General features: G+C 34.6%; 1 non-coding gene across 1 annotated transcript; it reads right to left on the minus strand.

Annotated features, from left to right (window-relative positions):
- Positions 1-89,888: 89,888 nt before the first annotated feature.
- Positions 89,889-89,995, minus strand: LOC139895020 (small nucleolar RNA R71). The gene has a single exon (XR_011775492.1). It is a non-coding gene; the product is annotated as a small nucleolar RNA R71 (small nucleolar RNA).
- Between the last annotated feature and the right edge of the window lie 54,184 nt (positions 89,996-144,179).

Here is a 144,179-nt window from a genome sequence, read left to right on the forward strand (position 1 = left end):
TTTGGGATGAGAATACATGCAGGTTTTATAAATGATTTACAAAATAGACACAAGTATGTGAAACTACATTCTATGGTTGAATTATCGAAATCGAATATGCCCCTTTTTATTAAGTCTGGTAATCTAAGAATTAGGGAACAGACACCCTAATTGACGCGAATCCTAAAGATAGATCTATTGGGCCTAACAAACCCCATCCAAAGTACCAGATGTTTTAGTACTTCGAAATTTATATCATATCCGAAGGGTGTCCCGGAATGATGGGGATATTCTTATACATGCATCTTGTTAATGTCGGTTACCAGGTGTTCACCATATGAATGATTTTTATCTCTATGTATGGGATGTGTATTAAAATATGAAATCTTGTGGTCTATTGTTACGATTTGATATATATAGGTTAAACCTATAACTCACCAACATTTTTGTTGACGTTTTAAGCATGTTTATTCTCAGGTGATTATTAAGAGCTTCCGCTGTCGCATACTTAAATAAGGACGAGATTTGGAGTCCATGTTTGTATGATATTGTGTAAAAACTGCATTCAAGAAACTTATTTTGTTGTAACATATTTGTATTGTAAACCATTATGTAATGGTCGTGTGTAAACAGGATATTTTAGATTATCATTATTTGATAATCTACGTAAAGCTTTTTAAACCTTTATTGATGAAATAAAGGTTATGGTTTATTTTAAAATGAATGCAGTCTTTGAAAAACGTCTCATATAGAGGTCAAAACCTCGCAACGAAATCAATTAATATGGAACGTTTTTAATCAATAAGAACGGGACATTTCATCTGCTGGTCTCTAAGTAATGCCCACATGACATCTGGCTCATTCAAGGTGGCTCCATAATGAATCACAGTCCGCGGCTCACGTGTCTCTAGTAGCTCTGGAAACTCAGCGGGTCTCGAAGCTAGACGCCTGGAGCATCGTACTGGAGGAGCTGGCGGTGCCGTACTGATGTCCTCCTCAACACTCTCAAGGATCATACGCCTTAGACCTAACTGTCCTGTGGATGGCCTAAACTGATATGTGCTGCTCTCCGATAGGTAGACTCTGGGAGTCCTTTTCCTGCGAAATGGAATACAATAGGAAGCTCCCGAGCTTGGCATTTTGCCTGAATACATTCAACAAATTCGTAAGTAATAAGCGCAAGTATGGCGCTTAGGGTTAGTACACAGAGATAATATTTTTGTAGACTGAAAATAATTTGAAATAAAGTTAATAAAAAGGATAAGCAAGGGGTACCTCCCAAGAGCGCTTTGTTTATCAAGTCGTTAGAGCTCAACTTTTCCTGGTATGTCTTCAAAATGGATCAAAGGAGAAGATTTGCTCCTCCTTATTGTGGCCTTCTAACTAAGCTTTCAATCGGTGGTCGTTGACTTTGAAGTTGCCAGTAGGTCCTTCTAATTCCACGGCTCCATGTGGAAAAGCATGTATAACTTTGTATGGCCCACTGCATCTTGATCTTAATTTTCCAGCGAACTTCTTGAATCGGGAATTAAAGAGTAGAACTTTATCTCCAGGAGCGAACTTTGTAGGTATCAGTTTTGCATTGTGTGTCAGCTTCATTCATTCCTTGTAGATATATGACGTCTCGTAAGCTTGGTCTCTTAATTCAGCGAGTTCACTCAAGAAGTCCTTCAACCACACAAGCTCTTTAGTAGCTTCCGCAATAGCCATGTATTCGGCCTCCGTTGTAGATAAAGCAACACTTCTGTGTAGTCGAGACATACAACTAATCACCGTCTTCCCTAATGTGAACACATAACCCGTAGTGCTTTTTCCCGAATCATCACATCCACCCAAATTAGCATCCGCATAACCTCTAGGTATGACATTATTTTTAGTGAAACACAATCCCATATTAGAAGTACCTTTCAAGTAACGAAGAAACCATTTGACCGCTTTCCAATGCTATTTCCCCTGTTTAGACATATAACGGCTTACAACTCCCACCGAATGGGTAATATCCGGTCTCGTACAAACCATGGCATACATGACACTACCCACGACCGATGCATATGGAACCTTCTCTATTTCTGCCTTGTCTTCTTCCGTTTTAGGTGATTGACATTTTGATAACCTTATTGAGCTACCCAAAGGCATAGAACGAGCATTTGATTTTCCATGTTGAACCTCTCTACTACTTTCTTAATGTACTTAGTTTGAGACAAGTATAGAGTACCTTTCACACGATCACGCACAATACTCATCCCAAGTATTTGCCTAGCTCTACCAAGATCTTTCATCTCGAACTCATGGGAAAGTAATCTCTTCAACTTGTTGATTTCGGACATGTTAGAACCCGCAAGCAACATGTCATCAACATACAATAACAAGATGATATAAGAATACTTGAATTTCTTCAAGTAGCAACAATGATCAGCTTCACATCTTAAGAAATCAATCTTCTTCATAAACTCATCGAACTTCAAGTACCATTGTCGAGGTGCTTGCTTCAATCCATACAAATTTTCTTTAGCTTACAAACCTACTTCTCTTTACCCTTTACCTCAAATCCCTCGGGTTGCTTTATATAGATCTCTTCATGAAGATCTCCGTGTAAGAATGTGATCTTCACATCTAGTTGTTCTAGATGTAAGTCTTCGGATGCAACTATAGCAAGTACCAACGGAATAGTAGTCATCTTAACTACCGGTGAAAAAATCTTGTTGTAATCAACTCCTTCCTTTTGTTGAAAGCCTTTGACTACCAACCGAGCCTTGTACCTCATCTTGCCATCCAACTCATTCTTTAGCCGATATACCTATTTATTTTTCAACGCCCTTTTATCATGAGGTAATTTCACTAGTGACCTTGTTTTATTCTTCTCAAGTGACCCCATCTCTTCTTTCATGGCAAGATTCCATTGTATGGATTCTTTAGATTGTCTCGCCTCAAAGTAAATTTCGGGTTCACCATTCTTGGTATAGAGCAAGTAGTTTGTTGATGAAGAATAGCTAGGATTAGGTTTGGACACTCTAGTAGAACGTCTTAGTGTAGGAGCAACCGATATGGTTGGACCGGTTCCATCATCATCCTCCTTATCACTAGAACTCCCACTATGTTAGGAACTTTCACCGCTTTCTAAACCATCTTCATCATTAGCACTTTGTGATGCCTCACCATTATTCTGCAATTCATTGTTACCCAAACTCCCAATAGAACCTGCAAGATCATCAATAGAAACATCGTCAAAAGTAACATAATTTGGATTAGCACTCCCCATTTTCGGTTTGCCATAAATTGAATCCTTATCCAAGGTAACATCACGAGAATGAATCACTTTTCTAGCTTCGTTATCCCAACATCGATAACCCATCTCATCCGAACCGTAACCAATGAAAGTACACCTTTTTGACTTAGCCTCAAGATTGTCTCTATCCGCCTCCTTCGTCTTCACATATCCATTGCACCCAAAGATTCTAAGATGACTATAACTCACCTTTTTACCTTGACATTCTTCCTCGGGAACTCGGAAACCCAATGGTGTATTAACCGCATCCGCCCAAAACATCCTAGGCAAACCGGCATGTAGTCTCATACTCTTAGCCCATTTATTCAACGTACGATTCATACGTTAGGCGACCCCATTTTGTCGCGGTGTCTCCGGCATCATCTTTAACATCTTAATATTGAGCTTATCACAATGGTCTTTAAACTCAAGACTACCATATTCTCCTCCATTACCCGACTTTAAGCACTTCACCTTTAAGTTAGTTTCATTTTCTACAATAGCTTTTTACTTCACAAAAGTATCAAATACATCAGATTTAGCTTTAAGAAAATAAACCCATACCTTTCGAGTGGAGTCGTCAATGAAGGTGACATAATAGCGAGATCCTCTGTGTGATTCTACATTCGTTGGACCAAATACATATGTATGAACTAGCTCCAATTTCTCCAACTTAAGCGCATTCCCCAATTTCCCAAAAGTTACCTTCTTTTGCTTCCATATATACATGGTTCGCAAAACCCAAACTCCACTTTCTTCAAATCCAGAATTCTCCCACTCGAAACAAGCATCTTCATACCTTTCTCACTCATATGCCCGAGCCTTCGGTGCCATAGAGTAGAATTATCTTTAACATCAACTGTAGCAACCACTGTGTTTTCATTAAACATTTCCACCATATAAAGTGTTCCCTTTTTATGTCCACACGCCACGACCCTACTACCTTTAACCACCTTCCATTGGAGATTTTCAAAAGTAACCGCGTTACCTTCCTCATCGAATTGACCAAACGAGATAAGCTTCCTTTTAAACTTAGGAGTAAACCTCACGTCTTTCAATGTCTAATTATAACCAAGAGTACTATTCAATACAACATCTCATATACCTTCAATTTCATGCTTTTTATTGTTTGTCAATCTAACCTTACCATGATACGATCTAAAATTCATCATCAAACTCCTAGTGAGTGAGGCATGAAATGAAGCTCCCGAATCTAAGATCCAAGACTCCACCGAATCTTCAACACTACATAAAAGTGCCTCATCCGTATCTTCCGCAGTAAAGTTAACACCTTTCACCGGAGAATACTTGCAATTCCTTTGAAAGTATTGCAACCCCAACAAATAGCTTCACTTCGGTCCTTTGATGGATACCTCTTCTTAGACTTCTTCCTACCCTTCTTCTCACCAACACGATCAATTTTCCTACGACGATTGTTGGCACTTAACAAAGATCCGGATGATGATTCCCCCGAATTTCTCCTACGAGTGTCTTCACCGAGAATCAAATTCCTAATACCTTCAAATGCTAGCTTAGTAGTTCCCGTAGAGCTACTAACCGTGGTGACCGTACCCGACCGACTTTTCGGGCTTGATGAAAGCAAGATTGGTTCTTTTAATTCATCATCAAACTTGAGATCTACCAATTCAAGCCTTGTTATAATATTGTTGAAATCGTTGATGTGATCCGTTGCACTCGAACCTTCCCTTATCTTCGTATTGAACAATTCTCGCATAAGAAAAACCTTATTCAGCGCCATAGGTTTTTCATACATGTTAGAGAGAGCCTTCAAACATGCAAAAGTTGTTTTCTCATTTACAACATTATATGCAACGTTCTTGGCAAGAGAGAGACGAATCGCACCAAAAGCTTGGCGATCTAAAAGAGACCAATCGGCATCATCCATGCTTTCCGGTTTGACTTCTAACAAGGGTTGGTGTAGCTTCTTTTGGTACAAGTAATCTTCAATTTGGATTTTCCAAAAGTCGAAGTCTTTTCCATCAAATCTATCGATTCTAAAATTCCCGTCTTCCGCCAACTTCCCAAACTCGAAACCTTGAGCTCTGATACCAATTTTTAGGATTATAGGACCCAACAATAAGAGTGATTTCCAGAAAATCACCCTCCCACAATTGATAAACGAACACAATAAAGAAAGAAAATAAGAACGCAATAATTTAACGTGGTTATATGTAATCAACGGGTTGATTATTTTAATCCACTGACCAAACTAGAGAGATTTTATTGATAATTTTCGTGATATAATGTATAAGTTACAATAGGATGTTTGTATAGGCAAAACTCAACAAGAAAACAATTTAGGGACCACGAAAACTCAATTCTGGAAACTTCTCTCCATCAAACCCTTGTCGCAGTCACTACCCACCTATCACGGTCGCGACGCCCAGTCCCAAAACTGGTTTTCGTTCTATCGTTATGTCGCGACCGCGACATCCTCATCCCAATCGCAATTCGCCCCTGTTCGCGAGTCTCGATTGTTTGAATCTCTTTCACCATTCAACATTTCATTGTTAGAAATCATCTTAAACGTTTCTAATAACGTAGCTAAAATATAAATTTTGATGCCTCACTTCTCTCGGCACCATGAAGTGCTATGTTCACCATTAAGATCCACTGGAAGCACGTGCTACCAGTGCGTAACACATAGATCCACCCCTAGTTCAGCTCGCTTGGAAATCTACAAAATACAACTTTAAGACGCGTTTGAAAACGTGCACAGGGCCCTCGCTCGCTTGGTAAACCACAAAACAAGACTTTAAGATGTGTTAAAAAACGTGACGAGTGACAGAACTTGAAACTTTCTCTTTTGGGTCCCATCGATATACATAATATGACTATAGTTTCAGGAGCTGATCAATGGCAGAGCTTGAATAATTTTGTAAGTTGGTGAACATAATATGTTATATCGAGAAGATTAAATGATTTTTCAGTATAATATAAAATTTGGTTTGTTAAAAGTCATATATGCATTTATCTATCAAAGAATGGTAAATAAATTATACGATAATGCGTAACCTTCAAATTAAATTCGATAAAATTTAATTTAACTATTTAATATGTTTATATAAATATATTGAAATTCGTATAAGCATTGAGATCAATAACTATTAAACTATATACTATAAAAGTATAACAACTTCAGACGAGACGCTCGGAATATTAGGTAACCATAACAGTAACTATGAAAGAGATCTGACCAAAATGATAATAGCTCGTAAAATCCTGCGATCCTTTACATTTTGGTAATTAAATCCCAAACATCCGTAAATCAAATGGCTACAAATTCAATTACTTATCCAAATTTGGAGGATGCCCCAAAAATATCCGCCCTTAGAGCTGATTAAGGTATTATTATTAATGTTATAATATATAAATATATATATATATAAATGGATAGTCAATTATTGATACACAAAATTAATATTATTGTATTTCCTAAACTTGTGATATTTTTGCTATAAATAGCCATGAATGCAAGCATTAAACTTGCACCATTTCTCACACTTACAAAGTATTTCTTTCTTTCTTTCTCTCTATTATCATCTTTGTTCTTACACTTCATTATTAGCATTCTTAATCAAGAATCAAACCACTAAAGGTAGTTATAAGCCTACTGAATTATAACATCAAGAATCAAACCACTAAAGGTAGTTATAAGCCTAATGAATTATAACACGTTATCAGCACGATAATCTTAATAATAATTATGGTTGGCTCTGCCACCTAAATGATATATGGTCGGTTATACTACCTGAATAATATATGGTCGACACTATCACCTAATTATCATTTATGTTACTAACATTTATATTTCTATTATCTAACATTTATATGGTCGACACTGTCACCTAATTATCATTTATGTTATATAACATTTATTTATGATTGCTTACATATGGTCGACACTGTCGCCTACTTATCATTTATGTTATATTAAATTTATGTTTAATGTTTATATACTTATGAATATAAATTGACTCTAATTTATCATGTTGTTTGTTTTAATTTTTGATAATAGAAAATGTCGAATCTGGAAAAGCTTAAATTTACTCCTTTAGAATCAACTGGAAACAACTACATGCCATGGGTTATAAAAGTAAAAATGCATCTTAAATCAATGAGCATTCTTGAAACCATAAATAAAAACAACACTTGTTCTGAAAAAGAACAAGCAACGGCATGTTGCTTTATTCATCAACATATTGATGAATGCTTACAAAATAATTATGTGACTGTAGAAGATCCCCATATTTTATGGGAAGGTCTCAAAAGTAGATTCAATAATCAAAGAGAAATTTTACTTCCAGCTGCTATGGATCAATGGAGAACATTAAGGTTCCAAGACTTTAAGAAAGTAAATGAATACAGCTCAGCTCTGTATAATACAGTCTCACAACTTAAATTCTGTGGACATGAAATAAGTGATGCAGACATGTTGGAGAAAACTTTCTCCACAATGAATGCTGCCAACATCACAGTGCAAAGAAATTTGAGAATGCTAAAGTTCAACATATATCCTGAACTTAATTCATATCTCTTGGTTGCAGAGCAAAATGATGAGCTATTAATGAAAAATCAGCAATCCCGTCCTACTGGTACACTTGCAATCCCTGAAGCAAATACTGCAAATAATTATAAACAGGGACAAGGACGCGGGCAAGGTCGTGGTTATAATAACCATCGCCATCATCATGCCAAAAGCCATAACTATGGTAGAAACCATCCTTATGGTAATGGGAATGGGCGTGGACGTGGCCGTGGTCATGGCCGTGGTGGTCAAAGAAATAATAATCCACGAAAATATAAAAATCAACCACAAAACAAGCCCACTAAACAAGATGTTGAAGAAAATTCTTCTAAAAATTCTGAAGAATCTTATTACAGATGTGGTAGAATGGGCCACTGGGCTAATACTTGCCGAACATCTAAACATCTTGTTAAGATGTATCAGGATTCGCTGAAAGGTAAAGAAAAGGAAGTAAATTTTGTGGATAATATTGATCCAACAGTCACTGAGCAACCATCTGATTTATATGAAGATTTCTTGAATTAAATTAATATGTTTCTTTTATAAATAAACGATTTAACCTTTGTCATCATGTTTTCTCAAATGTTTCAGTTCTATATGTTTTATCAAATGTTCCAGTTCTATGTTTGATGTTTCAATTCTATGTATGTCAAATGTTTCAGTTTTATCTATTTGTGTGTAATAAACATTTTGTGTAACATTTATATACTTACTGTTTGTTTCTTATATATGAAGTTTAATATGAATTCTGCTGGAACACAACATCAATCAAGTAGTGGAGATCTCTGTATAGCAGATAGTGGTACTACACACACTATACTTAAATCTGAAAAATATTTCATTGATTTGAAACCAACGGAAGGAACTATACATACAATATCAGGTGCTGCTAACTTGATAGAAGGGATAGGAAAGGCAAAATTCATATTACCAAACGGTACAACATTTTTAATTAATAATGCCTTATTCTCTCCTAAGTCAAGCAGAAATTTATTGAGTTTTTCTGACATATACTGTGATGACCCGAAAATTTCTGACCAAATTTAAACTTAATCTTTGTATGATTAACATTTTCGACATGATAAGCAAAGTCTGTACAACTGAATCTCAAAATTTTTGAACTACTTTTATATATTTAAATACCCTTCGGTTGTTTTCGACGATTCGCGAACAATTATATGTAAATAGATACATATATACTATAACTTGAAAAGGTAACAATGTATTAATTTTTTGATACCGTACATTAAACTTATTAGTTTAAATATCTATTTGAATATATATGATAAGTTGAAATATTTATTATTAAAATTTATTTATAGATAACTTTTAAGGTGTATTTAAAAACTGATTTATATATTAAAAAGATATATACATATATATAATTTCAAGTTATTTAGTAAACGATAGTAACATTCGTTTATTGATTCGATTGATATTTAGATAAGTTAACTAAAGCATTTAAGATGAACCAGTAAAACACTAATTTGCTACAGTATTTTCAAATTGCTACAGTACCCAAAAATGCTACAGTGTTTTCGAAAATCACAAGTTTTTCGGAATAACCCTTCACCGGTGTTTGCAAAATATTTTTATGGGTTGTGTGGGTTTCAGTGAAATTGACTTTGCTACAGTAAATTGACTTTGCTACAGTAAACACTATTTCAAAATAAATAAATAAAATATATATATGTATATGTATATACTGCGAGACGATGATTTATAGAAGCAAATAACCAAAACACTTAATTGATTAAAGCTACACTTAGAGTGACATAGTTATCAATGATTAAATTTAATTTTTGATAAAGGTACACGTCATGTAACGAAAATTGCTAGTTTTCTAAGCGTACGTAAGGACGTTCAAAAAACCGGAACCGGGACATAAGTCGAGTGACGATGTACGACTTATCAGAAAAAAATTACAAGTTAACTATGCACGTAAATTTAATATAATATATAATTAATTATATAAATTAAATATATTATATTTATATTTATATTAAATAATTATGTCGACAAACAAAAAGTTAAAAGTTTGTGAGCTGTCATACCTTCCCATGCGATCGCATGGGAAATGGCTTGGGAAGCCATGCGATCGCATGGCACCCTTTTGCTGGCCACATCTATAAATTCGCGATTTCTGCTTCTGATTCAATTCATTATTTTTACTCTGTATTTATTATATTATTTATTATTATTATTATTATTATTATTATTATTATTATTATTATTATTATTATTATTAAGATTATTATTAATCTTATTATTTTTATTATTAGTGTTATTATTTTTGCGATACAAAAATAATAATGTACATAAAAAATTACGACGGTGTGCTGTCCAAGTAATTTTCAAAACAAGTTTCCAAGCGAGCTAGAGCCAAGGAAAATATGGGTTATTGCCAAGGAAATTATGGGTAATGTTCGGGGGTATTTTTGTGAATCAAACCTCGTGTTTATCATCTCCGATGCGTCTACGTGCTTTCCTGCAATATTGTATATCAATATTAAACAGTGAGTTTCATTGCTCCCTTTTTAATTGCTTTTACAATATATATTTTTGGGCTGAGAATACATGCAATTTATTTTAAACGCAATGGATACAAGTACATACTTAATTCTACACTGAGTTTGAACCAAAAATTCCTTAGCTTTGGTAACTAGTAGCTGCCAGTACATAGGATATGGACTGGTGGGCGCGAATAACAGTATATGGATCCATAGGGCTTGACATCCCCGTCCGAGCTAGAGCGCTAGCCTTTTAACGGACGTGTGTTATTTGAGTTTAGGACACGTTGGTTTGCGTGTATTAAAATGAATGGGGTATTTATCATTATAACGTTAAAGTTTAGTTACCAGGGTGCTCTGTTATGTAGAATCCATTGATAAACGTTTCTCGATGAAACAACTGAAATCTTGTGATCCATTTTTATATAATCTATTGATAAACGTTTCTGGATGAAACAACTGAAATCTTGTGATCCACTTTTATATACAGATTATGCGAATCATTAAAACTATGAACTCACCAACCTTTGTGTTGACACTTGAAGCATGTTTATTCTCAGGTTTCTAGAAGTCTTCCGCTGTTTGCTTATACGTGATACAAGATATGTGCTTGAAGTCATACATGCTATATACAAGAAACTTGCATTCACCATGTACCTTATTTTGACTGTATTGTCAACAGATGTATTATTGTAAACCATTTAAATGGTGATTATCTATACGTAGGAATCATCAGATGTTAAAAACCTGAAATTTATATATTCATTTATGAAATACCTTTTCAAACGAATGCAATATTACAAAATGTATCACATAGAGGTCAAAACCTCGCGATGAAACCGGTGAATAACGTGCTGCGTCAAAAGGGATTTTGACCAGCCGTCACAGTTGGTATCAGAGCGTTAGTCCTAGCGAACCAGGTCTTGCATGAATGTGTCTAACTGATAGTTGTTAAGATGCATTCGTAAGTCTGGACTTCGACCATGTCTGCATGTCTAAAGTTTTGCTTATCATTTCTTGTCAGAAATTACCTGCTTATCATTCCTAGTCTAGACACGTTTTACTGCATTGATTGCATGAATAGTGTATAGACAAAATTCATATCTTAGCGTATATGTTACTGTAAACTTTTCCTGACATCTTCCAAAAAATTTTCCGTGATTTATGGAATTTTGGTATTATATATACATATGTAAATTATGTATTGAAGAGTACTAATCTAAATTCTATAATCTATTTCATATCAAAAATCACCTATCTAATTATACAAGATGGATCCCGTATTCAATTCAAATTCTTTAAATTCCGACAGCTATTCCGATATGGATATTCACCTGAACTCTGAAGAAAGTGTAACCGGAATGGATCAACCGATTAGCCATCACCTATTCTGGATGAATTGGGGATGGGTTCATAGCCTACTTAATCATTGGAGACAAGAAGAAGGTGATCCCTTCCATCCACCACATTGTCCTCTTGGCGAAGAACCTGAAGCACTTACCGGCGAACCTGTTCGAGACACCATTTTCTCTCTCATTTCCAGAGTATCTCGCCACGATAATATACTATCTCAAATTCTGGATATTATTCATCCGCTCGTCTGAACCACCAATCATCCCGGTGTAGTAGAAGAAGTCAACGAGCTTCGCGCTCGGGTAGTGGTTTTGGAGAATATGGTGCAAAGGTTACAAGCACCAGCAGCATCACCGGCATCAACAGTACCACCGGCAACAACACCAACAGTACCATTACCACCACCAACAACATCCGCATCGCAAACCTCAACTTCACAATCTGTTCCACGAGCATCAACGTCATACGCACCGTAGTTACCAAGAAATACCAGCAACAATAACCGATGAAGTATTAACTCATTTCCCCTGAAGAAATTTTATGTATATTTAATATATATGAATTTTGAAATCAAAATAAATCTTTTCGTACTAAGCTATTACATGTGAATCTTAACTGGTAGGTACTACTCGGTTAGTTCATATTACTAATATGCAATGATGTACATCCTTCCTTAACAACTTAACCATTGTTAACTACAATCTCTGTTTTAACCTAATGAATTCCATTTCATAATAAACCAAGTGTATTAATCAATTACATAATTGATTTTACATTTTCAATTTCGATATACTCGAAACTTTCTAGAAAACATCATCTATGCCTTGTAAGGTTCACAAAGATTCCACAAACATCAACATCCTTCACCGAGAAATAAGAATAAATAATGAAGTATCGATTACATTAGCGAAATACTCCGCAAAGATTATGTAATCTTTAATGTTTTAGAGATTAATCATTTCTAAGTCAAGCCGAAAATCAAATGAGTTTAATATGATATTAACTCACTAAATCTGTATTACATCTGAAGAAAATATACATACATATATTTTCATAAAGACGGTGATAAAAATTCTTTTGTACAAAATATTACTTGTGAAATCTTTAACGGGTAGGTAATACCCGGGGAAATATAAGTTCACAATTAATATATTATACTGTACATTCTTCAACTTTGATTCAAAAATTATTAACTATGCTCACAGCGATATACAATCGTTTACATACAAATTCAATTACATATTCTGATATTGACGGATCAGAATCCAAGTCAAGATTTAACAAGTGATATCATTCTTAGATATCTACATCTTTCAAAGTTATACTTTGACTTTAAATCTGTGCAAGATCCATTAGCATTGTTTTTACCAAAAATAAACCTTGCAATTCCTTTTCAAAAGTATCCAGTATTATCAACCGTTCAACCAGTCAACGATGACCTTTCAGACTAGTAACTTTGGCATATACGTTTTTGTTACTGGAGAACCTTTTATGTTCCACGACATTAGCAGTAAATTTACCAACAACTTCATTGATCCTTGATCTTCCGAAAAATCCTTATACTCATTGAAACCGTATCATGTACTCATCCACATCTTGTAACTGCAATTGCCGTACCAACTATCGGGAATTAGCAATCAGTATTTTGAAATCTTGCAGCACGTCTACGCCAACAGTTATATGTGTACATATAACGTCTACCTCCTGGACTTACATACTTCGAATGTGAAGTTTCTGAAAAACACCCCAAACTACGAAACTAGTTCTCCAAATTTTGGAAAAATATTGATGAAGCAGCAAAAACTGTAAACGACCTTAACAGTCAAAAGTTTGATGATAAAGAATAGTATGGTGGTAAAGCTGAGAAAAATAGAAGGTTTGGAACTGGAAAACGGATTGAGCAAAGTATGAAGGAGGCTGTGGACAAATCACAAAGACTAAATCTACCTTCAAAGAATCCAAATGATTCAGTGTCTGCTGATATCATTAGCGAATACCTTGCTCCTTACTCTAAAACCTTTGCGGACAATATTCTTCATCATCATCTTATCTTGAATATTCTATGATATCATCGTATCTTCCATTATAAATATCCCCCGTATTTCTGAAGATATTTTTTTTATAACCATTCTTATCTAAAATCATTCATCTCTTCGCGCTATCTGTGTTACATCATAAAAGAAACTATTTTAGTTTCTAAAATCTGAAAAATTCGAAAAATAGATGTTTTGAAGTAATGTTGGGAATTGAAGCATGAGTTAGTATAATATAATGACATTTGATCAACGTGATTATATTACAGTAAGTCATGCTGAGTTTCTAATAGAACGTGATAAAGGTTCACAGATCACACCCTCATCATGAACCATGTTACATAACTCTTTCATTCTATATAATCTCCAAATATATCAAGAAAATACTTTTCTTGATGATTCGGTCTTTTCCGGATATTCTGGTAATTTGACAAATCAAGATCGTGCCATTACGATTACCTTCTCAGAACATTAACTATGTTCATCCAAAACTCCATACCTACGAATTCTGGACCATTACAAGAGATGCCTAATCGCAAGAAGAAGAAACGAAGGGACAAAGCTCCGAAATAGAAATTGGAGTATAAATCGCAGCAAATAGGAGGGAGTATTAACTATGAATGACAATGATTATAGAAGACAGAAGTAGGGACATTGAAATATAAGGGGAGATATAAAGCCCGATAACAAACCTGAAATTACAAACCGTGTATATCAATCCGTATAGCAATATAAAGACACGGGAGAATGATAAATACAACAATCCCTAGAGCATAATAGAAATAAATAGATTCTTCTGGTGGGAGCTGGAAAAGAAGGATGAGTGTGGCAAACGTCAATATTAGGTCAAGAACCAGAACTGGATTAAGCATTTTCACAATCTTTTGAATGTATTAATTGGGAAAGAAAGTAGGAGTGGTGAAAATAAATGAAATGGAAGAGGTCAATTTATAGCGAAATATCAGACATAGCAATCGAGGCAGATTACACATTTAATCGAAGAAAATCCTAATTTCTGCAAATTCTGAAGAATCAAATCTTATTTAGATTATGAAGATTTTCTATTCCTTAAATTCCGGAAATCAATCGTTACTACGTCAAGAGATAAGACGAATCTCTATTCTCCATTTCACTCTATTACGATAACTTCTCTCATACGCTTCGAGTAATTGGATTATTTTATCCATATTATTCAAACATAGATAAAACATTTTTATTGTTAGCCATGACGATCTCACTCAAATTTCGGGACGAAATTTCTTTAACGGGTAGGTACTGTGATGACCCGAAAATTTCTGACCAAATTCAAACTTAATCTTTGTATGATTAACATTTTCGACATGATAAGCAAAGTCTGTACAACTGAATCTCAAAATTTTTGAACTACTTTTATATATTTAAATACCCTTCGGTTGTTTTCGACGATTCGCGAACAATTATATGTAAATAGATACATATATACTATAACTTGAAAAGGTAACAATGTATTAATTGTTTGATACCGTACATTAAACTTATTGGTTTAAATATCTATTTGAATATATATGATAAGTTGAAATATTTATTATTAAAATTTATTTATAGATAACTTTCAAGGTGTATTTAAAAACTAATTTATATATTAAAAAGATATATACATATATATAATTTCAAGTTATTTAGTAAACGATAGTAACATTCGTTTATTGATTCGATTGATATTTAGATAAGTTAACTAAAGCATTTAAGATGAACCAGTAAAACACTAATTTGCTACAGTATTTTCAAATTGCTACAGTACCCAAAAATGCTACAGTGTTTTCGAAAATCACAAGTTTTCCGGAATAACCCTTCACCGGTGTTTGCAAAATATTTTTATGGGTTGTGTGGGTTTCAGTGAAATTGACTTTGCTACAGTGAATTGAATTTGCTACAGTGAATTGCTAAAGTAAAAAATTGATTTATAGAATATGATTTATAGAAGCAAATAACCAAAACACTTAATTGATTAAAGCTACACTTAGAGTGACATAGTTATCAATGATTAAATTTAATTTTTGATAAAGGTACACGTCATGTAACGAAAATTGCTAGTTTTCTAAGCGTACGTAAGGACGTTCAAAAAACCAGAACCGGGACATAAGTCGAGTGACGATGTACGACTTATCGGAAAAAAATTACAAGTTAACTATGCACGTAAATTTAATATAATATATAATTAATTATATAAATTAAATATATTATATTTATATTTATATTAAATAATTATGTCGACAAACAAAAAGTTAAAAGTTTATGAGCTGTCATACCTTCCCATGCGATCGCATGGGAAATGGCTTGGGAAGCCATGCGATCGCATGGCACCCTTTTGCTGGCCACATCTATAAATTCGCGATTTCTGCTTCTGATTCAATTCATTATTTTTACTCCGTGTTTATTATATTATTTATTATTATTATTATTATTATTATTATTATTATTATTATTATTATTATTATTATTATTATTATTATTATTATTATTATTAAGATTATTATTAATCTTATTATTTTTATTATTAGTGTTATTATTTTTGCGATACAAAAATAATAATGTACATAAAAAATTACGACGGTGTACTGTCCAAGTAATTTTCAAAACAAGTTTCCAAGCGAGCTAGAGCCAAGGAAAATATGGGTTATTGCCAAGGAAATTATGGGTAATGTTCGGGGGTATTTTTGTGAATCAAACCTCGTGTTTATCATCTTCGATGCGTCTACGTGCTTTTCTGCAATATTGTATATCAATATTAAACAGTGAGTTTCATTGCTCCCTTTTTAATTGCTTTTACAATATATATTTTTGGGCTGAGAATACATGCAATTTATTTTAAACGCAATGGATACAAGTACATACTTAATTCTACACTGAGTTTGAACCAAAAATCCCTTAGCTTTGGTAACTAGTAGCTGCCAGTACATAGGATATGGACTGGTGGGCGTGAATAACAGTATATGGATCCATAGGGCTTGACATCCCCGTCCGAGCTAGAGCGCTAGCCTTTTAACGGACGTGTGTTATTTTAGTTTAGGACACGTTGGTTTGCGTGTATTAAAACGAATGGGGTATTTATCATTATAACGTTAAAGTTTAGTTACCAGGGTGCTGTGTTATGTAGAATCTATTGATAAACGTTTCTCGATGAAACAACTGAAATCTTGTGATCCATTTTTATATAATCTATTGATAAACGTTTCTGGATGAAACAACTGAAATCTTGTGATCCACTTTTATATACAGATTATGCGAATCATTAAAACTATGAACTCACCAACCTTTATGTTGACACTTGAAGCATGTTTATTCTCAGGTTTCTAGAAGTCTTCTGCTGTTTGCTTATACGTGATACAAGATATGTGGTTGAAGTCATACATGCTATATACAAGAAACTTGCATTCACCATGTACCTTATTTTGACTGTATTGTCAACAGATGTATTATTATAAACCATTTAAATGGTGATTATCTATACGTAGGAATCATCAGATGTTAAAAACCTGAAATTTATATATTCATTTATGAAATACCTTTTCAAACGAATGCAATGTTACAAAACGTATCACATAGAGGTCAAAACCTCGCGATGAAACCGGTGAATAACGTGCTGCGTCAAAAGGGATTTTGACCGGCCGTCACATATACCTTAATGGGTATGATTATCAGTCAGTAACGGCAGAAAATGAGAAATATTTAAGTATCACTAACAAGAATCACGTGATTGAAAAACTGCCAAGACTTAATTCTGGATTACATTATACACATATAAATGTACCAGAAGCACATATGGTGATTAAAGAAAAGTATATTGATCCTGGTGTATTTAATTTATGGCATAACAGATTGGGCCATCCAGGATCAACAATGATGAAAAGAATTATTGAATGTACACATGGACATCCACTGAAGGATAGAAAAATCCTTCATGATACAATGGTTCCATGTATATCTTGCTATCTTGGAAAATTGATAACTAGACCCTCACCACTTAAGGTTGAGAAAGAATCACCAATGTTTCTTGAAAGAATTCAAGGTGATATTTGTGGACCAATTCATCCACCATGTGGACCATTTAGATATTTCATGGTCCTAATAGACGCATCTAGCAGATGGTCTCATGTTTGTCTGTTATCAAGCCGAAATGTGGCATTTGCAAAATTTTTTGCCGAAATTATTAAATTGAGAGCACATTTTCCTGATTACATCATTAAAAAGGTGAGACTTGATAATGCTGGTGAGTTTACATCTCAAGCATTTAATGACTATTGCATGTCTATAGGAATTGTTGTTGAACATTCTGTTGCTCATGTGCATACACAAAATGGTTTAGCCGAGTCACTGATTAAACGTTTACAGTTAATCGCTAGACCATTGATAATGAGAACAAAACTCCATGTATCTATATGGGGTCATGCAATTTTACATGCTGCTGCATTGATTCGCATCAGACCAAGTGCAAGTCATAAATATTCCCCCCTACAACTTGCTTTTGGTCAAGAGCCAAATATTTCCCACCTTAGAACATTTGGTTGTGCAGTATATGTTCCAATTGCGCCACCACAACATACAAAAATGGGTCCTCAAAGGAGGTTGGGAATATATGTTGGATATGAAACATCTTCAATCATAAGGTATATTGAACCTATGACAGGTGATGTTTTTACAGCACGTTTTGCTGATTGTCATTTTAATGAAACATTGTTTCCTAGATTAGGGGGAGAAATAAAAAATAAAGAAAATGATGTTTCATGGTGTGAACCTCAATTAAAGTATCTTGATCCTCCCACAAAAGAATGCGAGACAGAAGTTCAAAAGATAATGCATATACAAGAACTTGCAAATCAATTACCTGATGCATTCACAGATACAAAAAGAGTGACTAAATTATATATACCAGCAGTTAATACTCCAGCTCGAGTTGAGATTCCAAATCGGAAAACTGATAATGTAGTCACTCAAGAATCTATGCCACGTCTGAAATGTGGGAGACCAGTTAGTTCCAAAGATAAAAATCCTCGAAAAAGAAAATCAGCTGATAATAAGGTAAAAGAAAGTGTTCAAGAAGAACCACAAATCAGTACTCCTACTGCAGAGGAGATTGATTATGTCAATACAGAAATTGCAATCAATTATGCACATTCAAAAATATTATGGAACCGAAATGAAATGAAAAATCTTGATGAGAAATTTTCATTTAATGTTGCATATGACATCATGAATAATGATGATGATCCAGAACTAACATCTATGGTTGAATGTCAAAATAGACATGATTGAGCTCAATGGAAAGAAGCAATAAGAGCTGAATTAGAATCACTCAATAAAAGAAAAGTTTTTAGATCCATCATTCTCACTCCTAAAGATGTGAAACCTGTAGGATACAGATGGATTTTTGTCCGAAAAAGAAATGAGAAAAATGAAGTTACAAGGTATAAAGCTAGACTTGTAGCTCAAGGGTTTTCTCAAAGACCGGGAATTGATTATGAAGAAACTTATTCCCCTATTATGGATGCAATTACTTTTAGATACTTAATCAGCCTGGCAGTTTCTAAAAATTTAGAAATGCATCTCATGGATGTTGTGACTGCTTATCTATACGGATCACTTGATAGTGATATATATATGAAGATACCTGAAGGATTTAAGGTACCAGAAGCATCAAATGCAAAACCCAAAGAAATGTATTCGATTAAATTACAAAGATCTTTATATGGGTTAAAACAATCGGGACGTATGTGGTATAACCGATTAAGTGATTACTTGATAAGCAAAGGGTATACAAATAACCTTACTTGCCCTTGTGTTTTCATTAAGAAAACAACATCCGGATATGTGATCATAGCTGTTTATGTTGATGATCTTAACATCATAGGTACAAATAAAGAGATCCATGAAGCCATTCAACTTCTAAAGAAAGAATTTGAAATGAAAGATCTCGGAAAAACCAAGTATTGCCTTGGTTTACAAATTGAGCATATGCCTAATGGTTTACTTGTACATCAAACAACATATACTGAAAAGATTTTGAAACGTTTCAATATGGACAAGGCAAAACCATTAAGTACTCCTATGGTTGTTAAATCACTCAATGTTGAAACTGATCCATTTCGTCCATGTAAAGATCATGAAGATATTCTTAGACCAGAAGTACCATATCTTAGTGCAATTGGAGCTCTTATGTATCTTACAAATTGTACAAGACCTGACATTTCTTTTGCAGTTAATTTGTTGGCAAAGTTCAGCTCTGCTCCTACCAAAAGACACTGGAATGGGATCAAACACATATTTCGATACCTTCGAGGAACTACTGATTTAGGATTATTTTATTCTAACGAATCAAAACAAGATTTGGTTGGTTATGCTGATGCGGGTTATTTATCTGATCCACATAAAGCTAAATCTCAAACTGGATATGTATTCCTAAATGGAGGTACTGCAATATCATGGCGTTCTCAAAAATAAACACTTGTTGCTACATCATCGAATCATGCCGAAGTGATTGCATTACATGAATCTACTCGGGAATGTTTTTGGTTGAGATCAATGACACAAATCATTACTGATTCTTGTGGACTAGAACGCGATAAAAGTCCAACAATTATCTATGAAGATAATGCAGCTTGTATAGCACAGATGAAAGAAGGGTATATCAAAAGTGACCGAACCAAACACATACCTCCTAGATTCTTCTCATACACTCAAAATCTCATTAAGGACAGCGAGATTGAAATGAGATATGTTCAATCCAGCAAAAACTCTGCTAATCTTTTCACGAAAGCACTTCCAACTGCTATTTTCAGGACACACGTTCATAACATTGGCATGAGACATGTTCAAAAGATGTAACAACTGAAGCGATGTCTACTTGAGGGGGAGTCAACTCCATGCTGCACTCTTTTTCCCTTAGCTAAAGTTTTTTTCCCACTGGGTTTTCTTTAGCAAGGTTTTTAACGAGGCAGTAACTTACAGTTGATCTTCAACAAACAAAATTGCTATCCAAGGGGGAGTGTTATAATATATAAATATATATATAAATGGATAGTCAATTATTGATACACAAAAGTAATATTATTGTATTTCCTAAACTTGTGATATTTTTGCTATAAATAGCCATGAATGCAAGCATTAAACTTGCACCATTTCTCACACTTACAAAGTATTTCTTTCTTTCTCTCCATTATCATCTTTGTTCTTACACTTCATTATTAGCATTCTTAATCAAGAATCAAACCACTAAAGGTAGTTATAAGCCTACTGAATTATAACATCAAGAATCAAACCACTAAAGGTAGTTATAAGCCTACTGAATTATAACAATTAATTGATATTGTTAACTAAATATCATCATTATCTCTAACAAAATTGCCCTCCCAAAGAGTATACACTGTCCAACTTTCTCCACCATTGATGAACCCTGAGTATCCAACTTTCTCTATCGCGGATGTGTTGTTCACTTGGATTTACTCGCGATCGTTACACTCCTCATCGAATATTAAGAGCTTATGCATTATTTCAGCTACGCTTTGGTGGATCTGGCATCTCAGAAACAATAATCGTTTTTCCCTTAATCGTTAGAAGGAGGATATATTTGATTTTATTAGAACTTTTTTGTTTTTATGGGTTAAAATAGGAGTAAATTTTCTTCTACTTGGAACTCTTGGCTATGTAATCCTTTGCAATTCTTTCAAATTGTAATATTTTACTAGTTGCTTGCTAGTTTTTAATAAATCAATTATTAAAAAAGAGTATTCATTGTGCAAAAAACATAAAACTAAAAATCTAGGGCCGGATTATGACTTTAGGATGCGTTTGAGAAAAGTATATGTTAGGATTTTAGGACCTAAACAAAACAAGTGATTTACACCAATCACTAACCCAAGAAAAACAAAATAAATTAGCTAACGCATAAAACGATAAAATAAAGATAAAATGACATAAGAATTTAACATGGTTATATCACAACTCAAAACACGGAGAAGGGTTTAGTCCACGAGCGCAAACCAGAGAAAATTTTCTATTATCACCGTGCACACAATTACAGGTTGCATAGGGATGTATTTATAGTGCAAATAATAACGAATCAGAAGCAAACAAGAAATTCTAATCCTAATCAAATTACTGCGCGTCATGCCAATTTTAGCGAACCTAACTGTATCACTTGTGGTCGCGATCCTTCGAGATCCTAATTCACTCTTTTGCGTTCGCTAAACCTTGACCAGTTTTGATTTTCTTTCTTGTTTAATTCGACTTCGTATTCTAACAATCTCCTACTCGAAGGAGACATTGAACAACCCCATACCGATCTTCAACAAAAAATTTAACTCAACCGTTATTAATGTTTAAACAACTCACAACAACCTCAGATTAGCTGATTAACAACTCCTTTTGATAACGTTGGATGAGTCACCCGAACCACGTCGCATTTCCATTGCTATCCTACGAGGGAAGGAATTCTTTTTTGACATCAAATATACTGATGGGTTATAGTCGAAATCTCTTAGTTACTAGTTTGGGCCATCTCGGTTTCATGGCCACCTTCTTCTTAGACCAAACAATATCTTCTTACACTTAAAGACCCGTTGAAATGTGAAACTTCAATTACCTGATTTAACAAGAAGCTACAACACCTCACACATCGCTCTAGACACATCCAAGCCTGTCACTGACATACCAACGGTCACGCGTACAGTTTAAATCATCAATCTATGATTTTTCTTCCTGGAAATCAGAAAACCCCAACAGACACTTTCGTAGAGTCTACATCATGGTACCCAGTGAGAAGCCAATCACCATCTCGTAGTCTACCAAAATTTCAAACTTTTCTCTTTCACATTGGTACACTGACCTCCTCATAGCTATGAATTTCACAAACCCCATCTTCTCACCCAATCACGCTCCCACTGTACCATTAAGAATTTAATCGTTGTTACTCAAGAAGAAACTTGGTTCGTATCACCAGTCAGTCGCAAATTACTTTGCCATTAGAGAGGAAAACTAGTTTTCGAAGCCCTATTTTTCGGAATCATCACACTAATTTAGAGAACATTTTAGAACATCGCATAACCATCTCCACAACTCCAGTTGTCATCTAACTCCCACTAGCTCGATAACTTCTGTCGGTTACCAAACTTATATCGAGTTCGCGACACCCTCTACAATCCTAGAAAGCTCAACCTGCAAATTTCAAGCATCTTGAAATATCCGACCAATTATTTGGTCATCCCCTTTCAAAACCCCGTAAACATACAACTTCCCCGATAACTACCACTGACGACTTTCAAACTGATGTGTCCCGTTCATCACAACACTGCCAAAATTCGAGTAAAACCACCCTAATGAGCTCCATAACAAACCACTATTCCAAAAAAATTATCTCCTGCCGTCAAAATTTCACAAGATAAATCGTCTCGCACACGGGTCATCAAAACTGAAACAAGTTCATCCTGCAAATGCTCAAAATCGAAAACTGATATATGAAAATTCAACGGTCCGATCATCACTAATTTTTTACCACACTTAGATATGTGTGTGTAACACCTCCATTCTAAATTTCCGGTCAATTCAACTGTAGACAAACCGGCAATGATTTTTCTTCCCGAGCTGCGAAATCAAACCTTAAAAAACGTTTTTTTTTTAAATAGCAACTTCATAAACTTATATCTCCAAATTGAACAGTCCGATCGCTACAAAATTTTGATATGTACTAGAACTACGTGTCTAGAAATTATAGTAAAAATTTCAAGATGATCCAACGTTTAACAAAACCGTTACGAAATTTCTCATACATCATCTCCTGAACCTCCGAATTTGATAGCTCAACAATTCTTTTGCACTAGATAGCGAGGAACAAGAACTCAGATCCGATCACCCAAATCTCTCGAAAATCTCTCTGCAATGAACCCATCGATCAGACCCTGACTCTGTAACCCTTAGCGAACAAAAATCACCATCATAATACAACTATATAGACTAGCGGCATCCTAAACTCGTCCGAACCATTTACCAATCCTGGTGTGATCAACTCTACCGAATACATCGACATACTCTCGAGTTTATTACGATCATGTAAGTCACTTGATCTTGATACACATTGTAAAACAAAATCCTATACCCTTGTTTAATAACCTTGATTGTAACAACCTAGTTTCAGCTTCGGTGCTCGCCGCACACCCATTCTACGTGCCGCTCATTAAGGCAGCCATCTGTGCAGTTTTGCAATTTAGTATTTTGTGAAGGGGTATTTTGGGTATTTAAATGACAAACGATTTTTAATCCCTTTGAAGTTCCAAAGACTTCATTTATAAGCCATGAGAGTTCTAGAGAACTCTCTCTTTTTAGAGAAGGAGAGAGAGGGAGAGAGAGAGAGAGATTAAAGAAGATGAACCAAAAAAATTGGAGAATTTGAAGCAAGGGTTTCGTGTGATTTATCATTTGAAGCGTCCATTAGCCATGAGAAGGTCAAATTTCGGTTCATATCATCATCACCAATTATTGTAAGAAACCCTAACTCTTTAATGTTAACTATTTTGGGGGTTTTTGCTAGTTATTATTGTTGTGGGGTTTTATGGGTTAGTAGAAGCATAGAGATGAGTATGTGTAAAGAAATTAGTTTGAGACTTGAAGACCATGAATCTTGAAAATAGAAGTTACAATCTTGATTAAGTTATGAATTGTTGTAGTGTTTTTGTCAGTATGCTTGTGCTAAAAGAGGATTTTGATATAAATATGATTTATGAATTATAGTTGGGTTGTTAGTGAAGTTCCTTGATTTTACTAGTGTTAATATTTGAAGTAATGATTTTATTAAAGAAGCCATGTTAAAAACTAGTTATATTCAAAACCTATGGATGTATCAATTTGGGTAGTAAAGTAGGTTATTGGGAGATTCGGTAGGGAAGAAGTGTGTATTAACACACTTATTGATTTAAAGTGAAGTAGTATGATTAGTGAGTAACGTATGTATGTATCTATGTTTATGTTGTAGGTTGCTAAGGAAGTTCTTGTACTTGTGTTATCATTTTGGAAGCTTTCTCAAGGTGAGTACATGGGTGGGTATATGGGTCACACGTCATTGACTTACATCAGTGTAAGTGGTGTCGTGTGATTTGGATGGGAATGTTATCCCAATTGTGATTAGGGGATGTTATCCCGGTTGTTATTAGTTGACTAGCAAAAGCAAGTAATGATTAGGTGACAATAAGCCTTGCGCAGTTGTCATATTGGAAGTAGGCTATGGATCCATTAGCACACAAATTAGAAAGCAACGGTTATATATATATATATATATATATATATATATATATATATATATTGCTTTAATCAAGAGGAAAGCACTTTTTTGGGAGGGAAGTGGAGGGAAGTAACTTTTTTTCCTTTTTTTGAAATTTTTTTTATTCAAACATTAAGATCACATGATAATATTAACATTTAAAAAAGACACTTTGTAATAAATATTATTAATTTTGACAGGATAACGCTCGAAGAAATAAATGATAACATGCATCATATGTAATGTTTTAATTAAAGTATTTTTTTTTAAGGGTCGGAAATTAGGGTTTAGAAATTAGGTTTTAGGGTTTAGGGTTTAGAAATTAGGGTTTAGATTGAATTTTTAACACGAACGGTTTAGAGTTTAGGGTTTAGGGTTTTGGGTTGAGGGACTAAACCCAAAACACTAAACCCTAAACTCTAAATCGGGCTAAATTTTGAAAAAAAAACTTCACACAAGATGAAAACAATATGATGAAAATAAACTCTAATTAAAACATTACTCATGATGAATGTTATCATTTATTTCTTCGAGCGTTTTCCCGGCAAAATAATAACATTCGTCACAAAGTGTCTTCTTTAAATGTTCATATTTTCATGTGATCTTAATACCACTTGTTATGATTTTGGACCTTAACAAGACATATGATTTACACCAATCACTAACCCACGAATAACAAACGAATTAGCTAAAGCTTAAAATGATAAAATAAAGATCAAACGACACAAGAATTTAACGTGGTTATATCACAACTCCAAATACGGATAATGGTTTAGTCCACAGGCACAAAACAGAAAAATTCTTCTATTATTTCGTGCACACAATTACAGGTTACATAGGGATGTATTTATAGTGCAAATAAGAACGAATTAGAAGTAAACAAGGAATCCTAATCGTAATCAAATTCATGCGCGTCAATTTTCACGACGCTAACTTCATCACTTGCGGTCGCGAGCCTTCGCGACCCTAATTCACTCTTTTGCGATCGCGAAACCATGACCAGTTTCGAATCTCCTCTTGTTTAATTCAACTTGGCACTTCACAGTATATATATCGATCAGGCCCTCAACTCGCTTGGTAACATATATAGGGCCTTAGCTTGCTTGCTAAACTACAAAATACGACTTTATGACGCCTTTGAAAATGTACACAGGTCCCTGTGATAGCTTGGTAAGCTAGTGTTTGAAACGTATATAGACAAGATCAGAGGCGGACCTCAAGGGAGGCGTTTAAAAGATAGAACTTTTGTAAATTAGCCCTTCCAAAAATTTATAATTAGTCCACCCCAGCCCTCTCAAGCTTCACGTGAAGTTGAGTTATTAGTGAAGTCTCATCCCTTTTAAAAATTATGGGAAAAAAAAAAAAAGAAACTAATAACTCAACCTAACTTAGCGTACATCTTACAACTTCACAAATTACAAGCCTCTTCATCTTCTTCCAATCAAGATTTCCTTTCCTTCATAATTTTTTTTTTACCTCAAGACACCTCTTTTTATTGTTTGTTAATAAACTAAGTAAAGTATTCATCTTTTTAATCTTAAACTCGATTCTAAAATCTTATTTGAAAATTATAATACATCTAGATTTATCTTTAAGAATTATAGGTTATTAAATATTAATGTTAGTCATGTTAACGGTACAGTCGCAACAAGATGCCTGATGATTTTCTTGGATCTAGCTTGGTAGTTTACATTGAAAAAGATATTACAAAAAGATTTAATTCAGAATCTGTCATAAGTGATTTTAAAGACATGAAAAGTCGTCGAGTCGAGTTGTAATTTCTTTTTTGCTTTAACGTCTATGTGACTATGTCTTTATCTTAATTCATGGTACATGTATGAACTCTTTATATGCATATTAATGTGTATGGATTTATGTTGGAACTTTTTCGCCCTCTTAGTAGTAAAGTTCAAGATCCGCCACTAGACAAGATTGAAACCTTTTCTTGAGGTTGGTGAAGAAGATAATATGACTATAATTTGGGAGTAGATCGAGTATTTTTATTACTGTTACATTACGTAAATATCACACTAATAACTCAAATGATAGGGTGCCACAGACCCCCTTGTCTCCATGCACCGCCTATATAATAATTATATATATAGGGCCTGTGTTGGTAAATTACAAAATAGGACTTTAAAGAAATGTTTAAATACGTATGTACGATCCTCAGCTCACTTGGGAAAATTAGATTATACAGACTTTAACGCGTTTAGTTACAAAAAAGGTTTTCAACTGATTTATTTTTCCTTTTTCTTGTATAAAATGATGATTGTTTAAGTTCCTTTCTCATATAAAGATTAGAGATGAAAAATATAGCAAATCATAAACAGTAGTTTACAGCTTTTAAAGTAAAAATGAAAATGAAAATTGTTTATTTGTTGAATTAAAGCTACAAATATGCTATATTGTTTATTTGTTGAATTAAAGCTACAAATAGGCTATGTATACCTTCACTTTTGTCATATTATAAGCTTTATATCATAAATAATCTCACCGTAGGTTATAAACTTTTAAAGAGTATACTCATGTGATCATGTCAACAAAATGTTACCTTCTATTGGTTGTACCGGTAATTTTATTACGTGACATTTTTTCTTTTCTTTTAAGAATAACATGTAACCGATATAATTAAGAGTTAAAACTATATATAAGCTATATAATTTTTTTTTTATCCCAATGTAGACTATATAGTTTTTCTTTTTTTCCAATGTAGAGGTTTTAAATACCAATCATAATCCTATGTGGAATGACAACTTATCGCCAAATAGGATTATACGTCATCACGTGTTTTTGTTTTAGGTTAAAAAATTTAATCGTTTATATTCATATACTTTTTGAAAGTTTATAACCTAGAGCGAATTTATTTGAGTTATATATTCTTTGATGAAACAAAAGTGCAAGTATATATCACGTATGTATTTGTACCTTTAATCCTTGTTTATCAATTAAGTTACTGAACACTTAAGTTTTGGCATATTATTAGAAAAATCGTATAAAACATGATGAAGTTTTTCATGACCAAAAGAGATCAATGTTTGTAAATATCTATATTTTAGAGGATTTATTATTTTATTAAATTTAATCACTCGTAGAAATCTGGGTATCTTATTGATGATCGTAAACCAGATCATCAGCCTGCAAACATTTCGATATCTGCCAAATTAAAATGGCTATATCGATATCTGCCACAAATTGTCAGTGAAGAGTCATTTAATACTCCGGATAAGATAGGAAGGAGAGTAATATTTTCTTAAAATTTACCTCACACGAAATTTTCCATTTATTATTACATAAAAATGTGCACTCTATGAATTAATTACTATGTTATCGATAGATCATAGACTCTTTGATTGCAGTTTTCGTTTTTTTTTTTTCTTTTGAAAGGCTAGATAACATTAAAATAAAAACCTGGAGGATTACTTATTACATTAGAGGAGAATGCATAGAGAAACATGCAAATGAGCTATACAAGACTAATAACATGGGAAAGCAGCAGTTCGATCATAAACTCTCTGCTGCAAAATACGAAGATCTCATAACTGTAGCATCCAAAGATGGTAATTTATCCATGATCGTCATACACACTTGGATTTAAAAGCCATTGGTTCCAATCGATATTTTCCTTCTTTGACCGGATAGAGATCCATAGAATTTTTTTTATTTGTATTTCGTTAAAGACCATCGGTGTATTCCAATCTTTGTTCTCGAAAACTTTCAAATTCCTGTTTCTCCATATCAGTTACCCTGTGACCTATTCAATGGCTTGACATATTCTTGATGTAGATTGCACATTCGAGGTTAGCTTCGATCCTTTGAACATTTCCGCGACGCTATTGTACGAAAAATTACTCAGGTTGACTGCCCATTTAAAGATTTTGCACCATAGATCTTTAACTTTTGGGCTTGTAAGAATCATATGCTCCACAGTTTCCACGGTATCATTGTAAACTGGACAAATGATTGTATCAAGGTCTTTGGTTAAAATAATGTTTTTTTTTTTCAAAACACTCTTTCGGGAATAGTGCCTAACGACACTTGATCGGAAATTCCTTTTTCCGATCAAAAACCACGTTTTGCCACCATTCTAACCACCACTTTCCACCTGATTTATCTTCCTTCTTCTACCCCATCCTTAGTCATTCACTGAATCGTTCCACTTACTCGGCGGTATAGCTTCGCGTCTTATGTTAACGAAGACGGCGCTGCTAAAGCAATAGTGGATCTCAACGGATCACTTATTTTCGGTCTCCCCATTTTCCTTGAAAGGCCGAAACAGCCAAATTTGGGGATTTACACGGGATTGAAGAATAGTCCCTCTGCTCAACTAAGATGTAAGCTCCATACCAACCATTCAATCTCTAATCATTTACGGTGGTCAGTATTGATTGTAGACCGGTTACCGGTAGCCACTACCAAGGTATCGGATTTCTTAATTTCACATCAAGCTCGCGTCTCTAAAATTAGTATGTATGGTCCATTTGGGTGTTTATGTTTGTGTAGTGATCAAACTAGTTTTGATAATCTTATTAATTCGAATTCAAAGGAATTTGCTTTGATCTCACCTTTCATTGAGTTGGTCGATTCATTTTCTCGATATGCGTGGATAGAAATAATTGGGATCCCGATTAAGTTTTCTTCTAAGGAAAGCGTTTTGGACGTGGTCGAGCTCTTCGGTGAGGTTATTGAAGTCGATTCTTCTTCGACGACTTTGGAATGCGTTAGTTCTTTTTTCGATTTTGCTAAGTCAATTAAGGTTAAGCATATTCATAAACTTGTTGTTGTAGATTTGTGAGATAAAAAATGCTCGAGAACTGATGTTTGGGTCTCCGAAATCTCTGATCTTTCCAATCTCGGTCGTATTTTGTCACATACATTTGATTCACGGTTACTCGAATCAACCAACCGATTCGTAGTATCAAGTAGGCTCGTAGTTATCAATGCCGAATACTCTGTCAAAATAAGATTTCTAATACTGTTGATTCTGAGTCGCTTCATGTTGATGTCGAAATGGTTTCGAAAGCTCTAAATAACGCTAGCGCTAATCAGGTTCGAGAAATGGATGAGGTGAATCCCGTTTCTTCCGCTGCTCCACGTGAATCTGGTTTAGAATCGACTTTTGATAGTTGTAGATTGCAACCTGGCTTTGAGTCTGGGGCACAATTCATTTTTGGCTATATGCCTTCTGCTGTTGGGTTTGACGTTAGAGAGGGTTTGCGCAAGGTCGATGCTGAGCTGGGCTTAGGTACTGCCTCAGATTCTGTTTTTATTTCAGATTCGGAAAGCCTATTGGTCCGATTTCTACCGTAGACCCTTCTTGGGTTTTAGACGAGAGTGTGTCGAATAATAAGGGTGTAAATTTGGATGTGATTTTAAAGAAATGGACTGAGGCAAGAAACTCGAAGAAAGAAAAGGCATTCATCCTATCAAAGGCAAGGTTGAAAGAAGTGGGTTTTGAAGAGGTTGTGTCTAAAGAAGCCGATACTTCACGTAGAAACAAGAACAGAAAAATCGACTCGAGATATTTTAGTTTGCACGATCATGTGAAAGACGGGGACATTGGTTTAGCAATTCAAAAATCCTTTGTTGGTAGCTTGGAGGACGATCACGGAGGGCGCCCTTTGGTTTCAGATTCCAAATCGAGAGAAAATGATTTTTTTCAAGACCTCTAGGATTGCGGTATTATTGCCCCTTCATCGGCAATTTTGGTAGGTGGTGGTTCCGCTAACGTTTTAACTTACAAGATCGTCAACCGGAAAGACAAAGAATAGTTCTCGTGTGTTGTTAGTTTACTTTGTCTTTCGAATCGGTTGTTATTATGTTTAATTTTTTAGATCTATTGGTTGTTTTTCTATTAGGTTAGTAGAGGCTCGGTTTTAGATAGTTATAGTTTGATTTTGTTTTCTAGTTTCGAGCCTCTTCGTTCTCAGGATGTATCTTTTAGTTGAGATCGTTTTCTTTTGGAAAACGTTCTCGTTTCTATATGAGTTTGCGTTATTTTGGTGAGAAAAAAAAGAAAATAGACTCTTTGATCAGGATAGTAATCTTTACATCATCGAATTACTTCCTATACTATTCAATTTATTTTAAGGCTTTAGTACTATTGAAAAGTTTCGTAGATAATTTTATATATAAAAAATTCAGTTTTATTATATTTAATATGACAATGACAATGACAATATAATTAAACGAGCCATTTGGGATTGTGGAAGTTCAATTTATTACTATACAATTTATTTTAAGGGTTTAGTACTTTTAATATTGTCCCTTGTGATGTCTGCCATAAAGCAAAACAAATCAGAGATTCTTTTTCACTTAGTGATCACAAAACTAATTAAATAAGTGAATTAGTTCAACATGATGTTTGGAGTCAATATAAGGTACAAAGTCACAAAGGATTTAAGTTCTTTTATCACCGTTGTAGATGACCACACTAGAGCAGTGTGGGTGTATCTTTTGAAAACCAAAGAAGTTTTTGTAAGTGTAGAGAAATTGTTTAATTATTTTCTTTCAAAGTTTAATAAAGTCTGTTAGTTAGTGATCTAATGACAATATTCAAATGTTAATCACTTTGTTTGATGAAGACACCAAGTCTTAAGTGCTTAAAAGCATATAGAACAACACAAGTTCACGAGCCTACATGATTTCTAGCAAACGACCAATACACATAATAAACATGTAACGACCCGACATATTAAATCCCTTAGAGGCGTACCAAAAAAAAAAAAAAAATTTTCTATGTCAGTGCATCTGGACGGCGTCCAGAATCCTGGACGGCGTCCAGAATCCTGGACGGCGTCCAGCTCAGAAAGGTGGGACGGCGTCCAAAGTTTGGGACGGCGTCCAGCTCAAAACAACTGGGACGGCGTCCAAGCAATTGGGACGGCGTCCCAATGGTCTTCCAGCTACTGATCACGGGTCCAACTCACACGAGCGGAAAACCCGCTTCCCGACACTTTCAAACGAAAACCTTTTTACCACAAGTCAATATAAGTGAAACTAAGAGATTTTCATCATCAAATCAAGTTTTACATCAACGGGCCCACATCGCCCATTTTACGAGTTTTGTTCAAAAATAAAAGTTTCGACCAAATATAAGTTTAAGTTCCAAACGACACTAGAGCATGGTGTTTGGGATTAAACTACCCAATCTCGGTCGAACTCCAAAAGGTAACTCCCAAAAGCATCCCCTAACAAAACAAGCGGGAGATCACTAATCCAATTGAACGCTCTAAAAGGTAAACAACGAGAGGGTAAGCAAAGCTTAGTGAATGCAATAATTATACGAATACATATATAATTATACCTACTTGCATACACTTACACAACCGCAAACATGCTAGCAAACAACATTAGCTTATCGTCGCAATAACAAGCTATAATTCACCAATACCCCCAAGGTAACATAACAACCGCATATAAATATAACTCGAATAATATAATATGCTTACAACACAAATAACCATGGTTAACCAATAGTACAAGGGAACGGCACTCGCGAAAACGCCATCGGTGTTCACAACATCCGTTAGGGCACTTAACACCTCGCACCACTAACCCCTAGGGTGGCACCTTAACACCTCGGCACTTCACCCCGAGTGGCATCTTAACACCTCGATGATTCACTCATTATTTTACGGAGTGGTGTCTTAACACCTCGACACTACACTCCTAGGTGGCATCTTAACACCTCGATGCTACACCCGAGTGGCATCTTAACACCTCGATGCTGCACTCTTCACGTGAAACGTGGTGTCTTAACACATCGACACTACACATTTCACGCTACAACAAATAGATACATTATATATCTATGCATATAATTATTCCACTCACCTCAAAGTCTTGTGAAAAGATACCCGAGCTTGCGAAACCTCAAAGTAACGTACCTATCACGTTATACATATTATCAAACGCAAACTCAAGTCGGTCAACCAATTCTTTCACCATTCCTAAGTCATTTTGACCCAAAGTGCAATCCCGACCCATTTTGCACCATTAACCCTAATAATGGGTCAACTTCACCAAAAACCCTAACTCTAGTCAAATATGGTCTTATTACATTTTTAAATCACCAATTTAACTCATTTTCACACATGCAAGACCACTTAGGTCATTAAAGACCCATTTACCCTTTCAAAACCCTAGGTTAGTCACCATTTGGGTCTTCATGACCCAAACTTACCCAAAACCCCCAAATTACTCACAAATGGGTTTTATGTGCAACACTAACCCAAACCCTAACACTTAAACACATTAAACTAAGGTAATCAAGTTTAGGGCTTACCACCACAATCAAAACGAAGCTAACGAGGAGATGAACAACTTTAATGCTCGAGCTAAAACCCGAAACACGCTTCTTCTTCTCCGATTTGAGCTTTCTCACACTTGAATCACACTCTCTCACTAGGATTTAAGTGGATGAAGTTTGGTGGTTAGAAATGGAGTAATGAGGCTTAACCAAACTGATCTAGGGCCTTTAATTTGTCCACCAAGTGAAATTACCAATTTACCCATCTAAAATATTTAAAAACCCAATTCTGGCTCGACAGATCATCTGGACGGCGTCCAGATTTCTGGACGGCGTCCAGGCCTTCATAATGGGACGGCGTCCCAGATGTTTCGACGGCGTCCAAACCAAAAAGAAAACAGGATCTTACAACTCTCCCCCACTTGAACCGGATTGCGACCTCGCAATCCACGCCGCATGACAAGCAGGAAGATAAACCAAGACAAACTCTTCGGGCTCCCAAGTAAACTCGGAGCCTATACTTCGACGCCATTGGACTTTAAAAGTCCTCACCTCCTTATTTCTCAATTTCTTAACCTTTTCATCAAGTATAGCAACCGGCTCCTCAACATACTCTAACTTATTATTTAGCTCAATCTCGTCTAACGACACCCACGAAGAATCATCCGCAAGACACTTACGGAGATGGGAAACATGAAATGTATTATGGATCCCCGAAAGTTCTTCGGGTAATTCCAAACGATAAGCAACTTCGCCAACACGAGCTAAAACTTTGAATGGCCCAATAAACCGAGGAGCTAACTTTCCCCGTTTTCGAAATCGAATAATACCCTTCCAAGGCGAAACCTTAAGCATCACCATATCACCTTCTTGAAATTCGATCGTTCGTCTACGTTTATCGGCATACGACTTTTGTCTATCTTGAGCCTTCTTCAAGTGATCCCGAATAATATCAATCTTGTTATTCGTCTCCAAAACCAAATCGGTACTCCCGATTTCCTTTTGTCCCATTTCACCCCAACAAATCGGGGTTCGACACCTACGCCCATAAAGCATCTCATATGGCGGCATCCCGATACTAGTATGATAACTATTATTGTACGAGAATTCCACCAAAGGTAAGTGCTCGTCCCAACTACCACCAAAATCAATAATACACGCCCGTAACATATCCTCCAAAGTTTGATTCGTACGTTCGGTTTGACCGTCCGTTTGAGGATGATACGCCGTGCTCAATTTCAATTGTGTACCCATATCTTCGTGAAACTTTTCCCAAAACCGAGATGTAAAACGAGTATCTCTATCCGAAACAATAGATATAGGAACCCCGTGTCGAGAGACCACTTCCTTGATAAACAACTTAGCCAAGGCCTCCGACGATATTGCTTCTTTAATGGGAAGAAACAAAGCACTTTTCGTCAACCGGTCAACTATCACCCACATCGTATCAAATTGGGTTCTCGCCGTCTTAGGTAACTTTGTTATGAAATCCATGGTAATGTGCTCCCATTTCTATTTCGGAATTTCTAACGGTTGTAATTTACCATACGGCTTTTGGTGTTCGGCTTTTACTTGCAAACACGTGACGCATTGCTCAACATACTTCACAACATCACGTTTCATGCCCGGCCACCAATAATCTTTCTTCAAATCATGATACATTTTCGTCGCACCCGGATGAATGGAATATTTGGACTTATGTGCTTCATCAAGTAGCACCCGTCGGTAATCACCCATCTTAGGCACCCACACCCTTCCTTGAAAAGACAACAACCCACGCGAACCCATAGTAATAAACTCCGATTGGCCCACGATTCGCTCCGTATGGTTGTTGTGAACGTAAGCCTCTATTTGAATCTCACAAATCTTCACAAGAAAATCATTAGTAATAATCAAACGTAACGATCCCACTTTTATCGCCGGATGTTGACTCTTTCGACTCAACGCATCCGCGACAACATTCGCCTTACCCGGATGATAAAGTATCTCACAATCATAATCTTTCACCACATCCATCCACCTACGTTGGCGATAATTCAAATCTCGTTGATTAAAGAGATGTTTCAAACTATTATGATCCGGATAAATCGTACACTTGACACCATACAAGTAATGACGCCAAATTTTCAACGCATGCACAACCGCCGCCAACTCAAGATCATGAGTCGGATATCTCGTTTCATGTTCCTTTAATTGTCGAGAGGTATAAGCGATGACTTTACCTCTTTGCATTAGAACACACCTGAGACCATTTAAGGAAGCATCACAATAAATCACCATATCTTCTACCCCTTCCGGCAACACTAACACCGGAGCTTGACACAACTTCTCTTTTAACAATTTAAAAACAATCTCTTGCTCGTTCTCCCAATTAAACCTAGCATTCTTTCTCGTTAACTTCGTCAATGGAGAAGCAATCTTAGAAAAGTCTTAGATAAACCGACGATAATAACCGGCCAATCCGAGAAAACTTCAGATTTCCGTAGGCGTAGTCGGTCGTCCCCAACTCTTCACCGTCTCGATCTTCCCCGGATCTACTTGAATACCGTTTTCATTCACAATATGACCAAGGAATTGAACTTCCCTTAGCCAAAATTCACATTTGGAGAACTTTGCATACAACTTCTCCTTTCGTAGTGTCTTCAATACTTCACGCAAATGACGTTCATGTTCGTTCATACTTTTCGAGTAGACTAGTATGTCGTCAATGAACACTATTACCGACTTGTCCAACATAGGTTGGCACAATCGGTTCATAAGATCCATGAATGTCGCCGGTGCATTCGTAAGACCAAAAGGCATTACCACAAATTCAAAATGCCCATAACGCGTTCGAAAAGCCGTTTTCTCGATGTCTTCCTCACGGACCCGCATTTGGTGATAGCCGGACCGTAGGTCGATTTTAGAGAAATACGTTGCACCTTGAAGTTGATCAAACAAATCGTCAATCCTAGGTAACGTATAACAATTCTTGATCGTCACTTTATTCAACTCTCGATAATCGATGCACATCCGCATACTACCATCCTTCTTCTTCACAAATAACACCGGAGCGCCTCATGGTGAAGCACTCGGTCGAATAAAACCCTTCTCAAGTAACTCTTGGGTTTGATTTAGCAATTCTTGCATTTCCGTCGGCGCTAAACGATAAGGAGTTTTAGCAATAGGAATAGCTCCCGGAACCAACTTAATGCGAAATTCAACTTGTCTTTCCGCCGGAACACCCGGTAACTCGTCCGGAAAAACGTCTTCGAATTCACTAACAACCGGAATTTCACGAATGGGTGGTGGCTCATTACGAGTATCAACAACATGAGCAAGGAAAGCCATGCCACCGGTAACAACGAGACGACGTGCCCGTGCAAAAGTGCATATCGGCACCGGTCTCCTTCGCTTATCACCATGAATAATCAACTCTCCCCCACTTTGGGCCTTCACACGAATAAACTTATCATGGCATGCAATATCGGCTCTATAACGATCGAGCCAATCCATACCAACGACAATATCAAAATCTCCCAAGGTCATTGGAATGAGATCAATTTTAAAGGTTTCGGCACCGAAAACAACATCACAATTTTCACACACATCAACCACTAGCACCGTCTTGCCGTCCACTATTTCGACTTCTACCGGACGACTTAACTTAGCTAACGGTCTATCAAGTTTAGGCACAAATTTAGGAGACACAAACGACAAATTTTCACCGCTATCAAATAGAATTCTTGCCGGATTAGAATTAACCACGAAAGTACCTGAGACAACTTCGTTTGATTGCTTGGCTTCATCATTGATCATCAAATAATTTCGACCCCTTGCCGTACCCGCCGCCTTCTCTAACCGCTTAACATTATCATTGCGCAAGTCGGGACACTCCGGCTTCTTATGCCCTTCTTTTTCGAAATTAAAACAAGTGATTTTGTTTCCGAAAAATGGTTTCGGACATTCACGAGCCATATGACCCGGTTGCCCACAATTGTAGCACGCATAAGAAAAACCACCGGAAGTGCCCTTCTTCACGCTATTAACACTCTTGGAACCCTTCTTGTTCTTGTTCTTCTTGTTTAAAAAGTTAGAATGACTAGAACCTTCAAACTTTCTTTTGAAAAACGCGAAATCGCTTTTTCTTGGAACATCCGGCTCAAAACCCCGGGCCAATTCAAATAACTCATCAAAAGACTTAGCTATACCCCGACTAATCTTGCCCTTGAACTCATCATTCAAAGTACGGTAGAAATCTTTCATTAGCTTGTGATCGTCACCCACATATTCCGGACAAAAACGAGTTTTTGCCAAAAAGGTAGACTTGAGTGTGACCAAGTCCATTGAACCTTGTTGCAAATGGTGCAACTCGTCCCGGATTCTATCAAGATCGGAAGAAGTTCGGTATTCTTTAAAGAATTCCTTCTTAAACTCCTCCCATGTCAAGTTCATGCATTGCTCTTCACCATATAAGTTGATTTTGTCGTCCCACCACAACTTGGCTTCTTCCCTCAACATACTAGAACCATACCTCGCCTTCCTTTTGGGATGACACTCCGCGGTACGGAAAGCCCCCTCGATATCGGAAATCCAACAAGTGTTTTCAACGGATCTCGCACCCCATTAAACATCGGAGGTTGAGTATCCTTGAAATTTTTGTAGTGGAAGTCCCGCCTTCCACCCCCACCATTACCTTCACCCCCTTCGCCTCGAGGATAAATGTTTCTAGCCTCTAAAGCCTCCTCTATTGCGGCTTTTATTCGATCATTGATCATTTCGGTCACTTGTCCATCGACCGACTCTTGGAAGACCTTTCGAACGTCGTCAAGAAAATCCCTCTTTAGCCTTTTAAAGATGGCCTCAACCTTGACCGTGAGTTCAACGTCCTCACTCGTACCTCCGTCATTGGTGTCGTGTCCATTTCTCATCTTCATTCTATAAAACGAAGTAAATTAAGCAACAAAACGAAAGGACTTAACCCATATGTATATACATATACACCACACTACCCCGTCTTGCTCAACAATCATCGTACATCGCTTGTTTAACACGATTTGAACCCGTAACAATGGTAGCTAATCATTGTTACGCGAGCACATCGCATTAACTCACTAGTACCACGTCTATCTCGCTTGACGATTTTAAATACCACACAAAACAATAGCACATGATTAGTTCACATAAACCTATGCACTAACCAAAACCCGATCCGACCCAAAGTCCTACAAGTCCCGCATAACACGCACACAAAAGTCTAAGTCTAGGCGCCTATCTCAAGTCACCTAAATCCCTTAGACCATGCTCTGATACCACTTGTAACTACCCGACATCTTAAATCCCTTAGACGCGTACCAATTTTTTTTTTCTATGTCAGTGCATCTGGACGGCGTCCAGCTCAGAAAGGTGGGACGGCGTCCAAAGTATGGGACGACGTCCAGCTCAAACAACTGGGACGGCATCCAATAAATTGGGACGGCGTCCCAATGGTCTTCCAGCTACTGATCACGGGTCCAACTCACACGAGCGGAAAACCTGCTTCCCGACACTTTCAAACGAAAACCTTTTTACCACAAGTCAATATAAGTGAAACTAAGAGATTTTCATCATCAAATCAAGTTTTACATCAACGGGCCCACATCGCCCATTTTAAGAGTTTTGTTCAAAAATAAAAGTTTCGACCAAATATAAGTTTAAGTTCGAAACGACACTAGAGCATGGTGTTTGGGGTTAAACTACCCAATCTCGGTCGAACTCCAAAAGCTAACTCCCAAAAGCATCCCTAACAAAACAAGCGGGAGATCACTAATCCAATTGAACGCTCTTACCCTTGTCAATGCCCGAGCCTATAAAAAAGGTAAATAACGAGAGGGTAAGCAAAGCTTAGTGAATGCAATAATTATACGAATACATATATAATTATACCTACTTGCATACACTTACACAACCGCAAACATGCTAGCAAACAACATTAGCTTATCGTCGCAATAACAAGCTATAATTCACCAATACCCCCAAGCTAGCATAACAACCGCATATAAATTTAACTCGAATAATATAATATGCTTACAACACAAATAACCATGGTTAACTAGGTGTTAACAACATCCGTTAAGGCACTTAACACCTCGCACCACTAACCCCTAGGGTGGCACCTTAACACCTCGGCACTTCACCCTGAGTGGCATCTTAACACCTCGATGCTTCACTCATTATTTTACGGAGTGGTGTCTTAACACCTCGACACTACACTCCTAGGTGGCATCTTAACACCTCGATGCTACACCCGAGTGGCATCTTAACACCTCGATGCTACACTTTTCACGTGAAACGTGGTGTCTTAACACCTCAACACTACACATTTCACGCTACAACAAATAGATACATTATATACCTACGCATATAATTATTCCACTCACCTCAAAGTCTTGTGAAAAGATACCCGAGCTTGCGAAACCTCAAAGTAACGTACCTATCACGTTATACATATTATCAAGCGCAAACTCAAGTCGGTCAACCAATTCTTTCACCATTCCTAAGTCATTTTGACCCAAAGTGCAATCCCGACCCATTTTGCACCATTAACCCTAATAATGGGTCAACTTCACCAAAAACCCTAACTCTAGTCAAATATGGTCTTATTACATTTTTAAATCACCAATTTAACTCATTTTCACACATGCAAGACCACTTAGGTCATTAAAGACCCATTTACCCTTTCAAAACCCTAGGTTAGTCACCATTTGGGTCTTCATGACCCAAACTTACCCAAAACCCCCAAATTACTCACAAATGGGTTTTATGTGCAACACTAACCCAAACCCTAACTCTTAAACACATTAAACTAAGGTAATCAAGTTTAGGGCTTACCACCACAATCAAAACGAAGCTAACGAGGAGATGAACAACTTTAATGCTCGAGCTAAAACCCGAAACACGCTTCTTCTTCTCCGATTTGAGCTTTCTCACACTTGAATCACACACTCTCACTAGGATTTAAGTGGATGAAGTTTGGTGGTTAGAAATGGAGTAATGAGGCTCAACCAAACTGATCTAGGGCCTTTAATTCGTCCACCAAGTGAAATTACCAATTTACCCATCTAAAATATTTAAAAACCCAATTCTGGCTCGACAGATCATCTAGACGGCGTCCAGGCCTTCATAATGGGACGGCGTCCCAGATGTTTGGACGGCGTCCAAACCAAAAAGAAAACAGGATCTTACAAAACATGTCAGGTCGTGGGTATCCTGTACCTTGGTTTCTGAGAAACCAGGTACACGGTCGACTCCACGGCTGATCGTGGATCGACCACAGTTCATTCTGTCCAAATTTCTTGACCAAATAAAGTTTGACCACTTTGGGCATCTATATTTCACGAAACCTTTTTCAACATGCTTAGAATAGTTTCCCTCTTTATATCCAAAAGAGGTTTGATCATTAGAACGCTAATCTTGGTTAATCTCACTTAATGAAGTCTTAATGACACTTTAGCTTGCAATTAAGGGTAAACACATAAGTGTTGCAAAATATCCTTTTATACCTAATTGCAAATCATCCTTAAAATCTAAAATATATCTAAACGTGATTAAGATGGTCATTAAGTCCCAACTAAAGAGATGCTCTCCATTGATTAGTCAATAAGTGTTGCTTACATGCTTAAGTATAATTATTTCTTTGTGATTAGTGTAACTCCCAAAAAGTCTTCATTGGTCATATTTGGAATGTAGTAACCAATGAAACAATATACTTCCAACCAAATATTGACATATGCATGGAGGCCTTGGGATATTATTCTTGGAAGCTTGTTAAGTGTCATGGAACAAAAAAAAATGCACATACCCTTCTTGGAACATATGTTAAAGTATACAGAGATTCCTTCCTGTTGGTATTATGTTCGAAGATCAAGGAACTCTTGTGACTTGCTAAATAGCCGTTGTTTTGGCTCATATTGTGACCAAATATTCTGCACTTAGCCTGTTGGGAAACTAGGAATGAAACCAAGAAAAAGATGTCATCCCTTCTTAGTGAACGGTCAATATCAATGAATGCTTCCAAGACCACTTCAAGTACTTTGGGTAATACCAACAATCCTAGATTCCTAACCATATTTTGCAGGATCAATCAAGTGAAAACCATTCAAAACATTCAAACAAATTGGACTTGTAATGGCCATGTCTAAACCGTTGGAATTTTTGGTTAGATGACTCAACGGCTATGTGTGTCCCCTACCTTGCATTTCTCTTGCATATTTAAACAAAGCTTGGTAATACTTGAAGACCTACCTCTTTCCAACATACTTTCACATACAAATCAAGATGATCTCTTAAGCTTCAACTACATATCATTTGAGAGATCATGAGAAAGAGAAAGAAGAGATTCTACTTAATTAGTAGAAGCATGATGTAAATTTTATGCTTATTATTTGTATTCTTAAGTTTACTTGTGAATCATTTCCTTGGAGTGATCAAGGAAGTAGATTAGTTCTTGTAATAAGAAAACCACTTGACTTTGTGATTCTTCTTCCTTGAAGGGATCTAGGAAGATGATTAATTTCATTGGGAATTAATACTTGTTCAAGGTGAAGACAAGTTTAATCTAAGTAAGTTGGTGGGACTTATTAAAGAACTATTGGTGTAAACGGCTCTCCATGGGGTTTGGAGAAAAAGTTTAGTGAAGCTAACTCTCGATATGGATTATCGAGGAGTAAATTAGTTAACATCCACCCCAACCACAATAAATCCTTGTGTTTGTGCACTTTACATTCTTTACATACTTGCATTAACAAACACAAATGCTTCCACACTTTTATGTTTTGATTGATTAAGATTTCAAAAAAGTTTTAAGATTCATCCCCTTCTAGTTACTTACAATTGGTATAAGAGCGGTTGCTCTAATCTTTGCTCAAAAATGTTTTTGTCGTGTCTAAAACTATTCTGTTCAAAAACCCACATTGAAGATCATGGAACTACACTATAGTTATTTTGGGGAAATCTTGATCCTTGGAACTTCATTAAAATGGGGATTTTGTATATACAAAGTTCTGAACACGAGAAGGGTCAAGTGTGAGTTTGAGAAGCGGAACATGGGTCTCGAGAAGAACTTCAAGGAAAAAGTCTCATGGCAATTCAAGCTACATCAAGCACAAATGGAACATGGGATGATGATGAGCATGATGAAACTTTCCTTCTATGACAACAAGATAACGAGGTACACTATAAACATTACAATTAAGTCATATATGAGCTCTGATGTGCAAAAATGTGCAGTGCTTAATTTACCTTTCAAACTTTTAAATTTATAAAATCTTTATTAACACACTTTTAACACCCTAACGAGCAACAAAACCCGATCAGAGGTAGTATTTTAGGTTATTGTCCCAAGAGAGCGTAGATGTGTTATAAGTTGTTTTATTCTTTAGTTTAATTCTTATTAAAGAATTAAATATATATTTCTATGTCTTTTATGGGATAGATTTATCTCTTAGGAAAAGAGATGCTTTTAAAGATAAACAAAATAATAAAATAAAGCAGAAAATTTAGAATACAAAATAAACAGATAAAAGTAAAAGTAGTTACATGAACAACCAATTCATAAGGGAATCATATTAGGCAAGTTTCATGACTTATATTAACACAAAGCAGAATAACAATCATAGATCAATTATTATCCCTTAATAGGCTAAGCTAAGTGTCGCATATCATTCAACAAGTAGGACTTAAAGCATATGCTAGATATGTGATGTGCATAACTAACATCTTAATTCTTCATATTCAATTCAATTACATGATACACATTAATCTTGTGATGAGGATCAATATGCAAATAGACTGACAAATTATATAAGCTATTAAACACCAAGTAGATCAACTCAAGTTACTATCTGAAAGTCAATTACTACTAAGTTCTCATGCAATCATTAATTAAACAAATCTAAACAAAGGTTCTTCGATTAAGCCTAACAATATCAAATTCTATTATATAAGCGTAATTCCAATTAAACAAGTTTATTACTATTAAGCTTTTTAACTTAGTTGCATGCAATCCAATTTAACAGGTTTGATGGACTAGATCTAAACAAGTAGCATGAATCGAATAATAGATCATCGAATCAAGTATGAATCAATCCTAAAATCATGTTATTTAATCATTAAGCATGACAAACAAGTGTATTTAAGCAAAACAGATTTGAAACAATTCAAATATTATTACAGAAACTCGACCATACATATGTGGAAAAGAACTAAAAACTGTACGGATAAAGCACACGAAGCCGGCGGCTTCCTTCCAACCAAGCCGGCGGCTTGGGGTTGTGAGGCCGGCGGCTTCATCTGATTCCCAGATGAAGTTCAGTTTTCATCCACGTAACCACTATGAATGTTTAGTTCATAGCAGAAGACGAACGGAAACAATAAAAATAAATAAAATAGATAAAACAATAAACTAAGGATAGAATCATACCTTAAAAATGTAGATGCAAGAAACGTGAATTAAAAACTTAAATGATTATTGTTTACAATGAATAAATCTAACATAAGGGTTTAGAGAAAACCCTAAAAAGAAAAATGAACTAAACAGAATTATTGAATTCTAAAAACTGCATATGAAAACTGAGCCCAGAGGCCTTTATTTATAATGTTCAGATTCGGTGGCCAAGCCGGCGGCTTCAGTGGGAAGCCGGCGGCTTGCCTTAGGTCGGTGACTCCTTCTGCAAGTTTAACTTAATCCGCAAGCTCAAATCTTTAACCGTCATAACTAAGCCGACGGCTTCAGGGAAGGCCGATGGCTTCAAAGATCTGCCAAATCTTCTTGATTTTGTTTCCATTTTTACTTGAACTTGGTCGACAAGTTGAGAAACCGTGTCCATTAGGCCAGCGGCTTCAGGATGAATCCGCCGGCTTCATTTACTTTTTACTTGATCAACAAGTTCTTTCAATTTCACAGAGATTATGGAACATTCTGACGTATTCAGCTCCAAGCCGGCGGCTTCAGTGAATCCATGTCGGCGGCTTCCTTAGCCTTTCTGCAATTTTCTCTATTTTTGATCCTGTTTGATACATAACTTTGATAAAATCATTAGAAATACCTTTTTTCCATTTTTACCCATTTTAGCGTGTTTTGGGATTAAAATGACTCTAAAATACTAAGATAACTCCTCAAAATGTTATTAAAAAACTGTATAATTTAGGAGTTATCAAATTCCCCACACTTAAACCTTTACTTATCCTCAAGTAAACCTTATAAATTATATCATGGGTATTAAATTAAAGTAAACTTGCAAAGTCAAAAATATGTCTTAATAAGAGGTTAGTGTTTATTATTCGTAAGAACTAGTCTGAACCAGACCAAGGATTACAAGTAGTTCTAATGTTTATTAAGTCAAATTTATATAAATTGGTCATCATTGAACTCTTTTATTTTCTAACCAGAGATTTTATAAGTGTATGGTTCTCATTGGAACTCTTTTCTTTTATTGGCCTTCATTAGGCTCTTTTTCCTTTTTCATTTCTTTTGCTTTCATGCTTAGCTTTTAGCTTTACCCTTGGCAAATTTTCTAAATTGGCCCTTCATTGGGACTCTTTTTTGCTATCTCAGTGGTCCATGCTTATTATGCTATATGGTAGTGGCTATAAGTTTGCACTCGTTTCACAATTTTTGGCTTTTAAATTCTTATCTAAAACAAGTAATCCGATCTCGAAATTGAGAGTAGTTCTATTATTATTGTTAAGATTAAGTTAGTAAAAAGACATAAATTTGACTAAGAAATTATACTTTTGAATAATTTTAAAATTGTACCCATTTTTCACTTTTTCGGGAAAATTTGTAGTATTTTTTAATCTTTTTAAGTGAGTAATCACTTCCCTCCCCACACTTAGATTATGCAATGTCCTCATTGCATTTATAATAAAAGAATGTAATAAATAAAGGACATAATTAAAAATAAGGGAAAGAGTGATGTTACTTGATTGTAGGATCATAGAATGATTGCAGAGCACTTTTGCGGACTTCCTTTGAATTTAATATAAATAACTTGACAAAAAATTATATAATGCGAAGTATAACACAAACATAATATTTCATTAATAACTTTCATTACCTAAACAATTTGAACACCTAGGAGCTATATTGCTCTTACATTCATAATTAAATAAGTAACCAAAAAATAAAACATTTAGAAAAAACATAATCTTAATAAACATAAAGGGATAGGTAGTTTTGATTATAGAGTCGGTTGCGCAACTCATTCTTCTGACGGAATTACTCCTTAGGCGCATTTTCCCCCACACTTATTCTTTTCTATTTCATTCAACATCTTAATTTGTTGCAAGAAATTCAATATGGTGTCAAGACCATTTCGAAATGATATTTCAAATTTAACATTCAATTCATGGATTTCTTTTCTCACTTCGGAACTAAGCTTATACTGCTCTTTTATGAATTCGGTCACTATTATATCAACAATAAGCTCATTATCATATTTTTTTATCAATTTTAACCATTTTCACATTTGAGCGAGAAACTTTAGATCTTGGAACTAACGGAATAGATTCAAATATGGCACCATGACGAATAGTTAACGAATTATCAGCATAGTTAATGGTTGTCAAGACCCGTCCTAATCCATCCGGATGAAGTCCATATCAATTATAAACGATTCACAACAGTTGATTACATCGCGAGGTACTTGACCTCTATATGACACATTTTACAAACATTGCATTCGTTTTTGAAAAGACAAACTTTTAATACATTGGAAGTTGACGGCATACATACCATTTCATAATATATCTAAACTATAAATGACTTGATAATAATATTGATGACATCGATGACTCGAATGCAACGTCTTTTGAAATATGTCATGAATGACTCCAAGTAATGTCTCTAAAATGAGCAAATGCACAGCGGAAGATTTCTTTCTTACCTGAGAATAAACATGCTTTAAAGTGTCAACCAAAAGGTTGGTGAGTTCATTAGTTTATCATAACAATCATTTCAATAATTTAATAGACCACAAGATTTCATATTTCAATTTCTCATAAACATACGTCCCATGTATAGAGACAAAAATATCATTCATATGGATTGAACACCTGGTAACCGACATTGACAAGATACATATAAGAATATCCCCTATCATTCCGGGATCCTCCTTCGGACATGATATAAATTTTGAAGTACTAAAGCATCAGGTACTTTGGATGGGGTTTGTTAGGCCCAATAGATATATCTTTAGAGTTCGCGTCAATTAGGGTGTCTGTTCCCTAATTCTTAGATTACCAGACTTAATAAAAGGGCATATTCGATTAGATAATCCAACCATAGAATGTAGTTTCGATTACTTGTGTCTATTTCGTAAAGCATTTATAAAAGCAGCGCATGCATTCTCAGTCCCAAAAATATATATTGCAAAAGCATTTAAAAAGGGAGCAAATGAAACTCACCATACTGTATTTTGTAGTAAAAATACATATGACGACATTGAACAAAAGTAGGGCTGTCCTCATATTCACGAACCTATATCATTTATATATATATATTAACACATATAATGGTAATCAAACAAATTTATATATTATTAATGATTTAATTGTTATTCTAATTATGTGTTTCATTAATAATTTAATTAACTCTATTTATTTTATATACGTTAGATAAAAATATTAATATAGTTATGTTATATGTAATAATTATATTTTACATAAATAATAGTTGTTGTAATAGTAATAATAATACTAATGGTAGTATTAATAATACAAATAATGATAATAATAATAATATTGTTAAAAATAATTGTTTAATGTAATAATGATGATGATAATAATAATAATGATAATAATAATAATAACAATAATATATAAGTAATAAATATTACTACCTTTAACTAAAATAAGTGGACTTAATATGAGTCCAATAATATTAATACTTGAAGCCCAACTAGAATAAATCAATTAGTCCAACTAGCGAATTCATTTGTAAATCTACTTCATTAGTTAACAGCCCAACAACAGCCCATTATCGATTTTTAAGTAGCATCCCAATTCAGTGTTTTTAATTTAACAGTCCAACAGGCCCAAGTTTTCAAGACATCTTTTATAAAAAAAAAATTCGCAGTCGCCTAAATTCGAACCCATGACCTCTCTTTTACCACAAACACCCCTAACCACTTAAGCTATTTTTTTTTTCTGAAATAACTCACACATTAATATTTTTTAACCATTAAATCAGTTTTCTACTTTTTCTACAAACTTCGATCATCATCATTAATAACACAGTCCATTATCATGTTTTATCATTCGTTATAATCTTCATCATAATCATGTTTCAGTGATCATCACCGCCATTATCCTCTTATACATCAATCGAAATTTCTAATCATAATTATTATAATTTAATAACACTATGAATAATAATAATAAGAATAATTAATAATAACTATAATAATAATTATACCTTTATTTAAACATCAAGTGGAGTGGTAGGGTTAGTAGGTGTCGCCCATAAAGCAAGAGAAAAGGAGCATGCACCAACAATTTTAAAACCAAAACAACTTGGCGAGTGATCTTTGATTTTTATGACTATTCGAAAACAACAAATCGGTGATCAAACAATTGTAAGTTTTAATCCGGGTTTGATGGTGATAAGTGTGGTAGTGATGATTAAACGGTAGCAGGTGAGGGTGGTTTGTGGTTTTGTTGGTGGGTTTGATGACGGGTTTTGGTGATGTTTTATGGTTCTCGAACAAAGCAGCAATCGAATAGTAATAAAACGAACCTAAACAAGTGTGTGCATGTTTGTGGGTTTAAACCGAGGCAGCAAGCAGTATTATGAGAGCAAAGGGTAATAGATAAATGGTCTTCGGTTAATAAACAGGTTCGAACAGTAGTAAAGATAGTTTTGATGAAGACGATGGTGATCGTTGTTAATAGTTATGGTGGTCTAGTGCTTTATGATTTGAATAGGGTGGTGTGTTATTGGGTAGATCGAGGTATCAGAAAACAGAAATAGGGACGGTAGGCTGGGTTCATCTCCATCATCGTATTATAATCATCATTGTATCATAACCATCCGTTTATCATCGTTCGTTCATCATCATTAATTATCATATCCACTTTGTATCTAGCTAAAACACTTTGCTAACTGAGAAGGGATATATGTTATTTAATATGTCAACAGTAGTTGAGGATATAAACTAATCAAGTTGATCCATAAGTTCTAGGAAGAGAAGTTATCTTATGTAAACCGTTACGGGTCAAAGACGGTGTCCTACATAATGGTAGAAGGTTGAACGATAGCCTAGTCTTCCCTTGAAGATTATTATATGGAAATTTCAAATGGTCCAGTTGTTGTTTTGCTATGATATACCATTTGATTATTGTTACCATTATAATCACTTACAAACAGTTTTCTGAATTAAAGATGCCAGAAGGTGATGTTTATGATGATATGAATGTTATATGGTAATAGATGAAAATGATGATAGTTGAAGGTGATATTCGGTTTGATGGGTACCGGAAAAAAATATAAATAGTTGCATATGTACAAATTATTATTAATATGATGGTGGAAGGTGTTGGTTAGAAGCAGAATAAAAGATACAGAAAGTAGAAAGTGTGGATGGTGGGTTATCAAAAAGATGGTGATTGAATGCATGTATCATATAGATTATCTATATCTATATATATAAAATTTAATTATATTATAAGGCAAGTTGGGGATGAATTAAACTAGAAACCGTGACATATGTTTCCAAAGTGTATAGTAACAAATAGTTCAGCAGCCGGTGTCACGACCCTACTTTTTCCGTTATCTTTTTCCGTTAATTATTTAACGACCGTTAACTGTTAGTGTGCCACGTCATTTCTATGACCTATATTATTATTTTTGTAATATATATATATATATATATATATATATATATATATATATATATATATATATATATATATATATATATATATATATATATATATATTAAATATTATGTGTTATGTGAATATATGTATTCATATTTTATTTTGTACGTTTCTACGTTCCGCGGATTTCCATCCGGCGAATCTTTTCGGTTTTTGAACCAACGGTCGAGCTTTCGGGATTTTTAAATCCTAATTATTTTAAATATGATATTTTATGATCATATTATTAATAGGTGTATTTATATTTATTTTTCGTCGCGCGTTTGTTATCTTTCCGAAATTTTAATTGCGTAAGCGTGTTTTCGCGTTTCGGGATTCGTTCGGGCTTTCGGGCCATCAGGAATTGCACATTTTTCAATAATGGACAAGTTGGCCCACTAAGGGGCCCACCCCCTTGCAAATTCGGCCGAACACTCCCAAGGGGAGGGAGTGTTGGCTCTTATTTTCCCATTTTTGCAATTTTACTTCTACTTTCATCTAAACCTAATTTAGTTTTTCTCTCCCTCTTCTCCCTTCTCCCTAGCCATCGCCTACCACCACCATTATCATCATCTTCATTAATTTTCAAGCTTGGATCAAGAGATAGCTAGCATAAACGTGTTCCTCTCTTCGTTCTCTACGCGATTATATACTTTGATTCTCGATTTGGGTATAAACCCTAACCCTAGAACTTTTCATTTTTATTTATATTTCTGTATTTTGAGCTTATATTATTAGTATGATGTATATTAGTTGTTGTAATGTTGTTTGGATGCGTAGAATTACTCGTTTGCATATGTTTTCGGTTTGTAAAATTTGGACAGCAGTTTGATTCGTGTTTTCTGACCTTGTAACTGATATGAAAGTTAAAATAAAGTACATAAATGAGTTCCTCTCATCAAGACATTAATTTTAGACTCCGGATTCATGTCGTTTCGATTCTCGGAGCCCTAGATATGCTTAATTTGATTTTTGTTAAAGATTGAAAGGTGTTCTTGGTATGAACAAGGTTGGGTCCGACTTTGTGACCATCCTTGGTGTCTTTAGGGTGTTTCATTTGGTTAGGACTGATGGTGAGACGAATTTTCATGTTCGGGTCACCTAAATCTGAGCCATGGTTCACCCGTTGTGCCCGAATTACTGTTTTGAGTAAATTGATTTCCCAAATGTTGTCATGGCTGATATCCACGACCTAGAGACTGTTCTTGGAGTGTTCTTGAGTTCATAATTGTGTCGGGTGGTTTGAGTAGGTGAAGTTGCATATGTGGCTTGCCCGAAACCGACACCCGGGGCTCAAGATACGACCCGATGAACTTTTAAACTTAAAACTTATGGTTAATGATTAAACTTATGTTAAAATTAATGGATTTCGTTATTAATTAATTACTTATGATAAAAGAAGTAATTATTATTATTTAAAACTTATGATATAAATATTTATTATATCATTTAATTTTTAATTATAATTTAATTAACATTTTAATTAAACTTATGATTAATAATACTTTTATTATTAAAGGAAAATACTTATGATAAGTATTAAATTTGTTTTTGAGAAATTATTAAAAGACTTATAATAAAGATTAAATAATTATTTAATTATTATAAGACTTAATTATTATTTAATTATGATTTAATTATTAAATACTTATGATTTAATAATTTTAATTAGAAACTTATGATATGATTAATAATTCATTATTAATTAAAAATACTTATGATATAATTTAAAAATTATTATTATTAATAATACTTATATTATGATTAGTATTTAATTAATTTATTTAAATACTTATGTCGTACTAATTATAACATTTCAACTTATATTAACTTTAATAATTCATTTTATTTAATTAAACTTATGTTAAGACATTATTATACACTTTTGACTTTAAATAACATTATAACCTATGTTATTATTATAACTTACACTTTTAAAATTAATGTTGACTATGTTTGACCAAGGTTGACTTTTGAGTTGACTTTCGGTTGACTTTGACTTTCAGTTGACTTTTGTTGACTTTTTAAATAAGGAAACTTTCCTAACTTCAAAACTTTCTAAAAATAGAACTTTCTAAATTTGGAAACTTTCCAAAAATAGAAACTTTCCAAAAATAGAAACTTTCCAAAAATAAAAACTTTCTAAAAATAGAAAGCGTGTGTCCTTATGCTATTCCAATCAAACCGATGCTTGCTGAGTAATGTTCTATGTCTACTTGCAACATGTACAATAGCTATCATACTAAGACTTGACCTAAGTTAGTTATTTATTTCGACCTGCTTTATTTATAGGTCGGCGTTGTGATCTTTCTTGATCACTTTACTTTACTTGCTGTTCGCTTGTTTGTGTGGTTTCTTCAGTTGCTTTTAAGGTGAGTTATAGTCCCGTTTTTATATACTTTTCAAAGTATACTTTTTGGGATGTGATTACATGCATATTTTTATTTACGGTTAGACACAAGTAACAGTTAAATTTAATTATTCATTGTGAGTTGGACAAAAATATTCCCTAGTCTGGTAACTGTAATCATTGGTTTCTACCGGTGAACGCGAATCCTACGGATAGATCTATCGGGTGTGACAACCCCATTTCGAGCTAGTCGCGCTAGCAATTTATAATCGGAATGTTTAGTACTTCATAATTTGTTGTAGATACACTGTCCAAGTGTATATTTTTATTGTGTTTGGCAAGGGTAAATAAAGGGTTAAGTGGTTACCAGGTGGCTCATTGATAATGGAATAATGTTTAATGTTTTCTAACATTTTTAAATCTTGTGGTCTAAAGTTTACTTATTTATTTAAACCTATAATTCACTCAACCTTTGTGTTGATAGTTTACTTGCATGTTTTCACAGGTACTTGAGTTATTTGATGCTTCCGCTGTCGTTAGAAGAGTCTGCATGCATTTGGGCAGATTTTATGAAACTATTTATGAAACTTAAGTTTGCATTCTATTTTGGATAATTTAAATTGTGGGTTTGTTGGCAATGTTTGTGTCAACTTTTGGTTCATTACTATGGTTGGTTGATTTTAAACTACTTAATTGGGTTTGTTTCCTTTTTGGGCAACATTTTGAAATAAAAGAATGCAACTTTGTTTGTTTAATTCATTTAAGTCCGATCAAGCTATGGGACCAACTGACGGATCCGTTAAGTGTTTTGACGGGGTCGTCACATGTGGTATCAGAGCTCTGGTTGTAGGGAACTAGGCGGTCTTAATGTGGTCAACCCGTGGTTATTAGGGTGCATTAGAGTCTAGTCTACAGCCCGACCTTTTTGCTATAGCATTATTATGCATTTCATTTCGTATAAGTTATATTATTAGCTTTCATATCTTTTTAGTATGTGGTTTGCGGTTTTGCTGTTTGCAGATGTCGACTTCGAGCAATAACTCTGTTGCTGTTCCTGCTCCACCGTCTCCTGCTAGACGTCGTGCTAATCAACCAGAGATCGATGATCCTGTTCATTACTATTTTTCTACCATTACTCATATGAACCGGGCTTATAATGAGGTGACACGTATTAACGCCCTTAGTGATTGTTTGCGCACTTTGCCACATAATGAAGTTATGGACGAGATCCGTGCCGACATGGGTAACTTTATCACTTTCAAGCATAGGGTTGAGGATGCGAACCGTAAGCGTGATCGAGAAGTTAATGCTAAGTTCGAGGCTCTCGAAAGAACTGTTCGTGTGTTGAAGGAAGAGTTGGATGTTGTGAAAGGGAAGTTGCGTAAGTATGAGGATCCTGCTGAGACTCATGCTGGACCAGCTTATCATGAAATGTCCCGTTCTTATTGATTAAAAACGTTCCATATTAATTGATTTCGTTGCGAGGTTTTGACCTCTATATGAGACATTTTTCAAAGACTGCATTCATTTTAAAACAAACCATAACCTTTATTTCATCAATAAAGGTTTAAAAAGCTTTACGTAGATTACCAAATAATGATAATCTAAAATATCCTGTTTACACACGACCATTACATAATGGTTTACAATACAAATATGTTACAACAAAATAAGTTTCTTGAATGCAGTTTTTACACAATATCATACAAACATGGACTCCAAATCTCGTCCTTATTTAAGTATGCGACAGCGGAAGCTCTTAATAATCACCTGAGAATAAACATGCTTAAAACGTCAACAAAAATGTTGGTGAGTTATAGGTTTAACCTATATATATCAAATCATAATAATAGACCACAAGATTTCATATTTCAATACACATCCCATACATAGAGATAAAAGTCATTCATATGGTGAATACCTGGTAACCGACATTAACAAGATGCATATATAAGAATATCCCCATCATTCCGGGACACCCTTCGGATATGATATAAATTTCGAAGTACTAAAGCATCCGGTACTTTGGATGGGGCTAGTTGGGCCCGATAGATCTATCTTTAGGATTCGCGTCAATTAGGGTGTCTGTTCCCTAATTCTTAGATTACCAGACTTAATAAAAAGGGGCATATTCGATTTCGATAATTCAACCATAGAATGTAGTTTCACGTACTTGTGTCTATTTTGTAAATCATTTATAAAACCTGCATGTATTCTCATCCCAAAAATATTAGATTTTAAAAGTGGGACTATAACTCACTTTCACAGATTTTTACTTCGTCGGGAAGTAAGACTTGGCCACTGGCTGATTCACGAACCTATAACAATATATACATATATATCAAAGTATGTTCAAAATATATTTACAACACTTTTAATATATTTTGATGTTTTAAGTTTATTAAGTCAGCTGTCCTCGTTAGTAACCTACAACTAGTTGTCCACAGTTAGATGTACAGAAATAAATCGATAAATATTATCTTGAATCAATCCACGACCCAGTGTATACGTATCTCAATATTGATCACAACTCAAACTATATATATTTTGGAATCAACCTCAACCCTGTATAGCTAACTCCAACATTCACATATAGAGTGTCTATGGTTGTTCCGAAATATATATAGATGTGTCGACATGATAGGTCGAAACGTTGTATACGTGTCTATGGTATCTCAAGATTACATAATATACAATACAAGTTGATTAAGTTATGGTTGGAATAGATTTGTTACCAATTTTCACGTAGCTAAAATGAGAAAAATTATCCAATCTTGTTTTACCCATAACTTCTTCATTTTAAATCCGTTTTGAGTGAATCAAATTGCTATGGTTTCATATTGAACTCTATTTTATGAATCTAAACAGAAAACGTATAGGTTTATAGTCGGAAAAATAAGTTACAAGTCGTTTTTGTAAAGGTAGTCATTTCAGTCGAAAGAACGACGTCTAGATGACCATTTTAGAAAACATACTTCCACTTTGAGTTTAACCATAATTTTTGGATATAGTTTCATGTTCATAATAAAAATCATTTTCTCAGAATAACAACTTTAAAATCAAAGTTTATCATAGTTTTTAATTAACTAACCCAAAACAGCCCGCGGTGTTACTACGACGGCGTAAATCCGGTTTTACGGTGTTTTTCGTGTTTCCAGGTTTTAAATCATTAAGTTAGCATATCATATAGATATAGAACATGTGTTTAGTTGATTTTAAAAGTCAAGTTAGAAGGATTAACTTTTGTTTGCGAACAAGTTTAGAATTAACTAAACTATGTTCTAGTGATTACAAGTTTAAACCTTCGAATAAGATAGCTTTATATGTATGAATCGAATGATGTTATGAACATCATTACTACCTTAAGTTCCATGGATAAACCTACTGGAAAAGAGAAAAATGGATCTAGCTTCAACGGATCCTTGGATGGCTCGAAGTTCTTGAAGCAGAATCATGACACGAAAACAAGTTCAAGTAAGATCATCACTTGAAATAAGATTGTTATAGTTATAGAAATTGAACCAAAGTTTGAATATGATTATTACCTTGTATTAGAATGATAACCTACTGTAAGAAACAAAGATTTCTTGAGGTTGGATGATCACCTTACAAGATTGGAAGTGAGCTAGCAAACTTGAAAGTATTCTTGATTTTATGTAACTAGAACTTGTAAAATATATGAAGAACACTTAGAACTTGAAGATAGAACTTGAGAGAGATCAATTAGATGAAGAAAATTGAAGAATGAAAGTGTTTGTAGGTGTTTTTGGTCGTTGGTGTATGGATTAGATATAAAGGATATGTAATTTTGTTTTTATGTAAATAAGTCATGAATGATTACTCATATTTTTGTAATTTTATGAGATATTTCATGCTAGTTGCCAAATGATGGTTCCCACATGTGTTAGGTGACTCACATGGGCTGCTAAGAGCTGATCATTGAAGTGTATATACCAATAGTACATACATCTAAAAGCTGTGTATTGTACGAGTACGAATACGGTTGCATACGAGTAGAATTGTTGATGAAACTGAACGAGGATGTAATTGTAAGCATTTTTGTTAAGTAGAAGTATTTTGATAAGTGTCTTGAAGTCTTTCAAAAGTGTATGAATACATATTAAAACACTACATGTATATACATTTTAACTGAGTCGTTAAGTCATCGTTAGTCGTTACATGTAAATGTTGTTTTGAAACCTTTAGGTTAACGATCTTGTTGAATGTTGTTAACCCATTGTTTATTATAACAAATGAGATGTTAAATTGTTATATTATCATGATATTATGATATATAATATATCTCAGTATGATGTATATACAGTTAAATGTCGTTACAACGATAATCGTTACATATATGTCTCGTTTCGAAATCATTAAGTTAGTAGTCTTATTTTTACATATGTATTTCATTGTTAATACACTTAATAATATATTTACTTATCATTTAACATAATTAACCAAGTGTATCAATATCTTAATATGATTCATATGTACCTAGTAAGACGTTGTTATAACGATAATCGTTATATATATCGTTTTCGAGTTTCTTAAATTAATAGTCTCATTTTTATGTATATAACTCATTGTTAAAATACCTAATGAGATACATACTTATAATAAAAACATGTTAACTATATATATAACCATATATATGTCATCGTATAGTTTTTACAAGTTTTAACGTTCGTGAATCACCGGTCAACTTGGGTGGTCAATTGTCTATATGAAACATATTTCAATTAATCAAGTCTTAACAAGTTTGATTGCTTAACATGTTGGAAACATTTAATCATGTAAATATCAATCTCAATTAATATATATAAACATGGAAAAGTTCGGGTCACTACAGTACCTACCCGTTAAATAAATTTCGTCCTGAAATTTTAAGCTGTTGAAGGTGTTGACGAATCTTCTGGAAATAGATGCGGGTATTTCTTCTTCATCTGATCTTCACGCTCCCAGGTGAACTCGGGTCCTCTACGAGCATTCCATCGAACCTTAACAATTGGTATCTTGTTTTGCTTAAGTCTTTTAACCTCACGATCCATTATTTCGACGGGTTCTTCGATGAATTGAAGTTTTTCGTTGATTTGGATTTCATCTAACGGAATAGTGAGATCATCTTTAGCAAAACATTTCTTCAAATTCGAGACGTGGAAAGTATTATGTACAGCCGTGAGTTGTTGAGGTAACTCAAGTCGGTAAGCTACTGGTCCGACACGATCAATAATCTTGAATGGTCCAATATACCTTGGATTTAATTTCCCTCGTTTACCAAATCGAACAACGCCTTTCCAAGGTGCAACTTTAAGCATGACCATCTCTCCAATTTCAAATTCTATATCTTTTCTTTTAATGTCAGCGTAGCTCTTTTGTCGACTTTGGGCGGTTTTCAACCGTTGTTGAATTTGGATGATCTTCTCGGTAGTTTCTTGTATAATCTCCGGACCCGTAATCTGTCTATCCCCCACTTCACTCCAACAAATCGGAGACCTGCACTTTCTACCATAAAATGCTTCAAACGGCGCCATCTCAATGCTTGAATGGTAGCTGTTGTTGTAGGAAAATTCTGCTAATGGTAGATGTCGATCCCAACTGTTTCCGAAATCAATAACACATGCTCGTAGCATGTCTTCAAGCGTTTGTATCGTCCTTTCGCTCTGCCCATCAGTTTGTGGATGATAGGCAGTACTCATGTCTAGACGAGTTCCTAATGCTTGCTGTAATGTCTGCCAGAATCTTGAAATAAATCTGCCATCCCTATCAGAGATAATAGAGATTGGTATTCCATGTCTGGATACGACTTCCTTCAAATACAGTCGTGCTAACTTCTCCATCTTGTCATCTTCTCTTATTGGCAGGAAGTGTGCTGATTTGGTGAGACGATCAACTATTACCCAAATAGTATCAAAACCACTTACAGTCCTTGGCAATTTAGTGATGAAATCCATGGTAATGTTTTCCCATTTCCATTCTGGGATTTCGGGTTGTTGAAGTAGACCTGATGGTTTCTGATGCTCAGCTTTGACCTTAGAATACGTCAAACATTCTCCTACGTATTTAGCAACATCGGCTTTCATACCCGGCCACCAAAAATATTTCCTAAGATCCTTGTACATCTTCCCCGTTCCAGGATGTATTGAGTATCTAGTTTTATGAGCTTCTCTAAGTACCATTTCTCTCATATCTCCAAATTTTGGTACCCAAATCCTTTCAGCCCTATACCGGGTTCCGTCTTCCCGAATATTAAGATGCTTCTCGGATCCTTTGGGTATTTCATCCTTTAAATTTCCCTCTTTTAAAACTCCTTGTTGCGCCTCCTTTATTTGAGTAGTAAGGTTATTATGAATCATTATATTCATAGATTTTACTCGAATGGGTTCTCTGTCCTTCCTGCTCAAGGCATCGGCTACCACATTTGCCTTCCCCGGGTGGTAACGAATCTCAAAGTCGTAATCATTCAACAATTCAATCCACCTACGCTGCCTCATATTCAGTTGTTTCTGATTAAATATGTGTTGAAGACTTTTATGGTCGGTATATATAATACTTTTGACCCCATATAAGTAGTGCCTCCAAGTCTTTAATGCAAAAACAACCGCGCCTAATTCCAAATCATGCGTCGTATAATTTTGTTCGTGAATCTTCAATTGTCTAGACGCATAAGCAATCACCTTCGTTCGTTGCATTAATACACAACCGAGACCTTGCTTTGATGTGTCACAATAAATCACAAAATCATCATTCCCTTCAGGCAATGACAATATAGGTGTCGTAGTTAGCTTTTTCTTCAATAACTGAAACGCTTTCTCTTGTTCATCATTCCATTCAAATTTCTTCCCTTTATGCGTTAATGCAGTCAAGGGTTTTGCTATTCTGGAAAAGTCTTGGATGAACCTTCTGTAGTAACCAGCTTGTCCTAAAAACTGGCGTATGTGTTTCGGAGTTTTCGGGGTTTCCCACTTTTCAACAGTTTCTATCTTTGCCGGATCCACCTTAATACCTTCTTTGTTCACTATGTGACCGAGGAATTGAACTTCTTCCAACCAAAATGCACACTTTGAAAACTTAGCGTACAATTCTTCTTTCCTCAATACTTCTAACACCTTTCTCAAATGTTAACCGTGTTCTTGGTCATTCTTTGAGTAAATAAGTATGTCATCAATGAAAACAATGACAAACTTGTCAAGGTATGGTCCACACACTCGGTTCATAAGGTCCATGAACACAGCTGGTGCATTAGTTAAACCAAACGGCATGACCATAAACTCGTAATGACCGTAACGTGTTCTGAAAGCAGTCTTTGGAATATCATCTTCTTTCACCCGCATTTGATGGTACCCGGAACGTAAGTCAATCTTTGAATAAACAGACGAGCCTTGTAGTTGATCAAATAAGTCGTCGATTCTCGGTAGTGGGTAGCGGTTCTTGATGGTAAGTTTGTTCAACTCTCGGTAGTCGATACACAACCTGAATGTACCATCTTTCTTCTTGACAAACAAAACAGGAGCTCCCCACGGTGATGTGCTTGGTCGAATGAAACCACGCTCTAAAAGTTCTTGTAATTGGCTTTGCAGTTCTTTCATCTCGCTGGGTGCGAGTTTGTAAGGAGCACGAGCTATTGGTGCAGCTCCTGGTACAAGATCTATTTGAAATTCAACGGATCGATGTGGGGGTAATCCCGGTAATTCTTTCGGAAATACATCGGGAAATTCTTTTGCAATGGGAACATCATTGATGCTCTTTTCTTCAGTTTGTACTTTCTCGACGTGTGCTAGAACAGCATAGCAACCTTTTCTTATTAGTTTTTGTGCCTTCAAATTACTAATAAGATGTAGCTTTGTGTTGCCCTTTTCTCCGTACACCATTAAGGGTTTTCCTTTTTCTCGTATAATGCGAATTGCATTTTTGTAACAGACGATCTCTGCTTTCACTTCTTTCAACTAGTCCATACCGATTATCACATCAAAACTCCCTAACTCTACTGGTATCAAATCAATCTTAAATGTTTCGCTAACCAGTTTAATTTCTCGATTCCGACATATATTATCTGCTGAAATTAATTTACCATTTGCTAATTCGAGTAAAAATTTACTATCCAAAGGCGTCAATGGACAACTTAATTTAGCACAAAAATCTCTACTCATATAGCTTCTATCCGCACCCGAATCAAATAAAACGTAAGCAGATTTATTGTCAATAAGAAACGTACCCGTAACAAGCTCCGGGTCTTCCTGTGCCTCTGCCGCATTAATATTGAAAACTCTTCCGCGGCCTTGTCCATTCGTGTTCTCCTGGTTCGGGCAATTTCTAATAATGTGGCCCGGTTTTCCACATTTATAACAAACTACATTGGCATAACTTGCTCCGACACTACTTGCTCCGCCATTACTCGTTCCGACACCATTTGTTCCTTTCGTTCTATTAACCCCTGGTCCGTAGACCTCACACTTCGCCGCGCTATGACCATTTCTTTTACACTTGTTGCAAAATTTGGTGCAGAACCCCGAGTGATACTTTTCACACCTTTGGCATAGCTGCTTCTGATTGTTGTTGTTGTTGCGGTTATTATTGTTGTTGGGATGATTGTTGTAGTTACTGTTGCTGTTGTTGTTGTTGTTATTGTTGGGCCGTTTGTTGTAGTTGCGATTGATGTTGCGATTGTTGGGATAATTGTTGCGATTATTGTTGTAATTGCTGTTGTTGTTGTATTGGTGATTCTTATCACCGTTTTCCTCCCACTTTCTTTTGACTTGCTTCACATTGGCCTCTTCAGCAGTCTGTTCTTTAATTCTTTCTTCAATCTGGTTCGCTAGTTTGTGAGCCATTCTACATGCCTGTTGTATAGAGGCGGGCTCGTGTGAACTTATATCTTCTTGGATTCTTTCCGGTAATCCTTTCACAAATGCGTCGATCTTCTCTTCCTCATCTTCGAATGCTCCCGGACACAATAGGCACAATTCTGTGAATCGTCTTTCGTACGTGGTAATATCAAATCCTTAGGTTCGTAACCCTCTAAGTTCTGTCTTGAGCTTATTGACCTCGGTTCTGGGACGGTACTTCTCGTTCATCAAGTGCTTGAATGCTGACCACGGTAGTGCGTACGCATCGTCTTGTCCCACTTGCTCTAGATAGGTATTCCACCATGTTAACGCAGAACCTGTGAAGGTATGCGTAGCGTACTTCACTTTGTCCTCTTCAGTACACTTACTTATGGCAAACACCGATTCGACCTTCTCGGTCCACCATTTCAATCCGATCGGTCCTTCGGTTCCATCAAATTCCAAAGGTTTGCAGGCAGTGAATTCTTTGTAGGTGCATCCTACACGATTTCCTGTACTACTAGATCCAAGGTTATTGTTGGTATGTAGCGCAGCCTGTACTGCGGCTATGTTTGAAGCTAGAAAAGTACGGAATTCCTCTTCATTCATATTCACAGTGTGTCGAGTAGTCGGTGCCATTTCCTTCAAAATAGTCAAATGGAACAAGTTAATCATATAGAATATTAAGAGTAGTTAATAGTATTTCGTAGCATAATATGAACTCATTTATAAAAGCTTTTTCTTCATATTAGCGTTTTATAAGTTTAAATTCGGGTAGTACCTACCCGTTAAGTTCATACTTAGTAGCTAATATACAATTCAACTACTACAATTCTATATGAAAAACTGATTATAATAATATTTCGCGTTCAAACTTTTATACAATATTTTACAAACTTACAATACCGCTTATTTTACATAAAGCATGAAATATAGCACACAATAACTTTGATACAAGATAGTTGTGAAGATAATTCTAGCTAGTACACAAGTCGTTCAGCAAAGGCAATAAAGACACGTAATTCATACGTCCAGAAACAAGTCATGCATTCTGGTTTTACTAGGACTACTTCCCATCCTTGGTCTTGTGCAACATAACCGTTATGGCCGTTGATAAGACAGCGTGTTGTAACGTCGTCAAAGGGACGAGGGTTACGTAATGTCCAACAGTCCCGTAATAATCTAAAAACCTCATTTCTTACCCCAATTACCGACTCCGTCACTTGTGGAAACGTTTTGTTTAATAGTTGTAGCCCGATGTTCTTGTTCTCACTTTGGTGAGAAGCGAACATTACTAATTCGTAAGCATAACATGCTTCTTTATGTTGCATGTTAGCCGCTTTTTCTAAATCACGAAGTCCAATATTCGGATATATTGAGTCAAAATAATTTCTTAACCCGTTGCGTAAAATAGCATTTGGGTTCCCCGCAATATATGCATCAAAGTAAACACATCGTAACTTATGGGTTTCCCAATGTGATATCCCCCATCTTTCAAACGAAAGTCTCTTATAAACCAAGACATTCTTGGAACGTTCTTCGAATGTCTTACAAACTGATCTCGCCTTAAATAGTTGTGCCGAGGAATTCTGGCCGACTCTAGACAAGATTTCATCAATCATGTCTCCGGGTAGGTCTCTTAAAATATTGGGTTGTCTATCCATTTTGTGTTTTTAAACTGTAAAATAGACAAGAGTTAGATTCATAAAAAAATACTTATTAATACAAGCAATTTTTACATATATCATAAAGCATAAGAACACTATATTACATATATTACACCACACGAATACAACTATCTTATTCCGACTCGCTCGTTTCTTCTTCTTCGGTTTTGGTTCGTTTTGCCAAGTTTCTAGGGATATATGATGTTCCCCTAATACGAGCCGTCGTTGTCCACATTGGTTTAGAAAAACCTGGTGGTTTAGAGGTTCCCGGGTCATTGTTACAACTTAAGAACTTCGGGGGTTGTCGATACATATAAAGTTCATCAGGGTTGGAATTAGATTTCTCTATTTTTATGCCCTTTCCCTTATTATTTTCTTTTGCCTTTTTAAATTCAGTTGGGGTAATTTCTATAACATCATTGGAATTCTCGTCGGAATCCGATTCATCGGAGAATTGGTAATCCTCCCAATATTTTGCTTCCTTGGCGGAAACACCATTGACCATAATTAACCTTGGTCGGTTGGTTGAGGATTCTCTTTTACTTAACCGTTTTATTATTTCCCCCACCGGTTCCGATTCTTCGTCCGGTTCCGATTCTTCTTCCGGTTCCGACTCTTCTTCCGGTTCCTCTTCGGGAACTTGTGAATCAGTCCACGAATCATTCCAATTTACATTTGACTCTTCATTATTATTAGGTGAGTCAATGGGACTTGTTCTAGAGGTAGACATCTATCACATAATATCAAACACGTTAAGAGATTAATATATCACATAATATTCATATGTTAAAAATATATAGTTTCCAACAAAAATGTTAAGCAATCATTTTTAAAGAAAACACGGTCGAAGTCCAGAATCACTAATGCATCCTAACAAACTCGATAAGACACACTAATGCAAATTTTCTGGTTCTCTAAGACCAACGCTCGGATACCAACTGAAATGTCCCGTTCTTATTGATTAAAAACGTTCCATATTAATTGATTTCGTTGCGAGGTTTTGACCTCTATATGAGACATTTTTCAAAGACTGCATTCATTTTAAAACAAACCATAACCTTTATTTCATCAATAAAGGTTTAAAAAGCTTTACGTAGATTACCAAATAATGATAATCTAAAATATCCTGTTTACACACGACCATTACATAATGGTTTACAATACAAATATGTTACAACAAAATAAGTTTCTTGAATGCAGTTTTTACACAATATCATACAAACATGGACTCCAAATCTCGTCCTTATTTAAGTATGCGACAGCGGAAGCTCTTAATAATCACCTGAGAATAAACATGCTTAAAACGTCAACAAAAATGTTGGTGAGTTATAGGTTTAACCTATATATATCAAATCATAATAATAGACCACAAGATTTCATATTTCAATACACATCCCATACATAGAGATAAAAGTCATTCATATGGTGAACACCTGGTAACCGACATTAACAAGATGCATATATAAGAATATCCCCATCATTCCGGGACACCCTTCGGATATGATATAAATTTCGAAGTACTAAAGCATCCGGTACTTTGGATGGGGCTTGTTGGGCCCGATAGATCTATCTTTAGGATTCGCGTCAATTAGGGTGTCTGTTCCCTAATTATTAGATTACCAGACTTAATAAAAAGGGGCATATTTGATTTCGATAATTCAACCATAGAATGTAGTTTCACGTACTTGTGTCTATTTTGTAAATCATTTATAAAACCTGCATGTATTCTCATCCCAAAAATATTAGATTTTAAAAGTGGGACTATAACTCACTTTCACAGATTTTTACTTCGTCGGGAAGTAAGACTTGGCCACTGGCTGATTCACGAACCTATAACAATATATACATATATATCAAAGTATGTTCAAAATATATTTACAACACTTTTAATATATTTTGATGTTTTAAGTTTATTAAGTCAGCTGTCCTCGTTAGTAACCTACAACTAGTTGTCCACAGTTAGATGTACAGAAATAAATCGATAAATATTATCTTGAATCAATCCACGACCCAGTGTATACGTATCTCAATATTGATCACAACTCAAACTATATATATTTTGGAATCAACCTCAACCCTGTATAGCTAACTCCAACATTCACATATAGAGTGTCTATGGTTGTTCCGAAATATATATAGATGTGTCGACATGATAGGTCGAAACATTGTATACGTGTCTATGGTATCTCAAGATTACATAATATACAATACAAGTTGATTAAGTTATGGTTGGAATAGATTTGTTACCAATTTTCACGTAGCTAAAATGAGAAAAATTATCCAATCTTGTTTTACCCATAACTTCTTCATTTTAAATCCGTTTTGAGTGAATCAAATTGCTATGGTTTCATATTGAACTCTATTTTATGAATCTAAACAGAAAAAGTATAGGTTTATAGTCGGAAAAATAAGTTACAAGTCGTTTTTGTAAAGGTAGTCATTTCAGTCGAAAGAACGACGTCTAGATGACCATTTTAGAAAACATACTTCCACTTTGAGTTTAACCATAATTTTTGGATATAGTTTCATGTTCATAATAAAAATCATTTTCTCAGAATAACAACTTTAAAATCAAAGTTTATCATAGTTTTTAATTAACTAACCCAAAACAGCCCGCGGTGTTACTACGACGGCGTAAATCCGGTTTTACGGTGTTTTTCGTGTTTCCAGGTTTTAAATCATTAAGTTAGCATATCATATAGATATAGAACATGTGTTTAGTTGATTTTAAAAGTCAAGTTAGAAGGATTAACTTTTGTTTGCGAACAAGTTTAGAATTAACTAAACTATGTTCTAGTGATTACAAGTTTAAACCTTCGAATAAGATAGCTTTATATGTATGAATTGAATGATGTTATGAACATCATTACTACCTTAAGTTCCTTGGATAAACCTACTAGAAAAGAGAAAAATGGATCTAGCTTCAACGGATCCTTGGATGGCTCGAAGTTCTTGAAGCAGAATCATGACACGAAAACAAGTTCAAGTAAGATCATCATTTGAAATAAGATTGTTATAGTTATAGAAATTGAACCAAAGTTTGAATATGATTATTACCTTGTATTAGAATGATAACCTACTGTAAGAAACAAAGATTTCTTGAGGTTGGATGATCACCTTACAAGATTGGAAGTGAGCTAGCAAACTTGAAAGTATTCTTGATTTTATGTAACTAGAACTTGTAAAATATATGAAGAACACTTAGAACTTGAAGATAGAACTTGAGAGAGATCAATTAGATGAAGAAAATTGAAGAATGAAAGTGTTTGTAGGTGTTTTTGGTCGTTGGTGTATGGATTAGATATAAAGGATATGTAATTTTGTTTTCATGTAAATAAGTCATGAATGATTACTCATATTTTTGTAATTTTATGAGATATTTCATGCTATTTGCCAAATGATGGTTCCCACATGTGTTAGGTGACTCACATGGGCTGCTAAGAGCTGATCATTGAAGTGTATATACCAATAGTACATACATCTAAAAGCTGTGTATTGTACGAGTACGAATACGGTTGCATACGAGTAGAATTGTTGATGAAACTGAACGAGGATGTAATTGTAAGCATTTTTGTTAAGTAGAAGTATTTTGATAAGTGTCTTGAAGTCTTTCAAAAGTGTATGAATACATATTAAAACACTACATGTATATACATTTTAACTGAGTCGTTAAGTCATCGTTAGTCGTTACATGTAAATGTTGTTTTGAAACCTTTAGGTTAACGATCTTGTTGAATGTTGTTAACCCATTGTTTATTATAACAAATGAGATGTTAAATTGTTATATTATCATGATATTATGATATATAATATATCTCAGTATGATGTATATACAGTTAAATGTCGTTACAACGATAATCGTTACATATATGTCTCGTTTCGAAATCATTAAGTTAGTAGTCTTATTTTTACATATGTATTTCATTGTTAATACACTTAATAATATATTTACTTATCATTTAACATAATTAACCAAGTGTATCAATATCTTAATATGATTCATATGTACCTAGTAAGACGTTGTTATAACGATAATCGTTATATATATCGTTTTCGAGTTTGTTAAATTAATAGTCTCATTTTTATGTATATAACTCATTGTTAAAATACCTAATGAGATACATACTTATAATAAAAACATGTTAACTATATATATAACCATATATATGTCATCGTATAGTTTTTACAAGTTTTAACGTTCGTGAATCACCGGTCAACTTGGGTGGTCAATTGTCTATATGAAACATATTTCAATTAATCAAGTCTTAACAAGTTTGATTGCTTAACATGTTGGAAACATTTAATCATGTAAATATCAATCTCAATTAATATATATAAACATGGAAAAGTTCGGGTCACTACATATCACACCCGCTCTAAGCGAATGTGATGTGATTATTCATATTGATTATCTATTTCATCAGACTTAATGTCCTTTTTATACATACATTTTGGGTTATGTACGGAGTTTTGCCAAGGATTTTATTAAGATTTTGTTATGGGATTTTTTTTTTCATTATGTATGGATGGTTATTTTTATGACGTCCATTATCATGTTTTATTTCTGATATTATGGCTCTTGGCATGTTATATTATGCGTAATATATGTTCATGTATGTTAGGTGCTATGTATGTTGTATGATGTTATCATAAAATATGTATGCATGTGATGGTTATTTCTATAACAATCATAACTGTCATGTTATTACTCATAGTGTTAGTTGACTAATATCTTAATGGTTAGTCTTTTCTTGTTTTGATCTATTCCTTTATGACACTAGTATTATTCTTGGTACTAACGGATGTGTTATTCTATTTTGAAGATCATGCCTCCAAGGGAGTCCACTGAAGCGCGTATGCAACGCCTGATCAATGAAGGAATTGCTGCTGCTATGGCAGCAAATGCTAATGTTAACGCCAATGTGAACAACAACGTGGGATGCTCCCACAAAACTTTTATGGCTGGTCGACCCCAAGAATTCAGTGGTACGGAAGGACCAATAGGGCTTACTCGTTGGTTCGAGAAAATCGAATCTATTTTCAGGGTTAGTCGGGTCCGTGAAGAGGACAAAGTTAGTTTCGCTAGTTGCACTCTCAAGGATAGTGCCTTGACATGGTGGAACAATCTGGTTAGTAGTTTGGGAAGCGATGTAGCTTATGGTTTGGCCTGGAATGATTTTAAGGAAAGATTGATCACCCGCTATAGACCTCGGGGTGAGCTTTAGAAGCTAGAGGTTGAGCTCAAGAATTTGAAAATGCATGGCACCGAGTTAGATGCCTATGAACGAAGGTTTTTCGAGTTAACTTTGCTGTGTCCTAGGGTTTATGCGGATGAGGACCGCAAAATTGAGGCTTACATTGATGGTTTGTCCGAGAAGATTGAACACGGGGTTGAGTCCAGTGAACCCCAGACTATTGAGGCAGCTATGTCTATGGCCCACAAACTTAATGACAAGGTGTTGAGAAGAAGCAAGACTACAGTTGTTGAAAGTAGTGAGGAGGTTGTCAAGAAGGCTGATAATGGGAAACGAAAGTGGGATAACAACCGCAATCAAAACCAGGGTCAGCAGAAGAAACAGGATACCTCAGGTGCTAATAACAGAAATCAGCGTGTGTGCCCTCGTTGCTATAAAGCTCATGATGGTTACTGCACAGTTACTTGTAAGAGGTGCTCTAAGCAAAGGCACATTGCTAAAGATTGTACAGTGCTTTTGCCGGGGTCTGCTACTCCCGCGACTGGTGGTAATAATAATAATGTTGGTAATAGAGGTGGTAACGGTAACGGTAATGGGAAATCGAATAATGGAGGTAATCCAAGGGTTTGTTATGAGTGTGGGAAGCCGGGGCATTTCCGAGATGCTTGTCCCAACAAGAAGACTGCAGAGACTGCACGCGGCCGAGCGTTCAACATTAATGCTAAGGATGCAGAGGAAGATCCTAAGCTTGTTACTGGTACGTTCTCAGTCAACGATTTATCAGTTTATGTATTATTTGATTCAGGGGCTGATTTAAGTTTCGTGTCGAGTAAATTAAGTCCGAGAATCAAAACGCCGTTAACTCTCTTAGACAATACTTATGTTGTTGAAGTAGCTAATGGTAAGGAACTTACTGCTAAGACTGTACATCGTAAGTGTAACATTAATCTGGGTGGTAGGGATTTCGAGATAGATTTGATACCGATTGAACTTGGTAGTTTTGATATTGTTATTGGTATGGATTGGTTGTCTGCAAACCGTGCTGAGATCGTGTGTTATGATAAGGCTATTCGTATTACTGATGTGATTGGAGAGCCACTGATGGTCTTTGGAGATAAGAAATGCACACAGTTAAACCTTATTAGCTGTATGAAAGTTCGTAAACATCTCCGCAAAGGCTGTCATGCTATCCTTGCTCATGTTGTTGATCCTAGTAAGGAAGTAAAGAACGTTGATGACGTTCATATTGTTAGGGATTTTCCCGAGGTGTTTCCCGATGACTTACCTGGCCTTCCGCCGCAACGCGCGGTAGAATTTCAGATTGATCTTGTTCCCGGCGCTGCTCCTGTAGCACGTGCTCCTTATCTTCTTGCGCCTTCTGAACTTCAAGAATTGTCAAGTCAACTCCGTGAGTTGTTAGACAAAGGTTTTATTCGTCCTAGTTCGTCCCCTTGGGGAGCTCCTGTTCTGTTTGTTAAGAAGAAGGATGGTTCTTTTCGTTTATGCATTGATTATCGTGAACTGAATAAGCTCACTGTTAAAAATCGTTATCCTCTTCCGAGAATTGATGATCTGTTCGATCAGCTTCAGGGTTCTTCTGTTTATTCAAAAATTGATCTTCGTTCTGGCTATCATCAGTTGCGTGTTAAAGAATCTGATGTTTCAAAAACTGCTTTTCGCACCCGTTACGGTCACTTTGAATTTCTTGTTATGCCGTTCGGATTGACAAATGCACCTGCTGTGTTCATGGACCTCATGAACCGTGTGTGTAGACCCTATCTGGACAAGTTCGTTATTGTTTTCATCGACGACATCCTTATCTATTCTAAGAGTGATGAAGAGCACGAAGAACACTTGAGGTTAGTGCTTGATTTGTTAAAGATAGAAGAGTTGTACGCTAAGTTCTCTAAGTGTGCTTTTTGATTAAGAGAAGTTCAGTTCCTTGGTCATATTGTTAGTAAACAGGGAATACAAGTTGATCCTGCTAAAATTGAGGCGATTGAAAAGTGGGAAACCCCGAAAACTCCTACTCAGATTCGTCAGTTCCTAGGATTAGCAGGTTACTATAGAAGGTTCATACAAGATTTCTCTCGTATCGCGAAACCTCTGACTGCTTTAACGCATAAAGGGAAGAAGTACGAGTGGAAGGATGAACAAGAGACTGCTTTTCAGATTTTAAAGAAGAAGTTGACTACCGTTCCGATATTTTCACTACCTGAGGGTAATGATGATTTCGCGTCAAGGCTTTGGTTGTGTTTTGATGCAACGAAAGAAAGTTATTGCGTACGCATCACGTCAGTTGAAGATTCACGAGCAGAACTATACAACTCATGATTCAGAGTTGGGGGCCGTTGTTTTTGCACTTAAGATTTGGAGACATTATTTGTATGGGGTCAAGAGTACTGTGTACACAGATCACAAAAGTCTTCAACATATCCTCGATCAGAAACAGTTGAACATGAGACAACGAAGATGGATTGAGACGTTGAATGATTACGATTGTGAACTTTTGTATCATCCGGGTAAGGCCAATGTGGTGGCGGATGAGTTGAGTCGTAAAGAAAGGGCTGAATCTCGTAGGTTTAGGGCCTTGAATATGACAATTAGAACAAACCTCGCAAGGCAAATTCTTGAGGCACAACAAGAAGCCTTAAAGGAAGAGAATTTTGTGAAAGAGAACGTAAGAGGTATGGCTAAGAAATTTGAGATTCGAGCAGATGGTACTAGGTACTTTGTAGGACGTCTTTGGGTTCCGAAGTTTGGTGAACTGCGACAACTTGTTTTGGATGAGGCTCATAAGTCTAGGTACTCTATTCATCCTGGTTCAGGAAAGATATATCATGATCTTAAGGAGCTGTATTGGTGGCCAAATTTGAAAGGTGATGTGGCTACGTATGTGGCTAAGTGTTTGACCTGTGCTAAGGTTAAAGCTGAACATCAAAAACCGTCTGGACTGTTGGTATAACCCGAGATTCCCGAGTGGAAGTGGGAAGGAATTACAATGGATTTTATTACTAAGTTACCGAGAGTTGCGGGTGGCTATGACACTATCTGGGTGATTGTAGATCGACTCACTAAGTCGGCTCACTTTTTGCCAATCAGGGAAACAGATTCAATGGAGAAGCTCACTCGTTTGTACTTGAAGGAGATTGTTTCTAGGCATGGTGTTCCTGTATCCATTATTTCGGACCGAGACAGTCGTTTCGTATCGAGGTTTTGGCGATCTTTACAGGAAGCCTTGGGAACTAGATTAGATATGAGCACCGCTTATCATCCTCAAATGGATGGTCAAAGTGAGAGGGCCATTCAGACATTAGAAGATATGTTGCGAGCTTGTGTGATTGATTTTGGGAATGGGTGGGATAAGTATTTGCCGTTAGCTGAGTTTTCTTATAACAACAGTTATCACGCAAGTATTAAAGCCGCACCGTTTGAAGCTTTGTACGGTAGGAAATGTAGGTCTCCTATTTGTTGGAATGAGGTTGGGGATGCTCAACTTACAGGTCCAGAGATTATTCACGAGACTACTGAGAAGATTGTGCATATTAAAGAAAGGTTGAGAACTGCTAGAAGTCGGAAAAAGAGTTATGCCGACAAAGGAAGGAAAGATGTTGAATTTCAAGTTGGTGATCGTGTTATGTTAAAAGTTTCGCCTTGGAAGGGTGTTATTCGTTTTGGTAAAAGAGGGAAGTTAAGTCCTCGTTTCGTGGGACCGTTTGAGATCATTGAAAGAGTTGGACCGGTGGCTTATCGTTTGAAGTTGCCACAAGAACTCAGTGCTGTTCACGATGTTTTCCATATTTCGAACTTAAAGAAGTGTTTGGCTGAATTTGATCAGACTATTCCTTTGGAGGAACTTCAAGTTGACAAACAATTGCATTTTATTGAGGAGCCAGTTGAGATCATGGACCGAGAGGTTAAGACTCTTAAACAGAGCAGAATTCCTATTGTTCGGGTCCGATGGAACGCTAGACGCGGTCCCGAGTTCACTTGGGAGCGTGAAGACCAAATGAAGCAGAAGTACCCGCATTTGTTCTCAGATGCCGAGTCAACCCCTGCGCCTGCTTAAATTTCCGGACGAAATTTCCGTAACGGGGAGGTACTGTCACGACCCTACTTTTTCTGTTATCTTTTTCCGTTAATTATTTAACGACCGTTAACTGTTAGTGTGCCACGTCATTTCTATGACCTATATTATTATTTTTGTAATATATATATATATATATATATATATATATATATATATATATATATATATTAAATATTATGTGTTATGTGAATATATGTATTCATATTTTATTTTGTACGTTTCTACGTTCCGCGGATTTCCATCCGGCGAATCTTTTCGGTTTTTGAACCAACGGTCGAGCTTTCGGGATTTTTAAATCCTAATTATTTTAAATATGATATTTTATGATCATATTATTAATAGGTGTATTTATATTTATTTTTCGTCGCGCGTTTGTTATCTTTCCGAAATTTTAATCGCGTAAGCGTGTTTTCGCGTTTCGGGATTCGTTCGGGCTTTCGGGCCATCAGGAATTGCACGTTTTTCAATAATGGACAAGTTGGCCCACTAAGGGGCCCACCCCCTTGCAAATTCGGCCGAACACTCCCAAGGGGAGGGAGTGTTGGCTCTTGTTTTCCCATTTTTGTAATTTTACTTCTACTTTCATCTAAACCTAATTTAGTTTTTTCTCCCTCTTCTCCCTTCTCCCTAGCCGTCGCCTACCACCACCATTATCATCATCTTCATTAATTTTCAAGCTTGGATCAAGAGATAGCTAGCATAAACGTGTTCCTCTCTTCGTTCTCTACGCGATTATATACTTTGATTCTCGATTTGGGTATAAACCCTAACCCTAGAACTTTTCATTTTTATTTATATTTCTGTATTTTGAGCTTATATTATTAGTATGATGTATATTAGTTGTTGTAATGTTGTTTGGATGCGTAGAATTACTCGTTTGCATATGTTTTCGGTTTGTAAAATTTGGACTGCAGTTTGATTCGTGTTTTCTGACCTTGTAACTGATATGAAAGTTAAAATAAAGTACATAAATGAGTTCCTCTCATCAAGACATTAATTTTAGACTCCGGATTCATGTCGTTTCGATTCTCGGAGCCCTAGATATGCTTAATTTGATTTTTGTTAAAGATTGAAAGGTGTTCTTGGCATGAACAAGGTTGGGTCCGACTTTGTGACCATCCTTGGTGTCTTTAGGGTGTTTCATTTGGTTAGGACTGATGGTGAGACGAATTTTCATGTTCGGGTCACCTAAATCTGAGCCACGGTTCACCCGTTGTGCCCGAATTACTGTTTTGAGTAAATTGATTTCCCAAATGTTGTCATGGCTGATATCCATGACCTAGGGACTGTTCTTGGAGTTTTCTTGATTTCATAATTGTGTCGGGTGGTTTGAGTAGGTGAAGTTGCATATGTGGCTTGCCCGAAACCGACACCCGGGGCTCAAGATACGACCCGATGAACTTTTAAACTTAAAACTTATGGTTAATGATTAAACTTATGTTAAAATTAATGGATTTCATTATTAATTAATTACTTATGATAAAAGAAGTAATTATTATTATTTAAAACTTATGATATAAATATTTATTATATCATTTAATTATTAATTATAATTTAATTAACATTTTAATTAAACTTATGATTAATAATACTTTTATTATTAAAGGAAAATACTTATGATAAGTATTAAATTTTTTTTTGAGAAATTATTAAAAGACTTATAATAAAGATTAAATAATTATTTAATTATTATAAGACTTAATTATTATTTAATTATGATTTAATTATTAAATACTTATGATTTAATAATTTTAATTAGAAACTTATGATATGATTAATAATTCATTATTAATTAAAAATACTTATGATATAATTTAAAAATTATTATTATTAATAATACTTATATTATGATTAGTATTTAATTAATTTATTTAAATACTTATGTCGTACTAATTATAACATTTCAACTTATATTAACTTTAATAATTCATTTTATTTAATTAAACTTATGTTAAGACATTATTATACACTTTTGACTTTAAATAACATTATAACCTATGTTATTATTATAACTTACACTTTTAAAATTAATTTTGACTATATTTGACCAAGGTTGACTTTTGAGTTGACTTTCGGTTGACTTTGACTTTCAGTTGACTTCTGTTGACTTTCTAAATAAGGAAACTTTCCTAACTTCAAAACTTTCTAAAAATAGAACTTTCTAAATTTGGAAACTTTCCAAAAATAGAAACTTTCCAAAAATAGAAACTTTCCAAAAATAAAAACTTTCTAAAAATAGAAAGCGTGTGTCCTTATGCTGTTCCAATCAAACCGATGCTTGCTGAGTAATGTTCTATGTCTACTTGCAACATGTACAATAGCTATCATACTAAGACTTGACCTAAGTTAGTTATTTATTTCGACCTGCTTTATTTATAGGTCGGCGTTGTGATCTTTCTTGATCACTTTACTTTACTTGCTGTTCGCTTGTTTGTGTGGTTTCTTCAGTTGCTTTTAAGGTGAGTTATAGTCCCGTTTTTATATACTTTTCAAAGTATACTTTTTGGGATGTGATTACATGCATATTTTTATTTACGGTTAGACACAAGTAACAGTTAAATTTAATTATTCATTGTGAGTTGGACAAAAATATTCCCTAGTCTGGTAACTGTAATCATTGGTTTCTACCGGTGAACGCGAATCCTGCGGATAGATCTATCGGGTGTGACAACCCCATTTCGAGCTAGTCGCGCTAGCAATTTATAATCGGAATGTTTAGTACTTCGTAATTTGTTGTAGATACACTGTCCAAGTGTATATTTTTATTGTGTTTGGCAAGGGTAAATAAAGGGTTAAGTGGTTACCAGGTGGCTCATTGATAATGGAATAATGTTTAATGTTTTCTAACATTTTTAAATCTTGTGGTCTAAAGTTTACTTATTTATTTAAACCTATAATTCACTCAACCTTTGTGTTGATAGTTTACTTGCATGTTTTCACAGGTACTTGAGTTATTTGATGCTTCCGCTGTCGTTAGAAGAGTCTGCATGCATTTGGGCAGATTTTATGAAACTATTTATGAAACTTAAGTTTGCATTCTATTTTGGATAATTTAAATTGTGGGTTTGTTGGCAATGTTTGTGTCAACTTTTGGTTCATTACTATGGTTGGTTGATTTTAAACTACTTAATTGGGTTTGTTTCCTTTTTGGGCAACATTTTGAAATAAAAGAATGCAACTTTGTTTGTTTAATTCATTTAAGTCCGATCAAGCTATGGGACCAACTGACGGATCTGTTAAGTGTTTTGACGGGGTCGTCACAGCCGGTTTCTCTTGGATTATATTACCGACGGTTTTATTTAGAATAGTATATCGTGGTCCGTTGATAATCAATGGCGCATAAAAGTACACGGAAAAATCCCAAATTTTTAAATTAAATATCTTTATTTATTTTAGTCATTATGGTATAAAATTCAGTCATCAACTATTAAATAAAAATTACATTAATTATTCACTCCCAATCCCATGTAAAATATGCTAAATGTAAAAATTAACAATTAGCTCCTAAAGATAATTTTAATAAGCCTACGATTTATATCACTCATTTTCGGATCACCGTTTATTTTTAAAATAATATTAGTTCGTATTTTACTCATGTGATATGTAGAGACCCGTCCTAATCCATCCGGATGAAGTCCATATCGATTACAAACGATTCACAACAGTTGATTACATCGCGAGGTAATTGACCTCTATATGATAAATTTTACAAACATTGCATTCGTTTTTAAAAGACAAACTTTCGTTACATCGACAGTTGACAGGCATGTAAAGCATTTCATAATATATCCAAATATAATTGACTTAATAATAATCTTGATGAACTCAACGACTCGAATGCAACATCTTTTGAAATATGTCATGAATGATTTCAAGTAATATCTCTAATATGAGCAAATGCACAGCGGAAGATTTCTTTCGTACCTGAGAATAAACGTGCTTTAAAGTGTCAACCAAAAGGTTGGTGAGTTCATTAGTTTATCATAAAGAATCATTTCATAATTTTAATAGACCACAAGATTTCATACTTCCATTTCTCATAATCATACGTCCCATGCATAGAGACAAAAATATCATTCATATGGATTGAACACCTGGTAACCGACATTCACAATATGCATATAAGAATATCCCCATCATTCCGGGATCCTCCTTCAGACATGATATAAATTTCGAAGTACTAAAGCATCCGGTACTTTGGATGGGGCTTGTTGGGCCCGATAGATCTATCTTTAGAGTTCGCATCAATTAGGGTGTCTGTTCCCTAATTCTTAGATTACCAGACTTAATAAAAAGGGGCATATTCAGTTTCGATCATTCAACCATAGAACGTAATTTCGATTACTTGTGTCTATTTCATAAAACAGTTATAAAAACAGCGCATGTATTCTCAGTTCCAAAAATATATATTGCAAAAGCATTTAAAAGGGGATTAATGAAACTCACGCATATAAATATTATAAAACAGTTAATAAAGCATTTGCATGTATTCTCAGCCCAAAAAATGTAATGAGTAAAAAGGGAGCAAATGAAACTCACAATACTGTATTTTGTAGTAAAAATACATATGACGACATTGAACAATGCAGGGTTGGCCTCGGATTCACGAACCTATATAAAGTATTAACACATTATAGTATAAATCAATTAAGTTTATATATTTGTTATGTATTAATTATTCTTATAATATATTATGATACTTATTTGATATTTAATTAATGTTATATCAATAATATTAGTTGAAACATAATTTTATGTAATATTAGTATATTTTATGTAATAATATATTTACATATATATCTTTTGTTTTGTAAAATTAATAATTGTAGAAATACCTAAGGATAATAATAATAATATTAATAATAATAATAATTTTTAAAAGTATAAAACTACCTTAGGAGTCAGTTTTAAAAAGATTGCACCAAGTCGGGCTCGAACCCGAGACCTCTCGCTTACTCATCAACACCCTTAATCATTCCTCCATTTCAGTTTTTCTGATTTATAATACAAACCCAAATACTTATCTATTACATGTTTCAACCCACTTCATCTTCTTCACCAAAATCTAAACAATCAAACAACTTCATTCTTAATAGTCAATCATCAAAATGGTTTTAGGACTTCTAAACAAACATGAAACAAAAAATAAAAATGTGTTCATGATATAAAAAAAATGAGAAAAAAAAAACAAAGAAATCCTACTGCTTGCTGGTAGCCAAGAAAAAAAAAATTTTGTTTTCAATTTTGAGTTCGTTTTGGACAATCTTTACAACATGAAACATGTTTCAAATCATTCCTAAAAACTATTGAAATCGTCAATTGAACTTAAAACATCAAAACAAGCTCTAGTTTCTCCAAGAACAAAACAGTTGACTTTTGACAATTTAACTTTGACTCGCAAATTCGAATTCTTTATCAAGAATTGGAACTTGAGATTTTGCAGGAAGTTTAAGTAAATGATTCCTAACAACTCTACATTTTTAGTTTTTGAAATTTGTTTCGAATTCACGTTAGTGTATATCACTGTGAAGAACTCAAGAACTCACAAATTGATTTTTAGATTAAGAGTGTTATAGGTTATGATTACAACATGAATTGTGTTGCAAATCATTCCTATAATCTTTATGGATCATCAAATTAACTGGAGATATCAAAACAAACTCGAATTTGATTCAAGAACACTTAGTTGACTTTGAAAACCAAAACTTTGACTCTCAAATTAGAAATTAATAGAAAGAATTGAGGATTGAAAACTTACAGATAGTTTAGATAGACGATTCCTAACATGACTGCATTATTACATTTTGAAAATTTGTTCTAAATCAAAATATGGTGAAAAAGATGAATGTACAGAGTGTCGAGCTTATTTTTTGGGTTTTCTTTGTTTTCAACTCAAATTGCAGTTTGTAACTTATATAGAGTGATTAGGTACATGATTTAACAGTTAAATTGATTTCCAATTGATTTGTGAAGTAGACTTGTAACAAACTGGAGACATGAAGTACGTAAATTATTTTCATGTGAAGAAAAAGAAAAAAAAATTTGATAGTTACTTCTAACAGAATGGGATTCCCTATTTTTATTTTTAATAAATATTAATAGTAAATACCCTAATAATATTAATAATAATTCTAATAAAATAACTAAATAATATCATAAAAATGATAATATATAAAAATAAGAATTCGTTTAAATCATAAATAAATTTTAATCTTAATTATCTTGTACATTATTTTACATTTTCAATTCAAATGATTATTTTGTATTTTATTAATACAACTTAATATGCACTCTTATATTTATATATGTATATATATTTACATATTTATTTACACACAATTGTTCGTGAATCGTCGGAAATAGTCACAGGTTAAATGAATCTATATAAATAGTTCAAACATTTCGAGACTCAACATTACAGGCTTTGCTTATTGTGTTGGAACATATAAAGATTAAGTTTTAATTTGGTCAGAAATTTCCGGGTCGTCACATGATATCCATCGAATGGCAATTGAGTGTAACAGTCGTTTACTAAATAGATTCGAAATCACAAAATATATACTTAATATACTTTATTTATATAGATATGTTTTTAAATAATAATTATCTTTATATCATATTTTTATTTTATTTTATATATACTAAGCTTTAATATAATATTTCAAATTATATTTCAATTTGTTATTATATATATTCATATGTTTAAATATTTATGTATCTATTTACAAATAGTGGTTCGTGAATCGTCGGAACTAGTCGAAGGTCAAATGAATTCATGAGAACAATTCAAAAACTTTGAGACTCACATTATAGACTTTGCTTATCGTATCGAAACCAAATAAGATTCAGGTTTAAATTTTGTCGGAAATTCCCGGGTCATCACAGAACCTACCCGTTAAAGAAATTTCGTCCCGAAATTTGGGTGAGGTCATCATGGCTAACAATAAAAATGTTTTCATGACGAATATGAGTTGATAAATAAAGTTTTATCATCATTGAGTAATATGGATAAAAACAATTCGATTATTCGAAGAGCACGAATGAAGCTATCACAAAATAGTGAAATAAGAAAATTAAAGATTTGTCTTAACTTTTGACGTAGTCACTGTTGTATTAGAAATTAAGGTGAAGTGCGTCTTAGCTTTTGACGTTTTCTTGATTGAATTCCGGAATCCAAGGGATTTAGAGAAAATCTTCGAAATCTAAAGATTTGATTTTTCGGCGAATAAAGAAATTTAGATCTCTCTAATTAAATACGGTGATCTGCTTCGATTACACTGTCTGATATTTCCATTATAAATTAAACTTTTCCGTTCCATTATTCTCACCATTCCTATACTTTCCTACTTGTTTCATACATCCAAAAGATTCTGAAAATGTTTAATCCAGTTCTGATCCTTGTTCTCATCCTTACTATCGCAACAATCATTCTCCTTTTCCAACTTCCACCAGAGAAATCTGTTTTCTTTTACTTCACCCTTAGTGTTATAATGTTTTTAATTTTCCCGTATCTTTATGTTGCGATAAACATTGATATACACGGTCTGTAATTTCCGTGTTGTTATTGGGTTTTATATCTCCCCTTATATTTCAATGTCCCTATTTCTGTTTCCTACAATCATTGTCATCCCCAGTTAATACTCTCTCCTATTTGCTGCGATTTATACTCCAATTTCTATTTCAGAGTTTTGTCCCTTCGTTTCTTCTTCTGGCGATTTGGCATCTCTTGTAATGGTCCAGAATTCGCAGATATAAGTTTCAGAATGAACACTGTTAATGTTCTAAATAAGGAGGAATGTAATAGCACGATTTGATTTGCCAAATTACCAGATTCGCTGAGAATAGAACTATCAAGAATATAATTTCTTGATATGTTCAGAAGTTAAATAGGATAGAAGAGTTATGTAACATGGCACATGATGATGGTACTGTGAATCATCACATTCCATTAGAAACTCAGCATGACTTATTGTAATATAATCACGTTGATCAAGTGTCATTATATTATACTAACTCATGCATCAGTTCCCAACATTACTTCAATAACATTCGTATTTTAAGCTTGAAAGTTTACAGAATATAGAAACTAACAGTTTCTATATGATGTAACACTGATAGCACAAAGAGATAAATGATTTCAGATAAGAATAATTATGAAAATATCTTCAGAAATATGGAGGATATTTATAAATGGATATACGATGATATCTTGGAATTTCTAATATTGATGGATGATGAAGAAGATTTATCCGTAATGGTTTAGATTCGGAAGCAAGGTATTCGCTAAAGATTTCATCAGAAACAGAATAATTTGGATTCTTTGAAGTCAAACTTATTCTTTGTGATTTGTCCACTGCGTTCTTCATAGTTTCGCATAATCTGCTTTTCGATACTAAATTTTCTATTGAATGTTTCCAATATAATGATACACAGGAAGCACGAAGAGATATATAATTTCGGACGAGAATATTTATGAAAATATCCTCAGAAATATCGAAGATATTGATGATGATATTTTGGAATTTCTAAGTTCGATGGTTGATGGAGAAAGATTTTCCGCAAGATTTTAACATGACTTCGGAGCAAGATATTCTCTAAAGATTTCAACGGATCTAGATTGATCTGGGTTCTATGAATTTAGGGTATGTTACTTGTATTTCTCCTTGGTTTCCTTTATGGTTAGCTCAATCCGCTTTCCAGTTCCAACTTTTCTGAGCTTTTTCAACATACTAATCTTTATCATCAAACTTTCGATGATTATGGTCGTTTACGGTTATCTACAGTTTCTGCTGCTTCATTCAGCTTTTTCAACATTCAGAGTATTGATTTGTGACTGAGTGCTTTTCAGAATTTCAGAATGAGAGATCATAATTCTAAGAGATAAATGTCATACATATAACTGTTGATGTAGATATGCTGTGAGTTTTCAAAGTACTGATTGCTGATTCCCGGTAATTGTTATGGCAGTTCTTGTTATAAAATGCGGATGAGTATATGATAGGGTTTCAATGAATAAATATAATGATTTATCAGAGAGATTTAAGCCAAAAAGCAACGAGGTTGCTGGTACGTCTGCTGGTAATATGGTGGAATATAAAAGAATTCTCCGATATCAAAAGGGTAATTGTATATATCAGGATTATAGTAAGGCTACTTCGAATGAAAAGTCGAAGTTGACTTGCTGGAGCTGTGACAAAATTGGCTACTTTGAAAAGGGATCGCAAAGTTATTTTTGCTAATAAATGCCAAAGGATCTGACGTGGCTACGTGTTAAACTTTTACTCAGTTGTCGAGAGTTTCTCAGGTGCATAACTATATGCATAAATCTTTCCTTTCGTAGATATAGTGCGGTTGATTCATCCTATCGATTGAGATGTTTTCAAGAATCATGAAAGGTTTGAACGCAGATTGTATTCGTCAAGATACAAATGAAGTTTAGTATGAAATCAAGTGGCAAACTTGAAGAATTGTTTAGTTTCATATGTTAAAAAATCAATATTTTAATTTATTTTAATTGTCCAATCATGGTAGTCCATAGTTAGCATCCCACCGTCACTAACTCAATAATTCATATATAGTTTAATATATTATATTCGAATTAATTAATACGTATCCTGACCCGTGTACATGTCTCAGACTCGATCACAACTCAAATTATATATATTATTGTAGAATCAACCTCAACCCTGTATAGAGAACTCGATCATTACTGCATATAGAGTGTCTATGGTTATTCCAAATAATATATATAAATGCGTCGATATGATATGTCAAAACCTTGTATACGTGTCCCGATATTTAAAGTGAGTAAAATAAATAACAGAAATTAAATAACGATAAATAAAGTGCGTAAAGTAAATAACAGAAATTAAATGACGATAAATAAAATTGCGAGAATATAAATTGCGATAATTAAATTGCGATAATATAAAATGTAATCAGTTAGCTAGGAACAATTAGCTAGGAACAGTTAGCGTGGATTCTTAACAAAATTTCTCATAGTTAATTTGTTTGTTTCTAAAAATTTTTATTTTGTCCAATGTTTTCTTCATTATGCCACTTGTCGGATTCTGATAAGTCAAAATTCAAATTTAAAATTTAATGAAAATGGTTATTCTGCGGTGAACGGATACGGATACCGGTGGATGTAAGTAGGATAGTAAATGACTGTTGAATCAGATTCGAAAAATATACAGTGTAACTTATTAATGTGAAATTTAAATATTCCTCGGGTATTACCTACCCGTTAAAATATTTTCACCATTAACAGTCTGTACAAAAGAATTTTTAATTACAATCTTTATGAAAATATACTTGTATATAAATATATTCTTCAGAAGCAATCATGGATTTAATGAGTTAATATGATATTAAACTCATTTGATTTACGTTAGAACAAGAATATATAATCTCTAAAACATTAGAGATTACATATTCGCCATGTTAAACGAAGATAAATGATGCAGAACGTCATGTAGAACGATGATTATACTCGAGGTACAGAATGAGATGTTGAGGCATAGATTGTTGATGGTACGGGTGCTGCTACTGATGTACTGTTGGTGCAGGTGATGTTGCTGAAGCTGGTATGTTTTGCACCATACTTTCAAAGGCTACAACTCGGGCACGAAGCTCGTTGACTTATTACTCCGGAATGATTGTCGGTAGGAACGAGCGAATGAATAAGGTTTAGAATTTTAGATAGAATATAATTGGGGCGAGATACTCTGGAAGTGAGTGTGAAAGTGGTGTTTCGAATGAGTTTGCCGGTAAGTGCTTCAGGTTCTTCGCCAAGAGGTGTATTCGGTTGGTGGAAGGGATCGCCTTCTTCGGGTTTCCATCGGTTAAGTCGTCTATGAACCCATCAGATGAATTGGGGATGGCTGATTGGTTGATACATTCTGGTGACACTGCTTTCGGAGCTTAGGTGAATATCCATGTCGGAATAGCTATCGAAATCTGAGGGACTCGAGCTGGTTGAGGGATTCATCTCGTACGATCAGATGAAGGAATTTTGATAAGAAATAGATTATAGGATGTACATTAGTACCCTGCAATACATAATTTACATATGCATATATAATACTAAAATTCCATAAGTTACGAAGGAATCTACGGAAGCTGTCAGTCAAAGGTAACACTAACAGATACGATAAGATATGAATTTTATCAATACATTTTCTATGCAATAGAGGCAGTAAGACATGTCCAGACTAAGAATGATAAGCAGATAATTTCCTAAGGATGATAAGCAGATGATTTTTCGACTAGAAATGATAAGCAAAACTTTTGACATGCAGACACGGTCGAAGTCCAGACTCACTAATGCATCCTAACGACTATCAGTTAAACACACTAATGCAAGACCTGGTTTACTAAGACCACCGCTCTGATACCAACTGTCAAGACCCATCCTAATCCATCCGGACGAAGTCCATATCGATTATAAACGATTCACAACAGTTGATTACATCGCGAGGTACTTGACCTCTATATGACACATTTTACAAACATTGCATTCGTTTTTGAAAAGACAAACTTTTAATACATTGGAAGTTAACGGCGTACATATCATTTCATAATATATCTAAACTATAAATGACTTGATAATAATATTGATGACATCGACGACTCGAATGCAACGTCTTTTGAAATATATCATGAATGACTCCAAGTAATGTCTCTAAAATGAGCAAATGTACAGCGGAAGATTTCTTTCTTACCTGAGAATAAACATGCTTTAAAGTGTCAACCAAAAGGTTGGTGAGTTCATTAGTTTATCATAACAATCATTTCAATAATTTAATAGACCACAAGATTTCATATTTCAATTTCTCATAAACTTACGTCCCATATATAGAGACAAAAATATCATTCATATGGATTGAACACCTGGTAACCGACATTGACTAGATACATATAAGAATATCCCCTATCATTCCGGGATCCTCCTTCGGACATGATATAAATTTCGAAGTACTAAAGCATCTGGTACTTTGGATGGGGTTTGTTAGGCCCAATAGATCTATCTTTAGAGTTCGCATCAATTAGGGTGTCTGTTCCCTAATTCTTAGATTACCAGACTTAATAAAAAGGGCATATTCGATTAGATAATCCAACCATAGAATGTAGTTTCGATTACTTGTGTCTATTTCGTAAAGCATTTATAAAAGCAGCGCATGCATTCTCAGTCCCAAAAATATATATTGCAAAAGCATTTAAAAAGGGAGCAAATGAAACTCACCATACTGTATTTTGTAGTAAAAATACATATGTCGTCCCCAGATTCACGAACCTATATCATTTATATATATATATATTAACACATATAATGGTAATCAAACAAATTTATATATTATTAATGATTTAATTGTTATTCTAATTATGTGTTTCATTAATAATTTAATTAACTCTATTTATTTTATATACGTTAGATAAAAATATTAATATAGTTATGTTATATGTAATAATTATATTTTACATAAATAATAGTTGTTGTAATAGTAATAATAATACTAATGGTAGTATTAATAATACAAATAATGATAATAATAATAATATTGTTAAAAATAATTGTTTAATGTAATAATGTGATGATAATAATAATAATGATAATAATAGTAATAACAATAATATATAAGTAATAAATATTACTACCTTTAACTAAAATAAGTGGACTTAATATGAGTCCAATAATATTAATACTTGAAGCCCAACTAGAATAACTCAATTAGTCCAACTAGCGAATTCATTTGTAAATCTACTTCATTAGTTAACAGCCCAACAACAGCCCATTATCGATTTTTAAGTAGCAGCCCAATTCAGTGTTTTTAATTTAACAGTCCAACAGGCTCAAGTTTTCAAGACATCTTTTATAAAAAAAAAATTCGCAGTCGCCTAAATTCGAACCCATGACCTCTCTTTTACCACAAACACCCCTAACCACTTAAGCTATTTTGTTTTTCTGAAATAACTCACACATTAATATTTTTTAACCATTAAATCGGTTTTCTACTTTTTCTACAAACTTCGATCATCATCATTAATAACACAGTCCATTATCATGTTTTATCATTCGTTATAATCTTCATCATAATCATGTTTCAGTGATCATCACCGCCATTATCCTCTTATACATCAATCGAAATTTCTAATCATAATTATTATAATTTAATAACACTATGAATAATAATAATAAGAATAATTAATAATAACTATAATAATAATTATACCTTTATTTAAACATCAGGTGGAGTGGTAGGGTTAGTAGGTGTCGCCCATAAAGCAAGAGAAAAGGAGCATGCACCAACAATTTTAAAACTAAAATAACTTGGCGAGTGGTCTTTGATTTTTATGGCTATTCTAAAACAACAAATCGGTGATCAAACAATTGTAAGTTTTAATCCGGGTTTGATGGTGATAAGCGTGGTAGTGATGATTAAACGATAGCAGGTGAGGGTGGTTTGTGGTTTTGTTGGTGGGTTTGATGACGGGTTTTGGTGATGTTTTATGGTTCTCGAACAAAGCAGCAATCGAATAGTAATAAACCGAACCTAAACAAGTGTGTGCGTGTTTGTGGGTTTAAACCGAGGCAGCAAGCAGTAGTATGAGAGCAAAGGGTAATAGATAAATGATCTTCGGTTAATAAACAGGTTCGAACAGTAGTAAAGATAGTTTTGATGAAGACGATGGTGATCGTTGTTAATAGTTATGGTGGTCTAGTGTTTTATGATTTGAATAGGGTGGTGTGTTATTGGGTAGATCGAGGTATCAGAAAACAGAAATAGGGACGGTAGGCTGGGTTCATCTCCATCATCGTATTATAATCATCATTGTATCATAACCATCCGTTTATCATCGTTCGTTCATCATCATTAATTATCATATCCACTTTGTATCTAGCTAAAACACTTTACTAACTGAGAAGGGATATATGTTATTTAATATGTCAACAGTAGTTGAGGATATAAACTAATCAAGTTGATCCACAAGTTCTAGGAAGAGAAGTTATCTTATGTAAACCGTTACGGGTCAAAGACGGTGTCCTACATAATGGTAGAAGGTTGAACGATAGCCTAGTCTTCCCTTGAAGATTATTATATGGAAATTTCAAATGGTCCAGTTGTTGTTTTGCTATGATATACCATTTGTTTATTGTTACCATTATAATCACTTACAAACAGTTTTCTGAATTAAAGATGCCAGAAGGTGATGTTTATGATGATATGAATGTTATATGGTAATAGATGAAAATGATGATAGTTGAAGGTGATATTCGGTTTGATGGGTACCGGAAAAAAAATATAAATAGTTGCATATGTACAAATTATTATTAATATGATGGTGGAAGGTGTTGGTTAGAAGCAGAATAAAAGATACAGAAAGTAGAAAGTGTGGATGGTGGGTTATCAAAAAGATGGTGATTGAATGCATGTATCATATAGATTATCTATATCTATATATATAAAATTTAATTATATTATAAGGCAAGTTGGGGATGAATCAAACTAGAAACCGTGACATATGTTTCCAAAGTGTATAGTAACAAATAGTTCAGCAGCCGGTTTCTCTTGGATTATATTACCGACGGTTTTATTTCGAATAGTATATCGTGGTCCGTTGATAATCAATGGCGCATAAAAGTACACGGAAAAATCCAAATTTTTAAATTAAATATCTTTATTTATTTTAGTCATTATGGTATAAAATTCAGTCATCAACTATTAAATAAAAATTACATTAATTATTCACTCCCAATCCCAAGTAAAATATGCTAAATGTAAAAATTAGCTCCTAAAGATAATTTTAATAAGCCTACAATTTATATCACTCATTTTTGGATCACCGTTTATTTTTAAAATAATATTAGTTCGTATTTTACTCATGTGATATTCCTCGAATGGCAATTGAGTGTAACAGTCGTTTACTAAATAGATTCGAAATCACAAAATATATACTTAATATACTTTATTTATATAGATATGTTTTTAAATAATAATTATCTTAATATCATATTTTTATTTTATTTTATATTTACTATGCTTTAATATAATATTTCAAATTATATTTCAATTTGTTATTATATATATTCATATGTTTAAATATTTATGTATCTATTTACAAATAGTGGTTCGTGAATCGTCGGAACTAGTCGAAGGTTAAATGAATTCATGAGAACAATTCAAAAACTTTGAGACTCACATTACAGACTTTGCTTATCGTATCGAAACCAAATAAGATTCAGGTTTAAATTTTGTCGGAAATTCCCGGGTCATCACAATGGTGGCACGAGCAGTAGCTAGAAACGAAGATCCTAGGATTAGAGGAGTTATCAGATCTTCTTTCATGTCCATAACCACGAAATCATTTCTATAAAAAGCATAACCAACGATAACTTCACCTTGTTTAACAACCCCCAACGGCTTATGTAAACGACTATCAGCAAAACAAACACTCCCTTGAATAGGTTCTAACGATGGTAACCCTAAACGACTGTAAACGGAGAATGGCATAACATTAATGCTAGAACCAGTATAAGCTAATCCAATAACAGGACTTGGACCACGAATCAAGCAAGGGATCTGGAATTCCCCTGGATCAGAACGCATAACAACAGGAATTTTAGGTGATACATATGGATCTACGGGATTAATTGTGAATGAATAAAGTGGGTGGAAACCTTCTTTTCTCCTTTCTTCCAACTGTTTCATAGTATCAACTAACCAATCATCTTTATTTTCACACTCCGATTTTTCAATTTTTTCACTAGTAACTTGATATCGGCTAAAAAGTCACATTTTCACCCAGGTATTAAGGCCCAAAAACAAGAAAGATTCAAACTTTGTCGGCAAAATACCCACTTCGTCGGTTAGAAGTGAAGAACAAGTACTTACGAAGATGGTGCAAAAAGAATCAAGAGAATCGGAGCTAAAACGAAGATTCTAGAGCGAAAACGGTGAAAGACAAAAAATTAAGTTACGATCCAGCAAACCAGTAAGCCAAATGGCTTGCCAAACGGGCTGCCAAACGGCTTTCCAGTATGGCAAACGGCCTGCCATACGCCCAGATCAAACGGGCACGTTAAACGGCTTGCCTTGGCAAACGGGCCCTGCAAACGAATTTCCAAACGGCTTACCAAACGGCTTGCCAAACGGCCTGCCAGTCATTTGCAGGCAAAAATCATGCTTATTTAAAGGGTCTTTTTCATTCATTCCAACACACACTTCAATTCACTTCTTTCTCTCTCTTGTACAATATTAGTCATACTCTCAAGGCCTTCGACTCCGTGCGGGAAACCTATTACCCGGAGAAGAACGCCGAAGATTGTATTAGGACCGGTTTGGAGTCTTGAAGTTGTCACTTTTGTATTCGGAACTCGTTTAATCTACTGGTACTTCTATCCCTTATCTTTATATAATGTCTTCTATCATTATGTTATGTGATATTGTTGCCATGATTAGCGAGTAGTTATATTTAGTGTATGCTATGATGTAAGCAGTTATAATGCCGAAATAATGTTATGGCTTGTGTATGTTGTTGAAATGCTTTCCGATTATGCTTTAAACTCAATCACTTTTCCAACTAATAGAACATAGTTATTGGCTCTGTTATTGGGAAGTCGCGAACCCCGATTCAGAGTACACTATCTGTGTCACCCCTTGGTAACAGAAGTCTATCAGATACAACGTAAGATCGACTCAGGCACACCCATTGTAGTAAGTCTATCGAGCTTTGGATTCCGACTGAGGACTCTTTCATAGTGAAACATCTGACTAGACCCTTAGTACATTGTCGGTCCCAGACCATGCTAGTGTAGTCACCAAGCATAGAAACTTCGTACGTGCACGCTGAAGCACAGCTGTTGTTGTAAGCTGTACCTCTGCTAAGTAAGGCTATGCAACCCGGTCAGTGTTGATTAGTACACTGCACCATAACGCGGTCTCAAGCATTGCACCCCGCTTGAGGGATTCTTAGTTAATTAAGGAACTGTTTGTTTAGACACATAAAGGATTGGACCGTTAGGATAACCAAACGTGTTCATGGAAGTCAGCTTGACTTGGCCATGGTGTTCTTTATGGTTGAACTCTTTTTAAGGGCCTAACTATCTTTTAAAACCAATCATTAACGAAAGCATTGAAACACATCACGTCTCTCGGATATGGTAAACCATGTATTATATTATGCTTAAGAAAGTTTAGACCTTTGTGGAATGTTAATATGTCACCCAACCGAGTCGCTCAATTGGATGAGCCGTCTGAACGTGTATGCCTGTAGTGAGACTGTACGAGCGTCGGGGGTAAGGGACGTTGATGTCTATTCTGAATCTTCAAGCCTAACGCAGTACCCAGTGACATGTCTTATGACAGGGGCGTTTAGGACCAGTGTAATGAATTCAAGGCCTCTGTCTATTCATGAGCCATCATTCCATAATCTCGGCAGAATAACTGATGAAATCATAGTATGCACTTACTTTAACCTTATCTGAATTACGAATTTTATCGCATTTACTTTATCTATCTTATAAATTAGAAAATCCCAAATTAAGTAACCACTACTCCTTCATAACTATCTTAGGCTTAAATATAGGTTCGATTCTACTGATATCTCAAAAATACGACTCTAGGTCATACTTCCCTTAATCATACTAAGGAGTAGTACGATTTAGTCCTCGCTAAATATAAATTTAAAAGAGTACCCCCCCTCTTGGTGGTTGATTCTGACGTGTGGTGACCTAACGACAACGCACAAATAAAACCGTCCGTTTCAGCCATATCAAGAGGGAAGCTAGTTTTTGGCGCCACTGCCGGGGAACTGGTATCAGACAATACTGCTCTCTATCAAACTTATTCACAAGCATTTAGTGGTGTCTAAGAAAGATAATTATACACGGACTTAGTTGTTGGATTTTTCGAACCGTCTCCAATTATATTGGGACCAAAAGGATTCTGCCTCTCCGTAGTCGGCCTGGCCACTTGGTTTGTTGAATAGTTAGTGCGGATCTCTGTTATCGAAATACCAGGGAATCAGTAGCCAGAACCAAAAACATATTCAACCTTAGGATAGTTAGTTAAAATTAGATTACTTTAGATTAGATTACATTAGATTAGACTACCTTAGATTAGCTTAGATTACTTTAGAAATTTAGTTTATTTGCTTAAAATTAAAAACAAAAAGGCATACCCAGTGTATGACCCAAACCCGATCTAGAACAGGGCCATTGTTATTCGTACCTGATCCAGACGCAATAATCTCTAAAGCACGCAAGGAAGCACGAATCAGAAATCGAATGGCGTTACGCGTTACTTTAGCAGAAAATACCAAACCCTTGATTGAAGGTCGAGGAGGACCGATCAAATTTCCTGAGATTCAAGGACACTCGTTCGAGTTAAAACATCACATCATCCAGCTCATCCAGAGTAGCTGGTAGTTACATGGATTACCGAATGACGATCCTAATTCTCACCTTGATAAATTCATATCTCTTTCGAACTCCTACAAACAGCCAGGGATAGGACAAGATATAGTCCGGCTATACTTGTTTCCCTATTCTCTCACTCATCATGCTCAAACCTGGTTCAAAGGACTGGAAAAAGATTCCATCACGTCATGGACGGAGATGACTACTAAATTCCTAACCAAATATTTCCCTCCTTCTAAACAAACCAAACTGAAGAGTGACATCATTAACTTCAAACAAAGTTATGATGAATCTCTTTACACTGCATGGGAGCGATTCAAAACCCTGCTGAAGAAATGCCCTAATCACCACCTAGAACGGTCAGCCCAAATCTGTACCTTCTACAATGGTCTTATAGTAAATCATAGGATGATGATCGATGTAACAGCTCAAGGGAATCTGATGAACCAAACCGCATATGAAGCATGGGGATTGCTCGAGAACATGACAATGCATCATCATGACTGGAACAGTGGTGAAACAACTTCATCATCTGCACCAATCTCTGCACTTAACAATCAAACGGAGGCCATCAAATCCCTCACAGATAAGATGGAATCTCTTGCTAAACAACTCGGAGAATTGAAGACGCATCCGCAGCAGGTCAACCAAGCTCAGGCTTGTGTTAATTGTACCAACCCGCAACCTACTAAAGAATATCAAGTTGAATACGAAAACCCTGACGGTTCAGTCTGTTACGTTCAATACCCAGCTCGTCCACCAAATCCCAGATTCAATCAACAACCTAGGGTTAATCAATTCCAGCGAAGCAATCAACCTTTTCGCTATCGCTATCCACCTTATCCAGCCCAACAATCTCAATTGACCTACGTTCAACCACTTCCACTCACTGGTTCACCAATCGAGGAAAATTTCCCTACCACCCAGATTACAAAAGCAACTAACCCCACTCTCGAAGCTGATGATCAGTTAACTCAGTTCATTCAAGGAAAACAATAGCTAAATCTGAGAACTGCAGCCAGACAAGATCAGATGGCGATACTAATGAGAAATCAATTGGCACTACTCAAAAGTCTGGAGACACAGCTCGAACAGTTATCACAACGCCTTGAAACCCGACCGCAGGGAAGGTTACCAAGTAATACTATCCAAAATCCCCACAAAGAAGAAGCAAAGCAAATGGATTCCGTTATCCCAGAGGAAGAACCACGGAGAAGGTCAGCTAGGCTCAAGAACAAATCGACATATACTCAGAAGCTGACCCCGAAAACTCCAGTTCGTGTACCATATCCTGGAAGGCTACATGAGGAACCATCCAAGCTTGATTCCTTTAAACTTGATGGAAGATTTCTTGACATTGTGTCCAAATTCCCCAACCAGAAGAGATACATCCGAAGATTTCTCTCTACAAACGAAAGGATACCAGATTCTAACAAAATTCCCCTGAGTGAAGAATGCTCTGCATTACTCAGAAACTCTCTACCACCAAAGCTAGGAGATACGGGCCGATTCTTTTTTCCGTGTTTAATCTACCAATCTGGAACCATTCATGCACTAGCAGATTTAGGAGCAAGTATCAACCTAATCTCCTACTCTCTCTATAAGAGATTAGAGTTAGGAGACTTGTCACCAACTAAAATGACAATCCAACTTGCCAATCACACAATTCTATATCCTAAGGGCATAGTTGAGAACGTCTTGGTGAAAGTCGACAAATTCTTGTATCCTACGAATTTCGTAGCAATGGATATTAAGGAAGACCTACACACACCAGTAGTGTTAGGAAGACCTTTCATGAATACGGCTAGGACTGTCATTGATGTGTACAATCAAAACTTGATCTTACGATCACATGGGGAGAGCACTACCTTCAAAATTGACCGACCAACTGATCTTTCTGGACATGCAGAGATGTTTGCTATTTCCACCAGACAGATGACTTTCGATGACGAGTCTTCACCATCGGCCGATGATATCGAGATTGGTGTCGAATCACAATCTGTAGACGACCCAGAAATGAAAGAAGAGGATCTCAGTGAAGAAATAGAGGGAGAGGAGGAATCTGAAGAGGAAGAGGAAATGGAAGACGTAAAAGAAAATGTGACAATACCCGCTCTAAGCATTAAGAGTCATGAAGAATTAATGAGGCTTGAGATGAAAGATCACAGTTTAATCATTCGCTTCAAGAAGAAGACTGACAAGGCTGAGGTTAAGGATATAGAAATAGATCCTGCAAGTATCAAAGTGGAGAATCAGAATACTAAAGAAACCCGTTCATCAGATGCATCCTCAGAAGAACAATATACTGATGATGATGAGGAAGAGCAACATGAAGACATTCTGAATAACTCACACTCTCCAACCGAACCAGATCAACCGGAGCCGGACTCTTCCTCAGATCGAATTCCGGTCATATCCACACACGCAGACATGATAACCTTCATCAATGATATCGATGAATTTGAAGATATTCTCGAAGCCATCCGTAAATCAACAATTGATTTTACGCTACGCTTAATAGAACGAATTATGGCTATCCAAGAAGAACACAACCTTTATCTACAAAGAGAAGACAATGATGTGGAAATCCTAGAAGAACACATTCAAGACTTTATCAATTCTCTTCACGATCATATATAAAAAGAAGAAAGGCAACAAGAGCACAATTCAGTGGTTCGCACTATTCTAGAGACAAGATTTTGTCGAGATCAGAAGATCATTTACTCTAAGGTTTATAACGCCTTAGCCGGATCTGCACTTCCGTTCTCAGCAAACCAACGAGCACTACTGACTCTCATCTGGAAGCACATGGATTGTAATGACCAGGAATTTTCCGACCAAATTATACTTATGAGATTAATATTTACATAAATTAAACCATACCAACATGATAAGTAATCCAAATTTTTGAGACTTGTGTTTTTGAAAAGAGTTTTACACAACGTTTGACCGTCCAATATGACCGATGATATCACAAACTATATAACATACGATAATTATACGTTTGTGTATATATATGTATTTATATATTTAACATGATTTAAGGATGGTTTAACATCTCATTGTGTACTAATGACAATGAGTTATAAGTATATTTTGAAACTACTAACTTAAGTTTTCAAAACGATAACTATACGTAACATTCTTTGATATATATACTTATAATCTATAATGCTTATACATGTATCGTATATATAATGTATTTAATCACTTTTTAAGGACTTAAATACATAAAACAATATAAGTATATTCACAAAAGATAGCTATATTTGAATTCTCGTTCCGTTTCCTCAAGATTTCTATACGTATATCTAGGGTATATGTACCCGTATCATACCCAACTTCTATATGTATTTACTATTGGTATATACACATCAAATTAACATCCTAATCAACATTATTACTGCCCTAGATATGAGGTAACTAGGATTTGTCAAGTAGTATGGATTATTAGTAAGAAAACAAAATTAGGAATCCTTTTCTTTCTTTATAAACTAAAAACGTTTTTATAAATGAACACCATTTCTTCACTCCATTTTCTCATATCTACACCCTTATTTATCTCTCAAAATACTCCTAACTTCATACTTGATCATCTCCAAGCATTTTCTCCATCATTTAGCTTCAATTACAAGCTTTAAACACATAAGAAAACTCTTTCAAGAACATATCAAAATAACCACCCATTTGAAGAAGTTTACTTCCAACCTTTTGATCTAACTCCACCACTCTTTGATTCCAAGATTATTTCTTATATTTTGCAGTAACTTTGTCCAAGTAACTTGAGGTAGTAACCTTGTTCATAATATTATTCAATTCATATTCATATAGCTATCTTATTTTGTGGTATAAAATTTTAACAACAAGAACATGGTTTGAATGATTTCAAACTTGTTCGCAAACTAAATAGATCCTTCTAACTTGACTTTTAAAACACTTCAATACCTGTAATATATCATAATGATATGCTAACCTAACAAAATATAACTTGGTTTTACAAAGAACATCTTAAAAACTGAATCTACGTCGTCAGAGTGCAACCGGGGGCTGTTTTGGGTTGGATAATTAAAAACCATCTTGAAATTTGAATTGGAAGTTCATGTTCTGGAAAAATGATATTTCTTATGAATATGTTAACACATAAAAATTTCATGGTTTAACTCAAAGTGTAAGTATTTGTAGAAAAATGATCATTAAATGTTGTTTTTATGATGAAAAATGATCACTTTCATAAGTTTCACCAAAGTTTGACCTATAACCTATGATTTCGAATAAAAACTAAGGTATTTTCAGTTCATATTCTTAAAATTTGACTCAATCCAAGGAAGTGGCAAGTTGAACCAACAAAAACGGAGTTGTAATGAAGAAACTACAACTAAAACAAGATTGGGTATCCGAAGCTAGTTTAGCTACGAAAATATTTGAAGAAAAAGTAAATTAATCATATCTTTTCTAATTAATATGATATTTTATATATAATTACTTATGATTTGATTTTATATATTTCAGGACCACCCGTAAACAACACGAGAAGATTAATCATAAGACCTCATGATTGTACGCAACACGTCATTTGACAACATGGTACTTTATGTACGCAACACGTCATTTGACAACATGGTACCATGGGTCGAGATTAATTTTGATCAATACGAATACGATGGGGTCTTTATTTATTTTATTTAAGCAACTAATTGTGGACCACTAACATCGGACTGCTAACTACGGACTAAGAAAATATTAAAATTATTAAAAGTATATATATATGTAACGATTACTTAAAAAGAAAATATGTTGATATATTATATATATGGTTAGGTTCGTGATATCTATCGGAAACCAAGTCGAATTAAATACCTTCAAGGCAAAAGTGAGTTTCATTTGCTCCCTTTTTAATTGCTTTTGCAATATATATTTTTGGGCTGAGAATACATGCGCTGCTTTTATAAATGTTTACAAAATAGACACAAGTACTTAAAAATATATTCTACGTTGAGTTGTACCACTGGCATATTTTCCTGTAGCTTGGTAACTACTATTTACATGGGTATTGTAAACGCAAATCCTGTTGATAGATCTATCGGGCCTGACAACCCCAACCGGACTGGACGACCAGTATTCAACGGTTGCACAGTACTTCGTTTTGGTGACTACACTTGGTACGGTGTAGTGAGATTTCATAATAAAGGGAATATGCGACGTTGATTAAATGTTAAGTATGGTTACCAAGTGCTCAACCACTTAGAATGCTTTACATACACTTGCGAGTGTATTATGTTTATGATTATGAAATCTTGTGGTCTATTAACATATTGAAATGATTGTTATGATAAACCTATGAACTCACCAACCTTTTGGTTAACACTTTAAAGCATGTTTATTCTCAGGTACGAATTAAGTCTTCCGCTGTGCATTTGCTCAATATAAGGACATTACTTGGAGCCGATCATCGCAATGGGACCAAATGTTGATGACTTCGTCCAAGTGGATTAGGACGGGTCCTTTCAGTTAGTATCAGAGCGGTGGTCGTAGCGAACCAGGTCTTGCATTAGTGTGTCTAACTAGTAGTTGTTAGGATGCATTAATGAGTCTGGACTTCGACCGTGTCTACATGTCAAAAGTTTTGCTTATCATTTCTAGTCGAAAATCATCTGCTTATCATCCTTAGGAAATTACCTGCTTATCATTCATAAGTCTAGACACGTTTTACTGCATTTACTGCATTGATAGTGTATAGACGAATTCTTATCTTAGCATATCTGTTATTGCGAACTTTGACTGATATCTTTTCAAAGATTCTCCGTAATTTACGGGATTTTGGTATTATATATACATATGTAAATTATGTATTGAAGAGTACCAAATCTAACTCCTATAATCTATTCCATACCAAAAATTCATTTTCCCCATTATACAAGATGGATTCCGCAACTAGTTCGAATTCTTCAGATTCCGACAGTTATGCCGATATGAATTTCCATTCGGGCTCCGAAACCAGCGTCACCGGAATGGATCAACCAATTTCCCATCATCTATTCTGGATGAATTGGGGATGGGTTCGTAATATACTAAATCACTGGAGACAAGAAGAAGGTGATCCATTCCATCCACCAAATTGCCCTCTTGGCGATGAACCTGAAGCACTTACCGACGAAGCTATTCGAAACACCATTTTCTCTCTCATTTCTAGAGTATCTCGTCACGATTATATACTATCCCATATTACAAATCTTGTTCATTTGCTCGCTCCAACCGCCAATCATCCCGGTGTACTAGCAGAAGTTAACGAACTTCGCGCTCACGTGACGGCTTTGGAGAACATGGTGCGAAGGTTGAAAACACCGGCAGCAGCACCAGTAGTATAATCAGCACCACCATCAATAACATCAACAATACCATCATCACCACTAACAAACAACATCCGCATCACACGTCTCGACATCATAATCTGTCCCACAAACATCAACATCATACGCACCATTGATACTAAGGAGTACCAACAATAATGAACGATGAAGTATTGATTCATAACTTCATTGATATTCTGCGAAGAATATGTGGTTTCAAAAAGTTTTAGAGATTTCTTATTCTAGCTCAAACCGAAAAGCAAATGAGATTAATATTATATTAACTCATTAAATTCATGATTTCATCTGAAGAAAATATATATGTATATATGTTTTCATAAAGATTGTAATTAAAAGTTCTTTTGTACAAAATATTAATGGTGAAATTTTTTTTTAACGGGTAGGTAATACCCGAGGAATAATTAGATTTCATCTTAATAAGTTACATTGTACATTCGTCGAAGCTGATTCAACAGTCATTTACTATCCTACTTACAACCACCGATGTACGTATCCGTTCACCGCAGAATAACCATTTTCATTCAATTTTATATTTGAATTTTGACTTTCCAGAATCCAACAAGTGGCATATGAAGAAAACATATGACAAAATAAAATCTGTTAGAAACAAACAAATTAACTATGAAAAATTTTGTTAAGAATCCACGCTAACTGTTCCAGCTAACTGTTCCTAGCTAACTGATTACATTTTATTTATCTAAGTTTATTTATCGCAATTTAATTATCGCACTTTTATTTATCGTCATTTAATTTCCGTAATTATTTTACGCACTTTAAATATCGGGACACGTATACAATGTTTTGACATATCATATCGACGCATCTATATATATTATTTGGAATCACCATAGACACTCTATATGCAGTAATGATCGAGTTCTCTTTACAGGGTTGAGGTTGATTCTACAATAATATATATAGTTTGAGTTGTGATCTAGTCTGAGACGTATACGGGTCACGACACGTATTAATTAATTCGTATATTATATATTAAACTATATATGAATTATTGGACTGTTACTGTGGACTATCGACTGTGGACTAATGACATTGGACAATTAAAATGAATTAAAATAATGATTATAACATAGGAAACTAAACATTTCTTCAAGATTGCCACTTGATTTCATCTTAAACCTCATTGTATCTCGACGATTACAATCAGCGTTCAAATCTATCATGATTCTTAAAAACAACTCAACCGAGAGGATAAACCAACCGTACTTCATCTACGGAAGAAAAGATTGATGCATATAGTTATGCACCTGAAAAACTCTCGGAAACTGAGTAAACGTTTGACACGTATCTGTTATAGTTCCTTTGACATTGTTATTACCGAAGATCATTTTGCAATCCCTTTCCAAAGTAGCTAATTTTGTCACAGCTCCAGCAAGTCAACTCCGACTTTTCATCCGAAACAACTTTATTATAACCGCGATATATATGCGTACTCTTTATTGTTACTGGGGAACCTTTTATATTCCACAATATTACCATCAGCGATTAATCATTCTAAAAACACAATTCTCCTGAAACTACCTCGGTTTGATAACCGATGACCCAGATCAGTTAACTTTGAAAATGCTGACGAAGCAGCATGTTGTAGATGATCTTAATGGCCAAAAGTTTGATGATAAAGAAAGGAGTGTTAGGAACGCTCGATAGAAAATTTAGTACCGAAAAGCGGATTATGCGAAACTATGAAGAAAGCCGTGGACAAATCACAAAGAATAAGTTTGCCTTCAAAGAATCCAAATGATTCTGTGCCTGCTGAAATCGTTAGCAAACATCTTATTTCTCATTTTAAACCTTCACAGACAAAGCTTCTTCATCATCCATTGATATTAGAAATTCTAAGATATTCTCGTATGTTCTATTATAAATATCCTCCATATTTCTGGCGATATTTTCACAACTATTCTTATCTGAGATCATTTATCTCTCCGTAATATCTGCATTATAAAAGAAACTGTGTTAGTTTCTAAATTCTGAAACCTTCGAGTTTAAAATATGAATGTTTTGAAGTAGTGTTGGGAACTGAAGCATGGATTAGTATAATATAATGACACTTGATCAACATCATTATATTACAGTAAGTCATGCTGAGTTTCTAATAAAGCATGATGATTCACAGTACCGTCATCATGTGCCATTTACACGACTCTTACATTCTATCTAATCTCTAAACATATCAAGAGAATATTTTTCTGGATGACTCGGTCATCTCCAGGGTATTCTGGTAATTTAACAAATCAAAATCGTTCTATTACCATTTTCTTCTTAGAGCATTAGCTATGTTCATTCTGAATTTCATATCTACGAATTCCGGACCATTACTCGCTTGACTCGAAGTCGGGAAGAGAAAACAAAAGCATGAAGCTCCGAAAAATAAGGAAGAATATAAACTCCGATAATAACCCCGAAATTACAAACCGTGTATATCGATGCAGATAGCAATATAGAGACACGGGAGAATTAGAAACACTATAAACACAAGAGTATAGTAGAAGTAAATAGATTCTTCTGGTGATAGATGAAAAAGAAGAATGACAGATATAAAAGTTAGGAGTATATCAAGAATCAGGACTGGATGGAACATATTGATAAATGCTTTAAAGTAAGAATCAAGGGAGAAAGAATAGAAGGTGTGAGTCGTGGAAAATAAGGAAACGAAGGGGTGAATTTATAGTGAAATATCCGACAGAGCAATCGAAACAGATTATTGCATATAATCAAAGAAGATCCTGATTTCCTTAATCACCAAAGAACCAAATCTTATTACGTAAGATTCTCTTTAAATCTCTTAAATCCCAGAAATCAATCATAACTACGTCATCGGTTAAGACGAATATATTTTACTCATCTCACTCTTTTACGATAGTCTCATTTATATTCTTCGCATAATCGAATCGTTTTATCTACATTACTCAATGATGATAAAACTCCATTATCACCTTATATTTGTCATGAAAACCTTCTTATTGTTATCCATAACAACCTCTATCAAATTTCGGGGACGAAATTTCTTTAACGGGTAGGTACTGTAATGACCTGGAATTTTTCGACCAAATTATACTTATGAGATTAATATTTACATAAATTAAACCATACCAACATGATAAGCAATCCAAATTGTTGAGACTTGTGGTTTTGAAAAGAGTTTTACACAACGATTGACCGTCCAATATGACCGATGATATCACGAACTATATAACATATGATAATTATACGTTTGTGTATATATATGTATTTATATATATTTAACATGATTTAAGGATGGTTTAACATCTCATTGTGTACTAATGACAATGAGTTATAAGTATATTTTGAAACTACTAACTTAAGTTTTCAAAACGATAACTATATGTAACATTCTTTGATATATATACTTATAATCTATAATGCTTATACATGTATCGTATATATAATGTATTTAATCACTTTTTAAGGACTTAAATACATAAAACAATATAAGTATATTCACAAAAGATAGCTATATTTGAATTCTCGTTCCGTTTCCTCAAGATTTCTATACGTATATCTAGGGTATATGTACCCGTATCATACCCAGCTTCTATACGTATTTACTATTAGTATATACACATCAAATCAACATCCTAATCAATATTATTACTGCCCTAGATATGAGGTAACTAGGATTTGTCAAGTAGTATGAATTATTAGTAAGAAAACAAAATTAGGAATCCTTTTCTTTCTTTATAAACTAAAAACGTTTTTATAAATGAACACCATTTCTTCACTCCATTTTCTCATATCTACACCCTCATTTATCTCTCAAAATACTCCTAACTTCATACTTGATCATCTCCAAGCATTTTCCCCATCATTTAGCTTCAATTACAAGCCTTAAACACCATAAGAAAACTCTTTCAAGAACATATCAAAATAACCACCCATTTGAAGAAGTTTACTTCCAACCTTTTGATCTAACTCCACCACTCTTTGGTTCCAAGATTATTTCTTATCTTTTGCAGTAAATTTATCCAAGTAACTTGAGGTAGTAACCTTGTTCATAATCTTATTCAATTCATATTCATATAGCTATCTTATTTTGTGGTATAAAATTTTAACAACAAGAACATGGTTTGAATGATTTCAAACTTGTTCGCAAACTAAATAGATCCTTCTAACTTGACTTTTAAAACACTTCAAGACCTGTAATATATCATAATGATATGCTAACCTAACAAAATATAACTTTGTTTTACAAAGAACATCTTAAAAACTGAATCTACGTCGTCAGAGTGCAACCGGGGGCTGTTTTGGGTTGGATAATTAAAAACCATCTTGAACTTTGAATTGGAAGTTCATGTTCTGGAAAAATAATACTTCTTATGAATATGTTAACACATAAAAATTTCATGGTTTAACTCAAAGTGTAAGTATTTTTAGAAAAATGATCATTAAATGTTGTTTTTATGATGGAAAATGATCACTTTCATAAGTTTCACCAAAGTTTGACCTATAACCTATGATTTTGAATAAAAACTAAGGTATTTTCAGTTCATATTATTAAAATTTGACTCGATCCAAGGAAGTGGCTAGTTGAACCAACAAAAACGGAGTTGTAATGAAGAAACTACGACTAAAACAAGATTGGGTATCTGAAGCTAGTTTAGCTACGAAAATATTTGAAGAAAAAGTAAATTAATCATATCTTTTCTAATTAATATGATATTTTATATATAATTACTTATGATTTGATTTTATATATTTCAGGACCACCCGTAAACAACACGAGAAGATTAATCATAAGACCTCATGATTGTACGCAACACGTCATTTGACAACACGGTACTTTATGTACGCAACACGTCATTTGACAACATCATGGGTCGAGATTAATTCTGATCAATACGAATATGATGGGGTCTTTATTTATTTTATTTAAGCAACTAATTGTGGACCACTAACATCGGACTGCTAACTACGGACCAAGAAAATATTAAAAGTATTAAAAGTATATATATATGTAACGATTACTTAAAAAGAAAATATGTTGAAATATTATATATATGGTTAGGTTCGTGATATCTATCGGAGACCAAGTCGAATTAAATACCTTCAAGGCAAAAGTGAGTTTCATTTGCTCCCTTTTTAATTGCTTTTGCAATATATATTTTTGGGCTGAGAATACATGCGCTGCTTTTAAAAATGTTTACAAAATAGACACAAGTACTTAAAAATATATTCTACGTTGAGTTGTACCACTGGCATATTTCCATGTAGCTTGGTAACTACTATTTACATGGGTATTGTAAACGCGAATCCTGTTGATAGATCTATCGAGCCTGACAACCCCAACCGGACTGGACGACCAGTATTCAACGGTTGCACAGTACTTCGTTTTGGTGACTACACTTGGTACGGTGTAGTGAGATTTCATAATAAAGGGAATTTGCAACGTTGATTAAATGTTAAGTATGGTTACCAAGTGCTCAACCACTTAGAATGCTTTACATACACTTGCGAGTGTATTATGTTTATGATTATGAAATCTTGTGGTCTATTAACATATTGAAATGATTGTTATGATAAACCTATGAACTCACCAACCTTTTGGTTGACACTTTAAAGCATGTTTATTCTCAGGTACGAATTAAGTCTTCCGCTGTGTATTTGCTCAATATAAGGACATTACTTGGAGCCGATCATCGCAATGGGACCAAATGTTGATGACTTCGTCCAGGTGGATTAGGACGGGTCCTTTCATGGATCTTTCCACCGGACGCCCTACTTATCCCTCTGATTTGCAAATGATCGAGGATATTCATAGCTTTTTCGCCCTCTTGGAAAGAGATAATTTCGAAAGCACACCAGACAGACTAGTGATTTATGTGACAATTGATCACCATGCTGATCTGATTATCAAAGAGTTACGAGATGCTGTTATGGAGGAAGTAAGGCGCAACAATCTGTTCTCTCATCTAGAACCAGATCGAGTAAACATTGCCACCTATGTTACGAAGCAGATATCACGTATCTTCCACGAATCCACAAATTCAAGTTTCACATTCAAAGCTGGATGTCGGGAGATATACTCAAATACGGTGACATTAATGCTCGGATCAGGATTACTGTTCACTTCTTTTTAGCTTCGTCTTCTAACAAATCTGTGCAAAGCTACAGACTCTTACTATGGAGATCACCATTCCGAAGACTTCGAGATTCTAAAGATACAGTTTCTAACGTTGTTTGAAGACCTCCGAAATGAGCATCCCATCAGAGAAACAATCACAACCAGCACTGCCTCTATGATTGACATTCATGGGTCAATCAACAGAGCCGTGTATCATATTCTCATCGGACTTCAAGACTTATCAAGAGCCGAAACTGTGCACTACTTATCTTTCAGAAGATCTTCAAGAGAAGTACCGGATCTTCTACCACTATTGGTCCGACACTTTCTCAGGATTTACCCGCCAAGACTCACATTCCCTCAAGAAGAAGAAGATTACAACCATCAACGAGGAATGTTTGCTTTTTAAAGCATCACTACGGTCGAGCCAACGACCTTAAACAAAAGCGTTTCTCGGGAGGCAACCCGTGCAATAAAGTAGAGTAGAAGAATAAAGGATGACAAATGAGCCGATCAATAAAAGACGCAAGGATTGAAAGCCAGCCACATCTGCTAGGGGTATTTCTTTCTTTCCACTACTAGCTCAAGATTCAAACTATGCCACATCCTAGCTTATCACTTAGTGTGGGATTTTAACCCAACTACAACACTAGACAAATACTCCTAAATCTTCAACTAAAACTCCTAAGTGTGGGATACACTAGGAACATTGAGGACAATGTTCGTCTAAGTGTGGGATGTTGGTATAATCTTTTTATGCTATATTAAAATAACCCATTACGAAGATTCCAAGTCCTTAAGCCAAATTTCAAAATTTTTACAAAAGAAAGCCTTTTCGAAAAAGTATTTTTGAAAACTTGAAACGTTTCTCAATAAAAGCATTCATCTTAAGTAGGGTGTAAATCTTGTTAGGTTGAACCAAATCTCTAATAGAGCATTTCATGACTAATGCATTATCAACCTAAATTGATTATGGTGAGGCACCCCAAATAAGACCAGCATTCATCTTTAATGCTTTACTATTTTCCGTTGAGAGTGCCGATGTCTGTGCTCAGAATCAGAATTTGCTTTAGATCTACATTTCTAAAGCAGCGAAACGTGATTCGGTTATAATCAGAAGAGCTAGCCATTTGTCAAAAATAAACCTTCTGCACCTCCACTACTTCTACTCCACCACCATATCCACATCATCTTTACTATTACTCGAAAAACCCAGAAAATAAGATTCCTTCCGAAAACCCGACATTGTAAACCTCTCAAGTATCATGGCAAAGGTCTTGAAATAGTTTACCTGCAAAAAGTTTCTCGAGATGAAGTCTCCAAACGGCTTGCCAAACGGCTTGCCAAACGGCCTGCCAGTCGTTTGCAGGCAAAAATCATGCTTATTTAAAGGGTCTTTTTCATTCATTCCAACACACACTTCAATTCACTTCTTTCTCTCTCTTGTACAATATTAGTCATACTCTCAAGGCCTTCGACTCCGTGCGGGAAACCTAGTACCCGGAGAAGAATGCCGAAGATTGTATTAGGAGCGGTTTGGAGTCTTGAAGTTGTAACTTTTGTATTTGGAACTCGTTTAATCTACTGGTACTTCTATCCCTTATCTTTATATAATGTCTTCTATCATTATGTTACGTGATATTGTTACCATGATTAGCGAGTAGTTATATTTAGTGTATGCTATGATGTAAGCAGTTATAATGCCGAAATAATGTTATGGCTTGTGTATGTTGTTGAAATGCTTTCCGATTATGCTTTAAACTCAATCGCTTTTCCAACTAATAGAACGTAGTTATTGGCTCTGTTATTGGGAAGTCCTGAACCCCGATTCAGAGTACACTATCTGTGTCACCCCTAGGTAAGAGAAGTCTATCGGATACAATGTAAGATAGACTGAGGCACACCGGTTGTAGTAAGTCTATCGAGCTTTGGATTCCGACTGAGGACTCTTTGGTAGTGAAACATCTGACTAAGTACATTGTCGGTCCCAGACCATGCTAGTGTAGTCACCAAGCATATAAACTTCGTACGTGCACGCTGAAGCACAATGGTTGTTGTAAGCTGTACCTCTGCTAAGTAAGGCCATGGAACCCGGTCAGTGTTGATTAGTACACTGCACCATAACGCGGTCTCAAGCATTGCACCCCGCTTGAGGGATTCTTAGTTAAGTAAGGAAATGTTTGTTTAGACACATAAAGGATTGGACCGTTAGGATAACTGAACGTGTTCATAGAAGTCAGCTTGACTTGGCCATGGTGTTCTTTATGGTTGAACTCTTTTTAAGGGCCTAACTATCTTTTAAAACCAATCATTAACGAAAGCATTGAAACACATCACGTCTCTCAGATATGGTAAACCATGTATTCTATTATGCTTAAGAAAGTTTAGACCTTTGTGGAATGTTAATACGTCACCCAACTGAGTCGCTCAATTGGATGAACCGTCTGAACGTGTATGCCTGTAGCCAGACTGCACGGGCGTCGCGGGTAAGGGACGTTGCTGCCTATTCAGAATCTTTAAGCCTAACGCAGTACCCAGTGACATGTCTTATGACAGGGGTGTTTAGGACTAGTGTAATGAATACAAGGCCTCTGTCTATTCATGAGCCAGCATTCCATAATCTCGGCAGAATAACTGATGAAATCATATTATGCACTTACTTTAACCTTATCTGAATTACGAATTTTATCGCATTTACTTTATCTATCTTATAAATTAGAAAATCCCAAATTAAGTAACCACTACTCCTTCATAACTATCTTAGGCTTAAATATATGTTTGATTCTACCGATATCTCAAAAATATGACTCTAGGTCATACTTCCCTTACTCATACTAAGGAGTAGTACGATTTAGGCCCCGCTAAATATAAATTTAAAACAATACCCCCCTCTTGGTGGTTGATTCTGACGTGTTGCGACCTAACGACACCGCACAAATAAAACCATCCGTTTCGGCCATATCATAACTTCATCACTTTCATCAACCTTTTTATCAACCACTTCTTCTTTCTCATCAAACAGCTCATGCATGAAAATTACTTCATCGCGATCAAGACCTCGAACATTAGCGTCTTTTGATTTGTCTTCCTCATTAGCAGTCAACTTCTTTATTTCTTGATCATATTCTTATTCTCCCATCTCAAACTCCCATAAGTACTTCAAACCAGGTTCATAAACATCAACCCTATTTACTTCTCTAATCACATTCACCTTTTCGAAACGAACTTCTTTAGAAACTTCAGATTCAGCAGGAACTTTACCCTCGACAAGTTTGAACAACTTAACAACATTGCGTTCTAAGTTTTGAATGGACGTTTGATGATTATTTTGCACTTGGGAAAGTTGAGCCTTTATGTTATCATTAGCTTCATTTTGATTTCTGATGAAAGTTAGGATGATTTATTCAAGGTTAGACTTCTTGTCTGTTTGAGCATTAGAAGAATTTGGAATGAAGGGTGCTCTAACAGAAAAGAAACCAGGTGGGTTTTTATTATTAGCGTGATAAGGTGTATTATAATTATTACGGTAGTTCGGGTTTCCTTGAAATTGATTCACATACGAGACATTCTCAACTTGCTCCATAGTAAGACTAGCAACACAATCTTTAGTAGCATGAGGACCTTGGCATCTTTCACAACCTACCTTAATCATATGCATTTCTTTAGTAAGCTTTTCAATTTTCCTTCCCATATTACCTAACTTCACATTCATAGCCTTAACCGTATCTTCAGAATCATAACTAACAGATTTTACCGAACGAGAAATGTCTAAGTCTTAGTGCCATTCATGGGAATGGGCAGTCAACTTATTAATCAATGTTTCAGCTTCTTTAGCAGTTTTACTCATAATGTTTCCTCCAGCAGATGTATCAATCTCTCTTCTTGTAGCAATATCACAACCTTTATAGAAAGTAGTTACCTTTTTAAACTTATCCAAATCATGTTGTGGACAACCTCTAAGCATTTGACCAAATCGTACCCAAGCAGAATAAAGAGACTCGTTAGTTTTTTGACGAAAATTAGCAATTTCAGTTTGAAGGGTGACAGTTTTTGATGCGGGAAAGAATCGAGTAAGAAATTTTTCAACCATCGTATCCCAACTAGTAATATCTCCTTCAGGTAATGAGTTTAACCATTCTTTAGCTTCATCTTTTAATGACCATGGAAAGAGACGAAGAAAGATGACATTACTTTCCACATTATTAATGTTAAACAAATAACAAATATCTTTAAAATTCTGAATGTGAGCATTAGCATCTTCCTTTTCAGTACCCCTAAATTGGTTATCCTTAAGCAAATGAAATATAGGACCTTTAATATCAAAATTTTCTTTTATAACAGGCTGAGTAATAGCATGACCAAATCCTTCCCGACCCGCTTTCATTAACGCTTCCATTGAATTTTCAGTAGTCATTTCAATTTCTGAACCAAAAAGAGATCCCAAATTAGAATCAGGACTAGACGGGGGACTAGATAATGAATCATCATTAGAAGTAGTTCCTTCATTGAAATTTAATTTCTTAACGATATTCAAATCCTTATAAGGTTTAAATAATATATCGGGATTTGGTAACATATCTTGTAAGACTGGTTTCTTGGATCGAGTATTCATGTGATCTAAAATCATAAAAAGATTTGTTTTAGGAGAAAATGTTTTAGACCTTAAAGGATATATATAATTATATTTTGAATTTATTCTAATTTCTCTTTTAATATTTAAGAAATATATTAGTATATTAGTAAATTTTAAATTAATAAATATAATAAATATTAATTAAATAATTAAAAATATAAATATAAAATAACAACTTTTATCGCATAACAACGAATAATCAAACATACACGGCCTATTGAATGTTTCAATACTTAAGTGACCCGTCAGCGTCTAGGTTCGAGCAGGAGCCTTTGAATCGGAACCCCAGTAACCCACCCCTAAAGGAAGACAGTCATCACCCGTTTTCAAGAAATATCAATAACCAAAGTATATCCAATTTCTGTATTCACCGCGCTCTCCGGCAGCGGCGCCAAAAAGTTGATGTGCAAAAGTGTGCAGTGCTTAATTTGCCTTTCAAACTTTTAAATTTATAAAATCTTCATTAAGACACTTTTAACACCCTACCGAGCTACAAAATCCGATCAGAGGTAGTATTTTAGGTTATCGTCCCAAGAGAGCGTAGATGCGTTATAAGTTGTTTTATTCTTTAGTTTAATTCTTATTAAAGAATTAAATATATATTTTATGTCTTTTATGGATAGATTTATCTCTTAGGAAAGAAATGTTTTTTAAGATAAACAAAATAATAAAATAAAGCGAGAAATTTAGAATACAAAATAAACAGATAAAAGTAAAAGTAGTTACATGAACAACCAATTCATAAGGGAATCATATTAGGTAAGTTTCATGACTTATATTAACACAAAGCAGAATAACAATCATAGACCAATTATTATCCCTTAATAGGCTAAGCAAAGTGTCGCATATCATTCAACAAGTAGGACTTAAAGCATATGCTAGATATGTGATGTGCATAACTAACATCTTAATTCTTCATGTTCAATTCTATTACATGATACACATTAATCTTGTGATGAGGATCAATATGCAAATAGACTGACAAATTATATAAGCTATTAAATACCAAGTAGATCAACTCAAGTTACTAGCTGAAAGTCAATTACTACTAAGTTCTCATGCAATCATTAATTAAAAAAATCCAAACAAAGGTTCTTCGATTAAGCCTAACAATATCAAATTCTATTATATAAGCATAATTCTAATTAAACAAGTTTATCACTATTAAGCTTTTTAACTTAGATGCATGCAATCCAATTTAACAGGTTTGATGGACTAGATCTAAACAAGTAGCATGAATCGAATAATAGATCATCGGATCAAGTACTAATCAATCCTAAAATCATGTTATTTAATCATTAAGCATGACAAGCAAGTGTATTTAAGCAAAACAGATTAAGAAAGAATTCAAATATTATTACAGAAACTCGACCAAACAGATCTGGAAAAGAACCAAAAACTGTACGGATAAAGCACACGAAGCCGGCGACTTCCTTCCAACTAAGCCGGCGGCTTCATCTGATTCCCAGATGAAGTTCAGTTTTCGTTCACGTAACCACTATGAACGTTTAGTTCATAGCAGAAGACGAACAGAAACAATAAAAATAAATAAAATAGATAAAACAATAAACTAAGGATAGAATCATACCTTAAAAAGGTAGATGTAAGAAACTTGAATTAAAAACTCGAATGATTCTTGTTTACAATGAATAAATCTAACCTAAGGGTTTAGAGAAAACCCTAAAAAGAAAAACGAACTAAACAGAATTATTGAATTCTGAAAACTGCATATGAAAACTGAGACCAGAGCCCTTTATTTATAATGTTCAGATTCGTCCAAGCCGGCGGCTTCAGTGGGAAGTCGGCGGCTTGCCTTAGGTCGGTGACTCCTTCTGAAAGTTTAACTTGATCCGCAAGCTCAAATCTTTAACCGTCATAACTAAGCCGGCAACTTCAGGGAAGGCCGGCGGCTTCAAAGATCCGCCAAATCTTCTTGATTTTGTTTTCATTTTTACTTGAACTTGGTCGAGAAGTTGAGAAACCGTGTCCATTAGGCTGGCGGCTTCAGGATGAAGTCGGTGGCTTCCTTTGCTTTTTTACTTGATCAACAAGTTCTTTCAATTTCACATAGATTCTGGAACATTCTGGCGTATTCAGCTCCGGCGGCTTCAGTGAATCCATGCCGGCGGCTTCCTTAGCCTTTTTGCAATTTTCTCTATTTTTGATCCTGTTTGATACATAACTTTGATAAAATCATTAAAAATACATTTTTCTCATTTTTACCCATTTTAGCGTATTTTGGGATTAAAATGACTCTAAAATACTAAGATAACTCCTCAAAATGTCATTAATAAACTGTATAATTTAGGAGTTATCAAGCTCTATTAATTTCTAATTGTTATATGACTTAAGCATTCAAACTATTACTAAAAATGATAGTTTGAAAGAAAAGGTTAAGATCTTGAAATTGAAAATTGTCTAACTAAAATAGTTAAACAAAAGAGTATTAGGGAAACTAATATTATGAAACTAATGTCACAAGCATGTGACCACTTTAAACAAGAAGAAGAATTTTTTTTTAAATAACAAAAGTTATGATATAGTAAAAGTGATTTTTAGATGTTCAAAAAATTTTAAATTGATAAATTAAACTTGGCTTTAAAAGGCACCTTAAGTGAACTTATCACAAACTTAAAAAAAAAAAAACAATTTTTAAAAAACTCAACATTGTGCCAAACCTGTTGGCGGTCATACCTAAGATCGACCGTTGATCAACTGCATAGGCTCTGATCAAAATACGCTTTCGCAATATTAAGATCGGCCATGGTTTGACACTGAATCATTTTAAAATGATTATAATATTAGTTTTACATTGTTTATTAGCAAGATTTGAACATTTGCTAATGTGAAGCTAATTATCGTCATTAAAAGACATTCGTTTAAAAGGTCAAGTTTTCAACTCGTAAGTGTTAGTGATTTTCAAACAACTATAAGCATACAAGATCAATTATTCTTACTCAAAACATGAAATTGGTTTGCCAAATGGTAAAATATAAACATGTCTAAAAGAACGATAGTCTATTCCTTGAGAAAAGTACAAAGATGAGTTATGGTGAGAATATTTAATGTTAACAATCTCGGCTCAACAAACATTAGGTACCATGTTTTGTGTCTCTAACAAGTTGTAGCAACATATAAGAAGTATGATACAAGATGTTGATGAAGTGATTTATATTAAGTGCTCAAAGCATATGTCACTTAATAAAGTACCTTCACCAAATACAAAGAACATGCTTACGGTGATGTAATATTTGATGGACATATTTGAGCCATTATCGATAGAGGTAACATTTTTTGCAAATAAATGTGCTACTTGAATTCTAGCTTGCTATGTGCATATATCTTAACATACTAGTTAGGTCACAACTCATTTGAAAGTAGAAACATGCTATGCATATAACTGGGTAGAATGTCTTATGTGCTTGCAAGTAAAATTAGAATTAAGATAAAAGCATGCCAATATATGCATTGCATCAATACATATTTAGATCTTACGAACATAAAACTAATCACCAAAGATAAAATGTGATGGTCATTTGAGTGAATTCATCCTTGAGCTAAAATGTAAAGGATCATTCTCATTAAATTGCTTCCACCAAGCTAATACTCAAGAAAAGAGGCTAGCATTAAGTGAGGATAAATGACAAGAACACGAAAAGAGTCATAACAAATAAATCTTATGAGACATCAATAGGAAACAAATTAGATCTTAAACGTGTAGTCTAAGTTCTCTGTTTTCTAGGTATAGTGTAGATTTCCAAAGTTCAACTTTGTAGTCTTACTAAAGGGGTGTGATAATGCTAAAAACGAACATATATTTCATAGCATTATTCCTCAAGAAAGACAAGCTTTTAGTTGCAATTGTTCTATTTACAAGTGATATTCGTTTAAATAATAAAAGGTGAAGACAAAAGACAGATTCGATGAATTGAAGACACAAACGACCAAAAAGCTCAAAAGTACAAAAGACAATCAAAGAGGTTCCAATTATTGATAAGAAACGTCTCGAAATTACAAGAGTACAAGATTCAAAACGCAAAGTACAAAATATTAAATTGTACGCAAGGACGTTCGAAAATCCGGAACCGGGACCAGAGTCAACTCTCAACGCTCGACGCAACGGACTAAAAATTACAAGTCAACTATGCACATAAATATAATATAATATTTAAATAATTCTTATAATTATTTATATATTATAATAAATAATGAAAACCGTCGGCAAGAAAGACTCCAAACTGATATGAGCTGTAATTTCAAACTCCGCGACTCGCGGAGTTTGAAGGCAAAAATGCCGCGAGTCGCGGAGCCCCTAAAGTCGAAAATCCCTATAAAAGCAACCGAATTCTGATCGCAAATCATCATCTTTTTCTTCTTCTCTTATAATACTACGTAAAAATTTATATTTATATTTTAATTTTAATTTTAATTATAATTATAATTCTAATAATAAGGGTATGTTAGCGAATGTTGTAAGGGTGTAAGTCGAAATTCTGTCCGTGTAACGCTACGCTATTTTTAATCATTGTAAGTTATGTTCAACCTTTTTATATTAATGTCTCGTAGCTAAGTTATTATTATGCTTATTTAATCCGAAGTAATCATGATGTTGGGCTAATTACTAAAATTGGGTAATTGAGCTTTGTACCATAATTGGGGTTTGGACAAAAGAACGACACTTGTGGAAATTAGACTATGAGCTATTAATGGGCTTTATATTTGTTTAACTAAATGATAGTTTGTTAATGTTAATATAAAGATTTACAATTGGGCGTCCCTATAAATTACCATATACACTCAATCAGACACGATGGGCGGGGTATTTATATGTACGAATAATCGTTCATTTAACCGGACACGGGAATGGATCAATAGCTACTAGAATAATTAAAACATGGGTGAAATTATGTACAAAGGACACTTGGTATAATTGATAACAAAATATTAAAACCTTGGGTTACACTCAGTCGACATCCTGGTGTAATTATTAAACAAAGTATTAAAATCTTGTTACAGTTTAAATCCCCAATTAGTTGGAATATTTAACTTCGGGTATAAGGATAATTTGACGAGGACACTCGCACTTTATATTTATGACTGATGGACTGTTATGGACAAAAACCAGACGGACATATTAAATAATCCAGGACAAACGACAATTAACCCATGGGCATAAAACTAAAATCAACACGTCAAACATCATGATTACGGAAGTTTAAATAAGCATAATTCTTTTATTTCATATTTAGTTTCCTTTATTTTATATTTAATTGCACTTCTAATTATCGCATTTTTATTGTTATTGCATTTAATTGCACTTTTAATTATCGTACTTTTTAATTATCGTACTTTTTAATTATCGCAAGTTTATTTTATCGCACTTTTATTATTCGCATTTTCATTATCGTTATTTACTTTACGCTTTAATTTAAGTCTTGTATTTATTTTTAATATTTTACATTTGGTTTTAACTGCGACTAAAGTTTTAAAATCGACAAACCGGTCATTAAACGGTAAAAACCCCCCTTTATAATAATAATATTACTTATATATATGTATTTGTATTTTTATAAAAGTAAACTAATATAGCGTTAAGCTTTGTTTAAAGATTTCCCTGTGGAACGAACCGGACTTACTAAAAACTACACTACTTTACGATTAGGTACACTGCCTATAAGTATATCCATTCTCTAAATAAATAAATATCTTGTGTAAAATTGTATCGTATTTAATAGTATTTCCTGCTAAAATTAATAACTATTTTATATACTACCCCGCTGCACATCAAGTATTTTTGGCGCCGCTGCCGGGGAATATCTTAAAAGCCGGAAGCGCAACGCTATATATATAAAAAAAGAGATTTTTAGTTTACTTCTATTAAAAGTCGCTTTTATAAAAATACGTTTTAAATATTCGAAAATATAAAAAGAAAAACAAAAATATAAGTATTTTTAAGATTTTGTTAAATATTTAAGTTTTATAAAGTTTCTTTATTTTTATTTTATAAAAACATAAGTTTTATTTAAGTATTTTGTTTTTATTTAAAAACAAAAAAATATATATATATATATATATATAAATCTAGTTTTAAGATTTTTATTTATAAAATTATAAAATATTTCTATTTTGGTTTTTAGATATAAGTTTTTATTTATATAAATACTTTTATTAAAACAGAAAATTAAAAACAGAAATTAAAAATATAAAAAAATAAATAAATAAAGAAAAACGCGTCGAATTTAAATAACCTGTCAGCTGAATTTTGGAACCCCGCGAGTCGCGGGGTTTGAAGCTTTGAATACCGCAAGTCGCGGAGCTGCTCTGACACGCTGACAGAACCCTAATTTCACATTAATTACGGATTATATTATAATTATTAATATAAAACCCTAATTAGGTTTTAATTAATTATTAATTTTAGTTTTTATTATTATTTTGTTTAATTAGTTTAATTAAAATATTAAATTAGTAGTTTTATTAAATAAATAATATAAAAATAATATTTTTATAAAAATTGTAATTTTTACAACTTTTTGTATATTTTTATATTTTGTCCCTTTTTAATTGTTTTAGCGTAATATTTGTATTTTTAGCTCATATTTAGTTTTAAACTTAGTTTTTGCTATAGTTATTTTTACTCCTAGATTTTTAGTCTTTGCCGTAGAATTCCTTAAGTGCTTTTTCTTTAGACTAAGATTTAGGTACTTTAGAATTTTGCGACGCCTTTTTAAGTTTTAATTTCTTTTAAGTTATTTCCATTTGGGATATAGTTTTTCCTATAAGCTTTAATATTTTTAGACACCTTTTACTATGTATCAATTATCATTCCAATTAGTAATCTCAATTTGCGATTATAATTTTAAGTTAGTTGTAGTAATAAGGTTAGGTTAGTCAAGTATTTTTAAGTTTTTATAAGTTTCTTTTATTTTTCCGTCACCTTTTATTTTTCAACCATTTTTCTTTTTCAACCTTTTTCCGACGAACTCTTTTTCTTTCTTATTTCTCACTATTCTAGTTTTAGGACATAGATTTTTATTCTACTTCTTATCTAAATTTCTTAAAATTACGAAAATTTATTTTAAGTAGTTAAATTGATAGACATCAAAATTTTCTGGTTCGTAGTAATAGTTGGATTTGTACGTGGACCGGGTTATTGGAGCCAAACAGTCCTCAATTATATTGAGACCAAACGAATCCTGCCCCTCTGCTGCATCTTTTGGCTATTCGAAACGTGGGCAAAATCAGAAAAGTCTATTAATTGGATAACTTATTATAATTTTTCTTTCCTTTTTAAAACTAATAGGATATTCAGTGAATGCACTGAGCAAGACGTTCACCACCTTTTGTACGTTCACCACCTGTAACTAGATCAAGACATTTAGCAAATATAACCGCCGTTGATTTTTCTTTAGAATCGTCATCCAGTCGACCAAGTACTTCAGTTCAAATTTCCGATAATCCATTTTTTGAACCCAACCTCACAATTGAGAATCCAGAGAATATTCAGGAACGGTTCGTAGATCCTGAACCACTAAACTTTCCCCCAGAACCACCAATCATTCAAACAGAGATTGTTGAGGAACGAACCATTAAATCAGAATCCTCTAGTGATTCCGATTCAACAAATTCAATTATGGAGAATCTGGAACCTTTAAGTATGGAAGACCGAATGAGAGGTAAACGCACTGGCCAAGGTCACGCAATTACTCATCCAGACATTAATGCACCAGATTATGAAATCAAAGGACAAATTCTACTTATGGTGACTAATCAATGCCAATTTAGTGGTGCACCGAAGGAAGATCCAAATGAACATCTACGTACCTTTAATAGGATCTGCACACTATTTAAAATCCGAGAAGTGGAGGATGAACAGATATATCTTATGTTATTTCCCTGGACTTTAAAGGGAGAAGCCAAAGATTGGTTGGAATCGTTACCTGAAGGGGCGATCGATACATGGGATGTTTTAGTTGACAAATTTCTTAAACAATTCTTTCCTGCATCTTAAGCCGTAAGACTTCAAGCAGAAATTGTTACGTTTACACAGAAGCCGAATGAAACTCTATATGAGGCATGGACTAGATATGGAAAGTTGTTAAGAGGATGTCCGTAACATGGTTTAGACACCTGTCAAATAGTACAAATATTCTACCAAGGATGCGACATCACTACAAGAAAAGACATAGATATAGCAGCTGGTGGTTCTATTATGAAGAAAACCGAAACTGATGCTTACAAAATTATTGATAACACTGCTTCCCACTCACATGAGTGGCACCAAGAAAAAGATATCGTTAGATCATCTAAAACAGCTAGAGCTGATTCTAGCCATGACTTAGATTCCATTTCCGCAAAGATAGATGCTGTGGAGAGACGGATGGAAAAGATGACTAAAGATATTCACTCAATACGAATTAGTTGTGAGCAGTGTGGAGGACCACATTTGACAAAAGATTGTCTCAGTATTGAATTAACAATGGAACAAAGAGAGAATATTTCATACATAAACCAAAGGCCTGGAAATAATTATCAGAATAATTATCAACCGCCAAGACCAATTTACAATCAAAACCAGAATTATAACCGAAATATTCCATACAACATCCAACAAGGTCCTAGCAATCAACAAGTATCCAATAATAATTACAATCAGCAAAGACCGAATTTTCAAAACAAACCACCACAACAAACCGATGATAAAAAGCCGAATTTAGAAGATATGATGACGAAGCTAGTTGAAACTCAAACGCAGTTTTTCACATCTCAAAAACAAACCAATGAACAAAATGCTCAAGCATTTAGAAATTAACAAGCTTCTATTCAAAATCTGGAACAAGAAGTAAGTAACCTAGCAAGGTTAATAGGTGAAAGAAAACCGGGAAGTCTACCTAGTGATACAAATGCTAACCCCCGGAATGAAACAGCTAAAGCTATTACCACAAGAAGTGGTACAACACTTAAACCACCAGAAATACCTGTAACCTCTGATGAAACTATTCCTACTCCACAAGAACCACAACCTGATCAAGATAAGGAAAAAGAACCGGTAGTTGAAAAGGTTAATGAAGATAACACAGTTAAGGCTAAACCTTATGTTAAATCATACCAACCACCACTTCCTTACCCGAGTAAAATGAAGAAAGAGAAACTTGAAGCCGAGCAATCCAAATTTCTGGATATGTTTAAACAGATAAATGTAAATCTTCCTTTCATTGATGTGATTTCAGGAATGCCTAGATATTCTAAATTCTTGAAAGATCTAATATCAAATAGAAAGAAAATGGAAGAACTCTCGGCTGTTACTATGAATGCTAATTGTTCAGCAGTGCTGTTGAATAAGATACCAGAAAAACTATCTGATCCAGGAAGTTTCACAATTCCATGTTTTCTGGGTAGTATTAGTTCAATAGAAGCATTGGCAGACTTAGGTGCTAGTATAAATCTAATGCCGTATTCACTATACGCTAAACTAGACCTTGGAGAATTGAAACCAACCAGAATAAGCATACAACTAGCCGATAGATCAATAAAATATCCTAGAGGGATAATGGAGAACATGCTAGTTAAAGTTGGTACTTTAGTATTTCCAGTAGATTTTGTTGTTCTGGACATGGAAGAAGATTATCAAGTTCCTCTCATATTAGGAAGACCATTCTTAAACACGGCTAAAGCAATGATAGACGTGTTCGGTAAGAAATTAACCCTAAGTATAGAAGATGAGAGTGTTACCTTTTCAGTTGATAGAGCAATGCAACAACCACAATCTGCAGATGATACATGTTATTATATTCAAACTATAGATGCACATGCAGAATTATTAGAAGAATTTCCAGAATTACAAGGAACAGGAGAATGTTCTTTAGGAGAAGGTAATGAACCAATTGATGAAGCTGAAATGTTAGCTACACTAATAGCTAATGGATATGAACCAACAACAGAAGAAATTCAAATGCTAAAAGAAGAAGACAGATATCGATACAAATCATCGATAGAAGAACCTCCGAAATTAGAGTTAAAGCCACTTCCAAACCATTTAGAATACGCTTATTTACATGGTGAATTTGAATTACCTGTAATAATATCGTCTTCTCTTACTGAAAATGAGAAATCACAACTCATTTCTGTGTTGAAAGCTCATAAACCAGCCATTGCATGGAAGATTCATGATATTAAAGGAATAAGTCCTTCGTATTGCACACATAAAATCCTTATGGAAGAAGGTCATAAAACGTATGTGCAACGCCAAAGAAGACTAAATCCTAATATGCAAGATGTATTTAAGAAAGAGATTATTAAACTGCTAGATGCAGGTCTAATTTATCCAATCTCTGATAGTCCATGGGTAAGCCCAGTTCAATGCGTGCCTAAGAAGGGTGGCATGACTGTCATTACAAATGAGAAAAATGAGCTTATTCCTACTAGGACTGTAACAGGATGGCGTGTATGTATTGATTATAGAAAATTAAATGACGCCACCAGAAAAGATCACTTTCCCTTACCTTTCATAGATCAAATGTTGGAAAGATTAGCCGGAAATAGTTACTATTGTTTTCTAGATGGATTTTCCGGATATTTTCAAATTCCAATAGCACCCGAAGATCAAGAGAAAACCACATTCACGTGCTCTTATGGTACTTTTGCTTACAAACGCATGCCATTTGGACTTTGCAACGCCCCTGCAACCTTTCAAAGGTGTATGATGGCGATTTTTCACGACATGATAGAAGAATGCATGGAAGTTTTCATGGATGACTTTTCAGTCTTCGGTGATACATTTGAATCATGTCTAGTTAATCTTGAACGAATGCTTATTAGATGCGAACAATCAAATCTAGTACTTAATTGGGAGAAATGCCATTTCATGGTTAAAGAAGGCATCGTTCTTGGACATAAAATTTCAAAAGAAGGAATTGAAGTGGATAGAGCTAAAGTAGATGTAATTGCTAAACTTCCACATCCCACCAATGTTAGAGGAGTTAGGAGTTTTCTAGGGCATGCCGGTTTTTACCGACGTTTCATAAAAGATTTTTCTAAAATTGCCACTCCTATGAATAAACTCCTAGAAAAGGATGCTCCATTCATCTTTTCAGATGAGTGTATCAAATCTTTTAATATTCTTAAAGAGAAACTCACTAATGCACCGATCATGATAACACCAAATTGGAATCTACCATTTGAACTAATGTGCGATGCAAGTGATTTTGCAATGGGAGCCGTTTTAGGACAAAGGATTGAAAAACGATTTCAACCTATATATTATGCTAGTAAGACGTTACAAGGAGCACAAACGAACTATACAACAACTGAAAAAGAACTCCTTGCTATTGTCTTTGCTTTTGATAAATTTCGATCATATCTCGTTCTAGCAAAAACGGTGGTCTATACCGACCATTCTGCTCTTAGATACCTATTTTCGAAACAAGATGCTAAACCAAGATTAATCCGTTGGATCTTACTCTTACAAGAATTTGATATTGAAATCCGAGATAAAAGAGGAGCATAAAATCTCGCCGCTGATCATCTTTCTCGTCTTGAAAATCCCGAATTAGAAGTTCTAAATGAATCAGCCATACAAGACAACTTTCCTGATGAATATCTATTGAAGATAGATTATAAAGAAATCCCATGGTTTGCAGACTATGCAAATTATTTAGTATGTGGATTCCTTGAAAAAGGATTATCGTACCAAAGACGAAAGAAATTCTTCAGTGATATAAAACACTATTTCTGGGAAGATCCACATCTGTTTAAAAGTTGTCCCGATAGAATAATACGCCGATGTGTATTTGGAGATGAAGCTAGTAAAATATTAAACCATTGTCACACAGGACCAACAGGAGGGCATTATGGGCCTCAACTAACAGCAAGAAAAGTTTATGATGCTGGATTCTATTGGCCAACAATTTACAAAGACGCACACCTTCTTTGCAAATCCTGTGATGCATGTCAAAGGGCCGAAAAAATAAGTCAACGTGATGAAATGCCACAAAATATCATCCAAGTATGTGAAGTATTTGACATTTGGGGTATTGACTTTATGGGTCCATTTCCAAAATCTCATAATAATCTATATATACTCGTAGCCATTGATTATGTATCTAAATGGGCGGAAGCACAAGCTCTCCCAACTAACGATGCACGAGTTGTAGTCAACTTTTTAAAACGTCTTTTTGCAAGGTTTGGAACACCGAAAGCTTTAATAAGTGATCGGGGTACTCATTTCTGTAATAATCAACTTGAGAAAGTTCTTAAAAGATATGGAGTAACTCATAAAATCTCCACCGCATATCATCCACAAACAAGTGGACAAGTTGAAAATACCAACCGAGCTTTAAAACGTATTCTAGAGAAAAACGTAGGATCAAATCCGAAGGAATGATCCATTAAATTGGAGGATGCACTCTGGGCTTTTAGAACAGCCTACAAAACTCCAATTGGAACCACACCTTTTAGACTTGTTTATGGAAAAGCATGTCATCTTCCAGTAGAAATTGAACACAAAGCATTTTGGGCTTTGAAGACATGTAATCTTGATTTACATGAAGCTGGACGTCTACGATTAAGTCAACTAAACGAATTAGAAGAATTAAGACATGAAGCATACGAAAATTCGTTAATCTATAAAGAAAGAACGAAGAAATGGCATGATAAAAGAATCAGAAGTTCAAAAGAATTTAAAGAAGGAGACAGAGTTCTTCTTTTCAATACACGATTCAAGCTATTTCCTGGAAAATTGAAATCAAGATGGTCTGGACCATTCATAGTCAAAAGAGTTTTCCCATACGGAACGATAGAATTAATAAATTCAAATGGGATTGAATTTAAAGTTAATGGTCACAGAGTTAAACATTACATACATGGTCCGATGGAAGTCGACAACGAAGTTAATCACAATTTCGACACCACAACTAACTAAGTGTGGGGAGAATCAAGTCTTTAAAGGATAATATGTATTTTTGTTAGAGTTAGATTGTCTGTTTTCGCGTAGTTCTCGAAAATGGAACCCGAATGGTCTTTCCCTAGCAGACCCTAAAGAACTAGTCTTCTCCCCCCATTCTGAATTTTTATTTTTTTAGGTTTTTACGAAATGAAGACTGCCTGTGAACTAAACCATGGTCTAATGCTACACGCTTTGATCACTAAACGTAATAATGACATACTACCGAGTGAAATAGTATCAGTAATCAGAGAAAGAATGGACGGAGTTAGAAAAGAATCCAGATGCGAAGATAATAAGTTACAATTTGGTAAAGGAAAATCAAAATCCGCAGCGAAAAGAAGAGCACGACACCTAGAAAGATGTCACAAATGCGGAAAATGGTCACATGGAGGTAAATGTTCAAATAATCAAACCTATTCAAATACCGAATTTGTTACTTTATGCAGAGACGGACCGTTCATATGTTTAGAAGAAAAGACACTGAATGCTCGAGGTTACGCCTATGTAGCCATGGAAAACCAATTAAACCGACTATCTTATGAATGGGATAGATCATATAACTAAGAAATCTATTTCACAGGTATGTCTGTACAGTTTTTATTTTTATTTTTAACCTTTTGATAATAAACGCTAATTTGTTCGCTAAAAAGTATTAAATTGGTATTGAATAAAATTAGGTTTGGCGACCGAAATTATTGATATCATTCAAAAATTTATTACATCACTGCGAAATTTAACGTTTATTCTTAAGGTATAAATATCTTTAAACAATCAACCCAAAATATTTCAAAAATTCGTCATGAGTTAAATTAGGTTTTGGAACCGAAATTACTTTACCGAAAAGAGGGGCGCATATTTTTGATAATATTTGATTGATTAAAGTGGGATAAAAAGCTAAAAAGATTTTTAATTTTATTTTTACCATGTTTTTAAAATTAATATTTAAATCTTACATTAATATTGTAAACTTTGTAAAAACAATATTTTAAAAAAAAAATGTAAATATTTGAAAAATTAATTTAAGTTTGGTGTGAATTTATAATATGAATTTTTAATTTTATGCATTTCAAATTTTAAGTTTGGTGTGAATTTTTAATATTAATTTTGAATTTTATATTTAAGTTGTGTGAATTTAAAAACAAAAATTTACTTTATCTCATTAAGTTAAAAATATGATTTTTAAAATTCGTCGTAAGTTGAAGACTAGGTCTTTGAACCGAAATTGCTTTACCCGAGGGAGGGACGAGAACTTTTATTATCATTGTTTTTAATCTTATTAAATTAAAGTATGCCAAAAATATTAAAAAACCCAAAAATCTTAGCTTTTAAAACAATCGCTACAAAAAGACAAATTTTAAAATTTTGTCGAGGGACGGACTAGGACATCGATCCGAAACGACCTCATCCTAAATAATAAAGGAAACAAAATTTTAAAATTAAGTACTTAATTGTTTTATAAGTTATTGATTATAAAAAAAAATAAAATATATATATATATATATATCAAACTCCGCGACTCGCGGAGTTTGAAGGGTTATTCACCGCGAGTCGCGGGAGGACCGGAAATCAGAAAAAAAATAAAGAGCTGCAAACTGATCAGTCCACACCCCCAACAGCAAAATAACTGCGAACATACTCCACAAAAACCCGAAAAATACACCCCAAATTCACAATTTTTAACCGTTAATCACCAAAGTTTTTACTAAAATCATGTTGAGAAGGATGCTATCTAGGAATTACTCAAGAAAAACGGTAAATTTCTATACCTAAACACCATTTAATCCGAAATTTGGTGTTCTTGAGCCATTTTTTTTTCAATTTGATTTTGATGCTTTTTAGTGTAATTAGGCTTAAATTGTTTATATATTATGCTTGTATAACCTAGATTGATGCTGTTTAACATGATTAGAAGCCTTAAACTTCAAATTTTGAGTAATCTAGGGTTTGTGTTCTTGAGCAAATTTGGGGCTTTTTGATATAAACAGGTTATGGCCGAATTTTGTCATGAATTGTTGCTAAATTAAGTAGTGTAACATGTTTAGGTAGTTAAATGATCCAAACTTTGAGCCTAAACATGATTTTGAGAATTAAAGTGGACTTTTTCAAGTCTAAAATTCATGAACTTGATTTTTGAAAGATAATGCCATTTGAAACTTGTTTAATTGCTAGTAATAATTATTTTGACATGTTATTTGAGTTGAATGCTTATGAACTTGGTGAACATTTTCGTATATGCTTATTTGAAAAAGTGTAGATTTGATAAAAATGTGAAAATAAGCTTAAGTTTAATATAAATTGATAATGTCATTGTAATTATTTTGATTAATGATTTTGCTGACACTAATGCATATTTGGATGCACAAAAATTATGTTTGATGTGTTTTGCAGACTGAAAGGGGTGAATCTTCATCCCAAGCCCGCAATGCTCCTGCTGAGAATACGGAACAACAGGAGGTGGATAACTACTACAAGCAGGATATACCTCATCCAGTCATGACCTTTTCTGATATGCACTTGGAAGAGTTGCACCCGAACCTGAGATTTGACAGACTTTGGATAGATTATCCAAAATATCAAAGGGGTTTGCATACTCTTCATTCTAAGGTTGTCGAGGTACCAAGGGTCATAGAATGGGGACCCTTAGAAGCTGTAGAATTGGCTGGGTCAATTAGGGAATTACTTGCACAGAGGTATGGTAATTCTACTTTTAATGACTGGGTACGTTTATTCACCATGCGTAGACCTGTATATAAAGTATGGTGTGAAGAATTGTTATGTAGTATAGAGTTGAATGATCGGGTAGCTAGTTTAACCGATCGTTCTTTTATTAGATTTTTGTTAGGCGGTTCGATGCGCCACATGTCTTTACTAGACATGGCTCAGGCTTTACGTATATATACGCCTGAGGAGTTAGCATCTGCCGATTGTAGAGGGTTGATACTAAACGGTAGAAAGATAGATGAAAATTTTGATACACACGGTGTGTGGAGTCAAATGACAAGCCATCACCGTTTCAAAGGGGGAAATTACTCTTATTTGGATATAGATAGAGCCGAATTAAGAGTGATTCATAGGTTTTTAGCTAATTTGATTACACAAAGGGGTAAAAACAAGGAAAAGGTAAATGAACAGGATTTGTTTTACCATATGTGTATTCGAGACCCACAAAGCGCTGTAAGTATACCGTATTGTGTGGGTTATTATTTATCAGCTATGGTTCGGGGGATGCGACCGCATAGCATAATAGGAGGTGGTATTTTTATTACTTTGATTGGTGAATATCTCGGTGTGGATATAAGTCGGGGGGGATTATTAGTAGAAGAACCGGAACCCCGCGATACTATAGGTTTAAATGTATACCATGGTGCGAAAGTTTTGAAGAGGCGAAATAACGCCGCAGTACAATACCATGGTAGACATCCACAGGTGGAGAGAAACCAACAGCAAGGTAATGTAGGAGGGGGGAATGAGATGCAAGAAATGCAAAGGTTTATAGCTTCTCAGGAATACGAAAATGCTAGACAGAGAGCATTTGAAGATTGGCAAGTTCATCAGAACCAAATCATAGCTCATTGCCAACATATAGGTAGAAACTATATTCCTACACCGAAACCCATCTTCCCTCCCTGGTCTATAGAGATGCAGCCACCATATCCTACGTATAACCCTGCCGAAGCATTCTATAGCACCTATGGTTATGCCTGGAACCCCTATTGGTACCAGTATCATCCCTAGTATACTTATTTTTTTTTTTTTTTTTTTGTAATTTGTAATTATTGATACGTTTAATACTTTTGTTAATATTGTAATCATTTTTATAATTATCTAACTTTTATTCTTAGATTTTAATAATTTTTGAATGTGGGGTAATATACCAAACTTCAAAAATATGTATATATGTTTGCAGTTTATCTTATGTACACAACAGGGTAAAACAACGCATTTTCAAAGACTGGCATTAAGTTCAGCAAAAGCAACTAATTTTGATGACAAGATGCAAAATATATGTGAAATAACAACAAGACGGAATGAACAAATGATGTGCACCATTTATCATTCAGCAAACAAACGGCAATATATTTGGAAACTTTGGTAAAAAATTTTTTTTTTATCATTTTCACACTAATCACCCTCAATAATTTAAATTGTTACTGATTTCTTGCAAATGAGGGCATTGCAAGATCTTAAGTGTGGGAAGGGGTTAAATTCTTTCGGATTTTAAAATTTTTATCTTAAACACTTGGTTACCATTAAAAATACTAGTAAAGCAGTAGTTGTATTAGAATCTAGTGCTCTCTGATAATAAAGAACATCCCTAGTCTTATATACTGACTACCCAATTCTAGTAAAATTTTTCAAAATTTTCAATTAAATGAACTCAAAATCATGTTTATACATATTTATGAACGATAAAACTAGGTTTTAACACCGAAACTATTGTAACCTCGGAAAGGACATAAATTGAGAAACAAAGCAAAATGTTAAAATTCATTTAAAATGGAATAGAGGACGATAAAAAGGAAAATAAAAGCCAAGTGTGGGAAAATTTACCAAGTTATCTAAAACATATGTCACATATATCTGTAACAAATAACTGAAAATACTTTTGCTTTGGACTAAACTAAACTGTTTTACCCGATGAAAGAAAAGAAAAGATGGATCTACACGATGAATCAATTCCATCATTAAAAGGAAGTAAAGTCTTCCGAAAAAGACACGCGCTTCTTGATTTAGGTCATGAAGTTGTCGTCCAGACCAGCTGTAGGTCGACGAAAAATCTAGAAAAGTCATCACTAAAATCAGCAGGAAATCCACGGACCTCAGCATTAAACAGGGTCGCCAAGTGGTCAGATTTATCCTAACCATGAGAAGGATTTATCTCGTACAATGGGGGGGCACCATGCAAATTAGCTTGATAAGACTAATGAATCAGATCCCCAGAAAGGATAATCTCCTTAAAAGATCAAAAATCAGCTTTTAAGCCTGATATTACTCAATCCTTGAGATTGACCTTAAAGATTGAGAATTACAAACTCATGGAATTCAATGATATCTAAACTCGAGCTTGAACGAGAAAATATTTTGATCAAAATTACAAACCGATTTGTTTTCTGAAAACCCTATTTTCAATGCGTTCATTACCATTGAACGTAAAATCCTAGGAATTCACCTGGAATTCATTAGGTCACCTGAACCAAATCGGGTGTCAACCGTAAGAACGGTGGTTGCATAGTGGTCAAAGACAGGACCTTGTGCCATACCGAAAAATCATAAGGGTGAGCTTTACTATTGCTCCTACCAAGGATAGTAATTGCGTCCGACACGTTATAGACCATAATTAAAAGCATGTCAGGGTACATTGCCTTAACAGTTGCTTGTTCAACGCTTTCCTTTACAACCGGACGGAAGTTTATCGAAAAGTAATATACGGGACAAGTAAACTGGACGTGTTGCTTTCCAAATACAAGGTTAGCAAGTGGGTGGCACAAAACCATAAGTTTTGAGCTAAAATTTTCAAATCTGAAACCCACCAAACCCACAAAAATATTTTGCAAACACCGGTAAAGGGTTATTCCGGAAAACTTATCTAGGGTAAAAACTAGATTTAATTTTCAAAAGATCAAATGTTTTCATAAAGATCCAATTTCCTTAATGGATCTAAATTTTTATAGTCATGTGGGACTGTAAACCATATCGTTACTACCATTGTTTATACCGTCGTATAGAAAATCACTGATGTACAAAGTGTGAAGAATAAAGAAGTGATTCTAGTATTTCAAGACGATATTGCTTGAGGACAAGCAACGCTCAAGTGTGGGAATATTTGATAATGCTAAAAACGAACATATATTTCATAGCATTATTCCTCAAGAAAGACAAGCTTTTAGTTGCAATTGTTCTATTTACAAGTGATATTCGTTTAAATAATAAAAGGTGAAGACAAAAGACAGATTCGACGAATTGAAGACGCAAACGACCAAAAAGCTCAAAAGTACAAAAGACAATCAAAGAGGTTCCAATTATTGATAAGAAACGTCTCGAAATTACAAGAGTACAAGATTCAAAACGCAAAGTACAAAATATTAAATTGTACGCAAGGACGTTCGAAAATCCGGAACCGGGACCAGAGTCAACTCTCAACGCTCGACGCAACGGACTAAAAATTACAAGTCAACTATGCACATAAATATAATATAATATTTAAATAATTCTTATAATTATTTATATATTATAATAAATAATAAAAACCGTCGGCAAGAAAGACTCCAAACTGATATGAGCTGTAATTTCAAACTCCGCGACTCGCGGAGTTTGAAGGCAAAAATGCCGCGAGTCGCGGAGCCCCTAAAGTCGAAAATCCCTATAAAAGCAACCGAATTTTGATCGCAAATCATCATCTTTTTCTTCTTCTCTTATAATACTACGTAAAAATTTATATTTATATTTATATTTATATTTTAATTTTAATTTTAATTATAATTCTAATAATAAGGGTATGTTAGCGAATGTTGTAAGGGTGTAAGTCGAAATTCTGTCCGTGTAACGCTACGCTATTTTTAATCATTGTAAGTTATGTTCAACCTTTTTATATTAATGTCTCGTAGCTAAGTTATTATTATGCTTATTTAATCCGAAGTAATCATGATGTTGGGCTAATTACTAAAATTGGGTAATTGAGCTTTGTACCATAATTGGGGTTTGGACAAAAGAACGACACTTGTGGAAATTAGACTATGAGCTATTAATGGGCTTTATATTTGTTTAACTAAATGATAGTTTGTTAATGTTAATATAAAGATTTACAATTGGGCGTCCCTATAAATTACCATATACACTCAATCAGACACGATGGGCGGGGTATTTATATGCACGAATAATCGTTCATTTAACCGGACACGGGAATGGATTAATAGCTACTAGAATAATTAAAACAGGGGTGAAATTATGTACAAAGGACACTTGGTATAATTGATAACAAAATATTAAAACCTTGGGTTACACTCAGTCGACATCCTGGTGTAATTATTAAACAAAGTATTAAAATCTTGTTACAGTTTAAATCCCCAATTAGTTGGAATATTTAACTTCGGGTATAAGGATAATTTGACGAGGACACTCGCACTTTATATTTATGACTGATGGACTGTTATGGACAAAAACCAGACGGACATATTAAATAATCCAGGACAAAGGACAATTAACCCATGGGCATAAAACTAAAATCAACACATCAAACATCATGATTACGGAAGTTTAAATAAGCATAATTCTTTTATTTCATATTTAGTTTCCTTTATTTTATATTTAATTGCACTTCTAATTATCACATTTTTATTGTTATTGCATTTAATTGCACTTTTAATTATCGTACTTTTTAATTATCGCAAGTTTATTTTATCGCACTTTTATTATTCGCAATTTCATTATCGTTATTTACTTTACGCTTTAATTTGAGTCTTGTATTTATTTTTAATATTTTACATTTGGTTTTAACTGCGACTAAAGTTTTAAAATCGACAAACCGGTCATTAAACGGTAAAAACCCCCCTTTATAATAATAATATTACTTATATATATGTATTTGTATTTTTATAAAAGTAAACTAATATAGCGTTAAGCTTTGTTTAAAGATTTCCCTGTGGAACGAACCGGACTTACTAAAAACTACACTACTTTACGATTAGGTACACTGCCTATAAGTGTTGTAGCAAGGTTTAAGTATATCCATTCTCTAAATAAATAAATATCTTGTGTAAAATTGTATCGTATTTAATAGTATTTCCTGCTAAAATTAATAACTATTTTATATACTACCCCGCTGCACATCAGGATGTATATGATTTCTATCATCTATACTTAATGAGATACATTTGTGATGATAGAACTCATTCCAGACTTATACTTAAATGATATTATTTTTGTCTAAATTGCTAGAGTAGTAGTCATTAGAAGTTTAAGTAATTTATGCTAAAAATCAAAATCATTCAAAAGAATGTAACAAGTCAATTCTTATAGAAAAAGCCTAGGACACTCTAACAGTCTTCTGCGGCTGATGCTTACAGTCGACTGCAAAATTGATCGCAGAACGGTATGTTCAAAACTAACAATTAAAGTCTAATGTCGACTATGGTTTTGCATTTTATGACTTATATTGCATACTATGGATATAATATTAAGTTTACATTGATAATTTATGATGCTCTAACATGTTGGTGTAAGAACTAGATTATCACTAAAAGTAATTATTGATAAAAAATTGTTAGTTAAATGCATAAGCATTTGTTGAGTTGTTAAAATGTCTAAAACACACTTAGGCATATTAGGACGGATGATTCTTAATCTTTGAGGTTAGAAAACTTTAAGAATAATTCATGCTCTTAATTTATAAACTAGGATTAGCTTTGCGTCAAACGAACACCTAGAACAAACGAGTGAAATGAAAAGTTTCACTAACCTTTTATACGTCAAAAAGTTAGATAATCTTATCCCACAAATGTTTATTCAAACTCTTTGTCTTGAGTCTTAAACTTACACGCAATAAGATTGATGTAAGTATGATGAGTGTTCTCAAAGTCTTACTCAACTCATGAATCAAAGTGACTCTAAGATAGCACTCTTAAATCAACCTAAAGAATACACTTAAAATTTTGCTATGGTAATTGCTAAGGCATTAGACACACCTATGGAAATTAATACTAGATTATCACTCAGAGGTGTAGGTGTGACTCTAAAGGTAGGTACGTCTCTAGGATACTCTTTAGTAATGAAAACCTTACAAGGTCTAAATAGACGTCCTAGCAGGCTAAAGGAATAATCAAACATATCACACATAAAGTCCAACACAATGTGATTAATGGTTAAGAATATCCTTGAAGTAGAAACTAGAACTAAACCATTTCAATTATCTAGTTTAACAAAAGCTAATCAAAATAAAAGAAAAGAGAAGACGTTGAAACTAATCATAATAAAAGAACCTCAAGAATGTAAGATACCATCTTATGTGTGATCTTAACATAAGAATAACTAATCTCAAGCTCTTAATGAAAATTCACGTTGCGCATTCATTTCTACACTTGAGCCCAACATGGTTAAACACGTTTCACTTAATAAAAATTGGAGAATAACCAAACAATAAGAATTATATTAATTCTTGAGAAATACTGTACATGATCTAGTGTTTATGTATAAGCGAACACACAAAATAAGAATCAAATGATTTCTTATAAAAGATGATATTCTAGAATTTAGCCTACATAGAGATAAGAAATTTAGAAATAATATTCGCTCTATTTGTTAGATTAGAACCCCACAAGGATTTTAATTGATTATGTGTGTATCATAAGAATTAATGTCAAGAATGCATATATACATGGAAATGTCAAGAATGAATGTCAAGAACACTCCAAATTGTTAAATAAAATACATGGACAATGTTAACTGGTTAACATTATTCATAGTCAAGTTAACATATGTTGACATGATGATAATTATCTTAGATCATAACTGTTGAGTGCCTGATAAGTTATTTGATATTAGCTTTCCTGCCATGAGTTCTGTGATTGCTTGTTACGTTATATCATTTGAGGACACTCTGGGGCTATATTTGAAAAGATAACTAAATAAGTAGTGATTTAACTTATATATCATATTTTGATATTAATTTGCCAGTTAAAAGCCTACCTGATCTAGTTATTTAGGTTATGTATATGCACATCACTATTCATGCTATGGAATATGCCTTTATTTGATTATCATGATTACTTGCTTGATATGTATGATCATTACCTATAGTGTGAAATTTTAATTGAGTTGATTATACATGATTGCTTGTTTTGATGAGATATATGCTTACTATAATGAAAATTATTCTTAAGTTTTATGTATGCATATATTTCTAACAATGCATGTGAGACTTCAAACGCACTGTTATGCTCATCACCCTTCGATCCGTTAAAAGGATCTTTCGAGATATCTAAAGGGCTCTGTGCATCATAGATATTATGTGCCTTGGAGATTTGGATGATGGTGGATTGCTACTGTTTAGAAGAGTGGTATATGTGCATTAGTTGGTTTATGCATAACCTCCTAGCTCTCAAAGGAACACACACACACACACACACACACACACACACACACACACACACATATATATATATATATATATATATATATATATATATATACTACCAAAGTCGAGTATATAGTGATTGGAAGATCATGTACTCAAGGTTTATAGATGAAACAAACTTTCCTCGATTACGGTACCATTTCTTCCGAAACTCATATATGTGTGCATTCTCGTGCTAAAATTGGACTAGTGAACCTAATAAGTAATTATTTGAACACCAATTTAGCTTTGATCATTACGTAATTAGTGAAATATTAACATGTTCTATATGTTTAGGTTATACATATGTTCATCACTAAGTATATAAAGAGATATGCTCTTAGTTAAGTAACCTGAAACTTAGTGTATGATCTTTCAATGATAACTTATCATGTGAATAATGTTTTGACTTATCATATCTGCCCTATTGATCACTATTACTTGACATGCTATGACTAGTATGCCCATAATATTGAATAGACGTGCCACATGCATGTTTTAAGCTTATATATAAATTAGATCATTATGCATGATTACGTATATTAGCTTCAGCATGCTACTCTTACTTGTGTTCTTACAATCTGTATTCAACATGCTATGCTTATATTATATGAAATATGTTTGACATTCTATGCTTATGATATGTGCAATATGTATGCCATGCTTGTATCTTTACATGTTTGTTTGAAACTACTCTGATAGTATCTATAGTGTTGCATGATATGATTACGTGTGCTACTCTTACTTGTTGCCATGCTATGCTATGTGGTTCTACTTGCTTGTTTAAACCTATGTGCTTCTATACATGAATGAAATTGGTAGAACTAGTAAAGTAATGTTGGTACGTTATGATAGTGTTGCATGATAATACTAAGTCTTCCGCTCACTACATGTTATATTGTACATTCATGCAATACCATTCATTAACTCTGATATGTGATCACATACTTTGGTCAAAGTGCTCGCTCCACTATCCTAGTTATGTATGATGCATAATGATTCCTATGCTTGCTATATATTATTTTGTGTGTGCACTAACCCTTGATTTAAGGTTTATCTAGCTCATTGAGTTCATATCATTCCTTACTTGGTCTTATGAATTTGTATGTTTCAAGGGGGAGCAATACTATCTCCCACCATGTAAGTTACAAGGGGGAGCATTACTCTAGGGCGCGCTTAGTTCCGGGGGGAGCTAATCTTTTTGATTCGACAAAAGGGGGAGAAAGTGTATGGTAAGTGACGTTAACACATGTGTTGTACTATACGTCTAAGCACACTTACTTATGTTTGTCATCAACAAAAAGGGGGAGAATGTTAGTTAGTAATCCAATGACAATATTCAAATGTTTATCACTTTGTTTTGATGATGACACCTTGTCTTAAGTGCTTAAAAGCATATAGAACAACACAAGTCTATGAGCCTAGATGATCTCTAGTAAACGACCAATACACATAATAAAAAAGTCAAAAGAGTCCTTTGAAAAACTTAGGAAGTACACGGTCTGGATCACGGTCAACCGCGGGTCAAACCGTGGGTGTCCTGTACCTTGGTTTCTGAGAAACCATGTACACGGTCTACTCCACAGCTGATCGTGGATCGACCGCAGTTTGTTCTGTCCAAATTTCTTAACCAAATAACGTTGACCACTTCGGGGCATCTATAATTCACGAAAGCTTTTTCAACATGCTTAGAATAGTTTCCCTCTTCATATCCAAAAGAGTTTTGGTCAATAGAACGCTATTCTTGGTAAATCTCACCTAATGACATCATAATGACACTTTAGCTTGCAATTAAGGGTAAACACATAAGTGTTGAAAAATATCCTTTTGTACCTAATTGCAAATCATCCTTTTAAATCTAAAATATATCTAAACATGAATAGGATGGTCATTAAGTCACAACTAAATAGATGCTCTCCACTTGATTAGTCATTAAGTGTTGCTTACATGCTTAAGTATAATTATTTCTTTGTGATTAGTGTAACTCTTTAAAAGTCTTCATTGGTCATATTTGGAATGTAGAAAGTAACCAATGAAACAATATACTTGCAACCAAATATTGACATATGCATGGAAGCCTTGGGATATGATTCTTGGAAGCTTGTTAAGTTTCATGGAAAAAAAATCTGCACATACCCTTCTTGGAACATATTTTTAAAGTATACAAATATTACTTCCTCTTTGGTGTTATGTTGGAAGATTAAGGAACTCTTGTGACTTGTAAATAGCCGTTGTTTTGGCTCCTATTGTGACCAAATATCATGTACTTAGCCTTTTGGGAAACAAGGAATAATACCAATGAAAAGATGTCATCCTTATTTAGTGAAGGGTCAATATCAATAAAAATGCTTCCAAGACCACTGTAAGTACTTTGGTAATACCAACAAGCCTAGATTACTAACCATATTTTGCATGATCAATCAAGTGAAAAGTATTCAAAACATTCAAACAAATTGGACTTGCAATGGCCATATTTTGCACGATCAATCAAGTGAAAAGTACTCAACGACTACGTGTGCCCACTACCTTTCTTTTCTCGTGTCTTTAAAACAAAGCTAGGTAATACTTGAAGACCTACCTCTTTCCAAAATACTTTCACATACAAATCAATATGATCTCTTAAACTTTAACTACATATCATTTGAGAGATCATGAGAAATAGAAAAAGAGATTCTACTTAATTAGTAGAATCATGATGTAAACTTGATGCTTATTATTTGTATTCTTAAGTTTACTTGTGAATCATTTCCTTGGGGTGATTAAGGAAGTAGATTAGTTCTTGTAATAAGAACACCACTTGACTTAGAGATTCTTCTTCCTTAAAGGGATCTAGGAAGATGATTAATTCCATTGGAAATTACTACTTGTCCAAGGTGAAGACAATTTTAATCTAAGTAAGTTTGTGTGGATTATTGAAGAACTATTGGTGTAAATGGCTCTCCATCAAGTTTGGAGAAAAAGCTTAGTGAAGCTAACTCTCGATATGGATTATCGAGGAGTGAATTAAGGTGGATTAATTACCATCCACCCCAACCACTATAAATTCATGTGTTTACTTTACATTATTTACATACTTGCATTAACAAACACAAATGCTTCCACACTTACAACTTATGTTTTGATTGATTAAGAGTGCGAAAAAGTTTTTATAAACCACAAAGTAACTATTCACCCCCTCTAATTACTTACAAAGTCATTAAATGCATTACAAGTGACAATGGTACTGAATTTATTAACTCGAGAATGATTGACTTTATGTATAAACATGGAATAATACATCAAACGTCGTGTGTGTACACACCTCAACAAAATGGTTTTGTTGAGAGGAAACATAGACACTTGCTTAATGTTGCAAGATCTCTTATGTTTCAAGGTAAAATTCCTTAAAGTTTTTGGGTGAATGTATTCTTACTTCTATGTTTCTGATTAACATGAATCCCACTTCAGTGTTGCATGGCAATGTCCCTTTGAGCTCGTATACAATAAAATTATCAATCTTTCCCATTTAAGAGTGATTGAGGGTATTGCCTTTTTAAATGAATTAAATAATTCTAATAAGTATTCAGAAAGATCATAAAAGTGTGTTTTTCTTGGTTATTCTTCAGTAAAAAAAGGTTATAAGCTTTATAGTTTAGTAAATAAGACTTTGTTTATTTCAAGAGATGTCATATTTCATAGTATTTGATGGATAATGCCCCAGCCAAAATGATATTTCTTTTATTGAGAGAATTCGATATGGATGAATATAAATAACTGACAAATTCAAAATAATCATGGATAGACCCAATGTGCACAATACCTGGATTTAATCAGATACAATTTGAAGAATTTTGTAGGTTCATTGATCAGGGTTTGAAAGAAGAACTTTCTAAGTTTCCAAAAATAGAAGATACAAATTAAGAAATTGACTTTGAATTATTTTTGGAAATATATAAATTGGTAGAACCTCTGATAAAGGAAATTTTTTATGAAAGTGTCTTTCCTTTTAAGCAAAAGTTGTTTCTAAAAATATAAAAGAAAGTGTTGATTCTTTGAAGAATTCAAATTTTTAAAATTTTTTGTAAAAGATGACCAAACCACTTTAAGTCCCAATGATGAAGGAGAAGATGGTACTGATAGCAGTAGTGATGGCAGTAGTAATGATGCACATTTGGATAAACATGAACATACCAATGTACAATCATACCTACTGCAACACTTAATGCTAATGAATCCTACCCTGAGGAAAATACTATTACAAATCAAACTCAAACTTTTCAACCTCCTGTTAGAAGGTCTCAAAGGGACACTACCTTTCCTAGAAAGTTTGGTGAGTATGTTATTGAAGGAAAAGTGAAGTATGGTTTAGATAGAGTTTTTAACTATTCTAATCTACCTGCTGACCACTTATGTTTTATAGGCACTTTAAATAAAAGTGTTAAACCTACTACTTAATGGGAATCTAGTAAAATTCAACACTGGTTTGATGCGATGAATATGGAAATGAAAGCCCTCTATAGAAATGGGACCTGAGAATTAGAGACTTCCCTAGTGATAGGAAACCCATTAGATGTAAGTGGGTCTACAAAATTAAGTGCAAGTCTAGGGGTGAGATAGATATATACACGGCAAGACTTTTAGCCAAAGGCTTCAATCAAAGAAAAGGTATTGATTTTGATGAAACATTTCACCTGTTGTGAAAATGGTTATTATCAGATGTTTATTTATATCAGTTGGATATCAGCAATGCCTTCTTATATGGTGATCTTGATGAAGATGTTTACATGTCTTTACCTTTAGGTTACTATAATACTGTAGAAAAAATAGTGTGCAAATTAGAGGGCTTAAACAAGTCCCTAGAAAGTGGAATGAAAAACTTACTTTTGCTTTATTTGAAAATGGTTTTATACAAAGTAAACATGATTACTCTTTGTTTACAAAAACTGAAAATGATCCGTTTATTTTTGTTGGTATATGTTGATGACATTGTCATCACTGGAAATTATGTCACTGAAATTGATAAGTTCAAAAAGTATTTAAGTACGAAGTTTCAAATTTAAGGCCTTGTGTAACACCTCGTTTTTCCCCGTACATGATTTATAGGTGTATTGTGTATGTACGATAGGCGTATGAAGGGTTCGGGACATATTCGGGTGTTGAGGTCTTGTATGCAAGGAAAGGTGTCAGACCACGTTGAACGTCGCGGCGCGACAAAGGAGGCCGCGGCGCTGCATTTAACTGAAATCCAGATTAGAAGCTTGATTAAAAATGATCCCAGAACTAGGCAAATGTCGCGGCGCGACATTTAAGGCAGCGGCGCGGCATACTGCACGGACTGGCACCAGATTCTTGTAATTTTAAATGAAGTTCAAGGGCAATTTGGTCTTTTCACGTTTGAGCCAGATTTGAGGATTTAACCTCATCCATTCATTTAATTTCTCATTTTAATTTCCCTTTTCTTTTCATTTTTCTCCCAAGAAACTCAAACACCCACTTGATTTCAAAAGGATTTTTGGAAAGGAAGAAGCGGGATTTGATCTTTGGCGTAGTTGACTAGTTTGTTCTCCTCGTTCTTAGCTACACGGTGATACTAGTGGTAAGCTCTAACTCCGAATTTCATTTTTGTGTTCATCATTCAAATTTGGGACTTTTGATTGTATGTTCATAGATGGAACCCATTTAGTTATTAATTGGAGATTAACACCAAGATTCGGGTTTGTAAGTGTTAAAGGCGGGTTTTGGGTTGGTTAATGATTTAACCATGTTTAAGACTTGTGAATGGTGTATAATCACTAGCATTAGTGATTATTGGTGTTTTGGAGACTTTTAGGGTTTTCGTGGTTGACTAATTTTGACTAGAGTCAAAATTAGGGTTTGTTGAGGATTATGACCCGAATGTCGATTCGTTGAGGTTTGTAAACTTAAAATGGATTAAGTTAAAGTATAAAACCGAGTTAAACATGTTTTGGTGTCAAAACTTGTAAATGGTGAGATTTTGACCTTATGGGTCAAAATTAGGGTTTATGGGCGATTTTGAGAACGATAAGTGTTTAACACTTGTGTTCGGGTTTAATTAGCATAATAGAACCATTATCACTTGTGTCAGTGATTATTGGTTAGTTTGGGAACGGTTTGTGCTTGGAAGTGCATTTGGGTCGAAATTGCACTAAGGGTCGAATTGGGTTGGTTTGTAAATCCATCCTAATTGTGTTGTGATATTTATGATAATGGAATAGGTACATTCCTTCGGCGAGTTGCGGATTATTCGGAAGCGTTCATCAAGGCGACAAGGTGAGTGTTAATATCCTATATGCATATGTATGTGTAGGATGAGTGCGGGTCGGGTGAAGTGGTTCTCAGTTATAGAGCTCACTTCACATATAGGTGGATTGATGGACTTGTGTATAGGTCCAATTGGCACGGTTGTGTGTTTTGGTTAACCACCTTTGATGAGGTGTACACCTTGTGTGTACGTTACCACATGGGCGTGTGATGTGGATTATATAACCCTAATGGCGAAGGGTTAATATTGTGAGTGGAATAATTATACGTATGTGTATATGGCGTATTTATTTGTGAATGTTATGGTATGAACCATCGAGCCGGTAGTGCCATAATGTGTGTGTGTGATAGGATGTGAACCACGAGCCGGTAGCATCGAGTGTGAACCACGAGACGGTAGCACTATAAAATAATTGATGTAAACCACGAGCCGGTAGCATCGAGTGTGAACCACGAGATGGTAGCACTATAAAATAGTTGATGTGAACCACGTGCCGGTAGCATAGAGTGTGAACCACGAGCCGGTAGCACCATAGCGTTATGGTTAACCTTGGGTGTTTTACGCGTTGTTATTTATATATATATATATATATATATATATATATATATATATATATATATATATATATATATATATATATATATATATATATATATATATATATATTGTATACGTATAATGTTGTAGCTAACCTTCTGGTTGTAGCTTATTGGCATTGTTCACAACGTTGTTTGTGAACTTACTATATTGTTGGTGTTGTTAGCTTGTGCTTAGTGAACGTACGGTATGCTAGGTTTAGCTTGCCTTATACCTTGATGCTTCGGTATGCGCTATTTGATTATTATTGTGGCATGTCCATTTTATGCATATATATGTATGTAGTATATTTTCACTCACTAAGCGTTAGCTTACCCTCTCGTTGTTTGTATTTTTATAGATTTGCATGGAGGTGGTGGCTCGGGTAAACGTGGGGACTAGTGGACTCGCGTAGTTTGCTTTAGAAGATGTGCTTTTGGATTTATTAGGATTGGGTAGCGTATCCCCAATCACCATGCTCGGTTTTGTGGAAACTAAATTAGTTGGGTCGTGTATGCCCGTTTGGATAATTAACTCACGTAATAAATGTTTTAAGGTTATTAAACCTTCTATTGTATTAAAGATGTTTATGGAAACACAATTGGGACCTAAAGTGTTATTTAAAGCGTATTAAAAGGAAAAAATTTTATGGGTCGGTTTTAATACGGGTTGGGTCTTTACAAGTGGTATCAGAGCATGGTCTAAGGGATTTAGGCGACTTGAGATAGGTGCCTAGACTTAGACTTTTGTGTGTGCTTATTTGTTGCGGGACTTGTAGGTGAATGGGTCGGAACGGGTTATAGTTAGTGCCTTGTCTGTAGGTGGACTAACTAGGATTTTTGGCTTGTGTGGTGATGCTATTCACTTGCGTGTGTTTATATCGCGTGGAATCGTCGTTGTGTTGGTTATATCATCGAGCGAGGCGGTCGTTGTACTAACGAGTTGAGACGACGTGTGTGCGTAATAAGGACTTGCAAACCTTATTACGGGTGCAAATCGTGTCTAACAAGTGATGTACGACGAGTGTTGAGCAAGATGGGGCGGTGTTATGCGTGTTGTTTTATACGTTCGTGGACTAATCGTTTTGCATTCTTTAGAATGACGACACGAAACGAGATTGAGACGAACGACGAGGAGTTTAACTCTAGAGTTGCGGCCGCCGTTGCGGAGCAAATGAGTGCGTTTCGAGAAGAAATGGATAGGAAGTATTCCGAATTTCGGGGTAGTAGTGAAATGGAGCGTTGTCTTAAGAGCTTCATGAGGACTAAATCCCCGATGTATGACGGGAAACCGGATCCTTTGGTAAGCACAACTTGGATCTCGAATGTCGAAGGGTGTTTTCGTACTATTGAATGCCCTCCTGAGAAGAAGACGAGACTCGCAACTAGTTTGTTGCGGGGTAGGGCCAAGGATTGGTTGGATGGTAGGATTGATCTTGTCGGTGGTGAACCGTTTATGGCGTTATCGTGGGATGGGTTTAAGAAGGAATTCTTCGAGGAGTTCCGGACTTCAGCCGATTTTTCAGAAATGCGTAATGAGTTGCGAAATTGCAACAGGGTTCTATGGATTTGAATACTCTCAAGATGACCTTTATGGCGAAGGCTCGTTTTTTCCCAGAGTATTTGGGGAATGATAATTTGTTGATGCAAGATTTCTATCGAACCTTGAATGATGACTTGAAGAATAAGATTAGCCGGGGTCAAACGAAATCGTTTGCGGAATTATTCAACTTGGCTAGAGGTTTCGAGTCGTATTCACGATCGAAGATGAGTGAACCTTCAAGTGAGAGAAGGGTTGTTTCTTATGGTGCTCCAAGTAAGAGGACTAAGGGTCCGAGTTTGAGCACGGGTGGTACGCGGACGAGTATATCGGATTCTAGCGTGTCTAGATGTTACAATTGTGGCGTGAGGGGTCACAAGTCTTGGGAATGTTCGGTGCCAAAGGGTGATGGCATGGTGTGCTTCATTTGCCAAGAAGAAGGACGTCGTAAGTCGGAATGTCCCGAGTTAGCAGGGACGGGTGCGGCAAGGAGATGTTAAGGTATGTTTCATTTTAATAAATATGTCCTTTGATTATTTATTATGCGCCGTTGAGTTTGAGTTTATTAGATGCATTGTTTGTGCATGTTATTGATATGGGTGACGTTCCGAATGGAAGTACCCTATGGTGACGTTTGATTGTCGGGCGAAGGGCGTAAGACTTGGTGCAACAAAGCATTCCTTAGTATTTGGGAAATGTTTCTACCAAACCATGGAAATGGGTTTTGGTGTTCGGTTGTTAAGTGCGTGTTCGCTTTCGTGTTGAAGTTGATGAACCATGAGGTTCGACGGGTGGGATGATTCCCGAGAAATCGAGTGTTGATCTCGATGTATGTTGCTAAAAGAGTCTGCATGACGCGGCATTAGGTGCCTCTATCATACCTACTAGCGTGGTGTTCGACTCCGATTGTGTTGTGGTTACATTGTACTTAGGGTGCCGGAGTGAAACCCTTAGGTACATGAGTGACTAGGTGGAAATTGACAAACTAGAGCAATTGGATGATTGCGAGGGTGTGGTTTGTGTAATCGTGGTACACTTTTTGTTCGAAGTGTTTAAGGATTGATTGAAATCCTTCGTGTGCTCAAGGCTGGAGCAAGATATGGTGATGGGTCGTGTGAGCCCAATCGTTTGTAAAGTCTACCTTTTGTAGCATTGTACGGTTGCACGAGTTGTGGATATGGGACGTAGTTCCAAGTGGGGGAGTTACACTCCCGCACGAGGAAGTTTTAGTGTGAGATTTCGGATGATGCTTTTGGTAGATCCAGAAAATGTTGTCGAGACCTGGTTTTGGTCGATTTGTGGTAGATTACAATTTCGGATAAATTGTACTTATGGTTTGGATTTGAATTATCACCGAGGTGGTAATGTGGTAAATCTCGTTGAGAGATGATGGACGTGTTTGGTGAGCAAGGTGAAATCCTTCGGTTAAGGGAGGTGTGTGTCGGATTCTCTTCTAGAGAATTATTATTTTGTGCCTATGTTTGATATAGGTGGTTCTTGCTCGAGTGTGTGAATGGTTAGTGGTATCCGTTAGGATTCACTATGGCGTAGCAGAGCGCGATGTTACGCTACTCGTCGTTCGAGGCCAAAAGGGCGTTGATTGATGAAGCATGACTTTCGGAGTCCGCTGACTTCATCATGGTATTGGTGATTGATGAAGCATGACCTTTAGGGTCCGCTGACTTCATCATGGGAGTATGCAATTGGTGGAGCATGACCTTCGGGGTCCGTTGACTTCATCATGAGCGAGGTGTGATATCGGTGAAGCATGACCGTTGACGGGGTCCGCTGACTTCATCCAGTGTTGAGATTGGTGAAGCATGATCTTCGGGTCCGCTGACTTCATCATGGTAGTGGATCGCGTGTGGTTTCGGATTCACGATGACGCGTGTGGTTTCGGTCATCTTATTGTGGAAGTGAGTCGCGTGTAGTTCGGATTCACAAATGACTCGTGTGGTTTCGGTCATTGTATTGAGGAGTGAGTCTCGTGTAGTTCGGATTCACAAATGACTCGTGTGGTTTCGGTCATTGTATTGAGGAGTGAGTCTCGTGTAGTTCGGATTCACAAATGACTCGTGTGGTTTCGGTCATTGTATTGAGGAGTGAGTCTCGTGTAGTTCGGATTCACAAATGACTCGTGTAGTTCGGTCATTCCTCCGGGATAGTGACTCTCGTGTAGTTCGGATTCACTAAGGCGCGTGTAGTTCGGCCAATCCCGATTGTTGTTGTGGTGAAGCTAGTGAGTCGCGTGTAGTTCGGATTCACTAAGGCGCGTGTGTTTTTGGCCAGCCTTCGGGTTGTGTGATCTATCGGTTGTTTTATACACCAATGGTGGGGTCGTAAGGATCGTGTCGTTTGATCTATTGGTTATTTTATACGCCAATGGTGGGGTCGTGAGGACCATGTTGTATGATTAGTGATGTGATAGCGGTGTTTTCGCTCACATGATGTTACGGGTGTGACGATAGTTGATTTTATACACCTTGGGATTTGTGTTTCCATAGTCGTTTGGGCGCTATCGGTTTTAAACATTGGATTATATTGTTATGGTAGTTGTGTATTGGTTGTATTGCGCACTACAAGGGATGTATAGTGATTGGTATTATCCGTAAGGATTCGTTTGGTTCGGTCTTCATCGCTTCGGGTTGTTGACCTTGGGTTGAGACTTGGTTGCTTTTAGCATTGTACTTGGTAATGGTACGCTAGAGGGTTGATGAAATGTCCCGTTCTTATTGATTAAAACGTTCCATATTAATTGATTTCGTTGCGAGGTTTTGACCTCTATATGAGACGTTTTTCAAAGACTGCATTCATTTTTAAAACAAACCATAACCTTTATTTCATCAATAAAGGTTTAAAAAGCTTTACGTAGATTATCAAATAATGATAATCTAAAATATCCTGTTTACACACGATCATTACATAATGGTTTACAATACAAATATGTTACAACAAAATAAGTTTCTTGAATGCAGTTTTTACACAATATCATACAAGCATGGACTCCAAATCTTGTCCTTATTTAAGTATGCGACAGCGGAAGCTCTTAATAATCACCTGAGAATAAACATGCTTAAAACGTCAACAAAAATGTTGGTGAGTTATAGGTTTAACCTATATATATCAAATCATAATAATAGACCACAAGATTTCATATTTCAATACACATCCCATACATAGAGATAAAAATCATTCATATGGTGAACACCTGGTAACCGACATTAACAAGATGCATATATAAGAATATCCCCATCATTCTGGGACACCCTTCGGATATGATATAAATTTCGAAGTACTAAAGCATCCGGTACTTTGGATGGGGTTTGTTAGACCCAATAGATCTATCTTTAGGATTCGCGTCAATTAGGGTGTCTGTTCCCTAATTCTTAGATTACCAGACTTAATAAAAAGGGGCATATTCGATTTCGATAATTCAACCATAGAATGTAGTTTCACGTACTTGTGTCTATTTTGTAAATCATTTATAAAACCTGCATGTATTCTCATCCCAAAAATATTAGATTTTAAAAGTGGGACTATAACTCACTTTCACAGATTTTTACTTCGTCGGGAAGTAAGACTTGGCCACTGGTTGATTCACGAACCTATAACAATATATACATATATATATCAAAGTATGTTCAAAATATATTTACAACACTTTTAATATATTTTGATGTTTTAAGTTTATTAAGTCAGATGTCCTCGTTAGTAACCTACAACTAGTTGTCCACAGTTAGATGTACAGAAATAAATTGATAAATATTATCTTGAATCAATCCACGACCCAGTGTATACGTATCTCAGTATTGATCACAACTCAAACTATATATATTTTGGAATCAACCTCAACCCTGTATAGCTAACTCCAACATTCACATATAGAGTGTCTATGGTTGTTCCGAAATATATATAGATGTGTCGACATGATAGGTCGAAACATTGTATACGTGTCTATGGTATCTCAAGATTACATAATATACAATACAAGTTGATTAAGTTATGGTTGGAATAGATTTGTTACCAATTTTCACGTAGCTAAAATGAGAAAAATTATCCAATCTTGTTTTACCCATAACTTCTTCATTTTAAATCCGTTTTGAGTGAATCAAATTGCTATGGTTTCATATTGAACTCTATTTTATGAATCTAAACAGAAAAAGTATAGGTTTATAGTCGGAAAAATAAGTTACAAGTCGTTTTTGTAAAGGTAGTCATTTCAGTCGAAAGAACGACGTCTAGATGACCATTTTAGAAAACATACTTCCACTTTGAGTTTAACCATAATTTTTGGATATAGTTTCATGTTCATAATAAAAATCATTTTCTCAGAATAACAAATTTTAAATCAAAGTTTATCATAGTTTTTAATTAACTAACCCAAAACAGCCCGCGGTGTTACTACGACGGCGTAAATCCGGTTTTACGGTGTTTTTCGTGTTTCCAGGTTTTAAATCATTAAGTTAGCATATCATATAGATATAGAACATGTGTTTAGTTAATTTTAAAAGTCAAGTTAGAAGGATTAACTTTTGTTTGCGAACAAGTTTAGAATTAACTAAACTATGTTCTAGTGATTACAAGTTTAAACCTTCGAATGAGATAGCTTTATATGTATGAATCGAATGATGTTATGAACATCATTACTACCTTAAGTTCCTTGGATAAACCTACTGGAAAAGAGAAAAATGGATCTAGCTTCAACGGATCCTTGGATGGCTCGAAGTTCTTGAAGCAGAATCATGACACGAAAACAAGTTCAAGTAAGATCATCACTTGAAATAAGATTGTTATAGTTATAGAAATTGAACCAAAGTTTGAATATGATTATTACCTTGTATTAGAATGATAACCTACTGTAAGAAACAAAGATTTATTGAGGTTGGATGATCACCTTACAAGATTGGAAGTGAGCTAGCAAACTTGAAAGTATTCTTGATTTTATGTAACTAGAACTTGTAGAATATATGAAGAACACTTAGAACTTGAAGATAGAACTTGAGAGAGATCAATTAGATGAAGAAAATTGAAGAATTAAAGTGTTTGTAGGTGTTTTTGGTCGTTGGTGTATGGATTAGATATAAAGGATATGTAATTTTGTTTTCATGTAAATAAGTCATGAATGATTACTCATATTTTTGTAATTTTATGAGATATTTCATGCTAGTTGCCAAATGATGGTTCCCACATGTGTTAGGTGACTCACATGGGCTGCTAAGAGCTGATCATTGGAGTGTATATACCAATAGTACATACATCTAAAAGCTGTGTATTGTACGAGTACGAATACGGGTGCATACGAGTAGAATTGTTGATGAAACTGAACGAGGATGTAATTGTAAGCATTTTTGTTAAGTAGAAGTATTTTGATAAGTGTATTGAAGTCTTTCAAAAGTGTATAAATACATATTAAAACACTACATGTATATACATTTTAACTGAGTCGTTAAGTCATCGTTAGTCGTTACATGTAAGTGTTGTTTTGAAACCTTTAGGTTAACGATCTTGTTAAATGTTGTTAACCCAATGTTTATAATATCAAATGAGATTTTAAATTATTATATTATCATGATATTATGATATATTAATATATCTTAATATGATATATATTCATTTAAATGTCGTTACAACGATAATCGTTACATATATGTCTCGTTTCGAAATCCTTAAGTTAGTAGTCTTGTTTATATGTATGTAACTCATTGTTAATATACTTATGGAGATACTTACTTATCATAATCTCATGTTAACCATATGTATATCCATATATATATCGTCATGTCGTTTTTACAAGTTTTAACGTTCGTGAATCGCCGGTCAACTTGGGTGGTCAATTGTCTATATGAAACATATTTCAATTAATCAAGTCTTAACAAGTTTAATTGCTTAACATGTTGGAAACATTTAATCATGTAAATATTAATCTCAATTAATATATATAAACATGGAAAAGTTCGGGTCACTACAGTACCTACCCGTTAAATAAATTTCGTCCCGAAATTTTAAGC

This window comes from Rutidosis leptorrhynchoides, chromosome 2 (assembly GCF_046630445.1).
Source record: "Rutidosis leptorrhynchoides isolate AG116_Rl617_1_P2 chromosome 2, CSIRO_AGI_Rlap_v1, whole genome shotgun sequence".
Lineage (NCBI taxonomy): Eukaryota > Viridiplantae > Streptophyta > Magnoliopsida > Asterales > Asteraceae > Rutidosis > Rutidosis leptorrhynchoides.